The following is a 144179-nucleotide window of genomic DNA, read 5'->3' on the forward strand; positions in this document are numbered from 1 at the left end:
AATGGGGACAAACCTAACACAGGTCCTTTTCTTTTCACCTTGCTATCCCTCACCAGTTTACTACATTTTGATGCAACATTTAAATATATTGTTTGTATATAAGTAAGCTAAGGTGAATAAGATAATATAAAAAGGAAAAGAAAAGATAGAAATAATGACTGAAGGAACATTCTGATCAGTAGTCAAGGATGGCGCTTACTGTTGACTCAGGCACTTAACAAGCCTTGAGAAGTGTAAATACAAAAAACCTGAAACAATGCATGCTTGCAGTCAGCCCAAGGTCAATGTTAACTGAACTCTATGTGAGAAGCTTCAATGTTTCTTATATGGCAGAATTAAAATCATGTAAATTCAAGGATGCATTGGGATAATAATGGAAATCAGAAAAGAAAATTCATGGATACAGAAACAAGAAGGAAATATATGGAAGTAAACTTGACCTTTGTAAAATCCAAGATAACTATGAGTGAACCAAGGGAAAATAAGAAGAAATTTTTCTTCTTAAAACTACAGCAAGAATAGAAGGTAATAAAATGTAACATAGTAAAGACATAGAAATAGAAAATGTCTACACTAATTTCATGACATTATATACATAATTAACCAATATAACTTCTCAGTGACACTTTAGGTAAAGAAAAGCACTACTGATTTGCATGAATCATGTTCATTACAATGCTGGCATGCCTCTTATAACTTTTAAAATATTTATTAATGGATAAATAATCAGATTTCAGCATCAATTGAAGGATTGATGTACGTGCAGGGTTTCCTGCCTGAGCAGGGGGTTGGACTCAATGACTTCCAAGGTCCCTTCCAACTTTATTATTATTATTATTATTATTATTATTATTATTATTATTATTATTATTATTATTATCGATCATCGCACAGTCAGCCAGATGTTCAGACTGGATTTGGCATTTTGTCTACCTATCGAGTCCTTACCCAGGACCTGGGATAGGCAGATGTGGATGTTTGATGGTATTACAGATATCGTCGCAGGATGGAAGCAGTTCCTAGTAAGGCCGCCTTTTGCAATTGACTAATAGCGAATTTGTCAATGCCAATGGTGTTCAAGTGGTGCTCCAGTTGTTTTGGGATTGCACCCAAGGAGCCTATTACTATTGGTACTACCCTTGCTTGCTTTTGCCACAGTCTTTCTATTTCTATTTGTAGGTCTTTGTATTTTGTTATCTTCTCCAGTTCTTTCTCGTCTATTCTGCTGTCTCCAGGCACTGCCACGTCCACTATCCAGACTTTTTTGTCTTTGTTGTTAAGTCTGGGGTGTTATGTTGCAGGTGCTTGTCTGTAATATTATTATTATTATTATTATTATTATTATTATTATTATTATTATTATTTAAAACTGCTCACTGTTTATTAAATATATGGTAGACATCATAACAAAGCACTGGAACAGGCAATTTATTAGTAGCAAATACATTTTGGAGTGTTGCCACATAGTACTGAAAGACTAAATTGCAAAATACTTGTAATTTCTCTGCATGGGGATCCCTGCATATGGGATTAGGAAAGTTTAAGACCATTCCCTTAATTTCCCCCCCTTTTTAAAAACTACATAGACATGCATGTATATGTATGCACACATAACTGTATTTTAATCATACCTGTCACTAGTGTACTTTAGACAACAAACTGTGCATTCACATAGAAAACACAGGAAACATTTTGGTAAAAAAAAGAGGAGGATTCAGCTCCTCCCATTTTGCATTTAGTAGCTCTGATTAAGATACTGTTGTTGCTACTGTTGTTCTGTTGCATTCAAAATATCACATTGCTTGAAATCAGAACAAAACAAATGTTATATATCTTTTTTGTTTAATTCATAAATTCATACATTTTAAGGAATGTGCTTACTTTGTAAGAACACCAATTTGTCTTTTTCCTGCTCCCTTGCTACTTATGCATGTAAATGCTTGACTGCAAATTCATTATAAATTCATCATGGATCTTCTCATACTTGTGTCATTGACTGCTGTATGTGTAATCTTGTCACATTTATTTCCTTATCAATTTATATGCCTACAAGAAAAACTTTTTTCCCCAAGGTTAAGTTTTTGGGATAATTGAAATATTTGTCTGTCTGTCCATCCATGTATCTATCTACTATAATGGGTGCCTTGCAAGCTGTGTTCTCTTTGGAAAGAAAAGCTGTAAATAGCAAAGATTGAAGGCACTCCCAGATCATGATGGGAAGCCAAAGACTGGAATTGAAAGTCCAAGACCCAGCATTTCTAATAGGAGAGAGAGATGTTCCTGGTCAAATGCTAAAAATATTCCTAATTTTTTAACTGAGAAAATGTAGTTGAGAAACTGTCTTTAGGAAATTCACTTTATAGTGAATTGATGTTACACTGAGGTGTGCCAAGAAGTATAATATGCCTAAAATGATCATTTGCCATTGACCCAGCAGCCACATGAGTGATTAATTTCTAAAGAGAAAGGGAAGTGATATCAAGGGTCATTTCTGGAAGCAAAAGTTTCCTAATCAGGAAGTGCTACACTTTAATCCTGTATGCTTACATAATGATAAGGAAGAGACACTCTTCAAATCCCAAGGAAGCTGAAGGTATGAATACTTGATGCTTCCATGTTATCTTCCACTCTTATCATCCCTCTCAATTTATTTTCAGTCCATTGTCTCAACTACACTACTCCCTTTACAAAATTGAAATGAGGTGGGGAATGGACCTAGGACACACATCCTTAAGAAAGTTTTATGTCCTTCTTATCTTTTCTTTAAAAGGTAACCTTCACCTTTCTGTGTTTCAGTTGTCAGATATCAGTCCCCACATACCTAATTTGCGATCAGATTTGTGAGACCTGCCAACATAATGATGGCAATAAATGGAGTCCACAAACAGAAACATCAAAGCATCATTTTTTTTCCAAATTTTCAGAAATACTTTTTATGAAATATGTGTGTTAATTAAAAATGCCAGTAGTAAAACTAGCAGTATTTTAAAGAAAGGCTTACACTGTGGAATTTTATCTTTAAAAGTGGCATCAAGAAAAAAATACAATTAAAGGACAAAATGGAATGTTTTACATTAAAAAAGAGATGCTGCGAAAATTATATTGAAAATCATGTAAAATAAGGGAGTTGCTTACAAAAACTACACATTAAACAAAGTTTATTAAATTATTTGATTTTAATGGATTTTACTCAACTGTAAAAAAGTGGAAGGGAGAGAGATATTTCAAGAATATGTTCATATGATTACTATTAGAATATGTAATAATTCGCCCATTCTGTCACGTCAACAATTACACTTCAAGGACAGTTCAAATCACTGTTCTTGGAGGGAACACTGTGGTTTGATTGAATTTAGATGTCAACTTTTTTCTTTATTTCTTACATAACATCTAAATTAAACTAGACAAAGAGAAACACCTCACCCTCTGGTTTTTATATTTTCATTTGCTATATATTTCTAATTTGCTGACTTGTCTCTAAAGGGTCTGAAGAATATTAAAAATGAAGTGATTCTTGGTGAAAATTCTTATAATGGAATTTTTAAAAAGACTTTTTGGACTTCCTTCTAAGAGCAGCTAAACCATCCAACCAGATTTTACTTTCCTTTTTTCTCCTGAATTATACAAAGGCATTGCTTGTTTGATCTTTGTTTAAAATATGTAGACATCTAAATATTTGAAACAAGCTCATATAGGACATGAATTCATTTCATTGATTTTGGGTCATTTTTTTCTATTATGTATCTTGGAAGTGGATAGTACCAATATGTCAACATGAAGAACTTTTTTTCATTATCTGTAACTGTCAGAATTATATTCACGGGTTTTTTTACAACTGTTATGAATATTCATAAGATCATAAGTCTAAAATTGTTGTTATGTGGATCCTCTAAACTACAAATGAAAGAAACTATACAAACAGTGATATACTTCACTTGTTAAACAAATTATTAGAATTACCATTGTTATTAACATTGCTTTCTTGTGAGAAAACAAAGGTAATCATACTGTAGCTTTAGTGTATTGAAAAGTTACACCCACTATATAAGTGGAAAGCTCAAGCCATTAGTGATCATAAGTATACAATTGTATAATCTGGATTAGATGTGGTTTTCTGGAAACTGATACATTTGGAATTTTGAGTGCATTTGATAAGTACTCTCACAAATGGTTGGCAGAGCAGATAGTCTGAAAAAAAAAAAAGGCCTGGTAAGATAAGTTTTTCTTTTTTCTGAAATCAAGGATAAGAGTTACTTCATTCATTGGAAAACTTTAAATAGACACTTTCCAGCTAAATTTGATTACTTTCCACTTAATTAAATTTAATTATAACTAAATACATTTAATACAATTATAGCACTGTGATGAATTTATTAATTTTTCATTATTAAACATGACATTTGGAAAACAAGTTCTGGAGCTCTCAGGGGCTTACCAAGTCTTTCATTTTAATAGGGTATAAAGAAATGGGTTTAGAATTTATACATATTTTATGGCCCATTCTTGATGGGACATTAGAAAGCCTTAGGTAATTTGTTTAACTTTAGAAAAAATCCTGATTTTTCTTGATTCATGTACATTCCAGAAACACTGTCATTTTTATAAACTCCAGATACACCCATTTAATCTTTTATTTTGGGATTCCGTTTTGGAGTTCCATTTTAGGCTATGCAAGCAAAAGATTTTGCACTCAAAGAGTGCCAATAGTTTTTCAAAATAGTTTCAGGCACTTTACCCATCCAACTTGCTTTATCCACTCAGTGTATATAATAATACAGTGTACAATGCATACAAATGCAATGTATCCAATAATAATACACTCAAAACTTATGATTCCAAATATGAGGCAGAAAAATGCCAACATCCAATAGGACCAGAAAACTCTCTTTGCTGGGATTTCAGCGTCTGAGTTTTTACATTGTAGTTAGAACACTAAGATGATGATGATGATGATGATGATGATGATGATGATTTGTTAAATTTGCCAGCTATCTTGCCACCATGCTACTCTAGATGGCTTACAACAATAAAAATGGAGAACTGAAAAGAAGTATGAACATAACAATAGTAACAGAACAATAAACAATGAAAAAGAAAACAATAATACAGTAATATGAAAATAAAAGATGGTGGGTAGAGACGTAGGGGGCAAGAGGAGAAGTGTGGTTTGCTATGAATCTACCTCAGTACTCCCCCACTGGGTCGCCAACTAGCAGAGCCAAGTCTTTTTTATATAGAAAAAATCTCACTTATAAATTTTATTTAAGTTCAGTCACTTTAAAAGATTTTTACCTGAATGGTTTTATACATGCAGATTTCTACTCCCTCAGGAGGAGACAGAGGAATATAGCTTCAAACTTATATACTTCTAAGATTTATGATTGTGAAGGCCTTTTTTTTTACACACCTTTTCTGAAAGTAGAGAAAAGGGGGGCGGATAAAAGGGATATCTATTTTAGCCAGATCAATAACTATAAATCTGTACAAATGATCCCAGGTTTTATTTCATCCATTTTTATTGCAGGGCCTCTGCCATCTGCCATACATATTTTGGCCATTACACTAATTTACTTTGCAAAGACTAACCACCAAGTCAAAAATGTCAAAGGGCAATTGATTAAAGCTACGAGGCTGTCTTTACTTTTTCCTTTTCAGCCAAGATTTCTTCATTTAAGCTCTGAGTTAGAGTGATAATGGAATTTCATTTCTGAAGATAAATAAAAGGGCTACAATTTAAGCGTTCATAAATAAAGACTGTATTTTAAGCTTTTTTGTAATGCTGAGAGAAGAAAAGAAGGTAGAAATTGTTATTAAAGTGATAGCATTTTTATTACTGTAATGTCTATGAGATCAAGTACCTATTTTTCTTAAAAAGTTAAAAGATAATACAGGTTTTACATTTCAATGAGATGCTTGTCTAACAATTTCATCATATATGTTTCTTAATCTTTCTAATGTTAAAAAAGATATGATGTTTCTTTGGCTGGTGAATATATTCTTTGTTATGCTCATGAGGAGATTATCCATCTATGGGTTTTTATATCCCCATCCTTTGAGATTTTCTCAGGTTATGAGAGATCTATATACTCAAACTAGAGGACTATCTATTATCTATCAGTATAAAGGAGCATCTACTGTATATCTGTAAAGTTATTAGTAAAATAAGAGCAGAACTGAGATATAAAACTTGAACATGTCTGAAGAAGACACTCAGTTTTTGAAAGGCATGCCAAAAGTTCCATTACAGAAAGTAGGTGGAACTAGTATAAGGTAGTGAGGGTCAAGACAATATCATCAATATTTAATTAACTGTAATTAGAATTTAATGCATTTATGATTTATATGATTACTCCCATGTATTTAAAAATTTCCTTATTCATGATGTTAAAAGTGATAACTTGGCAACAAAGTGGCTGTTTGGCAGGATATTAAGGGAATAAATGTGATATGGAGTCACAGAATGTGAAGTTTGATTAAGGAAAATATTTGAGCAAATTCATTGCATTATAACCTCCAATAGCATTTGTTAAAGTATAGCTAAAGCTTTTCTTCTGTCATTCTCCTCTCCACTAATTCTCTTTTAGATTTGGCATTACACTTTTTATAGACAGCAAGGATTGATCATGGAAATCAAAAAGTGATTCTTAAATGTAAAGTTGAAAACTTATATCTGCTTCCCAATATATTTTTACTAATATCTATTATGCATGAAACTTTGATTAAAGGTATTGAACAAGTTTCCAAATTGAATAAACTTTCCAAATACAGTGTTAAAATTGAATTAGATCAGAGCTTTTGAAGATTTTTGGATAATTTGGTAAATCAATTTCACAATTCAGAAAATCTAATCGGGTTTCATTTGAAATGTCAGTTCAAATATACAGCCATTATGATTAGTGACCATTGATTTATCCTCTATAAATTTGCCTAACTTCATCAGAATACTATATAAATGTGTCATAAAGACTAGACATGAATTACATTATGAAAAAGTACTGCCACTTAATTGGGTGTCCTTAGATTCTAGTATGAGTAAAAGATAATATTTTAATACAACAAAATAGGTAATATTATCATTGTGCTTTTTTCATAGTGTAGATCACGTTCACAGTATGTTGGGTATCCCTTTAAATTTATCTAAAAATACACATATACAGTTAGATGCTTCTGCCTTCTTAAAAAAATAAAGTAAAATACCCAAATGTGATCATCTTTCTTCATAGGCAATTTGTTCCAATGCCTTGTTTATTGCCTTTTACTTCTTACATTCAAGTACAGGAGCTAGGTATTTAAAATTCAGGTGGTTAAATCTAATTTTTCATAAAACAAAAGTGCAAAATTCATGAACAAAGATGTCAAGGTGAGAACAATAGTTGAAGGCTCTAGTTTGGATAAAGATAAGGATAAGGATAAGGATAACCCAGAGAGATTTAACAAAAGTGTCACCCATTTTGTCATCCTTCTCCTGCCATCTGTTGTATCTCCACGTTCCTGTCCATATGTTTTGATAACCTAATTTAATTGAATGGAGGAATCCTTGCCAATAGAATGAATTACTTTCTAAAATATATTTCGTCATATATAAATGCCTGTGTGCATTTCAAATATTTGCATTTTCTCAAGAAAGTATGTGCCAATATTTCCTCATATCACATTGAACAATGAAAAGATTTCATAGGATGTTAATCAAGCAAGGACCAATATAGATGCCTTTACTTATAGAAATTCAATACTCAATATTTGTAATATTATAAATTTGCTATATTAATATATAGCTAATTTAGGATTTAAAAATATCAATAATAGTTTGATAATAGTTTTAAAGTTGTGTTGGGAGGGAAAGACAACATTCTTTTTTTTTAATTTTTTATTCATAATACAATTAAAACAAAAATGGACAAACATGACATTCCAGAATGAATTTTCCTAACAGTTTGTTTCTCATGGTACAAAAACTTAATACATCATTCTTAACCTTTATATAAGCCTCATCCTTCTATACAATACAATTATATATACAATTATATGTACAGTTATATACCGGTATATCTTTTAATTCTACCATTAACTTGAAGTTCGAGCAGTTCTCCTTTATTCATACCAATGGTAAAATTTGTCCCAGATTTCGAAGTATTCGTGTTCTGTCTTGTCTTTCATAATCATTGTAAGCCTGTCCATCTCAGCACATGATAAAATTTTATGCAGGATCTCTTCTTCCGTTGGAGTTCTCTTCTTCCTCCAATTTTGAGCAAAAACCAGTCTGGAAGCTCTTAAAATGTGTAACATTAGATAAAGTATGCCTTTGTCATGCTTTTGCATAGTTAAACCTAATAGAAAGAGTTCTGGTTTTGGTTCTACCACTCGCTCTAATATTTCTTCCAACCATACTTTAATCCTGTTCCAAAAATCACGAGCTCGCGTGCATTCCCACCACATATTATAGTATGTTCCACTTGTCAAATTACATTTCCAACATTTAGGGGAGACATTGGTACACATTTTAGCCAATCTTGTGGGTGGGAGATATATCAATAAAACATTTTTTAGAGGTTCTCCTTGTAAGAGGTGGCCAAAGTAAGCTTCTTGTTTCTTGCCATAGTTCTTGCCAGATGTGCAAATCAAAATTAAGACCAAAGTCCTTGCTCCAATTCAACATAGTCACTTTTACTTGTTCCTCGTATATTGCCTGATCTAACAAATAGTGGTATAATTTTTTTAATCATTTTATTCTCCGACCCCAATATTATTTTATCCATTTATTATTTTATTCTAATTTAATGCCTAACACTTTTTTTTATTCAAATTTTTTTATTTTTTAAAACATACAATCATTTATAAAAATACAATAAAATTTTAAAATAGAGAAACCCCCCCTTAACCCCCCTCCCACCCCCAACCCCCCTCCCTTCACTTCCCAGAGCAGAATACAGGGTTAAAAAAAAAGAAAATTATAATAATTAAGAAAAAAGAAAAAAAGAGAAAAAAATATCATAATTAACCTTTAACTCCATAACCTATAAAACAATTCTCTATAATATTTGATATTCATTCATAAAATAAATGAAACTTTTTAATTCCATACTTTTTCTGAATATAATCTATCCACCTTCCCCATACAGTAATATATCTTTCTTGTGTATGATCCTTTAAATAAGCAGAATTTTTTGCCATTTCTGCAAAACTAGATACTTTAAATATCCATTCTTCTAAAGTAGGCAAGGAATCTTTCTTCCAATATAAACCTACTAGTAACCTTGCTGCAGTTAATAAATTCAACATCAAAGTAGTTTCTTTTTCATTTAAGTCAACAAAAATACCAAGTAAAAATAGTTGAGGAGTAAACTTTATCTTTTTTCTAAAAATCTTTTGAATGTTCCACCAAATCATAATCCAAAAAGCCTTTACTTTTTTACAGTTCCACCAAATATGAAAGTATGTCGCATCATTATTGCCACATCTCCAACATTTGGGCTGTATGTTGGAATACATACAAGATAATTTTTTAGGATCTAAGTGCCATCTATAAAACATTTTATAAAAATTTTCTCTCAAATTTTGAGCTTGTGTAAATTTAACATTTCTTATCCAAATTGTCTCCCATAAATCCAATGAGATCGGCTCCTGTATATTCTGAGCCCATTTAATCATACAGTCTTTAACCAATTCTGTTTCCGAATCTAACTCTAATAAAACATTGTATATTCTTTTTATATGAGCCGGACCTTGGTTTTTAATCTGAATAACCAATTGTCTATCTTCTAGTGTTATTCCCTCTTTCTTGTCTACAGTCCATCTATCCATTATTTGTAAATATTGAAACCATGACTGTAGAATATTTTGCTGCCTTAATACATCTAGGGATTTCAAATGCCAATTCGAACCAGAGCAAATTAACAATTCTTTATACGAGATTTTATCAAAATTTGTCCCCTTAGAAGTTCCCTCAGTTGCATGTCTGGGAATCCCCCAGATAGGTATTTTATAATTTAATCTATAATAATACTTCTTCCAAACACGAAGTAAGGCATTCCTCAAAATATGTGATTTAAAAGTCCGATCAACTTTCTTATTAAAAATTAAATATGCATGCCAACCATATATTAAATCCCAACCTTCCAAAAAAAGAATATCCATATTTGTTAAATTAAGCCAATCACTTAACCAAGTTAGGGCGGCTGCATCATAATATAATTTCAAATTAGGTGCCTTAAGTCCCCCTCTTTCTCGAGCATCCTGTAATATCTTCAATTTAACCCTTGGTTTCTTCCCGGCCCATATAAAATTATTGATACCCTTTTGCTATTCCTCCAAATTTGCCTCTTTTTTAAGAATAGGTATCATCTGAAACAAAAAAAGAAACTTTGTTAGAACATTCATTTTTACAGCTGAAATTCTCCCCAACAATGACAATTGCAATTTTTTCCAATCTCTTAAATCCTTTTGGACTTTTGCCCATAGTGGTTCGTAATTGTTCTTATACAATTTTCCATTTGAAGCAGTTAGATATACTCCCAAGTATTTAACCTTTTTTACCATCTGAAAACCTGTGGCTTTAATCAAACTTTCCCTTTCTTTAACTGACATATTCTTAGATAATATCTTAGCCTTATAATTATTAACTTTAAAACCAGAAACATTCCCATACTGTGTTATAAGTTCTAATAAACCATCAATCGCCTGATTCGGCTGTTCCAAAATTAAAACCAAATCATCCGCAAATGCCCGCAATTTATACTCATTCTTCCTTATCTTTACACCCTTAATTAACTTCGATTCCCGAATCTGAATCAATAAAATTTCCAATGTTAAAACAAATAACAATGGGGATAATGGACATCCTTGTCTTGTCCCTTTTTGAATATTAAAATTCTCAGTCAATCCCCCATTTACAACAATTTGTGCAGATTGCTGCTGATATATAGCTTTAAGTGCATGTAAAAAATTATCCCCAAAATTCATTTTCTCTACCAAAGAAAATAAAAATTGCCAGTCCAATTGATCAAAAGCTTTTTCAGCGTCCAAAAAGATAAAAGCCACAGGAATCTGATTATTCTTATCCAAGTACTCAATTAAGTTAATAATTTGTCTAACATTATGTTTTGTATATCTCCCTGTTATAAATCCTGCTTGATCACTATGAATCAAGTCTTTCATAACCTGCATTAATCTATTTGCCAAAATTTTTGTAAAGATCTTATAATCAACATTCAATAATGAAATTGGCCTATAATTCTTAGGCTCTGTAAGATCCTGATCTTCCTTCGGAATCAGTGATATAAAGGCTCTTTTCCAAGAAGGAGGAACTTGCATACCCAACAAAATACTATTAAAGAGTTCCTTTAATGGCTCTATCATTTCTTCAGATAAGATCTTATAATACCTAGAAGTCAGTCCATCTGTTCCAGGAGACTTTCCAACCTTTAACTGCTTAATAGCTAAACCAATTTCCTCCACAGTAATTAAACTATTCATCCCATTTTGTTGTTCCTCTGAAAGTCTAGGAAAATGTACTGATTGTAAATATTTATCTATATCCAAACCCCTTATATTATTACTTGAATATAATTTTGTGTAAAAGTCCAAAAAGCTTTTTCTAATCAAATCTTGCTGAAAAATTTCAATACCTTTATATTTTACTTTCTCTATAATTCTAGCTTTCTGTTTCTTTCGTAACTGATAAGCCAACCACCTCCCAGGCTTATTCGCATTGCAAAAAGTATTATATCTCATATACGACAGATTGGTAGCCACCTGATCTGCCATCAACATGTTAAATTGTTCCTTAAGCATCTTTATAGATACCTTTAAATTATTATCAGTAGGGTTAAGAACCAACTCTTGTTCTTTTGATTTGATCTCTTCTTCTATTTCTCTACGTCTTTGTGACCCTTTTTCCCTAAAACCTTTATTCAATTGAATCAGAATTCCCCTCATATATGTTTTACTAGCGTTCTACACCATAGACATCGATGTTCCCTTATTCATATTTATAATAAAAAAGTCCTTTAAATGTTCTTTACACTTTTGTACAAACTCCTCCCAATTAAATAAGTTCTCATTCAGTCTCCAGGATCTTCTATTCCCGTCTTCCGAATATAACTCCATCCACACAGGACTATGATCTGACAATGTTCTGGGAAAAATTTTCACCTTCCTCACTCTAGGGAGGAAGTCACTAGTAATAAAAAAAAATCAATCCATGAAAATGACTGGTGTCTATCAGAATAAAAAGTAAAGTCTCTATCACTTGTGTTCCTTTCTCGCCAAATATCAATAAGCTCCAGTTCTTCCTTCAAATCAAAGAAAATCATAGGTAGTTTGGTTTGAATAAAAGTTTTAGAGGAACTTCTTTTGTCTATAGTTGGGTCTAAAACCCCATTCCAGTCGCCCATCAAAAGTTCCGATTTATAATCCAACTGAGATATCTTGCCATGCAGCAACTTGTAAAATTGTTTCTGTTGTTGATTGGGAGCATATAGTCCAACAATAAGAACCTTTCGGCCTTGTAATAATAATTCCACAAAAAGATATCTTCCTTCAGAATCAGCCTCAATTAGTTTAGCTGAAAAAGTTTTCTTCACATAAATTACCACTCCCCCTTTTTTCCCAGGGGCTGGAGCAGTAAAATGTGTGCCCAGACGGGAATTCATCAAGAATTTAGAATCCTTTAAAGTTATATGAGTCTCCTGCAAACATATCAAATCATTATTATGTTGTTTCAAATAATGGAAAATCTTTCTTCGTTTCTGGGGCACGTTTAAGCCATTAACATTCCAGGTCAGGAACCTGACCATCTCCACCGGCCTGGAGCCTCTGGAGCATGGCCTGCAGATCTGCTGTCGAAGATCTTTTTGGTCTTGCCCCTCCCACAGGCTCTGTAACAACCAAACTTTCACCACTCTTCTGCAACTGCTCTTTTTCGTTTATGGGCAGCTCGTGTCATCCTTTGCTCTTTTATGTCAGAATTCTGTGCAGCTTGTTCCATAACCATCATTGATGAGGCTCCTGCCATAAGAGACTCTTCTGTTATCCTTATTTGTGGAGGTGGTGACAATCTTGCTTTTAAGATAGACTGATAAAAATCTCTTGCTTTGGAAACAGTAGTTAATCTGTGACGTATCCTTCATAATTTACTATTATTCCTCTTGGAATCTCCCATCTGAACTGAATTTGACGATGTTTCAGCTTATCAGACAAGAAAGTAAAATCTTTTCTGGCTCTTAAAATTTTTGGAGGTATCTCTTTTAAAATTATCACGTCTTGATCAGCAATTTGAAACTTTTGTTTGTAAAAAGCCTGTATAATTTCATTACGGATAGATCTTCTAGAAAAATAAATAACCACATCTCTTGGTAGATTTCTCTGTCTAGCAACCCGTGAATTAACTCTAAAAAATTTTTCTATCTCATTCTCAATTATTTCAGGCTGCCAGCCAATATTAGGAGCAATATCTTTCACAATAAGCATCTTTAAGTCTTCCTGCGGGTTCTCCCTCAGGCCCCTGATATGCAATGCATGTTCCATCTCCCTATATTGTGAAATGATTTGTTCATCCTGTGTAATTTCTATCTTGTTCTCTACCTCCTGCATTCTAAATTCCATCCTTGATGCATTTTCAGTAATCTTTTCCATCTGGTCATCAATCCTCTCTATGTGCAGGGCTAAGCCCTGAAAGGCCAGAAGGATATGGTCTCTTACTTGTTTGTTCTTTTTCTCCAATAATTCTTCTGTATTAGCCCTCTCTGCAATTATAAGATCTTTTACCTCCTCCTTAATATCCAAGGCATGCTGTTTTAAAGCATCTTGTAAATCATTAAGAGAAATTGCAGGAGGAGGAGGAGAAGGTGGAGGTGATTTTGGTTTCTGAGATGCAGGGTGAGGCATTGGAGAAGAAATAGGAACCTTAGGGGCGGGAGGCAGACGTTTTGAAGTCATTTTCTTAAGTTCCAAGAAGAAAGATTCTTATTGAAAAAAAAGAGAAAAAGAAAAAAAAAGGGCACAGTTCTTTTAAGTATTCTTAGAAAAAAAAATAGAGAAGAAAAAGGAGGAAAGAATAAAAGCCAAATTCTTACTTCTGTATTTAAAGAGTTAATCTGTATCCAGGTTTTACTTTGTAATGCAAATCAGGCAAGAAAGACGATCGCCATTTTACTTTTCACTTTCCCTTTCTTCTAAAGGGAAAGTGAACAAAAGAAGAGGAAGAGGAAACTTGCTGAAGTTAAAGGCACCATCAAACTTGAGCACAGTCTCTCCTGGTCTGCTCCGTCTGCTTTCAAATACTCACAAGCAGCTGGAAAAAAAAAGCAGATGTGGAAGCGGCAACTTGCTTCATCCCAAAAGCTTCGGAATGAAGTCTCCCTGGAACGCGGAGTTGCTCAGGCTCCGAGGGAGCTCTACCCTCCGATCCCCAAAATAACAGGGATCCAGGGGAGCTCTTACCTCTACCTGAGAGCTCTCTTACCTCTACCTGAGAGCTCTCCTCCTCCCTTTTTCCCAGGGAGGAGATTCAAGCCGCGGGACAGCTGATTGTCAAAGTCCTGCGGCTTTTACACACACCAGGAACGGGCGGCTTTGTAAAACGCCGCCATTTGTCATCTCTGGAACCACCGGAACAATGCCTAACTCTTTTTTATCTTTCCAATATCTCACCTGCAGTTGCAGGTATTCCCACCATTCTAATTCTATCCCTTCATCCTGGAGGGTTTTCTTGGATTTCAATTCCCCTCTTTCATCTAAGATATTTTTATATGTTATGGTCTTGAGGAAAGACAACATTCTTGCAAAGGAGCACATGGTAAATTCCCATTCTTATCCAGATATTAATAAAAATAAAAATGGACACGGAATCTGTATCCATCTGTTGGATAACATTCTGATTGTTTTATATAATTAAATGAAATTAAGTTAAATTAATTGTAGTTGGTAAACAGACACATACATTTTGTGGCAGTCATAATTTCTCATCTTGTCTTTTTTTAAACTGTTGTTTTTAATGCCTCTCTGGGTGAGTTTCTCTTATTATTATATGATTTAAGCAATTATTGTTAGCCCTATTTAATTTTGCTATGGACATACATGCCTCAACAGACAAATAAATATTTGTCATTTGTGTCCATCATGTGTCAGCATTGTTGCAGCAATGTCATAAAAAGAGTCAAGTGTTGTATATACTCTTTGAACATATCATTTTTATAGTAGTGTGAGAACTCCAATCTGATAATCCTAAAATACAGCCACAAGTAAGGTTTATAGACAATATAGAAAAATGGATATTAATGACTACTCAGAGAATTCCCTGTGAATTGTATTTACTTGGTCTCTCTCTCTCTCTCTCTCTCCCTCCCTCCCTCCCTCCCTCTCTCTCTCTCTCTGTTGTGTGTGTAGGCTGTTTAACTATTGCATTGATTTTAATGAATCCCCTTAAATCAAGCAAACTTTTTCAGCTTGAAAAAAAAGAGCTTGTTTAATGGACAGCAGAGAAGTACAGTTCATGGCATCAAATAAATTTAATGTTGGAGAGATGAAAAACTGCTAATGTTTTCATTTCTGAAGCATTAGAGGGACACGCATAAACCACAGGCACTATTGAAATAAGCTTGCTGTGATCTAAAAGCAGCAATCCCTGAACAAGCAAAAGAACAGAACTAAACTAAGCAAAACTTGCATCTAGAATAAGATGTATGTCACAAGCAAAACAAAAAAGCAATGGCACTTAGTCTCACTCCCCAATGCTAAGGCCAGACCATTTGGTTTCTTAATATAGACATTGATCTGAAGAAACCAAATGGTGTGGCTTCAACATTTGAAAGTGAGACCAGGAAGACAGGGGTCAAGTACTCAATCAATATTGGACCCTACTGGGTTACTTTCAGCCACTCTGTTACAGTCATACCTCTGTTACAGGGAAGGTAAAAATGAGAGATATCTCTGCATGTTGAGGAAGGAAGGAAGGAAGGAAGGAAGGAAGGAAGGAAGGAAGGAAGGAAGGAAGGAAGGAAGGAAGGAAGGAAGGAAGGAAGATTGTGGCAATAGTCCTCAAATGTAACATTTGTATTTTTACTGTTGCATTGTTATACTACTATCATTTTATTTTATGTCTATTGGAGAGTAGATTGTATATAAAGGTATTGTTATATTAAAATCCACTTTAGGCTGTCTTGAATTTGAGTGCACATTATAATTAATCAAACTATCATAATTAATTTTATCAAGAAGTCAAGAACTAACAGCAATTCCTGTGAAAAGTATATCTTAAAAAAAATGACCTGCTTCCAAATAAACACAGTGTACAAAATCTTCTTTATCCTTTTTAATAGAGTGATATTTGCTTTCTATCTCCATACAGTTCTTTTCTCCTGGAAAATAAAAGAAAGAGAGCTACTCATGTATTACAATTTTGTAGCATGTGATTCACACTGCCTTTGATTTTCCTTTGTGTTAGGAGATTCTAGGTACTGCTGCACTGTCCTCCTAAGTTGCTCCTGTCCCTATCCCATGCTGCTGATGTTAGGATATGAACCAGTTAAGAAAATTCGGTCCAGATTGGGAAGATTTAATAGTGGCTTGTCAGAGTTAAGCCCTTACTGTGGGCTGCCATGAGCCTCCATTGGATAGTAGTTTCCCTACTGCTGAACCTCCAACTTTTTTGTGTAATCCATTTATTTTAAAAATAAAAAAGCATGTGCCCATTTACACACATACACATACATACATACACAAACACAGACACAGAGCAAAGAGTTTTAAAATAAAAATATCTTCATTGCATGTGTCCAGGTTGTTCTTTTAATCTTTGCTGTCTCAGAGACATTTCATAGCAACATGGTGATTATAATATCTGCCTATCATCAGGTTAGGTTATTAAACCTAGCAAATTAAAAAAAGAATACATATATACATAAATACTGTTTATCTTTTCCAAACTACCCAGTTTTCCACTAGATTAAAAAAAATCCACGTCATCATTCTTTTATTTTTGCATAACGTAGTCAAAATAATAAAGACATGTTAAGGACTTCATATACTTAGGGCCTGGATTTTAAAAAAAATCCAGTTCAGTGGTTTACTTTAAAAATTAGAAGAAAATTGATAGCTCAGGGAAAGAGAAATAGTATTTAAAACAAATCTCCTGTATTTTTTGCTAGTAATGCTCAGCAACATATGCAAATGTTGTAATTACTATAATACCACTTCTATAACAACAAGCTTGGCAAGCCAACCCTGGGCAAATACAAGAAAAGAACTTTTATTTCCCACAATGGAAAAATGGCTGCAAAAGTTGATGGAGTTAGCAGAGATGGGTAAATATATAAATATTTGTGGTTCTACTTGGAAATTATTCTGGACTTTGTGCCTGAGGTGGAAAAAAATGAAACTTTGATGTTAGGCTTTACCAATTAGATAGTTGTTATAGAAATGGCTGGTCTATAATATTATATAAAAGTAAAAAGTCGAGATTTGATGTTATTATCTCGTTTTACACACCAAAGAGAGCTGGAAGACAACGCCTTTTCTCCACCCTCTCTTTTCTACACTTTTCCTTTCCTTTTTTCCTCCCCTATTTTTCCTATTATTTTCTTTTGTATTTTATATTATAAACTAATAAAAAAGAAAAGAACTTGTATATGTAGCTAATTTGCTAGTTTAACTTAGTATATATTAATAATGAGGAATAAGCCTATACCATTTCTATTCAGTCCAAGTTTAATAATTCTAGTCTGACAGAAATAGACCACTTGCAACCCTCAAGATAAAGTCAAATTTCCTACCCGAGATATCATCCATAACAAGCTGACCCTTCCTTACAGACTAATACTTGGAAAAAAATAGGAAGTTGGAAGTGAATGTTTATGTTCCTCTACTTTTAACTCACTTATCAATTTACCATGTGTGGCACCAATAGATTAATCCTAAAGGAAGGCAATCCACAATCTGGCAGAGGTGGGCAATTCATAATTTGCAATTATGGGTTTCTCATCCTCATATTGACTTGTAATAGGACAGCATTTTCATGTTGTATTCACAAAGTGGCATATTTTTAAAGTTCTGAGTTATGATTAAATTAAATATACTGACCTCTCTCCAGTCATCTGATGGATAAAATCCAGACTCCTCTGGATATAAGAAAATCAAGCTAATTAGGAACGTTGTGACTTCCCCGTATTAGCTAATTTAGTCCCTGATCCGCATAATACTTTACTTGCCCAATTTCACATTCTCCCACTGAGGTCAATTAATATTAAGCATCCACTTTAATGCTGCATGTAGTATCGTACCTGTCTGATGATATTTGGACAATATTTCATATCTGGGTCAAGTTTTATACACACCAGTAGTGAGCCAATTAAACCTTAAATCTTTTAGAAAGGAAAATGTACTCACTGAAATATAATGCATGGCTTAGATCAGCAGTTTTTAAACCTTATACTTTCAGGGACATTTGCCACTTCAAGGTCACCTATATATAATATTGGGCATGGAAACCTTGCCTATTGAAGACAATCTCACACCATAACCTATGTATTTATGCAAATTCAGTGCATCATGTATAGGCCACACCAATCTTTTTTTTTTTTTTTTTGTCCTAAAACTGCTGAAGCTTCCTCAAGCTGCTGTTGCTTATAGTTTCTTAATGACATTGTTCAGTCTTTCAGTGGGAAACACATGAAATCATTTGTAACATTTAAAGTGGACTTCATAAAGATCACATATACATACACAAATATATTCAAAGAAACCCAGAATACTTTTGTCTATTAAAAAAGGAGTCATGTGCTTGATGTGGCCTTGCCTATATTGCATTTTAATCCCACTGACTGTGCCTTCACCCTCCTCTCCCCAAAATGTCAAATAAAGCATACCATTATGGAAAGATTCTCTACTCTTGTTCTTTGATATATTATCCTAGACTTAAAACTACAATATAGAACTTGATGATTTGGGAGAAATGTGTACACATAATTATTTATCTAGTTTAGGATACTGAAGTGGAACTCTTGCAGACAACTTGTCTGCCATTATGGAGCCTCTATTTGAATACAAAGCATAGCCAAATCTTCATACATGAACTGAATAGTATTTAGTAGTCTAAGACAACCAACTGGCAAAAACACATACTTGCCCAGTTCCTTATTACCCACTGCTGAATACCCATTGCTTTCTGTGTACTATCAAAGGCATTTCTGTAGAACACAGTTCATTAATAACAGTTTAAAAAATGAATAGAAAATAGTTGCCATAGGGTGTGCCATGCATTTCCACATGGAATGCAAGCTGAACAAAAGTGCCAGCTGTGCTCTTTTACAGAAGACAATTTCAAAATAACAAGATTGATGAATAGTAAGGATTGTAGCCAGCAGTAAATGACATTTTCTAGCGAAAAGAGGCTCAGTCAGCAGCCTACATTTTGCTCTTTAGATTTTATTGTCTGAAAAAAGTAATTCCAGAAAAAGAGAAAAGTCAATATATTAGCCAACATTTTCCGTGATAATCAATTGTGGTTCAGTCTAGAACCAAGATAATTTACACTATTAGATGGTGTTACCTCAAAACTGGAAGTCTGAAGTGGTATTCTGATGAATCCATTTCAAAGGAATTTCAATCAATATTATACACTGTGAAAAATTCAAAAGAATGAGACAAGTAGATTAGAGATATTTATATAAATATATGCCATATATAATTATCAAAGCTAAAATTACAGTAATCAGATTTAAATAACTGTTATTTCAGAGAACAATAGTGTACATTATCATATAAATAGCATTAATTATCAGTAGAAATATTAAATCAGATTATTAAAAATATAGTACATTCATGAAGACTATCAAAAGCTGGTAGATAGAGCCAATTTGTTTTAGTGGTTAAGGCATCAGACTAGGTGACCATGAGTTCTACTCAGGCCTTGGGAAAAAGCCAGCAGAGTGACCTTGGGCCAATCATTTTCTCTCAGGTCATGGAAAGAGGCAATGGCAAACTACTTCTGACAAACCTTGCCAAAAATGGACTTGTGCAGGCAGTCTCTGAGAATCTGAGCAGAAGAAAAAAAACAAACCTCAACATCAAAATGTGTTGTATTTTCCATGACACATTAGTTCATATTCATATTACAATTTATATGGCCACCCATTTTAGCCAAATATCCTGGGTAGCTAATAAAACACGTGGATAAAATAACACAATATAAAAGTAAATAAAGCATCACATTTAAAAAAAACAACCCATATCTCTTGCAGCGCCTTCTTACAACACAGAACAGATACACCAGTCTCTCAATTTACTGAGACACACACACACCCTGTAACTATAATAACTTAAAACTCATTTCTGATAAATGCAGATACAAGTTACGGCTCCATGAAATAATGTTATGAATCTTCTTATAGTTGAATTTTTGCAACTTTTTAATATTTTAAAAAGTAACCTTTGACATCTGATATTTAAACTCTTTTCTATTTTTTCTATCTTGCAATTAATTCCATGCTATATTGCCATGCTAACAATAAAGCTATGTGTATAGATGACTGTAGGAGAAGTGGCAGAACCAGGGGCAAGTTAAAAGAGGAATCAGCGTAGAAACCCTACATAACCATAGGTGAACTAAATCAAACCTCCTTTGAATTCCATTGGCCCTTATCTAACTCCAAGCAGGTGCTAACGGTAGTTGAAAAAATTCCTATGCATAAGCATGATTAGCAATAAATCACTTTAATTGGATCTTTATGTGTGGACCTGATCTTTCATGCCTGACATTAACAGAACAATATACAGAAGTGACAGTTAATGCTCATTCTGATTACGAAATGCATTATATAGTGTCTTACAAATGCATAGACAATATCCAAACATTCAGATGATTAATAATGAATATAGAGATGCAAAATGTAACAAACCATCATTTGAATTGGCAGATAGAATTTCTAAGTAAAATCTTGGATTAGGAAAAAGAAATGAGAAATAGAATATCTCAGGTTACTTTTCATATATGAATAAAAATATACCGGTATTCCAAATGGATAATGATTGACAAAGTTACATAGTGCCCATAGAATTTTTCACAAGGGCAGCTTTTTTAGAAAAACAAGAAAGATTATATTTTTAACAGTAACAAATACATTGCTAATTAATTTAATTTTAAAAAATCAAGTTTGAAGCCGCCTGACTCTTAGAAGACTCTGGGTCGCTTACAACATTTAAAATATACAATTAAAGAGACATCACTGGCAAGACAAAATTGCACCAATACCATTTTAAAAAATCATGTGCTCCATAAAGACCCTAACATTCTAATCTAGAATATATTTTTATTTATATATAAACAAAGACTTGCAACATAAATCAAGGATAATAAAAATGTTTCTTCCAATACATTAACAACAAGAAAAAAGTCAAGGAAACTGTATGTCCACTAAAGAGAGAAGATGGCAAGGAAATAACAGGCAACAGGGAGAAAGCAGAACTCATACTTTACATCAGTCTTCACACAAAAAGAAACTATAGCCCAACATACCCCCCCCCCCCAAAAAAAAAAAACACTGCAAAAGACAAACTAGAAAAAAAATTGAAAAAAAACAAGAAAATAGTAAGAGAACACCTATCTGACCTTGACGAGTATAAATCACCGGGACCCAACAGATTATGTCCCAGAGTTCTGAAGGAGCTAGCAGATGTTATCTCAGAACCATTACACCCCATCTTTCATAAATCTTGAAGCACCGGGAAAGTACCTGAGGATTGGAAAAGGGCTGATGTGGTTCCCATCTTCAAGAAAGGGAAAAAAATGGACCCAGGAAACTACAGACCAATCAGTTTAACATCAATACCTAGATCCTAGAAATAATCAAAAAAGAGATCTGCGAATAACTAGAAGCATTCTTAGACAAAGTGACTAAACTAATAAACCAGGGAAATGCTGTGGTCATAGTATACTTAGACTTCAGTAAGGCATTTGATAAAGTAGACCATAACCTACTCCTTGGTAAGCTAGAAAAAGATGGAATAGACAACATCACCACCAGATGGATCTGTAGCTGGCTGGCAAACCGTACTCAACAAATAGTCCCCAATGGCACCACAGCCACATAGAGAGAAATGAGCAGCGGAGTACCACAAGGTTCCATCTTAGGCCCAGTACTCTTCAATATCTTCATAAATGACTTAGATGAGGGAATTGTAGGGGAACTCATCAAATTTTCAAATAACATCAAATTGGCAGGAGTAGCCAATGGCCCAGAAGACAAACTCAGGATCCAAAAAGATCTTGACAAACTTGAACAATGGGCTCTATCCACAAAATGAGTTTCTATGTAGAGAAAAGCAAAGTTTTACGTTTAGTCAGGAAAAATCAAAGGTACAAGTACAGATTGGGCAACACCTGGCTCAAAAACAATAACTGTGAGAGGGACCTTGGACTTCTAGTGGACGATCACTTGACTATGAGCCAGCAGTGTGCAGCAGCAACCAAAAAAGCTAATACAATCCTGGCATAGAATCAAGATCACATGAACTATTAGTACCACTTTATAAAACCCTAGTAAGACCATACTGGAATACTGCAACCAATTTTGGTCACCATATCATAAAAAAGAGGTTGAGAGTTTGAAAAAAAATTCAGAGAAGAGCAACCAAGATGATCAAATGCCTGGAGAGTAAAATATACGAAGAACGGCTATGGGACTTGGGTTTGGCTAGTCTAAAGAAAAGAAGAAATAGGGGAGACATGATAGCAGTATTCCAGTATCTGAGGGGCTGCCACAGGGCAGAGGGGGCCAAGTTGTTCACCAAAGCACCAGAGGGAACAATAGAAAACAATGGTTGGAAACTGATCAAAGAGAGAAACAACCTGGAATTAAGGAGAAACTTCCTGACAGTGAAGACAATTAAGCAGTGGAACAGCTTGCCTCCAGAAATCATGGGTACTCCATCACTGGAGATTTTTAGGAAGAGATTAGACAGTCACTTGTCTGGGAAGATATAGGTTCTCCTGCTTGAGCAGGGGGCTGGACTAGAAGATCTCCAAGGTCCCTTCCAGTTCTATTCTATTCTATTCTATTCTATTCTATTCTATTCTATTCTATTCTATTCTATTCTAGTAATTAACTTGATTCATTTGCAATTGATAATTAAAATTACTTAAGAATAATTTTTGTCTTTCTTTTTTGTCTTTATTTCTTTATTCATTTAGTATGTATTTGTAACATGCATGGACATATGATTTCTGTGTTAATATTGCATCTGTTAGAGGAAAAAGAAAAGCAAGGGAGAAAATATCAATAGACCATGAAGCAAACACCACATATTACTGTTGTCAAATCTCAAACAGAATTTGTGATTATTTGTGATTATTTTGACAATCTTAGTTTGTTGTGGATGTTGTGCATGTGTTGTTTTTTCTAATATGCAAGAAGCATGTAAATGTAAATGAATCTTAAACGAAGAGTGTAAAACTAAATTAACATTAACAGAATCTTGCAAATCTGAAGGTACAAATTTCCCATCTCCACTTTTAACCTTCTGATTAATTAGTGTAGGTCCTTCCTAAGTTTCTTACCCTGACTGCTAAGCCCTTCTGGACTACTCCTTCCTTTGTCTGATTGTCTCCTAGGCAGCATTTCTTTTCCATGTCTCCTAACGTCTTCTACACACTCCATTACAGAGAGTAATGTAGTTCAGTAGTTCCCTCAGGTAAGTATTTGGGATTCTGCAAACAAAATTTCAATTGCCAATGAATTCTGAATGTTGCTGGCAGTTTTGAGCAAATCAGAACTTCTCACAACAGGGTTACAAAGCAGCTTGGCCTGCAATTCTGAGCACATACTCCATAGAGCAGGCTTCTTTTTGTGCCATGAGATTTATTTCTGAATAAACACACATAGGGAATTGGTTATAAATCCAAAGTCTGAGCTCTTTGAATACATTCAATACTATATAGAAGATGCATATTTCTCAACTATTCCCAAATATTCATGTTGAATTATTCCCCAAGAAAAAAGTACTCATTCATCCAAGAATATCTCCTGTTCTTAGATTTATGCATACTATTCATTCATCCAAGGATATATCCAGTTTTTAGATTTATGTTTTTGAACATGATGAAATATGAAAAAAGAAATGGTCTTTTGATCTTTATGATGAAATTAAAAGTTCTATGAATATGATTACAAGTAATGTACATGAATACGATCCATTGAAAATGATCTAAAATTAATTTAAATAAGTGAATGTATTGAAAGGAATTGTGCCCAAAGAACTTTACATTATGTTAGCTTATTTTATTATTAATATGAGATTAAAACTACTGTTTATTTTGATTAAATTCCAAAGAATGCCTGCCAAATTCTTGTAAGAAGAAAGACAGACATTGCTATGTCCAGGTTTTCTGGGGAGAAAATGTATTTCAGTTTAAGCTAAGCTTTCCCAAAGTAGAAGAAGCAGATATTTCACCTACAAAATACTGAATGTGACAATGGCCTATTGTCCAAGAAAATCAAAACAGCTTTTCATTACCTAACCCTGCTTCATATAATTATAATTTTACAACTTCTAATTATGTAATCATAGTAATTGCCTTTTAATCACATCCTAAGTGTATATTGAACAAGTATAGTTTCATCTGGCATGGATAATCACATGGAAGGAAATATAGGTGTGGATTGAATTATATAAGAAAGGACTAAAATGTATATCAGAAAAAGAATCCTTAAAGTTGTTAGGAAGGTATAAAAGTTGGAATCCATAAGTTGTGAGAGTTCCATGTTAAGCTTCACTGATAATGGAGAAATCACAGATGAATTTTGAGAAAAAGTTGTACAACATTCTGGAATGAATGTGATCCAGCAATACTTGGAGATTCAATGAATAGAAACAAGACAAAAAAAATTAAAAAGTGTTTGGACCATTTAAAACCCCAAGAATGAATGAGAATCAGAGTATGAGAATATTTGCTTAGAAAAAGATCTATTTCAAATACTGTATATGCTTTAAGCATGTGTGTATGTGTATACAGATATGGCAAAAAAGAAATATAAATTTAAAAGTATGTTTTATGTTGAAAAAAAATGAGAGATTAGTGATGGATAAAAGAATGATGAAAAGTTGTGAATGTGGCATGGACAATTCTTGATGGTATCAGAAACAAATCAACATGAAACAAAATAAAAGAAGTAGAATGAATACAAGTAGGAAATAATTATTTAAAAGATCATTGCAAATAATGCAATCAAATTAAACGAAGCAAAGACAATAGAGAGCATTTTCTTCTAGAATAATATTTCAAAGAGTGGAAAGGGCTAAACAAGGAGCCTTCAGAAGAAGGAATAGGGCTAAAAAAAGAAGAAATATGGAAATATTGGGATGTAGAGGAAGCTAGTCAAATTCACTGAGCATCCAAATGAAAACTGGTGGCTGAATACATTAAGAGCAGAGTAGTATGTGATTAATAAAAAGCATGTCTGAAAAAGCATGTTTGAAATGGAATAGTTAATAGTTCAGTATAATCAAGGCATAAAACAGAAATGTGCTATCTTTAAATATAATTATGAATAAATGTATAATGAATGCTTATGAGTATTTTGGCTGAAATCTGAATATGCCTCCACTTTTTATATGGCGATGATTTTCTGATAAAGGAAACTGAGACATCTCTCACTGCAGGTGAGGGAGCAATAAAGGACAGAGATGGGAATGAGCTGAATGATTAGAAGCAATCAAAAATAAATGGAAAGAATACACTGAGGAAAATAGAGAAGGAATAATGTATATATCGGAAACATCGTGAGCCACATTACTACTACATGAATTTGATTAAACTGAGCATGGTAAAATTTATGTTTAAGCAGTAATACTCTCACTATGTGAAAGTTAGTAAAATAATCTTGATAAAGATAAACTAGATCTGTTAGTAAAGTGATCAGACAAAAGCATGTTTAAACTGAAAACAAGCAGAAAGTACATGTATGCAGGCTATATATATATACATAATTAACATTTATACTAATATTAATTATGTTAACATTAATTAATTCCATAATTAATGTTAACATAATTAACATTAGTATAAAGAAGGCAGGGTGCACAGCAAAATCAGACTTACAGTTTTGGTTACTATAGCCATTCCCAATAAAAGGAATGTCAGGGTCCTAGTAAAAATGGTGTTAATCTCAGTGCTGAGTCTGACACATAGCCCAGAAAAAAAAACCCTGCTAAAATGGCATTCTAAAGATCTTGGCTAACTCAGTACCAAGACAGAAATTCCAGAATTATATAAAAAAATAATGAATGGCTGGAAACATCAGTGTTCATCCCAGTCCCCAAGATGGGGGTGATCCATGTAGCTGTTAATACAACTGTACAACCCCCTGATATCACATCCTAGCAGATGTTTGTTGAAAAACCTATCACAATGATAGAAAAAGTGCTGCCTGCAATGCAAGCTGATTTCACAGGAAGAAAGACAACATTGCAAATGCTGTCTGCTGGATTGCGGAGCAAACATGTGAATTTGTGTATATTTATGCTTCATTGACTATTGATTAAGTTAATAAAATGCCTATACAATAATCAGGAAGAATAACTTTGGAGATACAGACTGGTTTATGGCTGAGACAGATATGAAGCAGCATGCAGCATCACTCTTACTCAATTTCTATAGAGAGGAAGACAGGAGAAAATTTAACTTATACACAGATTCAAAAATACCCTATAGCATGTACAGTATGATGAGAAAAGAATGGATACATTTTAAGACATATCAATTGTGGCAAAGTGTTAGTAGGTAGCTTGCAAGAATTTACTTTCTTTAAAAAATGAAAATGATTGTGATTAAATGTGTGCTCTCACCCACTTCATTATCTGGAAGTGAGAGTTGGAAAATGCAGTGTCTGCCTTTTGGAACACAGTAGCTAAGATTAGATTAGTCCAGCCCTGCTTGCCTTATAGAACACTTTCAAGACCTGGAAGATTTCCCATGCATGGGGGCCAGAAGGTTACTTGAGCCTGTGAAGGTATTATTGTTGGGCTCATTCTCAGCAGTCATTTTCTGCTTTTCTGATTTTATTGCATGCTTTTTATTATTTTTGCTATTTGTTATTGATGTTTTAAACTGTGTTATCTACCCAGAAACACTTTGTAAGATGGAAAGCCATATATATCAAATCATAAATAAATATGTTGGCTGAAATAAAGTTGAATGAAATGTAAGAAGCTTATGTGGTAAAATGAGAGATATGGTCAAGAATATTTCTATACTGAATAAAAAATGAATAGCCAGTACAAAAAAATTATATTGAGGAGGTTTGTTCATATAGAAAGGAGGAACATCAGGTGGAAGTTTAAATAAATTTAAAAAGCTAATGTATGAAGGACTGTATGGATATAATGAATGTACAGATACTGGCTTCCGGTTTGCAATCGCGGTGCTGGCAGACGTGCAGGGCAATCGCTGTCTCTGCCATCTGGTTTTCTCCCACAGGGGGACCCTGAAAAGGATTGGAAGTCACCCCGGAGGGGCAATGAGCGTGAAGAGGACCCCCGAATGATTGCGGAAGGGCAGCAGCCCTCCCGTTTGATCCAGGGCAGCTCTTTGAACTGATGGGGAAAATATCAACCATCAACATGGCCCATCACTGATGCCACTAGCAGCCAAGGCCAAAATTATTAACAAGCACTTCGAAAGCACCGCGGAGGAATTGAGCGAGATCTTACCTTCTTTGTACCCCAAGTATTTTCCTGTAAAAAGCTTCTTGAAATTTCTTCCCCTTGTGAAGAGAGAGGGAAGGGAATGTCTTCCTCCCATCTCTAAAATGATAGCGTCTAACTACTAAAGCCTTGAAAAGAACAACTAAATAATTGGATTTGCATCTTCTTGATATTTGGGGACCCAAAAAGTTCCTACTCTCATGGGAACTTGCTACTTTATCTACTCGTAAAAAAGATGAAAAAGAACTTAAATTGGATAAAAACCTAGCTTGGGATTTGAAAAAGACTTTAAATGCTATCAAGGACATCTTGTGGTGAAACTTGGTACAGCAAGTGAATATTCTTGACAAAGAGACCTGTTCATAGCCCAGATCTGTCCTTGATATTATCTAAAAGAGATTAAATGCTGAGAGAACAGCTGGGCAGTGAAATTGGTTTTTAGGAACTATGGAGGTGAACACTTACTGACTTTTGTTTAATAAATAGCCTCTACTAAAGGACCATCTGTCAGAAATGGAGGAGGACTAACAAATTTCAGCTAATTATAAACTTATACTTGAAAAAATTCTTGAAGCTACTGAGATAATTAAATCTAGACTGAAAGACAAAGGTGCCAGCTTAAATCTACAAAGCAAAACCCTGATTGCAACTAAAGAATTTACAATCCAAAAACAACAGAAGTGGAAGAAATTAACACCAAGACAGAGGACTTTAAAGATCAACAAGTACAACATACTGAAAATTTAGACAATCAAACCCTGATTGCAACTAAAGAACCTACAACTCAAAAAACAACAGAAGCAGAAGAAAGTAATATCAAGACGGAGGATATTAAAGATCAACAAGTACAGCTTACTGAAAACTTAGACAATCAAACAACAACTATTAAATTGGACATGACTTTCTACTTAAATCAGATGAAACCTGAGGAAGAAGAAGACCAGATCGAATTGAAGACAACTATACTAGAGCAAATATGGGGATCTGAGCCACCAGGGCAACAAATCAATGATTATAAAGGGGCCAGTTTCTCTAGAAAATTGAAATTAGATGCTCTTCTTTAATTCAGGTAACATGCACAAGAATGAAGGAAGATCTATCTGATGATCTAAAATCATTGGTATGGAAGCTTGGTTGGCATAAAAAAGAAAGCCAGTTAGATTTAAAAAATGGGGTCTTTTGATTTATTAGAGAGGATCCTAAACTTTCAACTAATGGGCTAAAGGGAGATTTTGAGATGAAGGGAAATTTTATTATTAGATTTAAATATTTTGGAAAATAATAAAAAACAAGGGATTAATTGGCTTAATATTGAGGATTTAGACTTATAAGGGAAATGAAAATTAACTGTTAGGAAATAGCTTTGAATTATTGTTTAGCCCAGATAATGCAGATGATAGATTTGAGATAATAAAGGGTACTCCATTATTGTGGTCATATATTAGGATGAGAAATAGAAAATGTTTATGAAATAAAATAAGAATATATTTAAGTAAGTAATGTGTGTATTTTAGATAGTATAACTTTTATGTAGTGAAATAAAGGAAATATGGACTACCCGGAAATTAAATACTATGGATATTAAAGGTTAAATTGGAATATTGCAATTAAATATTAAAATTAGGTAAAACTTAAAAACAGGATATGGATATAAATAAGCAAAAACATATTGATAAATGTTTAAACTGAGTTTGATACAATTAGAAATTTACTAGTTTAAATATGATACAGCAAATGTTAAGGGAAATGGAGAAAGAATTTTTGATGATATAACCTGAGATATGTACTAAAGATTTTGTTATTGAACTATTGACTAACCCAATCACCATGTTGCTTTCCAAATACTCAAATATAAAACTGGAAAACTAATAAAAAATTTGTTATGAATGTACAGATACTTTTCATTCAAGGTAAGAAAAGTATGAAGAAGGATAATGAATGTATAACTATAAGAAGGGTAATGAATGTATAATTATACAATGTATAAGTATTGGTATAACTAGTTTTAACTACTTTTTCTGTTTTCTTTCCTTCCTTCCTTCCTTCCTTCCTTCCTTCCTTCCTTCCTTCCTTCCTTCCTTCCTTTCTTATTTCAGACTTACTATTTTGTTGACTTAGTAGTTCTCACTCCTTTATGTGATCTATATAATACTGCTTATTTCAAAAGAAAATAACTCGTATGTATGCTCTTTAATGTATTATAATGCTGGCAACTTTCTTAGCCAGTAATTAATTAACATGGATTGAAATAAATGTCAAATGAAAGTACATGTCAGTACTTTTGTGCAAACTCAAAAGTATTTGATTATGATATATTTCTGCTCTGACTGAAAACATCTATATAAAACTGATTTGTATCACAGTAGAATTTAATTACAGCTGACTCTCAGAATCAGATACCTAAATTATATAATCTAGAGATCCTTCTTCTCAAAAGAATTATTACTTTAATTTGAGACAGATTCTTCCCTGATCACTCACTCACTTTTTTCTGTGTGGGAAAAAGTAATCTGGAATAGATTATTTTAATCTGGGATAGATGATTTCTTTTACTTTGTCATTCTCACTTATTCTGAAAGCAGTGAAATAATAAACCAGGCAATGGAATAGGAATGTGGAAATATGGTGGGTTTTTTTTTTTTTAAAGAATGTGGAGAATCAAAGGAACCGAGGAGTTTGAGTAGCTGAGCATTTTATGAGTAAAATAATATGGTTGGAGACTAGTAAATGATTGGCACTTGTTTATAGTTTTATTTACATTATACTGATGTAATCATGTTCAATTTGTCCTTGTACTGGGCTAAACTATTTTCTAAGTTTGGGAAAAAATGGTTTTGATTTTATGTTCCTATTTTTCAATCTGAGAGAGTGCAGCCTCTCACTTCATGTACACCCACTATCCTTACAAAAAGTGAGGATGATTTTCTATTACTTTATCCCTGAGGTAGAGGCAACCATTTTTTAATGGTAATTGATTGGGCAGGGTGCATTTTCTCTCTATTAGTACTTCAATTTTCTGTAACTTTCTTTTCTAAGATTGGAGAAAATTTTACTACACTGAGGAAACTCGAGGAACGATACAATTGTTCTCAGTATTTGGCAGAAAGTTAAATCTGTTTTATTTGCCAAGTAATTATATGTACATTATAGTAACTTAACACATTGCAGTATAAGGTAATAAATGTGACAATAATGCTACTATAATTCACATATTAAATGTATGTGAATGCTATTTTATTTACAGTGCTGGATTAGCAAAAAAAAAATTATGTCCTACACAAATTGTAAAGCCCTGTATTACTTATCTTGTAAGCAAACTAGCATGGAGGCCTGATAATAGAACTCCATATTATTTAACAGTGACTTCAGATCTAAATTACAAGCCTTATCTCCTAAAACATAAATGTAAATTTGTTTTTGTGCATGCATATCATCCTAGTATATGGTTTGTATGTTTCAGACAGTTTCCTCTGTCATGAATACATACTCATGTATACAAGCGCTAAAGCCACAATATTAAATACTTAAAGGGAAATGCATCAGCCCTATGAGATTTTCCAGAGTTATTTCAATGTGTTTGTTTTCTTCCATACAGTCTACAAATGATTCATTATACTTCTGTGGCAAGCAAAAGTAACCCAGCACTGGGACTTCTTGTTTATGGCTCATATAAGCCTATAACAGGTTGTTGGTTCCATTACTGAATGCTGAATGTCCTTGTGTGTACATGTTATTAATAATGGCCCTGGGCCATTCTGGTTACTATGGCCAAAAGAAAAAGTTAGTAAAAGTAAAATCCATCATTTTATTTTAAATTTTTATTTCTCTTCACTTATCTCCAGTCCTACTGAAAATAAATGTGGTGAAATAAAGACATTTACCAGAGGCAAGACAGAGGAACATGTCATATAATGTGACATTTCTTATGCAATTTGTGCATTGTGAGAAAAGTAAGCTTTTTTAAAAATGTTTTTAGTGATTCATTCAAAAACCTAAAATATGTTGAAGGTACCTTTTTCCCTTTTCTAATTCTTCCTGCAGAATTTTTAAAAATAACATGCAGTCTCCCCCCAAAAAAAAAGATGTGAAGAGAAAGACTCTCATGGAGAATGGTGTATCACACCTGGCAGTCAGAGAATTCTGAAAGGTTGATGGGAGGAAAGTAAGAATGAGCGAAAAAAACTAATGAGGTGAACATTTGCTGAAATAATGTTTTTAAAAGATTTTTTGTGGGTTTTTTTTCTGCTTTATTGTTGAACAGAAACTCTTTCCTACTATGCTAATGAGATGAAAAGTGACTTGCCTGCTTCTTTTTCTGTACATTGTAATAATATGATATACTGACTAGTAGTTCACTGTTTTCATATTCAGTATTTTAAATAAGATCTCTCCCTATAGTATAAATAGGTAATCTTTCATTTTTCACAAGATCTTTATGAAATGTAAGGTCTTTGTTTTGTTAATAACCTCATCTCAGCAAGGGTCATGCTGGCATAATTTGCCATTGATTACTATTAGAGGGATTTCTGCTAAATCATATACAAATTGAAACATTCACTCACATCAGTATCTGCATGATATGAGAAAAGATCATTTGATCATCTGCACTGTGCAATGGTGTCATTATCTGGCATAATGAATGATGATGATGATGATTACTATTACTATTCTGAATCAGTTCAGGGTGGGTTGGTAGATAAATGTTTCTTGACTTCCCAGCTAAGGATAAAAAAGAATCTCTATCAAAGTTACTTAGATCGGGGGTCTCCAACACCCAATTCACAGATCAGTATTTGTCCACAGCCCAGTGGGAACCAGGCCATGTAAGGGGCAGGCAAGCATGCAAAGCTCCATTTGTGCATGCACAGGATTAAGTTGTGCACAAAAAACCATAACCTCCCCCCATTGCCGCTACCACTGCCAGTCCACATAGCTGGAAAAGTTGGGGAGCACTGACTTAGATAACATCTGTACCTAAGAGAGGACTAGCCCAGAACTCTAATAATTATGCCACACTGACTCACTCTCTCTCTCTCTCTCTCTGTCTCTCTCTCTCTCTATGGTGTGATGTGTGTTTGTTTGTGTGTTGGTCGTATTTGTATTTGAAACTCAGTTAAGATTATAGCAGTATTGATTTATTTATTCATTTATTGATTTATTTTTGTGTGCCACCCATTTCAGGAATGACTCTATATACTCTATGCCTAGTAAATACATAAAATCAACATTACTGAATTCTTCAATGAATGCTATAAATAGTAAGCGCCTTTACAGAAATATGCAGGAGTTGTTATTTGGGCAAAGGGGGCTGAAACATTTTAAAATTCCATGACAGTGAGATAACATTTGGAAGAAACTCAGGCAGATGTTTCCCTAATTCAATGAATTATAAGACAAAGGTAGAGCACAATCAAATTCTTTTATTGTAGCAATCTTTTTAAAAAATATGTTTTATTGATTTTTAACATACACCTTAATATTTGGTAAACATCGTGTTGTCTGGGTTAATGTTTAAAAAACAATCAATAACAATTAATTTCTATAATTCTTTAGTCCATATGATAGCTTTACATGATTTCTTCTTTTTCCAATAATATTCTCTTTTGCCAACCTTAAATTAAAACAATTCTTATTTAAATAAATGACAATTAAATATAAACATTTTTCTCATGTTTCTGCAAGTAATAACCACATCAATATAAAGCTTCTTTTCATTGATCATCTTGATTGCCTCATCATAAGTCCTGTTTACATTCTTATTTAAATTTGTTTTCCCCACCATATTCAAAACCTTTCTTACTGGTTAAGATTTTCTCAAAATTAGCTACACTTAAATATTTAAGTCTTTTTTTCTCATACAAGCCATCACATTTTTACATTTCTCATACCTTTAAAAAAAGAGCAAAAAAAGAAAGACAAAAAAGACAAAACAGAGAAAACATTTCTTTTATATAAACCATCCCAACATTTTTATATTTCTCATGTCACAAAACCAAACACAAAAGAAAAAAGAAAGAAGGCATACTATATTACTTTAGGGGCTCATCCCTCTTAATTAATCTTCATCTATATTCAAAATCTTTCTATTTCTTTAACCATATTCAAACAAATGTTTAATTTTTAAATACTCCTTTTGGTAATTTCCATCATCTAATTTCTTAATTCTCACTTTAGCCTCTCTTTTTTTTTGCCCAACATCTTTTCTGTTCAGTATGCTTTGGTGAGTCAAAGAGTCTTCCCATAATCTTATAAATATTGTTGCAGGTACAAAAGGCCAAACAGGTAAGATATTTTTATAGGAAGGTTTCGCCCTTTCGTGTTCATTGAAAATCTTTTCCTTTTTGTCTTTCCTGATTTTATTATTTTTTGTCTCTCAAGATCTTTTAATTCTCCTGGCAAAATCCTTTTTACCAATTTTATCTTGTCCTCAAACTTATTTTGTAATCTTAAAGTGTAGTTTGTCTTTTCCATATCCAGAGTTTCTTTTAATTTTTTTTTCCATCTGGGTTAAGTCATATTTCCTTGTATTGTTAAATTCCATCTTGAAATCTCTCTCCTCTGTCTCTTAGTCAGTTATCTGTTTTTTCTGCTCACTCTCTATTTTTATTTTTTGAGAATTTTTATGTAATGCAGTTAAATTGGAGATGTGTTCATTTATGTTTTCAAGGTTATGTTTAATTTCCTTGTGATTTGAGATTATTGTTGTTTGAATTAGTTGCAACGTAGCATAGATCTCGTTCTGGAAAGTATTTGTTTTTTCTTGGTATATTCTTTCTGCAGATCTCTGGTGTTCCATGATAGCTAAAAATCAATGTTTTCCTTTCTCTGCAGACAGCTTTAGAATCACAGTTGAGTTAGTATTTGTAATCCAGAAAGGTCAATTCTTTTTTTTTAGAGTTTATAATTTTCACTTTGTAGAAAGCCCAAGATGTTTTCTTTTCTTTTTTTTTGTCACAGCTGTTCTTTGTTATTAAGACATTGAAGGTCACCAAAATCAAATGTATCTTTTCCTGGGCCTGCTTGAAATAGTACTTTTGGACTTCGGTTGCTTGTAGTTTGGGCTAGACTCGGAAGTTAAGCTAGCCTCTTCTCCTGCTGGTTCCTGGAGAGCTTTTCCCAAACTGATTGGATTGACTGCCATCTCTCCACAATCAATTTTGTCTATGGGGCAACTTCAGGCCCATTTAGGCTCCCCTGGCAGACAGAGATCAGCCATAGGGAGCAGAGCCCCGCAATCTCTCAGCTTCTGCACTACTGCACAAAACCAGAAATCTCTCTTATTGTAGCAATAAAGGTAGTTTTAGCCTTCCTGGAGACTTGATTTCTTGGTCTGATCTACTTAATGGGGCTCAGTCTGCAAAGTACATTTTTTGGCATATGAAACAAATATAAATATACCTATCAATTTATCTTGGTATACTATACATTACAAGAAAAGGCAATATGTTGTTTCAGGTTGTTATTCTACTCCAATTCAAAAAAAATAGTCTTTGAAAGAAGTTTCTTCATGTTGTCTCTTGGAATGGGACTCCTACTTATCTGTAACTAAGTCTTTATGGCACTGAAACCATAGTTATAAATGTTGGTTCCTGAGAATAACAATAACAACAACAACAACAACAACAAATAGAATCAGGTGCCAAGCATATGTTGTTCCTGGTGCAGAGGAGAATATGATTTTAATTTCCTTTAAAATCAAGAACTCTATCTTTAATTACTTTTTCTCAGCATTCCTGTTACTTCCACTTCCTCAACTATAATAAGTTTTCTACTTATTAGTAGAAATCAAGAATAGAATCAAGAATATCTAATTCTTTGTAACCTTTTTTTACCCTTTGAAAGAAAAAGATGTTACGAAAACAAGTCAAATATTGAAACTATCAACATTTTATATAGTTTGTGAATGTATTTTAGGCCTAAATAAATAAAACTATTAAGTACCATATAAGCACATAACTGCATACTTTTCCAAAATAAAATATGGCATTGAAATAACCACTAATAATCTTTTATTTGCTGAGATAGAATAAATATATTTTTCCTTAAGGCTAAAAATAGAATTTATGATTATGTTTTGTCTAACTGACTTTCAGCATTTTAGAAAGTGTATTAAAAAGTGTACCTACCACTTTTATTAGGTAAAAAAAACTTAGAATGCAAAAGATGACAATTTAAATACAAATCCAAGCTAAATCATCAAATCTCTCATACATAAAAGGCTAAAGTTCTACACTAAGACTGGGAATAGTCAAGTACAAAGTCCTACTTATTTTGCAATGGTTATTGTAAATTATTGATACTGTGTGCATTGGAAGATAAGAAAAAACATGCTATTATAACTACCATAAATAAACTGTGATACTTACTCAATAAACAAATCACTAAAGTAACAAATAAGATATCAGTCTATGATAAAGCCTTAGGGGAAAATACAGTGTACAGTATTAAAAATTAATCAAATGCAAATAGGACTTTGTCCTACATCTTCCTTCTCTGATTTTTTCCTTGTCTGTTCTGACTATATACTATAAATTGCACATCTTTCTTCCCTCTGCTCAGTTCCTCATACTGGGTGAAATCTCTTGCTATTTCTCCAATTTAAATAATCTTAGTTTATGTCATCTTCTCTTGTTTAGACATCATATTACTTGTTGAGAAGGGGCTGTCTGAATTCTGTTTTCCTCTCCTAATTAGAAGGTGACTTATTGGCATCATTTCAAAAGCAAAGCTACATACCCTGGAACTTGTTGACAGCCAAAAATGCAAAGCTATCTTCATTAGCACATGGCTTAAGAAAAACAATTTGAAAAAAGGAATTTTCAGTTAGAAATGTTGGTGACTCTGAAAACAAATGCTTGGTGCTTTGAGCTGATTGATCAGATTTTCTGATTATGTCATTAGTCATGGACAAGGGATACTATTCCTGCAGTTACTATTCCTGCATTTTCACAGTTTTGATGGTTTTTTTATTTTTATTTTTTAATTCCTTTCATCTGCACATATGTAACTGAAAAAAGATTACCGCTGCAAAGTAGGTTAGAGTAAAAGCCAGACACAACCATTTATTTTTATTGATTGGTTATTGTTTTTAATTTGCACCAAGACTGTTTTAATGTTGTCTTATATTGCATAAATCACCAAGAGAGTTTTTTTAAAAAAACAAATGTGGGATATTAGTGCAATAAATAAATAAATAAATCACATCCTAACTTATGGTATAGTAAAACATGAGATTCTTCTTAAACATATTTATTTTGTTTGTCAACAAGAATAAACACAAAACAGAAAAATTAACACTGACAATGAAAAAACACTTCTTGTGTACAAAAAAAGGAGGGGGGGGGGAAATGTCAAATACTGTATATCTAACATTGAACATAATAAATCTAATAAAAAAATCCCTGATAGGTTGTCCACCCATACATAATGGATCTACAAATAGTTATAAGCTTTCCCATCCTTATTTAACAAAAATGCTATATTAAATAAATGAATATTCCAGATCTATCTAATAATTAAATTAATCCAACATCTAGTCATTATATATATGTTAAAAAGAAGGCAACATGTTAGCCCAAACGTTACACTAATCTTCAAATCCCTCTATTAACCATCTGTTATTGTAAAATATGAGCTTCTTGATAAAATACTAGTTTGTTTTGTTTTATTACTTCTATTTAATTTTAGTTTACACTCCAAAACCATAAAGTTATTAAAACTAAGAAATTTACACAATTATATCCTGAAGTACTCAAATTCCTAAAATTATTAGACAATTGGGCTTCTAGTAGTGATAGTAATTACAGTAAATGTTTTTTTTCACAAATATCCAGAGTCCAATAGCTAAAGTGTAGTAGATGCTGTCCTTTTCCAAACTGACATTACAATGAGTTAGGAGAATTATTAAGTCAACTCACCATGCCCCTTATAAGGAGCAATGTGAAAGCACATGACAGACTGTTTCTCTTACTTCCAATAAACAGTGTCTGAGGATCTGTGGTACAGCAATTTTAAGAAACCCATCTTCTACTGCAATGATGGCAAAGCACTACAACAGTGAAGGTAGATAATCTGCTATGTGACAGAGAATAATTACGAGATACTTAGCATGGCAAAATAGCCTCCCAAACAGAATGGTCATCCTGGATATCAATATTGATGGTCCTTTATTCAGTTCAGACTAAGATAACTAGTGTCCTTTAGTGTACATAAGTTGGAATGTTGTACATTTGTTGAAAATATCATTTTTCAAGAAGACCAAATATTTTACGGATGATCAGGAAAACTAAAATAGTGCCAATAAAGTAAACTAATTTACCTATTTGTTAAAATAGCAATTTCAATTAGTATTTCGAACACCAAAGCTATCTGTTGGTCACCTTAGAAATTAAGCCAGATTCTGATTTCAATAAGCAGCAAGGCACTTGGAACAGAACTCTGCGAAATTTAGATTGAACAACTCTGACTGATATTACTCTTCAAAATAACAAATCTCTGTGCTGTAAAGCAAATGTCTGGTGATCATGGTTCTGAAAATTCTGCAGCAATAATGAAGTGATTTTTTTAGCACAATTGGCAAAATGTAAAATTGAATTTGCCAGCTGTGACCTTCCTTTGTTTTCCAGAAAAATCAGTGCTTGAAGATACAGTATAAAATCAAATGTTTAAAGAATATATTCTGGGGCACAGGAAACCTTTGGCTTGACTCCAGCACATTATAGCCCACCGATGTGACAGCCTTCCCTTATCTCAAACTCCAGATGACTAGACAAATTTATGTCTCAGTTATTTGGAATTATTTCATATAATTAATTTTTTAAAATATGTACCACCACCTCTTTAACAAGATATTATTTTTCTCATATCACTAAGAATTTAACCATTTGGAATCTTCAAATGGTAGTTTTATGACATAGCTAAACATGATCACCTGGTTTATAAGCAAATATAACTGAACACAAACAATATTTTTGTACTTGAACTATATTTGGGTGTGTGAAACCCTTATACAGAGTATTTATCTAAAACAGCGGTTCTCAGCCTATGGGTCGCGACCCCATTTGGGGTCAAACGACCATTTTACAGGGGTTGCCAAACAACGTGATCCGCCATTCCCCCCCAGGGGGCGGTGCCGCGCATGCGCGCCGTGCATGGGGGCGGCGCCGTGTGTGTACGCCATGCATGGGAGTGCCGCTGCGCATGGGGCGCCACCGCGCATGGGGGCGGCACCGCGGATGCACGCCACGCAAGGGGGCGGCACCGCGCATGGGGCCAGCACCGCGCATGGGTGCCACGCATGGGGGCGACGCCGCGCATGCGCGGCGCGTCCTTGTGACGGGGGTCGCCGTCACACAAAGGTTGAGAGCCGCTGATCTAAAACAATGCAGCAGTGCAGTCTCAGTAAATCCCTATAAAGGATAACATTACCTGTGAGAACTTAGTTCTGCCAGTAGATCATTTACTGGTTAGTTGCAGTTCTTGTTTGACTGTTCCTGCATGACCCGCACTGGCTGTCAGTCTACTTCCAAATGTAATTGAAGGTATTAATTTCTACTTTAACATTGTGTATAAGTCAGGTTCTAGGATTCAAAGATACTACTATTCCAGATAATTTCTGGACAGTCAACATGGACAGTCAGAGAACACCTGCTAAGAGCCTCCTACCTACCAAAGATGTTCTCTGTTGGAGTTCTCCTATAGAAACAGCCTGCCTATGAAGGAAGGAGGGCACCCACTTCCATGGTCAAGTGAGTGAGTGAGTGAGTGAGTGAGTGAGTGAGTGAGTTATTATGGTCATTGACAACTCCAAGTGATGACATAGATGTTCTGGCCATCTGGAATCTGCTAAAAACTTGGCTTTTCTGAAAGGTATTTGGTGAATAATTGTGACATCATCACTAGCCTTAGTTTTGTTAGTATTATATTGTTATTGTTCTGCATTTTATTAATAGTATCTATATACTGTATAAATTTCACTTAGAGTGATGCAGCAGATAAATGTAATAAAAATATCAAATCATGACCTCCAAGGTCCCTTCCAACTTTATTATTATTATTATAATAAGTCATATAGAATTGCATCATTGAAAAATACCCACAAAATTATAGGAATTCCAATATTTAGGCTACCTAGAGGTGTATTGTCAATACTGATTGGCAGCATCGGTCTGGATTTTAGGCAAATGTTTTTCTAGCCCTACCTGAGAAAGCACAGATTGAATCTGGGAACTTCTGCATGCAATGTATTTGCTCTATTTTTCAACTTAAGGCAAAATATAATTTTTATACAATTGATATGAGACTACATATAAAACCAGCCCCCCCCCTTAAATGCTGAAATACATTCTTATTGTTTAATGTTCTCAATATTAGCCTCAATAAACCCTCATACCATTTGATAGGAAAATTGGGAGTTAGTTTACCCTCCCCAAAGAAAGTAAAGATAGGTCACTAATAAAGGAAGATATCTAGAAAGTTTTGTATCACAAGGTTGGCAATTGTATATAAATATTGTTCACATCTTAACCAGGTGAAAAATGCTAGACTTCCATTCCTTTTATTGCATTCTGTGTTGAAAATAGGAGTATGGAAAGAAATTTAAAGTCTCCTGGGGCCATCAGGACTGCTGATATCTTCCTTTAGCTTAGCTCCCTAGTTCTTATCAAAGTGCTTGTAATCTTTGTTACCTCTCTGACCTTCCAGTGTTACTGCCAAATGCTCCCATAAATGTGAAAGGACAACAGTGATGATCTCAACAGGCTTACATAACAGTAACAGAAGTTGTCCTACTTCCCTGAAGAAAAACAAAATCCAGATTGCAAATTGATCAAATGACAGAAGAATTATACAATCTACACTTATACGAAATATACACATAGACACACGTTTGTGCAGTGTATACACACACATAGATACTCACCCACCTAAGCATATTCTGTAAAGCAATGCACTTTTCAAAATAGCCCACATTATCAGTTTTTATCTGATGAACTTCATGTGAACTTCACTAGCAATGTTATACTGGAGGATAAGAAAAAAGTCATACCCAGTCAATCAGAAGATTACACTGAGGAATAATGTTTTTGAAAACAAGGATCCCTGTGCAAATGTATGCATTTCTTTTAATAAAAGTCACCTCAGGTCTGGCTTAATCACTGAATGATTATCAACATAACAGTCTTTTGAATAAGTAGAAAGGGTGTGAAGATATTAACAAAATCAACCAAATAATGAATGATATGTTCAAATGCAAGATGAATTACATTCCAATTACATTTTTTTCACACATGACTAACAACTGGAGAAATATTTTGAAACGACTTTAAAAATATCTTTTTTATAAATTATAAATCCCAAGTAGAAGTGCAGGAAGTGAGACTTCCTGTAAAACTTTGCATAGGACCTATGCAGGAATACTCTAGACAGTGCTGTTTAATAAGATGACCAACTATCCTCCTTTAGGGAGGACAGTCCTCCTTTTGTGAGTTCTGTCCTCCCTCGAAAAGTGTCCTCCTACATGTCCTTCTTTTCGATATTTGAAGACTAATCTGCAGGGCTTTTTTTTCCCTCATAGAATGCTCAGAACAGCGTTCTGGCACCTTTTTTGATAGTTTTTTTTCAACTTTTGCATGAGCTGTGCTACTCCCCCTATTGGCTTTCAAAAGCCAATAGGAATTACTGCTGAGAGCGCCAAAACACCTGGCCAGCAAACTTTGCACATGTAAGTTGTCTGCAGCAAAGGTGAATTGGCAGGAACTTTGCACCCCTCCCTGCTACCCAACTATACCATATCCTAGTTAGTCCCAAAGATACCTGGAGGAGACTGGAGCGGCGACGCCACGGTAACTTTCTCTTGATCTTTGGCCCTGCTAGGGCAATAATGTCTGTGGGCACAAGAGGCAGGGGAAGCGGGGCTGCTGTGGGTGGAGATGTGAGGGGTGGCAGTGGCCAACTGCCCCCCGTGCTGTGGGAGCCACGGGGCCTGCTCTACACGGGGCTGCTCAAGGTGGGTGGTTGTGCTGGCGGGGCAGCTGCAGGCAGGGTGTGTTGATGGCGGGCTGCCCCCTGGGGCCGGAGCTGGCACAGCTGGTGCTTTGGGAGCTGCGGAGCCCACTCTACACAGTGGGGCAGCAGTGCTGGCGGGGTGGCTGCAGGCAGGAGCGTGGGATATAAGCATAATTACAATATAAAATGTTATTGTTACAAATGTTTTTATTATGCATTTATCATATTATAGTGTATTCTGTATTATTGTTGCAATGAATAAAATGTTTCTTTTATTTACAATATATTTTCTTCAATTTATTTGTGTCCTCCTTTTCATTGTAAAAAAGTTGGTCACCTTATGTTTAACCATAAAAGAAAATTGCTTATAATAATTGTACTTAATTAATTTACTTTTAATTTCATGTATATATTTAACAAAATCAATTTTCATTTTTTATTTGCATTTATGTGCTACTTTATCCTGATTTGTCCATTTTTTTCAATGCATCCCAACATAAATTTCAGATTCCAGGTGAGTCTTTCAGCAGGATTTTATAGAGCAGCTGTAAATTAAAAAATAAACGTGATCTATTTAAAAGCTTAGGGAAATTTCTCTCCCTAACTATGCTTATTCTTCCTTGCATAGAATACGTTTACTATTTGTTCTCTCATTATTTCTGAAATAGACATTGTTTAAAGAATAAATATTGAATATCTTTCATGTTATCACCCCACCATAAAAAGACCCAAAACTTTTAAACAGTAGTAATGTTGAATCCGTAGCCTCTGTCCTCATTTGCTTTCCCCAAACACTCCTTTTTTCTCCCAACTTTCTATGATTAAAAAGTGTTTTATTTTTTTAAAAAATGGAGTAGATAAAGCAGGAATGATGCAAAGCAAAAGTTTCAGCCTCTAGCAATATGTTTACTTTGAAGAATTCATTTCACCCATAAATAGCTCCATACAAGCTTTCTTAAAAAAAATAAAACATAGACTGCTGCAATTTAGAAATTATGCCCACCTAGAAAAAGAAAATTATATTGGTGATTTCGAGGAACACAATGGAGAATGAAGGATAGCAATAGCATTTAGATTTATATATTGCCTCGTACACTTTACAGCACTCTTTGGGAAGTTTACAATGCCACCATATTACCTCCAACAATCTGGGGACTTATTTTACCGACCTCGGAAGGATGCAAGCTTTGTCAACCTTGAACCCATCAGGATCAAACTCTAGGCTGTGGGCAGTTAGTCTGCAATACTGCATTCTAACCACTGCGCCACCAGGGGTTCTGATGGTTCAGCAAGGAGTGGAGCTAACAACCATAGTGGAAAAAGAAGCAGAAGAATGAATTGGTTCCTTGAATTCCTCTCTAGATGAAGGAGAGGACTTGGGAACACCCACAGGTCTCTGTACAGATGCATTCTATGACCAGACTCTAAATATACTGGTATCTGACAGACATAATGCTCTGGGAGCAGATGAGTCAGCTTTGCTAAAACTGGGGTTCAAAGCTTTCAAAGGGAAAAATTGGGTTTGCCCAATTTTTTTCTTAATCACTTTTTCTGGAAATTGCCTTTTGGATTTTAAGAACCTTCAGAAGTACAGGTTTTTATTACACTAGCTTATTTTCCTTCAACCCACAGTACAAGAAGTTTTATGTAAGCTTAAAAGTTTAAAAAAAACCTTTTTGTTTAGAAATAAGCAGCAATGGAATGTTGATTTCAGAAAACTTTTAGTAGACTAGATGGCTAGATTAGCTGGAAATGAAATTTTGAAATAATTATAATTCCTTTAGCTTGTTTAAAATTCTATTAAAATATATATGAAGATTTTGAGTTTAAGTGTAAGAAATTTCTTCCTGAGAAAATGTTCTGGAGAGAAAAAACATGATAAGAGGAAACCTTGAGGATGGTTACTAGAGGCAACCAGAAAGAATCAAAGGTTATAATTAAAGAAGATCCACTCAAAGTAGAGAAAAGTATTATAACTTTTGAAGAATTCAAGGATATTTGGCAACAATATACCAGAACTTTCTCTTTAGACTGTGTGATATTATAAAGATGGGCTTAAAAAAGAGATAGAAGAGGACATCACTGAAAATCAAGCTGTTTTAGATATGGATTTATAATTCAGAGGATATAAGAACAATGCTGACAATGATATAACAAAGGACATATAAATGAACCTGGCTCGCATTTTAATAGTTTAAAAAAGGGACACACAAATAATAAGCCAGATATATGTGACAGATATATTGATTTTAACTCAGAATAGTGACATGGACAATTTTCTTACTTTGTATTTACAAAAGACACATGTTACACTTAGGAAAAAAATCCTGAGAAAAAATAGAAAAGAAAGGAAAGAAATAAGCTTTTAGGGTATTATTTAAAATAATATTTAAAATGAAGCTTTAAATATTTGTTTACACATAAGACATGGAAAGAAGAGAGTTTGTGTTGCCTTTTTAAAGAAAGCTATAAGCTATGGTATTAAATTTGAAAAGAGATGAAGATATGATAAATTTATTTGAAGTACATCATTTGAAGTTTTTAATATGTTATTGTTTCTGGTAGACCCTAATGTAAATTTTCTTCATTAAGTTTGAATGATGAGGTTTTAAAAATTTGTTTATATCTAAGCCATGGGAAGATTTTTTTTCATATTTTTTAGAGAAAATGACAAGATATTGTGTAGTAAAGGAAAAAATAGGAAGTTGATTTATATGTTTAAAATTCAAGTATACAGGTTGCTACTTTTGGTAGTGATCATATACCCAGGCAATTGGTTATTTTGGATCTAAGAAAATAAGCACAACATAAATAAAAAGACTTTAAGCTTTATTATTAACTCAAGCAAGCAGATTTAAAAGCATATAAAAAGCATGCATTCTAAGCAAGATGACACCAAAATTCTCATAAAAAATATGAAGAGTTCCTTCGTAATGACAGCATGGATAGCCCAAAAGCAGTCAATTCCCATAGCTAGATTCTGTGCAGAAGCTCCCTCCTTAAAGCCAATACTAAGATTTTATTAAAACCTGGCAATATGACTTCATGGCCTTGCTTCTATTGTCATGAGACTGCAAGACAAGACTGAACAAAGTACTGAAAGCAGCACTATAAATGACAAGCCAAGAGAATGCTTTGGAAAAGGACAGTTTATTGCAGCGGCCCCAATGTTTTGGGAGCCAGGGACTAGGTCTATGGAAGGCAGTTTTTCCACAGACTGGGGGCGTGTGTTTTTGCATGCTGCCTGGATCTCGTGTGTGTGCAGATGCAGCTTTGCTTTCTTGAGGAGAAACTAAATCGTATGACAATATTTGAATGAACTAAAGATTATGACTGTTAGATGTAAAAGGAAATATAAAATCAGTTTATTTGATAAAGACTTTTTTCAAAGTTCTGGAAACTCTTTATGGACTGTTTTATATCAGAATTGAAAATTTGACGTTTGATGGATTTGCTTATAAATAAAGGACATGATTTAGAATGAAGAGATATCTGTTTTACCATATACGGAGTGCAGAGTTATTACATTTGTTTATAGTTGAAATTAAAGTTAAAAGTCACTTCTTTATATATTTTTTCTCTTTCTCTTTATCGTATCCTTCATAGAATCTTGATTTATCTTAATAAAGTGATGAATGAACAAACAAATCAGACAACAAACCATAAATTAGAAGAATATGACCACACTGATGAAACAACAAATGAAAAGAATTACAATCTAATACAAACAGGAACAAATCTACCAGATTCTGATACAACAATAAAAATGGAATAGACTATAGAATTTTTAGGAGAACTATCAGAGTTTGGGAGACAGAAAGTATACATCTTACTTACTTCACGTTTTGTATTCCCAACAACATTTGCAAAAATACAGGAACTTGGCACATTAACCGGCAAAAGAAGAATACCAGAGACAGAGATTTGACTCACCTTACCAGATGGACTATTACATGAACACTTGTTTGAATATGGTTAAAAGAATAGAAAACCTTGAACATAAAGGGGCCCTATAACAAGAGGGATAAGAGATTTAAGTAATATAGTATGTTCTACAATATATGAAATGTAAAAATAGTGGATTGATGTAACTTTGATGATATAAACTGATTTAAAGGGATGTTATACCTAGATACTATAAGATAGATAATAAGTACAGGATTTCTATAATGCATGATAGGGAAAATTTGGACATTTAGATGACTAACATATGAAGAAATTATGACTGATAAGAATTGGATTGAATATAAGGGAAATTAAGCTTAAACAAAAATTACAAAAATAGGATGCATGTTGAATTAATGAGATGATGGTTATAAGAATAATATAAGCTAAAAATGCTATACATAAAGATTATTTATTTGTGTAAATATTAAAAATGTGTTTATATTTAACCATTTATATATTGAAAATATAAAGAATTACATTTTATTTAAGGCTGAAGAAGAAGAATATAAACGGGAGAAGGAAAGATCAAAGAAATATATTATTAATTAATATACCAATATGGAATTTTCAAACTTAATCATTACTGATTGTTAATTGATTATTATTATTTTTTTCTTTTATTAAAACATAAACTAAGACAACTGTCAGAATCCAATTATACTTCATCTCCAGTTATCAAATATAGAAAACCCCAATTCCGCCTTCTCTGGATTCTGCCATAAGAGGGAGAGAAGGGGGAGAACAAAGGGGCTTTATGGCCCTCATTTCCTTCAGTATACTTCTAAGGAACTGAATGTGTGTATTGCAAAAGAACTAACCATAAGAATGGGGCCGTTTTCCTTTCATGTAGTTTCTTTGAAGTCTCCATCCAGCCAGGCAATAATGAAAAGGGGGGTGGAAGTGTAATGCCTGAGACTGTCGCTGAAAGAGGGGGTTGATTGGGTGGGGCTACTGGGGAAACCCTTAAAACCTTGAATTGGAGAACTTGGACCCCAAGTCCTGTCTAGCACGCCTGCAACCACTTCTTCTTAATAAAGGATTCCTGTTGGAAGAATTATTCCAAGAGTTCTGTCTTCTTAAGATGCAAAGTGGGGTGGGTCCTTACATTAGACAGGACTTGCAAAATTAATCCACCTGGAAGGGAGACCCTTGCTGGGGGATTTTGCAAAAAATTACCATGTCAGACAATGGAGCAAGAGAGGGGGGAAACTCCCTGGAAAGAGAGCCACTGACCCAGTTGGAACCTTGCCAGATGTTGGGATCCGAGAGGTCAGATTCCTCAGGAGAAGACATGGTGGAAACACGGGACCACAAGCCTTGCTGGTCAATGGGCATTGGAAAGAAAAGTGAGTGGAGAAAGGAATCAAGAAAGGTGACCCTGAGACGGGGACGAGCTGGGCACCGTACTCAGACTGGATCCTAGAGAAAGCTATTGACCTGATGAAGAGAACTCTCAGCTCCCTAGGAGAGGAGAATCCTGAGCCCTACGGCCACCCCAGCTCCTGGAGCCGCAAAGGGAGAGACACCGAGGGGGACGTGGAACCTGCAACCCCGGGGACATCTGCTGATCCAGTAGTCCCCACCCCCTACCGGACCACAGATGGCAATCTGGATGGAAGACACTACCACCACCAACGGAGGCACCAATCCATTCCAAGACGTCCGCCGTTGGAGGTGAAATTCAAAGGGGAGCCAACACGCTTGGGGTTTTTCCTAACCCAAGTCCTCAGCTACATGTAGGAATACAGGCAGGACATCCCCAGCGACAAAGCCCACATCCGGATCGTGCAATCTGCCCTGGATGGACCGGCTGCAGATTGGGTGGTGAACTTGCATGACTCCAATGCCCCAGAACTCAGTAACTTCAACTGTTTCATGTCCTCTTTGAGAAGACGATTTGAACACTCCCTGGCTGATCGCAAAGCCCGTGAAAGGATAAAGATGATGAAGCAAGGCAAACGCCCGGTGGCTGAATATACACAAGAATTCCGGGCCATTGCCAGCAAACTGAATTGGCCAGAAGACATCCTCCTTAGCCATTTCAAAGATGGACTAAATTATGATCTATATGACGCTTGCCTGCCCCGAGGGGACCCACACCAACTTGAGGAATGGTACATCTTGGCAGAGGAAGCAGAGATCGACATATTGAAGAGACACCACCGAGGAAAACAATGGAGCCGCCCCCCGCTGGAGCTGACACACGAACCGGTGAAATCATCGGCTACAGCCAAGAAGCAAATGGGGTGTTTCAAGTGCGGAAGAGAAGGGCATCGAGCTGTAGAATGCCGCTCCAAAGCCCCCCAGCACAACCCAGACAGATCCCCAACCAACAAATCCAGAAAGTCTTCAGCTAAGCCAAAAGAAACTGCCATGAGAATGATGGAAATTGCGGAACCCCCCACTTCTACTCACCAAGGGGAAAAAACTCCAGCCCACACCACAGGGCCGGTGGATACCTCAGATGACAGCTCGGAGGGTGAACCCCTGGTAAGTGGACACATCGCACCCATCCTCAAGACAGTGACTATATTAATCCCCCCCATGCCTGAAGCTGTGAAGGTGAAAGCCTTAATAGACTCTGGCTGCACCCGCTGCCTCATTAGCCTAACACTAGTGGGTAATCTGGGCATCCCATCGAGGAGACTGGAACAACCAATCTCATTTGGCCAGTTAGATGGATCCATAGCAGGGGGGGTGCCAGCTACTCTAGCCACTCTACCAATACACCTCTCCCTGGGCAAACATGAAGAGGACATAACGTTTGTGGTGACCCCAGGCATGGAATGCCCAATGATTCTAGGGATGGAATGGTTGAAAAAATGGAACCCCTGGGTAAATTGGAGGACGACAGAAATCAAATTCCCGAAGGGGGACCCTATGGACTTAAAACCCCAAGGGAGGCTACCAGAATCAAGAATAGAAAAAGCATCCATAGGAGAGGAAAAAAGATTAACAGAAATACCAGAGGAATATAGAGACCTTGCTGAAGTTTTCAGTGAGGAGAGGGCAAATGAGCTCCCCCCCCACCGACCCACAGACTGTACCATTGAATTCAAGCCTGGGGCAAAACTCCCGAAGCCCAGATTATACTCCATGAGCCCAAAGGAGAAGGAGGAAATGGAAAGATTTATAAAAAAAAAACCTAGAGAGAGGTTTCATTGAGCCAGCCAAGCCTAAAGTGGCTGCCCCGGTCCTTTTTAGAGAGAAGAAGGATGGCTCTTTACGTTTATGCGTGGATTATAGGGCCCTGAATACAATCAGTGAAAGCAACCTATACCCTCTGCCCCTCATGAAAGACATGCTGTCACACCTATCGAAAGGGAAATTTTTTTCTAAACTAGACCTAAGGGAAGCTTACTATCGCGTGAGAATTAAGGAAGGGGACGAATGGAAGACTGCATTTAACTGCCCCATGGGGTGCTATCAATTCAAAGTCTTGCCATTTGGATTACAAGGGGGCCCTGCAGTCTTTATGCAATTAATCAATGACATTCTAAGGGAGCACCTGTTTAAGGAGGTCCTTGTTTACTTGGACGACATTCTTATCTTTACTGAAACAAAAGAGGAACATGTCAACCTTGTCAGAGCGGTTTTAAAGAAGCTGCGAGTCGCCCACCTATATGCCAAACTCTCAAAATGCGAATTCCACCAGGAAAGGATAGACTACCTAGGTTATCGCATATCCCCACAGGGCATTGAAATGGACCCAGAGAAGGTCAAAGCAGTATTAGATTGGGCACCACCCCGCACAAGAAAGCAACTACAAAGTTTCCTGGGCTTTGCAAACTTTTACCGCCAATTCATCCCCTCATTTGCCCAGATAGCCTTGCCCCTCACTAACTTACTGAAAACGAAGGGAGCATCCTCAGTAAAACCTAGCCAGCCACTAACATGGACAATGGAGTGCCAAGCAGCATTTGAGAGACTAAAGAGACTTTTTTCTGCCGAACCAGTACTAAGGCACCCAGACATGGACAAGCCCTTCATAATACAGGCAGATGCAAGTGATGTGGCAGTGGGGGCTGTGCTATTACAAGAAAATGATGATGCAGTATTGCAACCCTGTGCATATACATCCAAGAAACTCACGGAAACAGAACAGCGCTGGCCCGTATGGGAGAAGGAGGCTTATGGGATACGTTGGGCATTACTCACATGGCGACAGTTCCTGGAAGGCAACAAAATCCCCTTCCAGGTGTGGACTGATCACAAAAATTTGGAAGCCCTGAAAACTTCCAGGAAACTCAATCCCAAACAAGCCCGCTGGTCCCAGCATTTTCACCAATTCCAATTTAAGCTCAAACATTTACCAGGAAGAAAGAACTTCCTGGCAGATGCTCTATCTCGCATGCCCCAATATAACAGCGCACGAACTACAGACTCTAGACCAATAATGGCAGAGTCACAACTGGCAGCACCAGTAACCACAAGAACCCAAGCCAAATTAAAACCACAACTGGACAGCCAAACTGGAATTGAATTCAGAAAAAGTTTGGAAACAGATGAATGGTTCCAGAAAAACAAAAATGTGTGCACAATGAGAGACAGGTTGCCTTGGGTAGGGGAAAAGTTATATATACCAACAACCCAAAGAATCACTTTCATGCAGCTTTGCCATGACACAAAATCAGCAGGGCATTTTGGATTTGTAAAAACTTTACACTTAATTAAACGGCAATTTTGGTGGCCATCAATAAAAAAGGACATAGAAAGTTATGTTGCCAGCTGCCCAACCTGTGCATCGGCAAAGAGGTTGCAAGGGAAATCGCCAGGGCTATTACAACCAGTGGCAAGTCCCTCAGCCCCCTGGAGGGAAATAGCCATGGATTTTATAGTGGAATTGTCAGAAAGCAATGGGAATACTGTTATCTGGACAGTCACGGACTTGTTTTCCAAACAGGTGCACTTTATCCCTTGCCAAAAGATTCCCACTGCAAAGGCCTTAGCAAAACTTTTCATCCAGCACATTTACAGATTGCACGGGGCACCCCAACGCATCATCTCTGATAGGGGAGTGCAATTTACGTCTGCATTTTGGAAGGAATTTTTATCCCTCTTAGGGACCACTCAGGGACTGACATCTAGCCATCACCCTCAGACAGATGGACAAACGGAACGGTGCCATTCAGTACTTGAGCAATATTTGAGATGTTTTTTAAATTTCCAACAGAGTGATTGGACGGACTTACTTCCTTTTGCAGAAGTTGCCTACAATAATGCAGTCCACTCCAGCACAGGCTACACTCCTTTTCAAATAGCCAACGGTCAAAGTTTCAGCCCCATGCCAGAATTAACCCCAAACGAACCAATGATCCCATCACTGAAAGAATGGATGGAAAAAATACAAAACACCTGGCCAATAGTTAGAAAAGCACTAGATGAAGCTAGGCAGGCATACAAAGCACAAGCCAATAAAAAAGGGTTGAGCCTACACCATTCATTATAGGAGAAATGGTGTACTTATCTACAAAATACCTAAAGTCCCTACAGCCCTGTAAAAAACTTGGACCAAAATATATAGGACCTTTTCCAATTAAAAGAATCATAAATCAAGTAACAGTAGAATTAGAATTACCCAAAAATCTCAGGCAAATACACCCAATTTTTCATTGCAGCTTGCTGAAAAGAGAGCATCAGTCACCTCTACGGCCAAAAATCCCCCCACCACCACCTCCAATCATGGTGGAGGGCGAACAACACTTTGAAATAAAGGAAATCCTTGACTCTAGGAGATATCATGGAGCAACTCAGTACCTAGTTGCCTGGAAACAGCTCCCTCCCTCACAAAACGAGTGGGTCCATAAACGTCATGTCAGAGCCCCAAAGCTATTGAAGAAGTTTCACACAGAGTATCCTAACAAGCCTGACTAACTTTTATACCTGTTTTGGTTTCTTCCAGGTGGATCTCTCTTATTTTTAAGGGGGGCCGGATGTCAGAATCCAATTATACTTCATCTCCAGTTATCAAATATAGAAAACCCCAATTCTGCCTTCTCTGGATTCTGCCATAAGAAGGAGAGAAGGGGGAGAACAAAGGGGCTTTATGGCCCTCACTTCCTTCAGTATACTTCTAAGGAACTGAATGTGTGTATTGCAAAAGAACTAACCATAAGAATGGGGCCGTTTTCCTTTCATGTAGTTTCTTTGAAGTCTCCATCCAGCCAGGCAATAATGAAAAGGGGGGTGGAAGTGTAATGCCTGAGACTGTCGCTGAAAGAGGGGGTTGATTGGGTGGGGCTACTGGGGAAACCCTTAAAACCTTGAATTGGAGAGCTTGGACCCCAAGTCCTGTCTAGCACGCCTGCAACCACTTCTTCTTAATAAAGGATTCCTGTTGGAAGAATTATTCCAAGAGTTCTGTCTTCTTAAGATGCAAAGTGGGGTGGGTCCTTACAACAACATGCTGTATACTAGGCACTGGAGATTGTTATAGTTAAAACCAATAAAATATGTATTAAAAAAATAGTTAAGCATGGTTTCGACTGGGAAACTATGGACATCCTAGACCAAGTTAAATCCAAACATGATAGGGCAGTGATGGCAAACCTTTTAGAGACTGAGTGCCTAAACTGCAACCCAAAACCCACTTATGCATTGTCGAGTGCCGGTTGGGTGTGGCCCATTGGGTGGGTGTGGCCAATGGGTGGACATGGCTGCAGTGGTAACAGCAGACTGGATGGGACTAAAAAGTTCAATCAATCAATTCCAACTTTGCAAGATCTTTTTTTTTCCCGCGAGAAGTTGAAATTGATTGATTGAACTTTTTTTTTTTGCACATGGCGGTGGAGGCCTAAAGCGAAAAGGGTTTATAAAACCCAGCTGAAGGCCTAGGACTGGGGCGACAGTGCACGTGCCCACAGAAAGAGCTCTGAGTGCCGCCCCTGGCACCCATGCCATAGGTTCACCACCACCGTGTTAGGGAATTCCTTGAAACTTGGCATTCAGACAAATCATCCATCAATAGATACATAGAGATAAACCACATTTATACACAATTCAAAAGTGACAATAAAAAAAACTAAGAAGGAACAAAAAGACCAAAACATTTCTCCTCCACCAATCTATACCTCAATAACCAGAGATTCACATCAGAAAAACAACCAAGGAGAAAACAATACCTTAATCAAGAAACTATCAAGGAAAAAATTACACTCCCATCGACACTGGCAGGGCAAACTACTGCATACAAACAGGGAGCAAGTTCACTAGCACTGATGTTTCTACCTAACTGGGTAATGAAATGTCTGCAATCAAACTAGAGTACCAAGCTCAGAAAGCACCAAGCCACAGTTCTACTCTGACCTATATGTATTATCTTCTATTGAACATTTTCATGTTTTAATTATATATTAAATGTTTATGTATTTATTATGAAAACATGATAGGTTGCTAAAGCAAAATAATTTCATTATATGGACCATATGATACTGCAATACTGATGTTTCACCACTACCTAATTATGCTTCAGTTTTAATATTTTTTAAGAAATATTTGATGTAAATATTGAAATAAGGAAAATGTAATTAAAAAAAGGGCAATGACAAAATTTATTTACTTTTTTTCTAAAAACACATGATCTGGCATATTCAACTAAATTACAGACAAAATTCTAAGCAAAAGAAAATTAGGAATCAGTATGAGCTACAAGTGGTAATTGACCATTTGTCACATCATTTAGAATGTGCTTATTAGTTTATCTTATATATAACGTTTGTTTCAAATTTTTAATCTATTTTGCATCATCGGAAAGTTATCAGCTGGGCCAGATGTATATGAAGATATAGGGGCAAGGACAACATCAGCCAACTCATTTTCTATCATTATGAGTTTTATGAGCTCTTGAAAAAACTTTCTCAAAAGAATAACCAAACTGATTAAAGTGTCCACAATCAAACAAGTAACAATATTGTTTGCTGTTAGAAATATTTAAATTGCATTTTAGATGAAATATTACTTCTCTCTTGTCACTGAATGGTTGGGTTATTTGACATGCTATCTTTCAAAAGAGAAATCACACCATAGCAAATTACATTATAAATCAATCACATAATATTTGAAAGAACATATGAAGGACACCAGGTCAAATGTGTTAGCCCTGCTTGACACATTGCACTCACATCACTGGATACACTACCTATAGTGCTTCTCTGACATCTGTAAGACAAGATATCCTAACTGAGAGTTCTCCACATATATGTTCACTCTCTTTCATTTTGACTCACTCTATAGGATGTTCCTATCACCGCAACTTACTTTTATTTTCTTTCTCCTGGAAAGAGGAGGCAGCGACTATTGTTTTCACATTCTTTATTTCACAAAGCACCCTGGAAAAGTTGAAAAGATGGAAGATTTCAAATGCAATTTACTGTGCAATATAGTAAAGAAAAAACAAAAACAGATTATAAACTTTTGTTGATTTTACCCTAAGTACCAACATTTTTATAGCCTGAAATGCCCTTTATTTAAAGGCATTTTGTAATATTTAATATTGAAGAAAAAGTCAAATGAATTGTTGTCATGATAATGTTAGCAATAACTTGGAATTTGAAATAATACTATCTAGTATACAAGAGGTATTGATTAACTAGGAAATACTGAGTGGGAAAATAGCAGTGATAACAGCCAGGCCCATTTAATAGAATGGGAGGCCTGATTCATGAAGAAGATTTTCTGCAACTAAAAAAACAAGCCTTTAAACCATTTACACTGCAGTTTAATCAAGCACTAAATGGAAATAAAAGTTGAGATTTCAGAATTTCAGTGTACAGCATATAGACAGAACTATACTGAATATTAATTGCAGGACAAAGAGGATACAGTTAATGACATATTTGTGCTCAGTGAACTGCCTTATATTAAGCCAGAATACCATGCCACAAAACTCAGTGTGGATTAAAATTATTTTGCAATGGCTATCCAGAATCTTAGGCAGAAACTTTCTGAACCTTACCTGGAGATACCAAAGACTAAACTTGAGAATTTCTATAGTCAATCTAATTTGATTATATTCCTTAAACATACCACAGTTCTTCAGACTATAATACTGTTTGCTTATTTTTGCAACGCCACTTGTGGAAAAACATGGCTAAATACAAAATAGTGATTATCTTCAAAGTCCCTTTCAGCCCTTCAGTTCTATGATTTTTTTCCTCCTCAAGCCAGAAAAATATTCAACTACTTAATACAGACATAAATAAAAATTAAAGAGTTATAATAGAACTATTTTGCTTCTTATTCCAGGGATTCCACTTCTAACCTTGGCATAACAATCATTTTTTAATGTGGCTCATTTCCCCAGATTCAGCATATTTGGATCAGATATAGAATGCCCCTTGCAAAACAAAGAACTTTTTCCCTCCCCTTTGGCATGTTGTTCAGCTAATGGTTGCTGAAATCTTACACACTGTTCTGCTAATAGTTTCACAGCTTCTAAACATAGCTGTCATGTTTCTAAGCTGATTACCATTAATGGCATCCTTTATTATGAAACAGTTACAGCAGAACTCCTGAACTGGACATGGAATATTCATGTGTCATTCTGTATATAAAGTTTCCACTGATGGTTTAATTAAAGTCAGGGTTTTCAGAAAATTGTTTAATACAAGACAGGTAGATAGTATCTTCTGAGTTTGGTACCTATCAGTGATTATATCTCTCTGAAATCACCACCATTGTATGACACTTGAGGATTTATTCATATAACACCAATGGAAAAACTAAACACCCACTCAATCACTGATAATATGTATCATTTATATTTTAAAAGGAACTTTATAAAATGTTACATGCTATGAACAAAATCACAGATTCAATATAACTACAATGTATCTTTTTCTTCTTCTCAACCTTATAAAATATCAGCACATGAATATATAAAAAGGCAAAAACTGGTGCAATTTAAAATCCCTTAATTTTTTCCCACCTGGAATTGGTTGCAATTCTTAAGGTAACATTTTGGCTATTTGCAAAAGTAACACAACTTCTACAAAAGCCATGTTTGTGGAAATGTCTTTCAACAGCAAACAATTCAGGGAGTTATTAGACTGTGCTGAATTAATAATGCATTATAATGAGATCCTTTACCCTTTTCTAATTGTGTAACAGAGAAAAACTGTTGATACATAGAACTAGTTTAAAAAAAAATTGCCAGAATGCATTCGCATTAGAAATCCCATGTGTACTTTCTCCTTCTTTTTCTACATTTCATGAGGTAGTAATCTGGTAAATAACAATTTCTTCACAAATGATAATCTACTACATAATTATCAATCAAGGCCTGGGTCTACTGAGATTAAAAAGCCATGACTGTCTTTGTAAATGACCATTGAGGTTTGATATTCTCTCTTCTAATCAATTTGTTAGAAGGTGGTTAAGTCATTCTTACCATGGATACTGAATACAGACCAGCTGGTTAGAAAGGAGGTCTGTGTCATCATCCTGTCATATGTTTATTTCTTCTTTATCTCTAGAGGCTACTTCATTGGCAGGCAAATATTTTCCACCATCTGGACGAAGCTAGGTGACACTAATTCAGACTAATTCTATGCCAAATAAAGAATTGGGCTTGGAAATACTGAACTAAAGGTTTAAGCTATAATATGTATATGCATGCGTATGAGTGTGTGTGTTCTCTTTCATACACACATTAACACAATTAATCAATAAAAGCCTAACTACAAATTTAAACATCTTCTCCTTTCAAAGTTCCAACTTCAAATGTCCTTATGATATGTAATCTGCTGATTTTAATATCTTTGCATTATGAACAAATAGTCTAGCAGCCAGTAGTTTTACTGGAGCTACATACTTTTATTCAAGCTGCAGGTAATATTCAAGATGAGGAGGCTCATTTCAAAAAGTGAGGTCATGTTACAGCATAAATTTAATTAAAATGTCATTAAATTAAATGTAATTAGTTTTATCCAGTTAATATGATTTCACTCATCACAACAAATTGCAATTCAGTAGCAACTCTTGAGGAACCTCTGAGGGTTGGTCTCTACTTTTTGGAGAGATGGATTTGATCCAGGGGATTCAGCAACTTCGTCTCTCTTCTATGATCCAACTCTTGTCCCATGTTTATGGATACACTAGAGCAGGGGTGTCAAACTGCCTGTGGGCCTGTTGCATCATATGGAGGCTGTACCTACTTCAGATCTGGCAATGCAAAATAAGAAAAAATTGTGATATGTTGCGACACGTCACGTGATACGGCGAGTTTGACCCTGTGCACTAGAAGATGGAAACTTGGCTTTATAGATATTGCTATGGTATTTAACAACTCAATGGTTGGGTGTTAGTATACACACTGGCATAATGGAACTACTTTGGGAACTTTGCACTTACTAAAGGATAGAGTCATAGTGAGTCCACTCTCTATTTGAAGATATTTGAAGCCTTCATATTTAAAGATCTGAAAATGTACTTCAAAGAAGAAAAGGAAAATGTTAGAAGGAAGAGGGTGGACCTTCACGTTGCCCATCAAAATGTCAGACTTTGTGAGGACATTGAGCAGGTACATAGGCTATAACCTTTCCTACAGATGAAAGAGTTACTAATTTCTATTTAAATTATAGTAATTATTTCCAAATTTGAATAAATGATTAAAAATTCACAAATATGGACACTTATAATTTCTTTGACCTTTTTAATAGTATGTTTTCTCTTTGGATTAATGCATGGCTCCCATACATAGCGATGACATTTTGTAATACCACTAATTTTGTGTAACAGGATAAGAGCCCATTTTTATTAAAATCTGTGTGTGCTGCATCTTTCATTTATTGAGGATGTGAAAGAAATGTTGGCATTCCTTAAGATAAACATAATCTTAGCAAGTTTTAATACTGGTATGTGTCAGTATGTGTTTATGTGTAAACACACACATATAAATACCTGTATGTCTGTATGTGACTTGCTTTTTGTTTATATATTTGTTTGTGTTTGTTTGAAAAGAGGTCTTAGTAAACATATGACAATGTTATCAGTGAAAAAGCTAAAGAATTTATGTTGTCTCTTGCCTTTTTTTTTCTGAAGAAAATTATGTAAGCCTTCAGCATTTTTATCAGGTTTTATGGCTCATTTCTATTGTAATATACTAAGTAAATCCCAGAGTTTAGTGAAATTTGCTCCCACGAGTGAACACTGAATTATAACTTTTGTTAGTTTGAACAACAGTTGTTTGTTATTATAAACAATGCATTGACCAGAAGTAAATCAACATTGACTAGATAGAAAAATTATCACACATGATCTACAATCCTTCAGAGTACACTAGACTTCCATGCATCAACATTTTGCATTATTTCCTATTTCCTATTTCCTTTATATATGCCTTGTTCTCTTACCAGAAACAGCAGAAAACTATGTATATGATATGATGGAATATCTATGTACAGATATTTTTGATGTTCCAGATGTTCTTTGAGATACTATAAATGCCTTGTGATTACTATTTTCATTTCTAGCAACCAAAAGAGTAAGTCATTACTTTCAAAATGAGTTTGGTATTGTACAGAAGTGTATTGGAACCTTCTGCTAAACATACAGATAGTTATACCATGGATAAATAAATAATTTTACATATTCTTAGAGTAGCATTCTAAATTTTGGCTGCAGATTGGACAGTGTCTGAGTCTGAGACACTTTACTGGCAATTATTGTACTAGAATCTACCATTGATTAGAAACAAGGACAATTTGTCAATGATTAATCCAAAGATTTTTTTAATGGCCATATTGGTCATTTGAATAGCATGGAAAGGAAGTATAACCTCAAAAGTATGTGACTAAGAAAAACTTTGATTTTTTAAAAAATTACTATTTTTAAATAGAGCTATTAGCACTTACCATATTTATAACATCTCTCAAATAGTGGCAATTTTTGCAAATAAGTTGTAGACATCACATCCAAGGATTGCCTGGACTGGTCCCTGAATTTTCTGAACAAAGTTTTTCAGGTTTTCTTGCTGTAGTGCTGTCCCCAAAAGGGTTGCTGGAGTCTGGGTTCCCCTGGCCCTCTTTTTCAGCTAACAGGTACTTTCCCTGCTACAGTCCATCATTATGGCTGCCAGTCCACACTAGTCTCTCACTCAGGGTTCTCCACTTTCCTGGTTCAGCTGGACTCCACTGTTTTGTTGTTCCAGCCAGTCCCTTGTGCAGTCCCAGTAGGCAGGTCATGTGGTGGAGTGGTGGCCAGTCTCTTCTCAGCAGGTGGGTCACACTGTGGGGGTGGTCAGACAAGCAGTCAGCGCTTCTTCCTCTTTCTGTCTTCTCCTGCTGCTTGCTTGTGTCTCCTTCCCCTGCCTCTGCTCCTTTGTTAATTCCCCTGCCTGCCTCTCTTTGTCTTGATTTCCCTCTTTTCCCTTCCTCCTCCTACTTTATCTATCTTTTCTCTCAGGCTTATTTCTCTTTCTTTCTCTCAGGCTTCTTTTTCTACCTTTTCCTCAGGCCTTTTTCTCTACCTTTCCCTCAGGGCTCTTTCTCTACCTTTCCCCTCAGGACTATTTTTCTACCTCCCCACCACCACCACTACATTGCCATTGTCTCTTTCCTAGGGCTGAGAGAACCGAGCCAAGGTCACCCATCTTGGTTCATGCCTAAGGCAGGATTAGAATTTACAGTCTCCTGGTTGGTAACCTGGAGACTACAACAAACTGGCCTTTGGAGAGTAATTTTAAGCTAATTTTAAGCAGTATGAATAATACAAATACAATCATAATATATACTCAGTTTACTAGCCAACCACCCCTTAGAATCCTGATATCATAACTGTTTGGTAAAGACTGCCTTCTTCACATCTATTGCAAAAACAAATGCATGCATGTCATAGAGTAAAAATATGACTCTGTCTCTCTGTGTGTGTTTGTGCTGGTGTGTGTGGCAAAAAGTGAGTGGGCAAAAAAGGGAGAAAGGGAGGGTGCTTAAAAATTATATCCTATGAAAGATCACAAGTCAAAGAAAGCTTTACCACTAACTTAAATGCAAATAAATAATCCAATTCTGGCAGCTGCAGTTTATGTTAAAATATCTTCTATGTTCTATTCTTGGATGAAACAGATTGAACCTATTAAATCTGGTAGGTTATAGGCAGCCTGGCATGTAACCAACCAGTTTCCTTGCCTAACTCAGGGATGATATCAGCAAAGGTGCTGAAAGCTGGTACTTTGCCAGAATGCAATACATCTGCAGTGTTCGCAGCAGAAAACAGCTCAGTTTAGATAAGTAGTCATCAAAAAGATTACATCAGCTTTTGCTTCACCAGATAGCAATCATCCCACAGTACTTTCACTGCTCTAATTTCCACAATAATTATAGTAATCTCTTTGTTCTAAAGGCAGTCCTGGAAAACAATGAAAACATGCATTCTTGACAAATGTACAAACGCTCAAATGTAGCTGTGTTTATTATTAGTAGCAGGGATCCATGTAATCACAAATTCTATACTATTAAGTGAAAGAAAAGTGGAAATTGATGAGTGGCATTTAGACTGAATGTTTCAAAGACATATAAACCTGGAGAAATGCAATAACAAAATAGACTTAAGAAATAACAAATCACTACATCTACTCTGAAAGGAATTTATCATGTGCATAGAACGTTCTTCCTATCACTAAAGTCAATTTCATCTTCCCATGCCTGTCATTTCATTTTTAAACTGATTGCACTATAAAGTGTCCTCTAGTCCTTCTGTTGCTCCAGTTTTTCCACTGCCATGTTTTTCTTCCACAGCCCCTTTCTTTCTTTAGGCTTCTCTCAAGTTACCGTCTGTACATAACTCTTAAGCCATAAGTTTCTCATCTTGGAAATATGTACTCTAACCACATCCCACTTTTTCAGAGACCAAATGAAAAGCCCACAGTTAAGCTGTCATTGATTCTAGTGATAGAGCACTAACTACATTTATAAGACTAGTAATATCAATTAAATTGTCATAAAACCCTCAACATCTTGTCAGTATTGTCATGTTAACATTTCAGATTTCAGTCTTATCTCAGAGCAAATATTGTCAATGAAAACATTTTTGTTTTGCCCTTTCTCTAGAAAGCATCCATGAAGGCCTGTTCTTTATAAATAGAGGCAACCCATTCTGAAAATCACTGGCAATGATTTATATGATCTGATAAAATAGAATCTTGTCTACAAAATATTATGCTTAGATATATTTTCTGCCATAATTCTGTTTCTGTTTACCATCCTACAACATAGAATCTTGTTTTTTTTTTAAAAAAGTATCCCATGGTATTTTTATAAATGTCAGGTTATACATACTAATCTGATATATTTTTATAATTCCCCAGTTCTCATAAGTGTGATATTCCCACAATAGAATATGAAATCTGTGAATAGTATGTGCATTTTTTTTGCTAATCAATAACCATGAAATGGTATAGGTCTCCTGCTTGAGCAGGGGTTGGACTAGAAGACCTCTAAGAGTCCTTCCAGCTCTCTTATTCTGTTATTTTCATTAGTGGCAGCCATTTCAGTTAGACAAATGCTGAAGACAGTCCATGGACGTTGTTCCAAAGGACATATCAAAGATCCCTTCTCTAATTCTAACTATGAAACGTTTGTTGGATAAAAAGGTCTCATGTGTTTTCATTCCAGATCATAGTAATAAGTCAGTAGTAAATATATCTGGTTGCTTTCAGTGGTTTTAAAAGTAAAACTTGCATCACCATGCAAATCCTGAAGGCATATTTTCAGAAGAATACCTATGGACATAAATAATGGTTTAGGATTGTGGCTTAATGGCTCAAATTATGGCAATATTGAAGTTTTGACTAGCACTTGTTATGGAGGAGGTCTTGCTGGGACTTTTTCTGGATTTGATGACCCAGCAGGAGCTCCTCCCTAGAAGAGAACAAAAAATGAAGCAACATTGTCATTCCATACATTGTAGGAATATCTGAAAAGTTCCAGAGGATTTTCAACCAATAAAAACATACATGCACACTTTAAACCCAAGAATACACTAAAGTAGAAGCTTGCCCATCCCAAGAACAGAACACACACACACAAATTGAGCAATATGATATGCAGTACAATGAAGTGAAATATATGTAGATATGTACTTTTAAGAAACAAAACAACCCTTCATAAATGCATAACATAACATAGGAGAAAAAACCCATCAGGACAAGTTTCAGTAGTCCATCAGCATTTGAAAGACAAAGGCCACTCTTTTGAAGACAGCAAAGTCCACATTCTGAACAGAGAGGTCCACTGGTTTGAAAGAGGGATAAAAGAAACCATCTATGTTAAAATTGAGCAGACCTCTCTCAACAGAGGGAGAGGGATATGACACCACCTATTTCTTGTGTACAATACAGTCCTTTCAGCAATTCCAAGGTTCCACACCCGTTTTCACTCTGATTCAGACGGCTGAGGGTACAGATGAATTCCCAAGTGTGTCAACAACTCTCAGAGACTTTAACAATCAACCTTCAGAGTGCTACCAAGGATGATACCAAGGTATATAAATCTTCTGTTCCTATTTAGTCAGAACAGAAGAACTTCTTGGATGAAAGAAAAACATCTTCAAGGAAAAAACAAAGAAATTCCAGTTGCCTTTTGGAAAGCACCTTTGGGACAACCATGACCTAGATAACTGAGAATCTCCACAGACATTATTTTATAATAATTGCATACTATGTCAAGCCATTAATCCATCTGTCCCAGGACTGTCAATAGTTCTTCCAAAAAGTTTTTTCATAAAAACTTTTCATTCTATTTTAAATACTTAGGATTCAGCCTGTAACCTACTTGTTAAACATGTGTTCAACAACTAAACTATATTATCCTTCTCTATGTGGTAACAGATAAAAATGTTTATGAGTTTAGCTATTTACTTTTGAGTCCCTAAAAGGAAGTGATAAAAATTATCATAGCAATTATGTTAGCAATTATTGTTATGTTTACCTATAAAAAGTTAACCAAAGACAAATTACCATTTTTTCCCTTTTTTCAGCAAAAAATCCATAAGAGGTTTCTAGTCAGCAATAATTACGGTCCTTTCTCTAATCAAATGAGTTAATTTTGCCATTTCCGCTTATTTGCTCACCCGCATTAGTCCTCCATTGTGAGTATATCAGAGCATTTCTATTTTTGTGCATATAATATAATATTATTGCACCAGTTATTACGTATATTCTTTCATAACTCTTTTCTAATTGTCTAGCCATTCATCCAAGTTCTAGCTTCAATTGAATATTAAGTTTAAATTTATTTGCTACACTACGTGTATTTAAAACTATAATTTTCTGGCTTTTTTATAATTCCATCATGTATGATAAAATGACCCTTCATGTTCTACACATTTCCTACATGTATGAAGGTATGAAGTACCTTCATACATACTAGATGTTTTTTTCTGGAGTCATATACCAATGAGATATCATTTCATAAAGATTTGCTGCTAAATTATAACCTAATGTAAATTTTCATCTTTTCAGGTACATGTTTTCTCATTGTTCCATCAATAAATTATATTTAAAGTTTTTAGCTCATTTGATCATATACTCTTTCACTTCCTCTGCTTTAAAAGCTTGCACATTTTAGCAATTACATGTTCATCATTTGTACTAGTTCCATTTCAAATTCTACCACGTGCTGTTCAAATCCAAATATCTTCATTCTCTCCAGTCATTGATTTCTTGATTTCATGTTGTATTCTTTTGTTCTAACAAGTCTCCGTATGTTAACCATCACTCTTAATCTGCTGTTTCTTATCTATAAAATGCTTTTTGTGCTAAAGCCATAAAGGAATTTTAAGCACTATCTGGGTCTGTATCTATTCCATATTCTTAATTTAGTAATTTTGATAGTAATGTTAATAGAAAGTTAGCGACAAGTGGCAACTTTACTCACTTGCCAAATGTAGTATATTTTTAAATATACTTTAAAAAGTATGTTTTATACTTTAATTTTTAAAACCCACATTAACCTTAACTTACTGTACCATAGAAAACCATGGTAATGCTTCCAGTCTAAAATTTTAATATTTCTCAGCAGAACCCGTTCTTTCATCTAACCAAGCAGCAAGCTGCAAAATGCAGTTTCAAATCAGGCAGTTATTATCCAAAGCACCTGAATGCAGGAGAAGAAGCAATGGATGGAAACTAATCAAAGAGAGAAGCAACCTAGAACTAAGGATAAATTTCCTGACAGTCAGAACAATGAATCAGTGGAATCCAGAAGCTGTGAATGCTCCAACACTGGAAGTTTTTAAGAAGAGATTGGACAACCATTTGTCTTAAATGGTATAGGTGTCCTGCCTAAGCAGGGGGTTGGATTAAAAGACGTCCACGGTCCCTTCCAACTCTATTATTATTATTATTATTATTATTATTATTATTATTATTATTATTATTGTTGTTGTTGTTGTTGTTGTTGTTGTTGTTGTTGTTGTTGTTATATTAATCTTTTATGTGCTTTGGACATGGAATATTTTTTTTTAAAAAAATGAAACGTGTATTGAGAAGAGGAAGAAAATGCTAGGAAATGCATCACATTTGAAACATTTGCAACAGAGTAAAATAACAGCTTTAATAACTTGTTTTTTCAAATAAATTTTCCATCCATAGACTTCTTTTCCATGGGTACTGACCAGGGTTGCTAGATGTACCTAGTAGTATAAATGCTCCAGAACATACCAGTTTTAGGGAAACTGTTTTGGGATTTTTCATCTTTTCTCATCCTCTGTCTTGTAGAATTCACATAAGGGATAAAATGGAGACGTAATAAGATGATAGATAGATAGATAGATAGATAGATAGATAGATAGATAGATAGATAGATAGATAGATAGATAGATCTTAGAGATAGGGTTAGGGTTAGATCAATTTTCTTTTCAGTTTCTAGACTACAATCTCTCACAAGAGAGAAGCTTATTTTACAAAAACACAGTTCTTGATTGCACTCAGCCCTTATGCAGAGGATGATTTCCTGAAAAGACCTTCTTGGTTTTTTTTCATATGTAATTCACATCACCAGGGTGTTAGTTAATCAAAAGTTATAAAACAATTTGCAAAACAAGCCCAAGCATTACTCTGTAGGCTCATAACAAAGCCTTTATTTCACTGAGTGACATAATTGATAAGGAAGACTATTTTCCACATGAAGAGCTTTTCAAAGCAACCACTGCAATGATGAAAATAAATCCTATTTATTTAATTATGGAAAAGTTGTGCATTGTGTACATAGATTGGTATGCAATGAGATTAAATACTGCAAATTAATATGCTATTTAGGAATAATACATTGATGGGTTGGTTTCACCCAGCTAGATATATGACACAGAAGCTGAAAACTATATTCAGTCCGAGAAGCTTTTCATAATAGAAATAATCAAGCAAAGTTTTCCTATTAGCCAACCGTCCGCTCAAAAGCAAGCTGAGATAGCAAGAGAGCAGCAGCTGCTGCTGCTATTAGGAGATGGTGATGTATTTGCAGCTACAGTAATTCTACATAGTTGGTAGTAATAGTAATAAAGTTGGAAGGGACCTTGGAGATCATCAAGTCCAACCCCCTGCTCAGGCAGGAAACCCTACACCATTTCGGACAAATGGCTGTCCGGTCTCTTCTTAAAAATTTCCAGTGTTGGAGCATTCACCGCTTCTGGAGGTAGGTTGTTCCACTGGTTAATTGTTCTGTCAGGAAGTTTCTCCTTAGTTCTAGGTTGCTTCTCTCCTTGATTAGTTTCCATCCGTTGCTTCTTGACCTGCTTCAAGTGCTTTGGAGAATAGCTTGACTCCCTCTTCTTTGTGCAGCCCCTGAGATATTAGAACACTGCTATCATGTCCCCCCTCGTCCTTCTCTTCATTAAACTAGTCATACCCAATTCCAGTAACTGTTCCTTATATGTTTTAGCCTCCCCTAATCATCTTTGTTGCTGTTCTCTGTACTTTTTCTAGGGTCTCAACATGTGCTACCTCAATTTCAGCAGTAAAATTTCTGATTTTATTGCAAACAGCAGTGGACAACAAATTGATCAACAAATATTGTGGAGCTCCAATTCCCATCAGTCATAGCTAATGATGTTCAGTGGTGAAAGTTTCTGAGAATTCTACAATATTTTCAGGGCAATGGATGTTCACTCTTGCTCCATTGGAATATGAAATAACAAAATACCAGGTGGATAATTATGATATCTTAGAAATGCACTTTATAAATTAGAAGAAGCATCATTGTTCTTATTGTCAGATTATAACCCTACTTTGTATTTATGAACCCACACTATTCTCAAAGGTTTTCTGCTCTGGTTCTTTTTTAGAAAAAAATCTCTAGGACAAAACATTTATATTCATCAGCATTTTTCCTTTCAATCCCCATTTAATTTAGTAAAAGGCAAATTGCTTCTGAAATAAATTTCATAGGGAAAAAGATTTTTAAAAGAATTTCTCAAGGGTTAGTAGAACTGGATTCAGAAGCAGAATTAGTTAAAGAATGTATGGTTAAATGGGCACAAAATTTTGATGAACCGGTTCCATTAGATACTTGGGAAATTATCTGGATGAGAATGTTAAATTTACACAAGCCCAAAATTTAAGGGAAAATTTTTATAAAATGTTTTATAGATGGCACCTTGAGTCACAAAAATTATCTCGTATGTATCCAGACTTGCAGCCTAAATGTTGGAGATGTGGATGTTTGGATGCTACTTATTATCATATCTGGTGGTCATGTAAAAATATAAAAGCTTTTTGGATTAAGATATGGTGGAATATCCAAAGAATTTTTAGAAGAAGGGTAAAATTTACCCCACAATTGTTTTTGTTAGGTATTGTTTCTGATTGTGATAGTAAAGAGACTATATTGATGTTAAATTTAATTACAGCAGCCAGGTTGTTAGTAGGGCAATGTTGGAAGAAGGAATCTTTGCCTACTTTGCAAGAGTGGTTTCTTAAAGTTTCTTATTTGGCGGAAATGGCAAAGATTTCGGCTTTCTTGAAAGATCAACCGCAAGAGAAGTATTTCCTGGTATGGAAAAAATGGATAGATTTTATACAATATAAGTTGGATATAAAAAAATATTATTTAGTTTTTGAATAATTTATATTTAAAATTTAAGATATTTTATAGACTTTTTTAATTTTCTTTTTATTTCTTTTTATATTCTTTTTATTTGATTTTTTCTTTTTCTGTTTCTTTTTTCCTTCCTTCTTGTATTCTCTTTTTATATATTGTTGTTAACTATTTTATAATTTGTTTAATTAATGTATTCAGATTTGCTTATGGTTTATATCTGTTTTAAGATTTTTTTAAAATTTTTTTAATTAAGCCTGTATTCAGCTCTGGGAAGGTTGGGGGAGGGTATGGGAGAGTTGGGAGGGTTTGGGGAAGGGAATTGTTTTGTAAAACTTAAAAATTTTCAATAAAAAAAAAAAGAATTTCTCAAGTGTTAAGTGACCTATTCTGGTACTTAGTTATTGGGATCATAGTCGATATACAGTATCTTTTCTTAAATGAGCTTCTCTCCAGCCAACTGCAACTCTCTTGGGTCCTTATTGTTTAGTTAATTATTGATGGTAGAAATTGTAAAAGAACATCTTCCATGGAATTTGTTCAGACTGGGAAGTGTAGGAAGGTAGGGTGGTTTCAGAGTGATATGCAACAGAAAATAAATAAACAAAAAGAACAGTGGCCCTCACCACCACCTCCAACAGTAAAGTTAACCTCAAAAAAATCACTAAAAGAAATTCAGAAAAAAATGTCAAGTGCTCTGAGGACAAGATAGTAAACAGAAGCTTTGCAAAAAAATATCTTTATTTTTAGAAGTTGCAAAAACATTATTTCCATCTTCTTTTTTATGTCTTATTTCTTTCCACTTGATCATCTGTATTTCCCTGTTTCTCTGTTTGTGCATATCTATGTGTATTTGTCTAATGGTTCTAACATATTAGAGAAGACAGGATTTCCCTTCCTTTATCACTTTTTTTCATAAGCATGCACTGATATCAATGCATATAAATTAGATATTTTTAGTAATTCTTTTCATAAATTTTAGTAGATTTTTAGGTAATCTTTTCTCGGTTCATATAATTCCATGAGTAGATCTTAGTGAATTATCTTGTTATTTTCTCATACCTGAAACCTTTCCAAAAATGCTATTTGTTTGTATTCCATAAGAGGGCATAATTTCAGCTTTAACAAACATAAAGCAGTGCTTCATAAAATTAGCTTCTCTCGCCCATTATAATTTCTTTATTTAAATATTGTTACATTCATCTCCTTTTCTTTTTTCTTTTTAACATTGAAACACATTATGAAACTTCATAAACTTCATTTCTATTTCCTTTTAAGAATGTACATGATATACAGGGAGCATTTTTGATAAAGCAAAATAATCTAGAAGGTATTATAAAGCTTCACTTTCTTGTGAAAAATACAAAAATGGTCCTGCTTTCTCTGAGCTGCTGCATGACAATGAGTGTATTTTTCTCCAGCAAAGAGATAACCATTTTTTTCCTTTGCTATTGCAATTATTTGGAGTTCATCATCTTGCAAAGCCTTATCCTACTGTTCAGAATAAATGAGTGGCTCTAGTACAATGTATGCTCTAACAAAACATAAAGCTCTCCTGGCTTTCAGAAGTTGTCAAATAAAAGGAAGGAAAATGAAAATGTGAATAAATATAAGCTTATTCTATTATAAGCCCAACTGTCCTATAAATGCCATTAATAGTTACAGAATTTTAAAAGGCAGTAATGCTAAAACTGGGTTCCAGCACCATGCATACCTGTTATGTGTCATTTATCCATCTTTAAGTCACATGCCAATATTTCTAAGAAACAATAAAGTTATTACTTGACAACTTTAATCACTCAAATCAGACATTGCACTATTCCACATATCCCTCAATGCCATTTCACACTTTATCAAAAAAAATGTATAATTAAACATGAAGATAAAGATAAAGGCCACATTTATCTTTAATCCCTGTGGCTGGATGGCATAGTCTATTCTGACAAGATTCCAACAAAAAATGTATAATGTTATTTTTATGACCATGTAAAGTGCTTTATTGGTAGACATTTTGCTATTTCCTCCTAAGGTCAGGATGCTATATTTATAGAAAATAGAAAGAAGAATATGAAATAAGGTTTATATGAGATGTTCTTCAAGGCCAGGACTATCATTAGGCAAAGAAAGACAGTTGCCTGAGGCAGAAATTGTTGGGAGATGGCAAAAAGGCATTGGAAGATAGAGCTGGGTGCCATTTGGCATCCCAATACTCCCAAAGCTGACTTGCTGCATTAAGATGCAGGAAAATATGTTGTCTCATTGTCAGCATCAAAGGAAGATTCAGATGGGTTGGCTTTTACATGCCGAACAGTACAGAATATTAACTTGTCATTTGCCTCTGGCAGCAAACTGTCTTGAGCTGTATCTATTCCTGACAAATCTGGATCAAAGCAACTCATTCACAGGGAGAGAAAAATAAAATGCATTCTAAGTTGTGGAAAGCAAAGTATGGGAGAATTCAGAGAGAGAGAGAGAGAGAGAGAGAGAGAGCACTCGGAGCCCTCTCTGTGGGCACACGTGCTGTTACCCCAGCCTTGCCTCCCCCTGTGACCCCCTCCTCTCCAGCAGCCCCCCTGGAGGAGAGTTGCCCCCGAGCATGGCCCACACGGAGCAGTGCAGCCAAGGACATGGCAGCCAGGCAGCATAGACAAGACTCTGCCCTCATGCCCCATCATGCACAGTTGATGCTGCAGGGCGTGGGCAGAGGGTGTGGCCACCATAGTGCTGCTGGGCTGCCTGGGCGATCTGCGGCGGGCCCTGGAGGCAGTGAGTGGCCCTGCTGGCAGGCGGGGTGGGGGCAGGGCAGGGGGTGGAGCAGGGGCGGGGCCAATCTTTGGGCACTCGGTCTCTAAAAGGTTTGCTATCACTGGTATATATAACTCATTACTGAATAAAAAACTCATCCACTTGAAAAAACAATAACTTTTGTTACAAAGGAAAATAATGACAACCAATAGAGAATATTGTTGAAAAGACCATCAGGATCCTGATCTTTAGGATTAGTCATCATTTTCAAAGTGTTAACTAGATTTAATATGATACCAGCCCTTGAAATTAATAGTCATAATACCATGTTAGCTGCTCTCATAATAGAAAACAAAACCTAATTATTTTAAATAGGATATTGTATAAAGTTGGTATTTAGAAAGCTGAAGCATTTTCATTTTTTTTCTTTCTATGGATAAAATAAAATATATGCCTCTGTATGCACCACCACTGATCACTTCATTTATGATATTGGCAAGATCTCTGGCTCATGATAAATGGATCTTTTCCCTTGTTGACTCAGTTGCTTTCATTTCTGCTAATGAATAGTTTCTAGGAAGAATGATGCATAGGAAGTATGGAGTGGAGATAGATTTCTCAGTTGATGTGAGAGAGAACATGTGCGACCTTAAGGGTTATCTCTTCTGAAGCAGTTAGCAGAAGATGTATTGATATTATTCTGTAGGTTTTCTTTCATCAATTATTCATATTGGCAGAATTAATTTGGTTTGTGAAATATACAAGAGTTCACATGGGTAAAAGAATGAATAAAATAGGAAAAAGCAGGTTGCAACCACAGGCCTTGTGAAATTTTTAAGTTTCATTTTTGAATTTCTTTGAATAAGCTTTGAATTTTGGCATGATGGATAAATTTGGACTAGACGAAAATGCCATCAAGCAGATTAGAAACAAAACTGTATCACAAAACAATCCACCACCCACAAAAGTAATGTAAGAACATTATTCAGATGAATACAAACACACTGCAGCAGGTGAGAACAGAGAAAAAGGAAACAGACTACATATACAACTTCTTTTTAAAAACTGGATACCCACACAACTTTATCAGAAAGTGCCTAACCCTCAACCAACTACAGTACAAGCAACAAAAGCTATGTAAAGCATACATAAAAGTATCTCAGCAACAATCAACAGACTATTACAACTACATGGCATCACTGTAACAAACAAAGTAACTGAAATCCTCCAAAGTGTCTTAAGTAAACCATAAAAATCCAGGAGCCCAAAAATATAAAAACAGAATTATTTGCAGCATACAGTATATAAGGACTGTAACAGGCATTATGCAGAACAGACAGGAGAAGACTAGCAGAGCCTATCTATGAACAGCAACTATCAGATGATGCAATGAAAAATCCTTAATTTTACAACAATGCAATTGCAGTTTCAGCCGGGAAACAGTGAGTGTCCTAAAACAAGCACAATCCCAAAGGGAAGTTTGACCTTCAGACCAATCAGTCATCTATGGAAATAAACCATATTTACATACCATTCTAGAGCGAGCTAAGAAAGCTAAGAAGGAAACAAAAAATAGCCCAGAACACCACCTTTCCAGCAGCCAACTGTCAAAGAGGGATTAACACAAACAATCAACAAAAAGCAACTAACCAGAATAAAATCACATTCCCACCAACACTTGCAGGGCAAACTACTGTATATAAACAGGGAGTAAACACCACATTCACTACCATTTATGTGTTATCTTGTTGACTAATGAAGCATCTACAAGCAAACAACCAAGCACAAAATATACCAAGGACTCCAAATGAAGGGTTTCAAATGAAGGGTTTTGATTTGAATGTTCTATTTATTTGTTGTTGTGCAATTTGTTCTACTTTCTTCAGTACATGTAGTCCTTGACTTATGACCACAATTGAGCCCAAAATTTCTGTTGCTAAGTGAGACATTTGTCTAAGTAAATTTTGGCCCATTTTACGATCTTTCTTTTCATGGTTGTTAAGTGAATCATTGCAGTTGTTAAGTTAGTAACACAATGTTTAAGTGAATCTGGCTTCCATATTGACTTTGCTTGTCAGAAGGTTGCAAAGAGTGATCACATGACCCCGGGACACTGAGACCGTCATAAGTAAGTTGCCAAGAATCCAGAATTTGATCATGTAACCATGGGGAATGCTGTAATGGTTGTAGTGTGAAAAACAATCATAAGTCACTTTTTTCAGTTCCATTGTAATATTGGTATCTAAATAAACTGTTGTAAGTTGAGAACAACCTGTACCTATTGCCCCTATATGTAAAGTTTATCACATGGGCATGCTATTCCACAAATTGTAATATGAAGTCAGAATTCATACAGATAGAATGGAAAATACTTGGCTTTTTAACAGTGCTTTATTTATTATGATTTATTACTTGCCTTTAATTTTATAAAACTCATTTAGCATGCATAATTCTACTCTTACTGGAAAACATGTACCTATTACAGAATTTTCTCCTTTCCCCAGGATTCTAAAACAACTTTTAACCTCCAAAGTCAGCCCTACACTCCTCCTATGTGCCTCTACCTTGTGAAATTGGGCAAATGGCATCATGAATATTATGATTGAAAGATACTCTAGATAAGGACTTCATTCATTCATCATCCATCTATCCACTCACTCATTCATTCATTCACTCACTCACTCACTCATTCATTCATTCATTCATTCATATGGCTGACCATTTATCCAGTGAAACTGTAATAGAGAACAACATAAAATAAATCAAATCCACAGCGGGCAAAGGGAAAGTGAGAATCTTCCTTTAGTAAACCTTTTAAATAACTTACATTTTGAAATGAAGCAGAGAAAACTCAGGAAATAGGAACACAGGAAAAATGCTTGAAATGTGACCACACTTCTGTTTGTTGTATTCAGAGCTTGTTTGTCTTTCTTTCAGGAAATTAATATACCATACAGCTGGAAGAAAAGCTCTAGGCAATTTTATTTTTCATTAAGATAACCCAATAATTTAAACAATCATTCAAAACCAAGAGATATCTCTCTGTAGATTCTAGTTCTTTAGCCTTTTGTTATTATTGTGTTGCTTAATTCTCTGAAATGACTGGTGCATTTTTCACCTTACAAACAATCACAAACTCTTGCCTGGGGTAATGGTTGTGGAGGAAAACTATTCTAATATCTAACTAGAACTGGAAAAGAAAACAATTGAATATACCCTTTGTAATTAATATTTGGTATCATTGTACAGTGCAGGTTTTGTATACAGATGGCCTTTGGAAACCTCAAATCTCTGGGTAGATTTTTTTGTGAATAAACAATGTAATTTCTGGTGTTCACAAAAATCTCTACTTGAGCATTTTAAAGTATAAGCTTTTACATGTCAGCTCCCAGATATATATGCATGCAATTACAATGTTTGCTTTTAAAACTTCACAATAACCATAACTGAATGATGCACAACTTGGTATAGTTCTCATCCTCCTTTACTTATCTCCTTTACTAGTAGTCCTATATAGAAAGGTAGAAAGTTATTTTGTAATGAGTAAAACCATTAATTCATTAAATCTAGTATTGCTAAAATTGATTAACGGAGTTTATAAGCTCCTTTTTTAAGGATTTCAAGCAGGAAGCTTTTTCATTCTACAGATATTGAAACTGAGATCTATTGCATGTGAATCATCAAATCTATCACTGCTCAATAGCTCGTGATCTATGTTAGAACATTTTAGTTAGGGTGAATAGCTTATAGCTTCTGAGCTTAATCCAATTTCCACATCATTTTGAGTAGGCAGAGTCATGAAAGATGTTAAAAAAAACAATATCTTTCCCCAACTCTAAGGTTATCTTATTTACATTATGGTCCTCAAGTACTCAAAAAGATGAAGTATGCTCTTAGCCATTAAAAGATTGTCCTATTAAAATGTTTCCTTAATTATATTTGTGTACAAATAATCCAAGAATGCTCAATCAAGTTATAAGTTAAAAAATAGACTAGATATATTATTGGAAAATTGCTATGCAATAAAACAAAACTAATATTCAGCTACATATATGAATTATTATTTATAGATTCTAGAGATTGTACATTTTATATACGCTTAGAAGAACTTGGATCTTCTTCTGTAATAAATATTATGGAGTTTGACGCATAATGATTTTTATATTATCCGTATATGGATACATGTATTAAAGTAGCCCTAAAGAAATTATCTTTTCTTTACCTTTTTAAAAATATTTTAAAAATAAGAAATCGGGATATAAAATATATCTTATTTATCTCAAAGATTCTTCTAATCAGGTTGATAGAATATGCCATATTTGAATAGATGGGTTTATTCCAGGAGTCTTCAAATTTGGCCCTTTTATGACTTGTGGACTTCAACTCCCAGAATTCCTCAGCCAGGCATGTTGGCTGAAGAATTCTGGGAGTTGAAGTCCACAAGTCATAAAAGGGCCATGTTTGAAGATCCCAGGTTTATTCCTTAGGAAAGGAGCAAAAACCAATTGAAACTATTCATATTGAGGGGAACAAAATGATCCTTGCTGAAGCTCACACCAATGAACTTTTCTGTAAAACAATTACCTGTCTATTTTGGCATAAGATTATTATTCTTTCCAAATCCTTATTTTAGCCATTTCAGATTCATTAAAATGCATTTGACACAAGGCATTAGTAAGATTATGACACTCTACTTCATTGCACTATAATGTCCTTTTCTTTGGTATTTATGAAGTTCTGAAATGTGATTTCAAATTGATGTATGCCTAATCAATTCACTAATTAAAAGTCAGGTAATTAATTAACCAAAGGCTCCTTAATTAGTTGACAGCATGAACTTAACAAATGAATAACATTTCATAAACCATCAGTGCACACAGACTGCTTATTCTCAGATTATGATATCTACTTTGACTTGCAACGTTTACTGAGACCATTCACACTTGAATTTCTAAGGTGAAAACTGATATGACCAAACACATACCGTATATGCCGGCGTACAAGGCAACCCGGCGTATAAGACGACCCCCGTCTTTGTCGCCGAGCCGCATTCCTAGAACGTCGTCTTATACGCCGGAAACTACCAGTATTTTCGGCGTATAAGACGACTCAGCATATAAGACGACCCCCGTCTTTGGCGCCGATTTTAGCGCTTGCGGAAGTCGCCTTATACGCCGGCATATACGGGTAGTTTTTCTTCCATTGTTCATAAATTAAAAGTTTTCTCTTATAAGGATTCCATTTCTGCCATGTGTAAAGCTGTTAAGAGTTCTGAGCAGTTTCTGTGCCAAAAGAGAAATGCATTAATTAAACATTAATTTCTGAGAGAAAAACATTAATTAAGCATTAAATAATTTATTCTTGGCCTTTGCTGATTTTGTTGAAATTTTGGATTGTGTGTAACTAGACAGAATACAATTAATGCATGTGTGTAATATTACTGATTTATCAGAGGCATATATTGTTCCTAGACCTAATTCAAGGCATTGGTACTAATCTTTTACTGATTGGGTTAGTGTCCAAATGTTTTTTTATTATGATTGGCATGGCTACAGTACTACCAGGTTAGCTTGCTTTTCTTTACTAAATCTTCATTTATCAATATAAGCTATTAGCTCTGATTGTCTCCATGCATATTTCTGATGGGTGTCAGAATAATTAGAATAGTAAATTCTTTAAAGAAGGAACCAATAAATGTTTGAAGGTCCAATAGCATGATCTTGTAAAATTACTAGGTAATTCATAAACAAGATATTTATACTCTGAAGAAATTCATTGAATATCAAAGTTTTGGAAAACATTGGTCAATATTTAATCACTTCATAATCAGTTTTATCTTAGAAGCATACAGGTAATCTTTGATTTACAATCACAATCAGGACCAAAATTTCCACTGCTATGCAAAGTAGTTGTTAACTGACTCATGCTTGATATAATGACCTTTTTGTCATGAATGTTGAACAAATTCAAGCAGTTACATGAATAGTGTTATTGAGTAAGTGAATCTGGCTTCCTCCATTAATTTTGCTTGTTCAGAGCTACCTGGGAAGGTCACAAAAGGTGATCACATGACCTCAGAATGCTCAGCATGCCAATTTTCAAGTGTCTGAATTTTGATCACATGACAATAGGGATGCTGCAATGTTCATAAGTATGAGGATTGATTGTAAGTCACTTTTTTTCAATGCCATTGTAACTTTGAATGGTCAATAAACAAATGGTTGTAAGTTGAGGACTACCTGTACAAAAAGTCTTGGAAACACTGTAATTTCATGTCTCCTCTTTAAGCAGTTTCCTGTCCTACAGGATGGTTTATGAATTCAGCTTTCTTTCATTAGTCCCAATTTATATGCTAAGATTTACGTTCTGAAACACTACCCAGGTAGCTATCAAATCAGTTAAACTAACAAGCATAGAAGATAAAGACATCTTGATAGGAGTCAGTGAGCATAGCATAGCTTATCTGATAATTTCAGTGCTGACTACAAAATAAGTAGCATAGAAAAATAATTTTACATGACTGTTCTGAAAAAGGTTTGCCTGGATTTTGGAATCCCCATAATATTACCCAGAATAGAATCTCCATAATATTACCCAGAATAGAGTATTTCTGTGCTACGTTGAAGGCAAAATTCCATGATAGAAATAAATTCAAAACTTTGCTAGTTTGCATCAGCCAGAGATAATAAAGTGTGAAACTAAACTTTTTGATTTTTTTTCCTCATTCCATTCATCATAATGAGAGAAAAACTGCTATCCCGGTGCCAAAAGCTGCATAACTGGACTCCAACTCAGTATCAGAGGAATGAAGATGGTGGTGGTGGTGCTGATTCCAGTAAAAGAAATATATCTGGATGCTTCCGGAGAATGACAATGATAGAGCTTTTAACTGCCTATATCAGAGGCACATCTGATGGCACATTCTTCTAGTAGGCTACCTTGTTTGCTATTTGGATTGCTTCCCAGAGAAGAGAAAATTGCTCTTTTAATTGTTCTTGCTATACAGGATACATTTTAATCTCCTTAGAACAAGTGTTACATTTATGTTTTCTTTATTGTGAAAAACGTCTGTATTTCAAAGTCAGTCTTTTAATTAGTCTTTATTCTTTCAAGAGCATCTGTCTCTTAATGACTCTGTTTTAAAAGTGAAATTTTAACTGAATTGTATCCTGTGATTCAAAATTCTTAATTCACTTCAATGAATGTTAAGGTTCCTTTGGGGGGAGTCACTTGAACCCAAACAAGTAAAATAGTGTAAAGAAGCATGTAAGAAATTAAAGAATGGTTATCCATTCTTAAGTAACAGAAGCAGGAACATAAAAGGAATGGTAGGTACTGAGTACAACATAAAAAATCAGTGTTTAAAAATCTTTTCATATGGCACAACGGCCTAAAAGGAATTCGTCCTCAAAGACCCACATTTTTACTTTGTTCTGGCAAGAAGCTTTGAACCATTAAAAGAAACCCTGCAGCTGTAACTGTTCCAATTATAGCAATAAATTATAATACAAGAATTCAGTTCTCTTCATAGCTGTTTAAACCATACTATTTGTGTCATTTGGCATGTCACACAAATATTCCATTTTTTCTCACAGAGGTCTATCTTTTAAGTGGAAAAGAAAAAAATGAATATAGCTATGTATATTATCTTTGAAATTACTAGAATGATGAATTTGCATATAAGTTCCTCTCCCCTTTTAAGTGTATGTGTACGTTTGTGTGTGACCTCTTTTCCAAAGATGTCCTTTTGGTTGAGCTAAGATTATAGTTATAGATTATTTGCTATGCATAAACACATATTTACTTTCGAACGTAGTTATTTGAATAATAATATTACAAATGAGAAGAACAAAGTTTTGCATGAATATTCTGTGCCAAATTATTTTCCTTGCACAGTGTGATAAACCATTCTGAAACTTTCTTCAAGGTTTTAGAATTTGGGACAAAGACTCTGAAAATCTGTTATGGACCATCAATCTTTTTTCACAGGCCATCCATTTTTATCTTTTCATAAGCTTTCATGGGTTACAATGAAAACAAAGAAAGAAGTATTTGTAGAACATAGTTAGTAGAACAACCTATAGCTGAAACAATGTTTAGATATATTATGAATGAAAATAATAAATAAATAACGAAATATACAATAGACTTTAGCACAGTGGTTCTCAACCTGTGGGTCGGGACCCCATTTGGGGTCGAACGACCATTTCACGGGGGTCGCCAAACAATGCAGTCTGCCATTTTTTTCCCCCTTTTCCTTAGCTGTGCTACTCCCTTTTATTCTATTGGCTTTTAAAAGCCAATAGAATAGATTGTCTTGAATAGAGTCTAATTCTATTGGCTTTCAAAAGCGAATAGGAATTGTCCAGGCTGTCTCTGCCCTGCTGAGCCCGCCAAAAGTCCCATTCTGCAAACGGTGCTGCACCAGCTGAGTAGTCCTCGACTTATGACCGGTTGAGTAGTCCTCGACTTATGACCGGTTGGGGGTCGCGGCATTAAAAAGGTTGAGAACCACTGCTTTAGCAGAACTGATTTTTTTTTTTACTTTTCTCCTTCATGTCTTACCTCCACCTCCATCCCTAAAAATAAATGTATCAACTCAAAACAACAGAGTTGGGAAAAGATTGGCTTTCTGGTTTACAAAAAATGTCTCTTAAAATTAAACATTTCATTCCCCTTCAAGATTATTATCATCGTCATTGTGGTTGTCATCATCATTTCCAGCATTGGTGTAATTATCTACATTATGCATCCATTAAAGTGCATAGCTTCACTTGTTATTTTTAGTTTTGTTTGTCCTGTTTTCAGAGATTTGATTTGATTTTTCAACATTAATTATTGTTGTTGATTATGTTTACAACTTTTTTAATTCTCAAAATGACAATAAACGATTAGTATTAGCAGGATATTCAGAAGGAAATCAATTAAGAGGCCTTATTCCTTCAAAATAATATTGCAGTTAATAAACAATAAGTATATAAAACCACATATGTTCATATGTCCATAAGAAGAGAACAGTAGCCTTGTTGGTCTTACAGAGTAAAGTTTATAGTTTAATCAATATTTCATCTATTTATTGGTTACATTATATTTGTTCCCATAGTAGAAAAGCTTATGAACTTCTTTTGATTTTCGGTAGATATTCCTTGAGCTTCCCTAATACCAAAAAACTAAGTAAATTTTCACACATAGTCATATTTTTTTCACATTCTGAGCAATTAAAATCTAAATAACCATTAACAGGTACATTATCTCAATTTCTGGTTTAATAGATTTCCCTAAATAATTCAAAAGAATTAAAGTGTTAAAGCTAGAGACATACTCTTTTACTTTATCTTTTTTGAATTGCTTTATCTTTTTTGAATTGCAACCAGAACTCTTTGTTTGGGAGCAAATTCATCAGAAGCATTAAGACTGCAAACCCATAAACATAACCCATACAAATTATTTTGAACAGATATATTTATAACATTAGGATAGTAGGATAACCCTTTATGTATTTCTATTATCATAACAAGTAGTAAATTTGACCTGTTATTATAGTTTTTATTTCTCCCCCAGAGAGTTAAGTGCAGCATGGTACGTAACTAAAGCATACACAACATATTTTATTTAAACACATTCTGCAATAGTTATGTTAATGTGTACCCATGGAATTGAATTTATCATGTTTACCTTTAACTGAAAATAGTCCTAAAGCTATAAAGCAAGACAGAAGTAGAGGTGATACTCAACCTATTTCTGACACCAAGATAAATTACTATTTTTTTCTTCCCTCTTCCTGTATAAAGGGGACACAATAGTGGTTAAAGATGCTGAGTTCATCAGCTGAAGTGCTGACCGCCCGGGTTCAAGACCCGAGCTCCATGCAGCGGGGGGAGGTCCCCTCACTTGCCCCAGCTCCTGCCCACTTAGCTGTTCAAAAGCATGCAAATGCAAGTAGATCAATACATAACACTTCAGTGGGAAGGCAACAGCGTTCTCTGCACCTTTGGCATATAACCATATAACCATGCTGCCCACATGACCAAAGAAATTTTCCTTGGACAATGCTGGCTTCCTTGGTCAAGAAACAGAGAAATTTAGAGTCAGACATGACTGACAGGGAAACCTTTACATTTAACTTCCTGTATCGCTTCATAAGTATTTCCTTTTCTTTTCTTTTTTATTGGTTGATATGCTATTGAGAGTGTACTGTATGTCAGTGGCTAGATCAATGAACCAGAATTTATGAAAGCAGCCAGAGTAAGGGGAGCCATTCTTCTTCTTGAGAACTTGGTCTATCACTGCTGATATCTTGCTAGCTCTGTTGGTCTTACAAAAGAAGGTCTATATCAGTGTTTCTCAACCTTGACAATTTTAAGGCATGTGGACTTCAACTCCCAGAATTCCACAGCCAGCATTGCTGGCTGTGGAATTCTGGGAGTTGAAGTCCACATGCCTTAAAATTGTCAAGGTTGAGAAACACTGGTCTATACTGTGTAATCTACAAAACCATTTTGCCTCATCATTGCAACTAAACAGTCACATTCACCAAGCCAATTACATTGTAGATAATCTGCTCTAACATTATTCTATATCCTGGTTCAAATTGCTATCTGGTTATAAATGAGATAAGTAGAATTCCATATGGACAAGCACATCAAGTTGTTTCTATTAAAAAATAATAATCACGAGAGCAAAATTTAGAATTTTACAAGATTAGTAGTATACAGATACTATTAGTCAACATAGTCCCAGTTTGCTTTTGTCCTTAAACTTTGCCAAATATAAATTACTTACATACCATGACAATCACCCTTAAAATGAAGCCACTTTTGAATTCAGATCAAGGCATACAAAAAAAGGGGGGTTCCAGTTTATGGCTTTCCTGATGAAAAAACTACTTTATGAAGAAGCATGAGGTAACAGAAACTCACTACTGTTGAATTGATGCCCTGCTGGTTATCTGCAGCTGTGCCAGTAAGGAAGTTGGTGTTGATGATAAATTACCTGCAATATTAAGATAATGTTTGGTGAAAGAGTCTTATCAATAAAGCAGCAATAGTAGTAGTACACCAAAGTAGAGAAGCAAAGCTATTTTGTAAGATAGAAAGCAATTACTACGAGAAATATGAATAGCATTCTTGTATATCATAGAAATTTAATCTCACTTTTGCAAGTCATCAAGTCAGTGTATGGTTTTCATTTAATTAAAAAATATGAGAAGGGAATGTATGCCATGATGTACATAGGCAGATGTGATTGTACTTTTTCTGTTCTGGGTGGAGAGATGCTATAGGTAAATTTAATCATGGTGCTTTCCATGAGATGCTATAGGTAAATTTAATCATGGTGCTTTCTACTGCTCATTCCTTCTTCCATCCCTCTGATGTTCTGTTTTATTTGGCAGCAACAAAAATATTTCCTACTAAACTGTGTCATTCAGCAGTCCATTCAGCACATTTACTAAAATGAATTGTAGAGGATTCTATAGTGTTGAATTAGAACTGGAAGGATTTAAAACATTTCTCAATCATGGAAGCTCCTTGGGTGAGTTTGAGACAGTCATTACTTTTTAGCCTAGAAGAATTTGGACAATAGTATGCTTGTTGAGGAATCAAACAGAATAGAATAGAATAGAACAGAACAGAACAGAACAGAACAGAACAGAACAGAACAGAACAGAACAGAATAGAATAGAATAGAATAGAATAGAATAGAATAGATGGGTGGGTGGGTGGGTGGGTGGATGGATAGATGGATGGATGGATGGATGGATGGATGGGTAATAAATGCCAACTAGTTATGGATGAAGCAGCTACCGTTTATTTTAAATACTGGGCTCATTATTCTTAAAGGATAAAATTGTCTTACACAGCTGTTATAGGAACAGAACACATAGTCGAGGAGGAAGAGAACACACATTTTATCAAAGGAACAATTGTTGCATTTTAGCCTACAGAAATGAGTAACAGAACTTATTAGAAATTATATATTCAAGATGGACAGTATTTAATATTTATTTGCTATGTATATGTAGGGGTGTGGGTCTATACATATGTTGTTCATAGTATGTTTAAGTGTGTGTCATATATGTGTTTCACTTTGAGAGCTGGCAACTAAATTTCATCTTTGATATGTGCCGTTGTGCCCACAGTAAAAAAATGACAATAAAGGTTATCTTATCTTATCTTATCTTATCTTATCTTATCTTATCTTAAAAGTAAAATATTTTATACGATTTTGAGGTATAAAGAGGGAATTCTAGGACTGCAATTTTATGTTAGAATGAAAACTGGATTATTCTTAATCTATGCAAGTGGAACTGTTTTATTATTGAGAAAACTGCATTATTCTTGGGGAGCAGCAGTGCTGGAAGTAGTCACTATCTCTTGTTAACAAATGGTGGAACATTAATAGGATTAGGCACATGCCTGTACTTGGCTTTATATCTAGAGTTTTGCCTACATAGTTGCTTTTTCCCTCATAAACTCTAGCTCAGGAAATTGAATAGCTGGACCCCTGCTGCTTGTTGTCAGTTTCATCCCAATTGGATTGGGATGAGTAATATCCCTATGTTTTCAGATTGATAGGATTAAAGGGGCTTTGCTTAAGGGCAGCAATAACTCCTTCATGTATGACAAGTTTATGTAAAGTGACTAACTGGACTTGTCGCATTTACAAGGTCAGAAAAAATATCCCCAAAGTAGGCTTTCTTTTTGTTTGCAACAATACCTCTTAGCTTGTTGCTTTCAACGGAATTTTATTTTAGTTCTGATGATAGGGCAGAATACTATGTCATACTTTAAGGTCTCAAAGTAGTTTAGGAAGTATGAAGGAGTGTTTCACCAGTCATCAGAACTAAATCAAATTCAATAGTTAAGTTTATCTTCTACTATACATAACCTGGGGCTCTAATAGCACCTCATTTTTGCTCAGGCACAAAGGTGTCCCTGATTGTTTGACCCAATGTGTTGTACTTAATCTGAATAAGCAGTTTGTGGAAATCAAATCATTATCTTAGCATGTTGTGGTATCCAGAAGAAGAAATATTATAACAAAACAAAAACAGCCGTTTACTGAATGCCTCCCCAACATCTTTGCCATAGCAACACTTTAAAATAGGCAATTTGTTGCCCCCAGCAGTTGTGCCAATTCTGTGGAACAGCATTTCCCAAATGTCATATGGCCCCAGATCTATCAACAAGAAAATACTAACTCTGCAAAGTTTAGCCAGATAACTTCAAACATTTTGCTGCAATATATCTGGAGTATTCATTCATCTCTTTTAAGGCCGAGATAGCAAGGATGAAAGACACCCCAGCACCTTCTAATTTTCTATCAAGGATCCTATAAAGGGGTTCTGGTTAGCCAGTGCTTTATTCCAATGTAAACATAAAATCTTTCACAAACTGTGTAAATTGGTGTTATTTTTCAATTTGCTTGACACTGTAGAATGCCTGTTTAGTTGCCTTTTGTGTGGTGCACTTTGCTGCTTCTGGTTGCTAAGGTTTGGGATGTCTAATAGTACTGTCTATACCAAGTTACAATAAGGTCAAAATGACAGCTTGTGCACCATTGCATCCTCATATAAATGAAACAATCATGCAACATATGTCAGTTGCAGCATTATTTCTGGTGTTAAAGCCTAAGTTCATTATCTTGACATATGAATGCCATTTGCCTTCCTTGCCCTCTGTAGATATCTATGATACAAAAAGAAAAAATAGACAGTTTTTTTTTTTAATAAACATGGTCCTTCCCAGGTAACCTCTCATCATTAACTTTAGTGGGACTGCTCAAATCAGACAAGACACACTGGCAAAATTTGGCCTCTTCTGTATAATAGTCAATTATATCAAATTTCTGGTCTGCAGGCAATATTCTATGTTAATAGTCCAAAAAGGCAGCAAAAATAGGTGGCACACTGAAATACTCCTAAATGTAACATATGTTAGGAATGCTTTAAATTTTGTTTTCTTCAGATTATGTAGCAGCAGATGTACAAGTCCAGGAAAACATACAAGCTTTAAGGTATTTCTGACAGATGGTATAAGTACACTCATATACAGCCCAAATATCATTTTGGGTTTTAAATCCAGATTTCTACATAGCTCTAACAAATAACTTTATACCTACCATATTTTTTCCATGTGGACCAAGTCTTCCAATTAGCAGCAATGAATACTCACCTTCAATGCTGTGAAATCAGAGCTCATATATTCCCAAGAAAAATACATCACTACCATTCCTGTGACTTAGAAGTTGAATGTGCAAACATCTAAATTACATTTATATATTTCTAAAACTTTTCTTTTTTCTTAATTTAACAAACTAGAGATTGAACAGCCATTTGTCTCAAATGATATAGGGTCTCCTGCTTGAGCAGGAAGTTAGATTAGAAGACCTCCAACTTAGTCATTCTTAAACTAATAAACTGAAGTAGACAAAATCAATCTCAAGGCTAAAATTAAATTAATTCTGGTTCACCTTTCAGTATATTTATAAAATAATCCAGCAAATATGATGATGATGTTATCCATTCAGCCAAGTCCAACTCTTGGCTATTCTATGGACCAGGTCTGTCCATATCTTTCGATCTTGCACTATTTCTTCCAGATTTTTCTGTGCTCTGCCTGGTGTCAGCTTTGATAGTGTCCAGCCACTGTGTTCTTTGACAGCCTGGTTTCCTTTTACCTCTAACTCTTCCAAACATAATTGCTTTCTCTAGTGAATTACCCTACATGACATGGCCACAGTAAAACAGAGTTTCGTGATTTTGCCTTCTCATGGCATGTCTGGTGTTATGCACTCCAGTACTTGCTTGTTAGTCACCATTGCTATCCAAGGAATACACAGGAATCTTCTCCAGCACCACAGCTCAAATGAGTCGATTTTTTCCCTGTCTTGCTTTTTTAAAGTCCAACTTTCACAACTATAGGTAGCTATGAGAACACAATAGACTGAACTAACCTATATTTGGTTGCAAGCTGATGTCCTTACTTTTCCTTATTTGGCTCATATTCCTCATTGCTGTGTGACCCAATGCAATCCAATGTTTTATTTCTGTGCTGCATTTACCATTTTGAGCTATCTGCAATCCTAGGAAAGTGAATTTTCCCACACATTCTATCTTTTCACCATCCATTTCTATTTTCATGTTTCCCTTCCTTGCCATGATCATGAGCTTGATCTTTTTAATGTTCAGAAAAAAACCAAAATTGTCATTTTCTTCTTTGATTTTTTTTATCAGATTTTCCAGGCCTTCTTTGGCTTCTGAGAGGAGAGTTGTATCATCAGCATGTCGAAGATTGTTGATGCTTTTTATAAATAGTTAGATGCATTTTAAAATAAAGCAATACATGAACTTGTCTACAATTGTTTAAACTCAGCTACATAAGCTTATCAGAAAAGATCATAAGTGATTATAATGCAAAGCAATTTCCTGAAATTCCATTTGTTATTCTGCACCATCCTGGTTTATTGTTCTGATTTTGTTTTTAAAGCAGGTTTATCCAGGGCGAATTTGTAAGGAAGTTGGCAAGGGTATTGGGCAGGAAACAGCTATCATGGAAATGCTACAACTTACACATGTGACCCAGACCTTGTAATCCAAATATATAACTATGATATTTATGTGATAATGTATCATACATATGTCATTTATTTATTTATTTATTTATTTAACTTTTATTCATTTATATTTATTTACTTATTTTAGATAATTTATATAGCCATCTACTCACTCACAGTGATTCTAGGTGGCTTACAGATAAAAATACAATGGATAAAATAAAAATAATAAATAATAATAAAATAATAACTCCCAATCGCCTTCGGAAACAACACACAGTTAAATCAACTATTTAATTGGTTCCATCCCACTCTGGGATCCCCAGGCCCTCTGGCAAAACCCCATCTTCAGGACCTTACAAAAGAGTGTCAAAGTGGGGCCAGTGTAATTTCTGGAGGGATAATGTTCTAGAGAGAGGGAGCCACTGTGAAGAAGGCCCTTCTTCACAGATGTACCTCCTTAGGAGACAGGACCCACAACATTCTTTGCCTCCCTGCTCTAGTGGGTCAGGTTGATGTGACTGGCAAGAGACCATGAAGGGCTTTAAAGGTGACAAGCAGTACCTTGAATTGCACCTGGAAGTAAATTGGCAAACCAATGCAGCTCCCGCAGGAGAGGTGACACGTGTATACACCGAGGTCTGCACAAAACCATGTGGGCACTGTATTTTGAAGCAACTGGAGCTTCTGGATGCTTTTTAAGGGCATATCCATGCAGAATGCATTGCAATACCAAGACTAAGACATGAGTGACCATGAGTAGGGATTGTTGGTCCATGAAAGGGCGTAACTGGTGCACAACCTGCAATTGTGCAAAGGCCCTCCTGGCCACAATTGCCACCTGCTCTTCAAGCAGGAGTCGCAAGACCAGGAGAAACCCCAGATTACACACTGGGTCAGTTTGGGGCAGTGCCACCGCATCTAAGACCAAAGATGGCAATTCTTCATGGACCAAAGAACCCCATACCCAAAGCCACTCAGTCTTGCTAGTGTTCACTTTCAACCCATTGCTCCCCACCCAGGCCCAAACAGTCTCAAGGCACTGAGACATTGTTGATATCCTTTGATATCAAAGGATATCAAAATGATTTGATTTGATATTATATGTAAAGGTATAGGTCTATACATATGTTGTATATAGTATATTTAAATGTGTGTTGTGTATGTGTACACTTTGAGAACAAGCAACTTAATTTCATTTTTAATGTGTGTCATTATGTCCACTGTAAAAATGACAATAAAGGTTATCTATCTATACCACCATGATTTGTTATGGATCTGCTAAAAATAGTAATAGCTTCTGAGGAGAAAAATAAATAAACTGATCAGTATCCTGAATCAAGTATCTTCCAGGTAATTCCTACCACAACTGTTTAATATTTGGGAGGCTGAAGGCTGAATAAAATAATGTTTCTCTCAGCATACCTAGATGTTCTTTAGAAGAACAGACTAGCAAGTGAGCAGATGAGGCTGGATATATAACATAAACTAATATGACTCCCTTCTAAATCCAATTAGATTGAAGGACAAAATCATGTGTGTCAATCATAATACAATCCAGGACAACTCTAGAAAAGTACAAGCTGCTAAAGAAGTATAAAAGTTTCTACACTGCAAAAAATGATACCAATGCAGTAAGCACTATGTCTACTGTATGGCATGTAAAAGAAGCAAAAAAGATTCATTTAACTGGTGAATTGCAATTCCTTCAGTCCTAAAGCAGTAAAGTTTTGTTTTCTTTTTCAAAGACACAGAAAAAGTAGAACAGATGTACAACCACACAAATGATTTCATTTCTATTCTAGACATGTCTCTTATGAAGTTAACAACCACCCCTCCCTAAAAAAAACCTGCTTTTCACTTTAGAAATTTACAAGATACTCAGTGAGAAGTATAGAACAAACTGAGAAGAAGGAAGGAAGGCAGGAAGGGAGGAAGGGAGGGAGGGAGGGAGGAAGGAAGGAAGGAAGGAAGGAAGGAAGGAAGGAAGGAAGGAAGGAAGGAAGGAAGGACGGACCATCTTTTTGTCTTGTAAAAATCAATAATACACAGATAACATGCAGGAGTTTTCAAAAATCACAATTGTAATAGCTTTTATGGTAGTTTTTATTTGATAAAAGTGAACCACTTTTATATTTTACTTTGCTATTTGAGTCCCTGAAAACATTTTGCAAATATAATTCTGGGATTTCACAGTTAAGCTAACATGTTAGTATACAATAGACATATCAAAACATTGGTTTGTATCTACTATAGTTACATATAAAGGAAAAGAGACAATAAAATCTTCAAACTTCAAACTGAAAGTAGTTTGTTTGTTTGTTTGTTTGTTTCCCACATTCTGGCAAGTAAAAGCAAACAATTTAGTAATTCAATGTGAAAGGATTCTACTTAACTACGCTGTTTTAATTTTCCAAAACTAAACTGCTAGAATAAGAACCAGAGCAAGTACTCTGCAAAATATTATTGTGTCGGGATGGCACACATAACAATCTGCATAGTACTGATGTCTTTTTGATAGCTGAATTTGAATTCTTGTTAACTGCTTTTAGCATTACTATTTGCGGGAATCTGTAGCCATCAGATGCTGTTGAATTAGACTCTGCTGCATTCTTCACCATCTGGGGCTGTTGTAATTTAGGTATACTTACAGCATATACAGACTATAGCACAAAAGTACTTTTATCCACTCCATGAACTGACAGGGAACTATGCCAGCTTTCTGATCACAGTTCTGTTTCAACAATAAAACAAGGGAACAGTTCTTTTCATCCATCCGTACTGATGAGCTGTTTAAGGCCACCAATTGATGCTGTGAGTCACCTGTTACCGAAAAAGAAGTACCAATTGCTCTTCTTACTACAGAATTGTGTTCAGAAATTTATAAAGATTCTGTAGAAAGCTTTTTTAGTTTTTGCCATGTTGAAAGGCCACAGGTTTTATTCCTGTGCTCTAAGTCCTGACTCTGATATGTTCTGCTGAGAACTCTGAAAAACCTTTTCTTTGGCCAGCTTTATTTTTTGAACCAAATAACTTTTGCCAAGTTCTTAATGCTTGCAATACTTAATATCATTATATTAACAAACTTCAGGTACTATATAAAATCATGAACATATGCTGATTGGTATGTTGTATGATTAATCTAACTGTGATTCAGCCTACTGAAGTGATGGAGACTTATGAGCTAAAAGAGCCCCAGCAACATGAAACATTCCCTGACTACCTATTTTTAGACTAAAAATGCCAATCATGTGTAACAATAATATATAGTAGAAATACTCTTGTATAAGTTAACAATATGTATCGCTCAGTATAATCATAAGCTTGAGTTTATGATGATCATAAGCTGTGATCGCAATAGCTTTTAAAACAACATGCACTGTGTTTATTTTCTTCTTCAGATACAATAGCCTTGATTTTGTTTCCAGTTACAAGTTCTGTTTTTCTATTCAACTTCATCAAATATAAATTTATAACAAGCCTAACTGCTCTGCCCTAGCTCGCAAGCAGGCCACCAAAGTGTGAAATATTTCTCTTCTATCAGCATAAACTTTCTTGTCCTCAAATTCCAAACTGTGAATTGGAATGAAGCCAGAACTGATTTTTTTACAAAAAGTGCTACTGCTGCCATTTTGCAGATGAAAGACAGAAAGGAAAGAGAGAGAGAAAGCCACCTAGAAATTGTGCACAGCTCTTTTTATGGCACAGCAAGATTATTAGTTAAATTAATTATTGCTTTTATCTGTTGAAAGGAAGCTGGATTGATATCAATGCAATACTGGGAAGAATTTGAAGTTTCATTAAATGAAGAAATACTAATGATTATTCCAGTTTTCAGAACTTAATTCACAGAGCTAGAGACTTAAAGCCCTCAACTGCCCATTGTACCAGTTCCTCCAATGTATATTTTAGTTAATGCTGTAACCCACTAGTACAGATAAGCTAAATTAAGCAAAATCTCAATCCATATGTTCTCTTTATTAAAGAAATTAGTTCAGGACATTGAATAGAGAAACCCCCAAAACAGCATGCACTTTTCTTTGATTGTTTATGTATGGAGTCAGTTTGTTTTGAGACTGCCTAACTACATAGCAACTCTGGGCAGCTTACAATTTAAAAAAAATAAAACAAAAACAACGTATATAAAAGAAAAAAATACACCTGACTAGAATAGACAGAACTAAAAGCCAAAGATGCCCAATCCCCATCTCCAACCATATTCTATGATAATTCCTGTCAATTTCATTTTTCATTGGCCAAATCCTATACCTACTTCATTCACAAAGTTTCAATCCCCTCCCAAAAATAATGTTCATTATATTTTGACATAGTTTATATATATTTATCTAATATCAATACTACAAATTGAATATAACAAATAGTGTACTGATTATTGCAATGCCTGTTACGTCATAGCTGTAATTCTGACAGGTATAGAGAACTTGTTCAACTGCGAGCAATTACATTATTGTTATAGGATTTTTTTAAAAAAGACGTGTGTATACAATACAGTTCAATAGAAGCATATCAAGGGAGCCATGTCCTCAGCAGAAGCACTAGGAGGCCCTAGTATGTTTAAACCTGTAGTACATCACTTAATTGGACAGCAACTCCTTTTCCCACTAGTGAAAAAAACTATAACCCCAATTAAATAATTTATTGTAGCAGTAAAAAGAAGTAAGTTTTCTTACTGCCTTCTCTTGTCTTCCTTTACCTTTTCCTTTAAGATTTCAAGGCAAGGCAAATAAGAAAGGTAAAACAAACAAGCAGAAAATGTCTTAAAATACAGTATCAATTTAAATAAAATCTGAATATTTTTATGTACCTATGGCCAACAATAAAAACTAAAACAGGTAAAAATAAAAATATAAAGTTAGTAGTAAAGAACATTAGAACAATTTTCAGATGTAAGAAGTGGCAGATGGTACATATAAATGACATAATTGGACAACTAATAATATGAACAGTGATCAGAAGAAGTGAAAATAAAAGTTCTGCTTTCTATTAGAAAATTTCTCCAGGACAGAATAAATAAAAGTAATCCAGGATTCTTATAGAAAGAATACCGAAGGAATGCATGGCTCAAATATTTCAATGATCCATTTCCGCAAAGATTTCTATGTTGATGAAGGGAAATATTTTTATAACATCCCAAACAGGTTGGCCAAAGGCAATGCATTCATCCTGGCCAAAGTGAAAACCCAGAGAAACTTCAAAACTGGGATGGAAGAGAGATAGGAGGCTAGCAATATCCATATGAAAATACCCCATGTGCTGCAAGACTAGAAACTAGGCATAGGCTGTTAAAAATCAATATCCTAAATACACTATATAATCATTCTTCATAATCAAAACTGAGTTGAGCAAAGGCTTTCCAAGTCATAAATAAATCTTTTCCAATGAACTTTTAACTAGATAAACTTAAAATGCCTGACATTGAATGGGGACAAATATTTGATTTAAAAATGTAAAAGATGTTACAAAACTCTATAAACCATCAGTATTAAGCCATCTCTAAGTAAGGTGCAGCATTTTTAATGCATCTTGGAACTACAAAAATAGCTTTGATAGATGAATGGCTTAAGAATGTCTATGGAGATTCTCAGTCATCCAGATCATGGTTGTCCCAAAGGTGCTTTTTCAGGAGGCAACTTTCTTTGAAGACATTTCATTTCTCATCCAAGAAGCTTCCCACCTTTGGGATGCTTATTAATATCAAAATTTCTAACTATACAGACCTGAATGGGGTGCAGTAGTGCAATGATTTAATGACACAGGAACTGCAGGCCAGAAGTGGTCTGCAATCTGGTGGTTTGAGCCCAGCTCCGTGAGACAAACTGAGCTCCAGATACTTGTTCCCTAGCTCTTGCCCACCCATCAGTTTGAGAGCATGCAATATTGTAAGTATATAAATAGGAACCACTTTGGTGGGGGGGGGGATAGCTGCATTCATGTGTGCAGAGAGTGGAAGCCAGTGCTGGACCTGGCCAGATGCAAGGCATCATGACACAAGGCAAGGTGAGGCGAGACCAATGAAGTAGCCTGAAACAACCAACAACCCAAGGGCCACTAGCTAATTAGCACAAAGCTAGTTCACCACCCACAGTGCACCAAGGATAGGCATGCAAGGGCTGAATAGAATGAACTAGCAATCTAGGCTGTCAGAACTTCTTTGAGTCTAACATGAATAGATTTCCCTGACATTGTATGCTAAATAAATAAATGTACAGACTTGGACACCATAGAGAAAATGGAATGCAATGACTTTAGCAATCAAGACCTTGCAAGCTGAAGGAGTGAGTGGAAAAATATCATGATAGTTAAGAAACTGTGCTGTGCAACACTTGCCCATTATAGGGAATGTTTACTCCAGGATAGTAAAGCTGGTAGAATACTCTAAGGTCTTTATAAGTGAACACATGTTCAATAGCATTCCCATTAATTTGCCAATTATGAATACTAAGGCAAGATTCTGTTCATATTTGCAGATTGGACCAAAACCTTTGTCTTTAAGGGAGATATTAACCAAATGCCAGAACCATAAAGAATGATTGAACTTAACAACTGCAGTTATGATCTCTTTCACAGAGATCTTCTTATTGCTATTGACAGCAGAGGAACTGACCCACGGAATTGGAATTGTTCAGTAATCTATGAAGCATAGCCTAGTTTATTTAGAAGGAACAAGTGTGTTTCACTAGGTGATTTATTTTGTGGCTGATGGGATTTTATGGAGAACAGTGATGGAGACATTTGTCTCTGCAATGAGGGAGAAATGTTCATCTTGAGAATCCATCTTGACTTTAACATCTTTATTGACCTGAAATTGCTTAACTCTGTTTCCCAGACAGTGTTGCTTATCCACCGCTGACACATGGCTTCAATAAAAGCAGGAAGTGTTTTCAAGCAACAGTCTCAAAGTTACTTTTTAAAGTCCAAGTCTGTATTAATAAAAGTTGTTCAGTTACCAAAATGAGTCTTTCAACTGTAAGACCCATAAATTCATTTGAGACAATTAGGGGGAAAATTGGGTCTCTACATTGTCTTATTTTCTGTGGAAATTATGGGTGAATTAGAAAGTACGGAAAAGGTACTAACATATTGTACTAAAATGTGCTTCTTTAAAACCTTAATATTATTCTTTGGCTATATGAATATATAGACACATAAACACATACTGAATCCAATTGTCCAAGGAAAACTACAATGTTGGTTTTAGAAACATAGAAATATAGAAAAAGACCTAGTGGTCTATCAGGTTTTTGCTTTGAGTTTTACTTGTTTGTTTTCGTTTTTTTCTTAATTTAGTTTCATTTATTATTTTGAATTATTAATTTTTTAAATTTTATTTATTTTATTTATTATTTATTTTTGTCAGGTGATAGACATGTGTTTATCCCAAGCTTGTTTAAATTCAGTTACTGATGATTGACCCACTACCTTCACGGGAAGTTGATTCCAAATATCCGCTAATCTTTCTGTGAAGTAATACTACTATCTAACATTAATTTTGAACTTCTCTCCTGTCAGTTTGAGGTTATCCCTCTGTATTCTTGACTTTTCCTTAAGTTTTCATAAAGTCTGACACTAGTTATAGAAGTTATGACCCTTTAAAATGTCTCCTGTCCCCCTATGTTTAGAAAGTATTTTGATCTTTAATTGTCATGATTTATTCAGTTCTTATCATAAAAATATAACAAGAACCTTGTTGAAACAAATTAAAATCTAACTAATCATCTTTAATCAGTGGCCAACCTTTAGGATACCTTCAAGAAGCAAATAAGGAAGGGGTGAAGGCAATTGTAAAATTCTGCTGCTACTGTTCAATTATTTATTTTCCCAAAATAGAAAAGGTCTGTATAGTCATTGTGACCAATGGCCATTTATAAATTTACTAAACAACATATTCCCTTTTTGGTCATCATTTCAGAAGTGTTTCTTTACCTCAACAGAGAAACAGAATCACCATTGGTGGGTGCAAAAACAGTGTGAGCAGAAGTGACTTCTGGTTTCCTTCTAGCTTTTCCATTGAATTTCCTTCTGGGAAGGTGGCAGGGAGCATCAGAAATCTTCCCGCCTGCTTGTCTGCCTGCCTGTCTCACTTTACCTTACCTCACCTTGCCTTGCCTTTCTAACAGGTAGGTACTGTAAGTGGCTGATGCTGGATGGAGGAAGGATTGAGAGATTGCAAGACTGACTGGGAAACTGTCATGGATATTGAAAATAAAGATCATGTGAACAGCAGCCCAGCAGCAATCAGCTGCCAGTAAGACTGAAACAGTCACAGATTTCCCAAATTCCCTTCCCTTTCTAGTAGGCAGGTGAATGAGCTTTGCTTCAAAGGTATTCAGAATAAACAGACTTGAATAAAAACAAGATGTACATGTTTATATAATGCAAAATCCACATTTACATGTTTGTAGTGTGATATCTTATGCTGACAACTTCAATATGACACATTCAGTCAATCAGAATAGAACTGGAAGGGACCTTGGAGGTCTTCTAGTCTAATTTTCAAGGAGGAGACTACACCATTTCAGAGAAGTGATTGTCCAGTCTTTTCTTAAAAACCTCTAGTGATGAATCACCCATAACTTCTGGAGGCAAACTGTTCCACTGGATAATTGTCCTCACTATTAGGAAGTTTCTCCTTAATTCCAGGTTTTTTCTCTCTTTGGTCAGTTTTCAACCATTGTTTCTTGTCCTGCCCTCTGGTACTTTGGAGAATAATTTGACCCCGTCCTGTTTGTGGCAGCCTTTCAAATACTGGAATACTGCTATCATGTCCCCCTAGTCCTTCTTTTCTCTAGACTAGCCAAACCCAAACCCAAATCCAAACCCAAATCACAAATACAAATGTTTTGTCACTTGTTTCTTCTTGCTCCCAGTCAACATAATTTTCTTTTCACTTTGAATTAATAAAATGCCTCAGAAAACTCGAAATAATATCTGTTACTTCCTTAGTGAATTTAAAACTGCTTGCTGCCTTGCTGAACCACCATTTCTTGTCACATTCATCTTCTGTGATTCTTTGAACATTGCTACCTGTGACTAGTTTTTAAAACAAAATATCCAGATCTTTACTTTCCTTTATTTTCCTCCACATTATAGATATATTTATATCTATCTAATAAACATATCATTACAATACTTACTGTTATATTGTAGTATAATTCAAATGCTATAATTGTAGTCTTATTTAAAACACAAATGGTCCAGAGGGTATTAAAACGAAAACGCTACTCAGAAATTTTACTTATTATTTTAATCATAATGTGAGAAAACATGAAAAAGGTATTTCTGTGTAACTTCTTATGAATGCATGTAGTCTCAGAAATCAGCATAAAAAGTTCCAGTAAATGATATGATTTCACGCTATACTGATTTCAGTTCAGTGTCTTTTGGGCTCCTGTTTCTTTTAATGGTACAACAGATAAAATTTCTAGTACAAGGCATTATTACCTTCTTTGCTGAATGCTTATTGAAAAAGTTTTATTACTTCTTTTCATTTTTGCTGTAGAATTTTTAAAGAATCTGTAGCCTTCATTTTTTCCTTACAGTCAATCATTGGTTTCAACAAAGGTCCAATATTAATTATTATGCTAAACAAATTAAATAGGTTTATTTAGATATTTGAAATAAAACTATTTTAATAAATAAATTGGGCACAAGACAATTAAAATTAACTAAAAATAGCTTAAAGAAAATTGATTTTAATGAATCCAATACCAACTTTCAAAGCCAGGTCACATGGTCATCAGTCACAGCCAGGTTGATTTGGTTCAACTAATTAAGTAAAAAAAAATTGCCTTTCAATCAGTCTTTGCATTCAATGGTCTTTTGCATATTCTATACAAACCAGAGACAGCTTTATTTGCCACTGAATATTGACAAGATTTGAAAAGAATTTCAATAATATTTAAAGTTGGTTTAATATCAACAATTCATATAGAATAGGGTTTAGTTACTAGTAAAGTACTTGCAAGTATTGTAAATTATTTATACAGATCTTCAAAAAGGAGATTCATTTCAACAAAATTTCAAGAGAAATCTGTCTTCAAGGAAAAGGCTTCAATCTCCAGTTTGTCTTTGACCTTGTTGATCATTCACTCTACGATACCCATGATTCTAAGTAGTTTGTGGTGTCCTGTGGCACTCTCTTTCACTGTCAAGAACATTTGAATGAAAGCAAAATCTTGTACCAGACAGGGCCCACCACAGTATTTTGCTGTGTTATGGCACAGTGACACACATTCAAAGAGGAATTGAGATGTGTATCTGCATAGGCCTAATAATATTGTATGTACGAGTTACCATATTAACAAAGTTTTTAAAAATTGAAAAAAAACATGTTTTCAGTACAAGTTACATTATTCTTTCTTCTATGGACAATCAGAAATGGCAAGTGTCTTTCTATCGGGAAAACATGTAAGACATATGAGTTTAGACAAGGTATATTTTTATTTTATTAAGGAGGAACAAAGCTGACAGTAGAGATATCCTAAATCCAGCTATACACAACTGAATCCTATATGATAATTTTACCCATAAACATGTCTCATTTACTATATTGGAATGCTGTTTTTGTGTCTACAGCAAACTTTTTTGTTATTCTATGCTTGGTATTGAGTTCCCTTACAATATTTCTCACTGTTACATGCTCAGACTGCTCCAGAAAATATTTTTGTAGTTTTAGGTTGCAATAAATGTATCAGTTTTATTCCACATGCAATCTTAGCTATATATAACAATTCAGAAACAAAGTTGATAATAATAAATATTAAAAGGACAAAGAAAGGATCACACTAATTCTATATAAGCTGCATTATAAATGTACAACTATTTATTTTTTGAGGATTTTTTGCCAGCCTCAAATAACTACAAAAGAAGCAGATGAAGAGTGCTTTGAAGTTCCTTTATTTATCTGTGACCGTTAATTATTCCCTTAAAGGAGAAGGCAAAATGTGTAGGTCAATGAGCACTTTCATTAAGTTGGTTACTGATATCTTTGATGAACAACTATTCTAAAAAAATAATAATAATTGGTTGACTTAGAAAAAGAAGCACCTTGTCCTTGACCATTCACTGTTATCACAAATCTTCCCCTGAGGATTGTTCAGCTTATTTTGATTCCCATACAGTCTATGCAACTAATTGTTTGTTGACTTCCTTGCCACTACATTGTTTATGCATCTTATCTGCTTTTACAAGGCTTCTGGCATGCTGTCTTTTGGGGGGACTCTCTGAGTGACTTATATGCTTCTAACATCGATTCAGCCATGCTAGGAATCTTTACTGATTCTGGCTTTCTGATAAATGCTGTAAAATTACTCAAGAGTAAATACTGTTACAAAAAGAAAGCAAACATAAATTGTTCAGATAAAATACATTTCACCAAAATTAAATTGTCTAAAATAGTCCATGAATAAATTGTCAGTGCAAATATAATTCACATCTATATCCTACAATTACCTATAATTTCAAAAGGAAAAAATATGTTCAAATAGGTTTTTTGTTTGTGTGTGTGTGTGGTTATAGGTACTTTAATTCTAAGATATGGATGTATCTTTATCAACTTTCTAGAGATAAACATTTCTCCTTAAAATAAAAGCTTATAGAACTGATTAATCAATTATCATCATTTAGGATAAATGTATGTTAATAACCAGCTGGAATTCTGTCCAAGAAGAGATTGGACAGCCATTTGTTCAGAATGGTATAGGGACGCCTACCTAAGTAAGGAGTTGGACTAGAAGACCTCCAAGATCCCTTCCAACTGTTATTCTGTTAATCATTCAGAAAATGAAATTTGCTTAAAATTGCAAACTGAAAAAAGCTCTTTTCAAGAATCTATTTTTTAAATTGTTAGCATAGTTCAAACAGAATTACAAAAATATAGTGGGGCATTCAACAATCTAACCAAATTTGAAATGCTTATAACACAAAATTCAGAACCCCTGCTAGGGTTTATTTATAAATTATTATTTGAAATATGACTCAGAAGCTAAACAAATCAAAAATTTTATGATTAAATGGATGCAGAATTTAAATGAGACAATTGATGTACAATAATGGAAATATCCAATGGAAAATAAACATGAAATTTACTGTCAATATTCCCTCAGAGAAAATTAGTACAAGGTGTTTTATCATTAGTATATTACTCCAATGCTGAATATCAAAGTACAAAATCCATATTTTTAAAAAATGATCAAGTTGGATTATTTTTTCACAGTTGGAGGCAATGTCATGAAGCTCAATAATCCTGGAAGATGATTCACTCTAGAACAGGGGTGTCAAACTGCTGGCCCAAACTGTCATGCAGAAGCCGTGCCCATCCCATTGTTGGCAATGGCAATACTGTCCCAATTCATTGTGCGACATCACGTGACGTCGTGAATTTGACATGTCTGCTCTAAAATGAAACAAAATTTAAATGTTGACTTGTTTCCTGCCAGCTGTTCTATTAAGCATTACTAAGACTTGCATTCCAACAAAATAGTATACAGAGTTGGCTCTGTACATGATAACAGCTGCAAAGAGATTTTGTACTTCTTACTGGAAATTACACACAATTTCTCCTTTAGAAGAAAGGCAGACCAAATACGGGAATATGTGACAATGTTAAAAAAAAATAACTTTATATTTAAAACAAAAACAAGTCTGACTCTGAATTTAATTTAACAAGGAAATTGCATTCCCTTAGTATATCTGACATTTGGGTGCTTTTTAACATAAGATATTAAAAACTTATCTTTTTTTTGTTGTTGTTGTTCCTGTGAATTTTCTTTTTCTTGTAGTGACTGTCTGGAGTAGTCCATGTCATTTTCTTGGCAAAAAAAATGTGTTTTGGAAATAGTTTGCAATTGTTTCCTCTCTAGGGCTGAGAAACCCAAGGTCCTAAGATCACCCAGCTAGCTTGTGCTCAAGGTGGGTCTTGAACTCATATCTTTTGCTTTAACCACTACACCAAACTATAAAATATTTGATTTTGCCTAATTGCTTATAGTAAGGACAGATTGAGACAGGAATTCTTATTAAATGTTTATTCTGATCGATGTTTCTTAGCAAAGCTTCCTTTGCTAATTGTTTAATGTTGAACTGATTTTAAAAATAGTTTCAAATTGTTAAATTGCTATGAAATTATGTTTGTATGCATTGCAAATCTCATCTTACATGCAAATTATTATTAAATTTTATACGGCTTATCTATTTCTTTTTTCTTCCTTCCTGTATTTTCTTGGTTGCACTTCTAGATATGATAAAGTTAAGTAAACTAAATAGTTTTCTATGTGTTCATACTTGTGTGTGTGTGTGTGTGTGTGTGTGTGTGTGTGTATCTGTGTATGAGAGAGACAGAGAGAAACTGTTCTACTGCATCTCTTCTATTCATTTCCAGGAGTTGGCAAGCAGGAAAACTGTCCAATGAATTGTACTGCTGAACTGTTTTATTTTATTCAACTAATTCACACATGTATAAATGTTAAAAAATGAAGACGAGTATATTTTTAAAACTTTTTAATTTCTCAAAAGCTCTCAATGCAATCAATGATTATATCTTCAGGGGATCTCTCAATTGTTCAGGAAAATGTATTTAATTACTATATGTTATATTGTTATATTGATCAAATCTTAAAAGTAAGCTTGTCTACCAAAGCAGCTATTCAATGAGAATCATATTACATATTGGTCCTATGTGGCAGGAGGATAAAGTAGAAATCTTTAAAAAGCACATCAAGATTCATCAGTTAACCAGCAACAATCCAGGAAAAAAATACACAATTTGCTCTGGAACTGTAGTCAGAAGCATAGGTAGAGTAATTTTCTGACTTTTCTATACAGTAACTTTTATCAGGTAATATGACCCCAGCAACAAAAAAGATGGAAGCACTTATTGTAGGTGTTATAGCACCTTTAGAAGAAGAAGGAGAATACTCTTGGCAGCAATGCAAGTTAATGAACTGACACTGTGGCAAATATTGTCATTTTAAGATTCCTTCAAAAACTAAGATCTCAGAATGAATTCAAGGGATTCATAACAGTAAAGTTCAATGAAGTCTTGGGTTAACCTCTGTTATTGAGAAGCATTTGGATCCCATGCAGTGTTTGTAGTTCTAAATGGAAGGGAAAAAATCTTACCAGAAAAAAAAATGTTTGTGAAGGATTGAGAGTTTGCACTACCTAAACACTAGAACTTTATATATATATATATATATATCTGCACTTTCTAGAATTGAATAATTCAGTTTATGTAATTTGATTCATGAAGAGCAGCAGTTCACTTCTATGTATGAAACAAAGCAAAACAATATATCAAGAAACAAGGTAAGCCTAAATTAAGTTCTTAGCATCTAGTTTTCTATAGGCAGGGATTAATAAACTGTTATTTTTTTCTTTTCATGAGTAAGACAAAATCAGCTCTCTAAACCAACTGTAACTGAGAAGAGGCAAATAGTCCTTCCTGTTATATATTTGTCAGCTGTCAAAAGAAAACATTTTCCTGTATCAATGAATCCATTGGTGAAAAGTGTGTAGTTATTCTACACCCCAATTCTGCTATGATGACTTTTTCAAATGAGAAGAGGCCCATTATACTCAGAGGATTGCTCATGGTTTCCAGTTCAGTGATGCCTTTAAAGACACACAGTCCATCACAATAAAACAGAAGTAAGTTGAAACAAGTCACTCAGAAATGCCCAACAACAATACAGAGGTAAAGGCTTTTAAACCACAAGCTGATCTATAACTTGCTGCAGTTTTCAGTAGAGAAAACAGTAATAAAAAAGGCATCCTGCTAAGTAATGAAGTGGATCTATGATATTTTTGAAGAGGATAGAATATATTTTCATGATGCCACCTGCACAGTGAGTAATGATGTTTAGTATGAATTGTTGTATTTATTTTAGACACATGGCTCATTTGGTAGTTGGATGTCACTGATTCTACATGCAAAGCATGCAGATATTTATAATCTTCTCTCTGTACTTCTGGCTTGGCACTTTAAAAAAGAGAAAAGTCTGCATACCATTGTATGTACCAATGTATGAGGAAGGAAAGAAGGAAGGAAGAAAGGAAGGGAGGGAGGGAGGGAGGAAGGAAAGAAGGAGGACACCTAAAATATCCTGGTATTCATCTACAATATTTCCTCTTGGCCTCTCATCTAACTAATTTATCAGGTCTAAACCTATTTTGCTTCTAAGTCATGACAGGTTCATGCTTCCCTTTGGCAATTTGTACAATAAAGACCTTAAATAATTTGGGGCACATGGACATATTCCCATTTTGAATATTGATGTTGCAGTTGTTTCACAAAATGGCCACCATTAAAGATGTGACAAGTGACACAACAGCTGCCAGAAATTAATTTGCAGCAACCTCACAAGGTGCCTTCCAGTACTCTGTTTTTGTTTTCCTTTACTGGACAGGTAAACACAATTCTAAAGTTCTGCATTGCAGCATTCACTGCTGTATTTTTATTGCTTGAAATATATATATGTAATTAAAATTCTTGGAAATAAAGGTGAATCTGGAGACTGGTATTTCATTTTTCAACAAGTCTGTTTCTCATGTTTAACAACATATTTAAATGTTTAATTAAAAGAAATTAAAGAAAATTGAAATCAGAATCATGTCTTCACAGAATCATTCAGAATCACAACATTAGTGAGTTTGAAGCAGGCATTCAGCTATCAAACATAGTATTCGTTATCCTGTAACTACAAGTGATTGTATTTTTCTAAAAAAAAAAAAAACTTTGCATCTGTCTCTGTTGAGTTTTATTCTTTTCCTTCAGCCTATTCTAACCTGTTTTCTTCTTTTTATTATTTATACAAACTAAAATCTAAAAGAAAAATAGATTTTTTAAAAAAAATGTAGAAAAGAAGAAGACAAGAGGGGGAAAAGAAAGAAAAGAAAAAAGAAAGAATAATTAAAGAAGTTACTTCTGATCTTGACACTAAATACAAAGAAACTTGATATCTATCCTCCACATTTAAAGTTACATTGTAGTTTTTACTTTTTCCAAATATTGTAATAATTATCTATCCAAAAATCATTAACATTTCTGTCCAGTGGCAGCAAAAAGTTCATAACAGTTTCCAGAATAATTATAGAAATATTTCTTATTTTAACCGTGACCAAACAAGTGAACTTTAGGTCCTTTTCTTCTGGTCAATATTCTAAGATTCTTGATCCTTAATTTAACTAAGGTGCTCTGATAGGAATTGATTTCTGTCCAAAAGCTTCAAACTATCATCTCAAAACTTTTTCCAATATTTTAAGCTCTTCTTTGTAAGTCCAAGTTCCAACGTCATTTTCTCATCTCTTGGCTTAATATTTGAATTTCCACAATAATTTTCATCTATGACTTATAGTCCACAACTTATGTTTTATTTTCTTTTGAAATTTTTCAAATGTGATGTCTTTAGCTGTCATTTCTCTAACTTCATTGATACCTAACACCTAATTTGTCAAAGTTGTATAGAAATATTTCAAATGAATGTTGGAAATGCAATTGTAAAGAAGGAACTTTTATCATCCTTGGTGGAGTTGTGACAAAACAAAGAAATTTGAGGGCCAGATTCATATTTTAACATAGTAGTTACTAAAATGAAATCAAAAGTTTTCCTTTTAGGACTGCTGAACAAAGAACTTGAAAAATGGAACTTTGTTGCTATATATGAGACCTGGGCATTTTACAACCCCCTACCATGAGGTGTCCTCATAAGCATGGGCAATCTCTCATCTTTTCCTTATCCATATTTTTACTTTTAGAGATTCTCACCATTTCCTCACCTGGAAGTCTCTAATCTGTCTTTGATGATAGAAGTGTCTTCACATGCTTTTCTGATATCTGTATATTGACAATGTAGTGAAAGGTAATGAGACAAAAGATGAGAGACATGGGAGCAGGCCATTCTCATGGACTGTGTCACATGTATATTAATTTATGTGGCATGTTACAACCCCACACTCTTACTTCTAGGGTCATGGATTGTCAACTGATGCTGCTAAAAGCCAGGTCAGTGTATAGTAAGGCCACACTGATCATATGTTGATGGTGCTTGAAAAGGCTGACTTGGCATGCATTACCAAAACCCCACTAGGGCCCTCCCTGTGAGGGGCTATGCTTTCTGAGATTTGCCCAGTGGGATTTGGATGTGGCACCAGCCAAGACTTCATGGTAGAGGTTGGCAGTGATATACATTTTAAAAATTAGTTTATCTTTTTAGTTGCAAGGGTTCTCTTCATGCCTCAGTGCAAAGAACATCACACACACAAAAAAAATAAATGAACATGTTCTAGGTTAACAATGTGTATAAAACACTCTACTTTGGGGCAATTCTAATATAATTTGTCAGAATTTGCTTAGCAAAAATGAGACCTTTTAGGGCAACCTGCAGACACTGAATGGAAAGAATGTAGTTAACTTTGAAGAATCACAGCATGTGTGCGTTTAACTAGAAACAATACAATTCTGTACTGCTGGTGTCTATCTGACAAACTCATATTTCTCATCATCCAAGGAGGTACATTTTGCTGTTTGTATTGATATTCTGCCTCACTTTACCACTTGGCATGTTTGCGCTATATAACATGCCAGGTTTTCTAGAGTATACAATTCTGCCACATGCAGGATATTTTAGTTTCATCACATCATCACGAAATGTCTTGTACTTTACATTCTCATGCTAATTACAAAGTACTTTATATTCTCATGCTAATTACAAATAATGGCCATGCCAGCATTTGCCAGAGGAAATAACACCAATTTGCTTATACTTCTGAACTGTCTATGTAAGAGCTTGTTTGGGAAAGGAAGAGAAATTCTTGAAGTTTCTCTTCAAGAGTTTCTTTTAATCCAGTGCCATTTGACTTACAGGTAATCCTCGACTTACAACCACAATTGAGCCCAAAATGCTATTGTTAAGTGAGATGAGATGAGATGAGATGAGATGAGATGAGATGAGATGAGATGAGATGAGATAAGATAAGATAAGATAAGATAAGATAAGATAAGATAAGATAAGATAACTGTTATTGTCATTTTTTTACTGTGGGCACAACGGCACACATCAAAAATGAAATTTAGTTGCCCACTCTCAAAGTGAAACACATACATGACACACACCTAAAACATACTATGTACAACATATGTATAGAGCCACACCTCTACATATACATAGCAAATAAATATTACCGTATATGCCGCCGTATTAGGCGACCCGGCGTATAAGACGACCCCCGTCTTTATAGCCGGGCTGCATTCCTAGAACGTCGTCTTATACGCCGGAAACTACCAGTATTTCCGGCGTATAAGCGGCGTATAAGACGACCCCCGTCTTTGGCGCCGATTTCAGCGCTCGTGGAAGTTGTCTTATACGCGGCATTTACGGTAAATACTGTCCATCTTGAATATATAACAGAAGGAGGAAGCTTGAGAGTTTGTTAAATGAATTTGCTCCACTTTAGGACAAATTCTTGCCACAGTTGTTAAGTGAATCACTGCAGTTGTTAAGTTAGTAACAAGGTTGTTAAGTGAATCTGGATTCCCCATTGGCTTCGCTTGTCTGAAGATTGCAAAAGGTGATCACATGAGCCTGGGACAATGCAATTGTTATAAATATGAGTCAGTTGCTGAAATCGCTTCAACACTTTTTGAAGCCAGACAATTGATAATCTGCACCACATCTCATAGCAACAGCAATAACAATAGCACTTAACTTATATACCACTCCATCAGTTTCTTATGATAATTACAAATAATGGCCATTCCGGCACTTGCCAGTTGAAATAACACCAATTTGTTTATACTTTAGTATATTTTGCTTATATTATAAGTCACGTTTTTCAGTGCTATTGTAACTTTGAAAGGTCACTAAATGAACTGTTGTAAATCAAGGACCACCTGTACTATTCTTTCATTATTTTCATTACATTTTTACTTGTTTCTGATTCTTTGAAAAAGGCAGCATACAGATCAGTGTGAATAAAATACATAAAAATGCAGAATTACGTTTCACTTAGCTTTAAACACCTTAGCTTGTGTTCTGTACTGATTTTAGAATTAAGAATGTTTAAAGAAGCCAGTTCCATTACTAGAACAATTGCTTGTTAGGAGAACCTGATGGAAGCTTCTGAAAGTCTCTTGGTCCCCACAGATCCCATGTAACCTGTGCTGTGGAGAAGCATTATGTAGTGGTACTCTGAACAGTTCTTAAAAGCTGGAATCTATGACAACACCCACTCCTTGTTTAGTGACTCAATTCTGTTTCACTGGCCAGATCGTTAAGTGAAGAGCTTTTTAAGTGAACACATGACTGAGAGAGAGTGGTGCTGCAAAAATCACTGGCTATAACATCTTATTCAAATAAAATTGTCTCATAAAGGTATGCTAGTGTTACTCTCACGTTGTCAGGTGCACAAAATTTAGATGTAAATTGGCACATAGATCAGAAAATGGTTTTATAATTAAAATGTTTTTTTTTAAAAAAAAATTTCATTTATTATGTCTTATTTGCAAATGGTCTCTAACTGAGGTAGTCACTAAACAAGGAATGGGTGTAAGTAGATATTTCTGTGATTTGTTACTTAAAAATAAACACAGCATGCTTTGAAACACTATTTACTAGCTTCCAAGTTTACTCTATAACCCAGGGAAGTTGATGGAAGTTGGTGATATGAATATAACCTTTATAAAATTCACAAAATGGTTTATTCTCTTTTCCCATTGGATGCCCAGGAGGAAGGAAGATTAGCCCTTCAAAGCCATTCCGCTGAAAGCCATTCCCAAGAGCTAAAAGAGATTCAGGAAATCTCTGGATGTATCAGCTCTCAGAACTTAGAATTAGATCTTATGAATCTTATGAATATCTGCAATATTCTACTCTGATTTGTTTGTTTTTCATTCATAAGGCACAAAATAACAGAGCTGGCAAGGTAGGAATCTCAGTTGTGTCATGGTTTACAAGAAAACTCTAAAATGCTTCTGTACAAGGCAAGGAACAAGAAGAATGTATCTTTCCTCAATTGAATATTTTTCTTGACTTCAAAGCTTTACAACTGCATACACCAGGGGTGTCAAACTGCCAGCCTGCGGGCCAAATGCGTCACGCAGAAGCCGCACTCACCCCATTGCTGGCAATGGCAAAACTGTCCCGATATGTTGCGCAATGTCACCTGATGTGCTGAGTTTGATATGTCTGGCATACACCAAGGCTGATACCCAAGAAGGTGAGGTATCAAAAGAGCCGAGGTGGCGTAGCAGTTAGAGTGCAGTACTGCAGGCCACTTTACCTGACTATGTTCAGCAGGTCAGCGGTTCAAATCTCACTGGCTCAAGGTTGACTCAGCCTTCCATCCTTCCGGGGTAGGTAAAATGAGGACCCAGATTGTTGGGGACAATGTAAATATATATATACATTACTTATTGGTGTACACCGCTTAGAGAGTGCTTGCACTTAAAGCGGTATATAAGTCTCATAAAAATAAATAAATAATAATGAAAAAGGAAAATAATGTACTAATATTGGCTGCATGTTTAGGTTTATGTTTTCTTGCTATATATAAGCAAAATAAAATACTTTGACATTAGTTCTTCTCAATACAAATAAAGAGATTACACTTAATTTTTCTATGTTTGGACTTGCATCGCAATGTATTACACTAATTAAGCATTAATATTTATGCCACGAAACATGATTAATTATATAATAAACTTATGTTTAGCACTTTGAAATTTCAAAGCACATTTTCAGCTTTGAAATTAGTATGTTTGCTGTCCTATAATCCTATTTCTTGCTTTTTAAATTTTTTCTTTGAAGGTATGCTATTCCAAGTATATTTTTAGAGATGTACCAAAAATTCACCCCAAGCTCTTTTAATGTAAACAAGGCATTTGTGGAAAAGGGGGAAACAAAAACAAGTTCCCCTTCTAACAATTTATATTATTCACATTGCTTGTCGCCTTTTTGCATTCTCCATTATTTTGCTATCCCTCTACAATTCTTTTGTCCCAGAGTGTATTATTTTTCTTTAACATTCATAGTTATGTAATTAAGACAAAGCCTTCTCAATTACAGCATCAGATTGTGAACTGTTCACATTTCGCAATAAGATGATCTCCACGAAACCATTTTGCTTTCAAAGATGATTGCAGAAACAGATGCCTTGCATCCTAATGGCACAGTTTATTTTATTATTAGATTTTTATTCCACCTTAATCACTTTATCAGTAATTCAAGATGGTGAACAAATCTTCTTCCTTCTTTCCCCCCCCACAAAACTCTGTGAGGTGTGTTGGGCTGAGAGTGAGTGACTGTCCCAAAGTCACCCAGCCAGGAGTGGAACTTTCTTCGTTTCTAGGCCAGCACTTTAACCATTATACCAAACTGGCTTTCATCATCATCCCTCCCAACCCTCCCAGTAATACCTGATTATTCATGTCTCAAACACCACTTCAACTCTAGTTATCATGCCAGAATGGGCATAGAATATGCCCTTAAGCATACATTTATTTTAGAGGAACACATACCTGGTCTAATGCTTCCTGTGCTATCATCCTTGCTTTATTATCTCAACTCCATGTAAAGAGAGTTTTAGTCTTTTTGCTGATGCAACTATTATATGACCTCCTGAACTTTCATTTTTATATTACTTTGAAAATTTCATAAAAATAACGTTTAGTTATTTCTAACTAAGGAAGGATGAACTTCTAACTAAGTAGAAAGAATGTTAATAAAATCCAGCTATATGCTTTTCATATAACATGCTTCCTCCTGGCTTAAATCGTTTTATATATCTAACTATGCAAACTTGCTTATGAAATCTGATAACATAAAACTACTTTTCCTAATGAATTAAGATATTGTATTTATTCTATTGTGGGTTTTTATCCTTTTTAATTTTTTTTTGTTAAGAAAAATGTCACAATAAAACAAAAAAATGCCAAAGATTACTTGGGAAAATATTGTAAAAAGGTGAAGCTTTTAAATTTGATGACAATAGTGAAATAATACAAACATTTCAAAACTTGCAAGAAGATAAAATATATTTCTACAAGAGAATAATAAACAGTAGATGAACATGAGCAAGATTTGAGTCAACTGCTACTTAAAAGAAAACAAATAAGAAAGTTTCAGTAATTATTAGTATGCTATCAAGAAATAAATTAATGTGTTCTGGCTTGATCTGCTGATTTTTGAAGTGTACAATCTGTCAAAAATATTGATTAGGGATGAGACAAAACAGCTGCCAAGTCATCAAGCCCACTGACAGACACTTCGTCATGCTTATCCACATGAGACAAACATACTGCCAGGAGAAGCTATAAAGATATAAGAGAGAAGCTGAAGAATTATGTTTTATCTATCATTTTGTTCATGGAAGAAGAAAGGGAGACAATCGCTGTACATGAATGGCTAATAAAATATTGGACTTAAAGAAAAAAGCCCAAGGAGAAAATCTAACTAGCTGATGATAAGTAATATTAAAAAAAAAAATCTGCCAAGGTTTCAACTTACAATTTTATATATGTTAGGCAAATATCACAGTCATTGTGCTATTTCAACACTGCTGGAAAAAGGATGTATAGAAGATCTTAGAGTACATGGTAATCATGGAATCAATTGAAGGGACATGTTTTATTCTACAAAGTAGTCAGAAAACTGAAATACATTACCACAAACAGGAGTATTCGAGATATTGTTACATGTAAACAATTACATTTTGGGACTGTAAATACATTACTAAACCACTTCCAAAACAAATAAACAAATAATTAGGAAGAACGCAGATTCACTGTTCATGGCTATTTATGTATGAAAACATATAGAGTTCAACTATCATTACAGAAAGGAGAATATGTGCACTATCCAGTCACTTATCTTTGTGAGAAGGGCAGCTATATAAATTTGATAAATAAATATGAACTAATAGAGAGAACTGAAACCTGGTTGTATAATTTGTATGATTGTATAATTTGTATGATTATGCATAGCAAATAAAGGATATAGTTTGTTCAAAAGAAACAGAAGCAATAAGATGACAGGAGTTTCACTATGTGTTAAGAGTATCCACAGCTACTCAGAAATGCAAGAGAATATACTTGCGACACTGTTGAAAATATCTGGATTAAAACAAGTAGAAGGAATTTAAAAAGCCTCAGTGCTAGAGTGTTCTAACCATCTAATCAAGAAAAAAAGACATGGGTCATATGATGGTATCAGAATAGCATGAGATACTTCAAATCAGGTTTTTATAAATTTTTTGGAAAGCTCCTCAGACAGAAAGAAGTGAGGGAGCGAAAGAGGGAGAGACCTTTATGAAATGCAAACCTACTTTACAGCACACTCTGGGTATTTTATAATGTCCGCATATTGTCCCTAACAATTTGGGTCCTCATTTTATTGACCTCAGAAGGATGGAAGGCTGAGTCAACCTTGAGTCCTGTCAGGTTCGAACTCCAGGTGATGGGCAGAGTTTGCCTGTAATACTATGTTTTAACTGCTGACCACCAGGGATCCTCCACATCTCAGGAATTCCATAATTGAATTATGTATTGTGTAAAATAGTTCCTTTGGTCTGCCTGATTATTCTACGATTCAATTTCATTGGTGACCATTGTTTCTAATATTTTGGGATTATAGTATCAGTTTGTATTCTCTTGTGCTTGCAATCTAATGAATGTTTCCTAAACTACTGAAGTCAGTTATTTTCTTCCTTTTTCTTTATTTTTGGTATAGAAGCAAATGGCTTTGCTCAGGAAAGTACTTTCTGTACATTGCATCCTGTAACCTTAACAGGATTTTACAAAAGGATTGCTGTTCTAACTCTTTCTCTCAATCCTTTCACTATTTTTTCCTCTCGGTGCATTTCTGACATCTACTCATTTTACTATCAGTTTGAAACATTAAGCATCATTTTTCTTATCTTCTTTACAAACCTCTTATTGTGTTATATTTGGTGTTTTATAATTGACAATTCTGCCAACTTTCCTGTCAGTCACATTAAAGCCTAGATATTGTCCTATTTCTTACCCTCTCATATATTGCAAGAGTCCCAATTTGTTCCAAACTGAGAAACACAGATTATCAGAGATTTGCATAACTTTAAGAATATAAGTGGCCTGAATTTCAAGCAAGAATTGTCTATTATTATTTACAGAAGTATGATATATAATAAATCAAGTGGGAAGTTCTAATAGCAAAATATGCTTGTTTTATTTATTCAGTGGTTTAAACATGACTTCTTTAACTTTTCTAAAACTAAAGTTTATACTGTTTAAGTATATATTTATTAATATTTTTCCTAAGATACTTTTTCTACAATTTTTTTTATTAGGGTGCTTTTTCTGTACACATTTTATTCAGAATATTGCGCTGTAAAATTCAGAAAAGTGATAAAACTTAAGAATTATTCTGTTTCAGTTTGCATATTTATTCAGGAAGTGTAAATTAGATTGGTTTGCATTAAAAGGTGTAAATTAAATTACTTTATATTAAAATGTGGATCAAATGTATTTTCCTCCACTTTTTCTGTGAACATGCTCATGTGTAATTTGATAAGTTTGAAAGAGACAGCGATACCCCATCTGTTAAGCTTCTGAGGCATCTATTCACTCCAGTGCACCTAACTAAAAGTAAGCTAATAATATGAGACCATGAAAATGAATTTCTAGCTCAGTGCAGGAATACAGACTAGAAAATCACCATTACATATAGTCCTTGACTAATAACCATTCACTTAATAATGGTTCAAACTTACAAAGGCACTTAAAAAAGTGACATGATGTGACTTTTGTACATATGATCATTGCAGCATTCCTATTGTCAAATGAACAAAATTTATGTGCTTGGCAATCAGTATGTATTTATGGCAGCATCTTGGGGTCACATGATTGCCATTTGAGACCTTCCCAGGAGGCTTCCCATAAGCAAAGTCAATGGGGGAAGTTGGAATCACTTAACAATTGCACGATTTGCTTAACAACCACAGCAAAAAAAGGTTATACAATTGGACACATCTCACTTAGCAACCTCATCACTTAGTGATAGACCATTTAGTGGTTCCAATTGTGGACGTAAATCAAGGACTACCTGAATTACCATTTGTACTACTCTTTTGCTTCCCAGTTTCTTATACTGACCAGTTGTGCAGTAGAGTTAGGAAGCAGTGATTGATTTACTTTATCTAAAAAATGGTTTGTTTGTATTTAAACTTTTGGCTGATCCTAATAATCTTATCCACTGCATTCAAGAAAGAATATCATCTTCTTTATTAACATTCATTCTATCAACCTTCACTTACAGTAAGTTGTCAAGAACATTTGTACTCATGATCAATTATTGGTCATGTGCTATTAAATTGGTGCTGACTTTTAGCAACCATAATTGTCCTCTTTCTTTCAACCTTTACCAACAATATAGACTTTTCCATAGAATTATGTCTTACTGTAATGTGTCCAAAATATGATTATTTGAACCTGTTCGTGTTTTGAATGAGAACTTAGGGTTAATTTGTTCTGTGATCCATCTGTTTCTTTAGTATTAGTATTCTCCAGAGTTTTTTCCCATATTAATGTTCCAAAATATCAGTACTTTTTTTATCCCACTTCCCGAAAATCCAATTTTTACTTTCATAGAGTGTCACAGAGAAAATGATATTTGCAAGTATAGACACATCACGGCATCTAACGAGTTTTTCCAAGGACTTTATTGCTTTTCTATCAATTCTGTGGAATATTGGTTTCTTTTCTATTGATGGTCAATCCTAAAAGAGAGTAACTGATAAAAAAATAAATATCTTTTAAATTGTCCTCCCTTTCTGCATGCGTCTATCTATGGCACATTAATTTCATACTATATGCTTGGTAGATCAAAAATCACTGGGCTAGCTGAGATGTAGCCACATACAGGTAGGTCTCAAATAGTGCAATTAAATGAACCCCACTAAATGACTACATTATTTGAATTAGAACTACTGTATTCAAAGTGATATTTCTCTGGAAAATAGGTAATTGGTTTCAGCTACTGAAATAAGTAGAAATTATAGTTTTAAACAATAATTATACATGTTTCTTTATTACATATGATATCATAAAAAATTCCATATCCCAAGGGTACCTGCTATAATTCTTCAAAATGAGCCTCTTGCTTTTTGAGCTTTTCTCAAATGGACTGTTCATTTTCTCCATTTTGCACAAACAATTAGCATCTAAACCCCTAATGGTATCTGCAAGTAATGCAGCCTCAACCACATGCACACTAACCTCACATCTTCTGAGTTTTAGTGTGCTTTAAATGCAATCTCCTATCAGCTTATAAATTGCATTAATCATACTCACAATCCACTTGTACAATAAAGCTCACAGGCAGTTTTGCTACATATTTCTAATCCTGGACAGGCATTTTATGCACCCATTATTTTATCTCAGTTTTTGATAGTAAAGTCAAGTCTCATTCAACTCATGCTGAAAACTTGTAATGAGGTTTTCTGGACATGTCCTTATATTTTTATAAATAATATAGAGACAATTTGCCATTGCCTTAGTATCATCGATATGAAGGGAGACATTTAGGTTGTCAAGAGCAATGCTAAGTAAATAAATCCAAATTAAAGCATTTCAGATTGGCCTCCATATGACTCTAACTAAAGCATCCTCATCTAGCTTCCACATGAACACATCAAATGTAGATGACTCCATCAAGTTATTGATTTCACTATTAAACTGCTCTTATTGTTAAAAAGTTGTTGTTTTCCCTAACATTCAAGTGCAATCTGCCTTCCTGTAATTTTATTATTCTGTGTCCTAAACTCTGCAGTGAGAAAGGATAGGATATGACTTTGTTTTATGACATAATTTTATAGATTTGAACACTACTATCATATATCCCCATCTGTTCTCAAGGCTGAGCATACCCCCACTCCTTCATGGAGCTTTGTTTCTAGTACTCTGACCATATTTATTGCTGTACTGTGAAATTCTACCAATTTCTTTGAATCTTTCCTAAAGTGCATGTCCAAAATATGACATAGTATTTGAAGTGTTGTGAGCAAATCAGAATAGAATGGAACAATTTGAAAATTGGAAATGACTTTCAAAATATTACTTTTCTTGATGAAACTAAAATGCATTTTCTTGGTCTTATGATCAACAGTTTTATCTCAGTTAGAGTAAAGCTGTCCGGCTTGGCTTACCTCAAAGTTGTACATTGAGTATAAGCAGGGTCATTATGAAGATGGGGCAAGGGAGAGGGATAGAGAGAATCAAATTATACAGCAGATTTTTGTAACTAAAGTATAAGATGAGAATCCATGCAGGCTACCTTAATTTATGTTCAAAGTAAATGGTTTGAAGTACTAATTAAAGGAATGCTAGCTAGCTTGATAAAAAAACAAACTTTGCTCAGGGAAATCTCATATGGATATCACAAATGTACATCCTGCCTCAGCAACATTTTAGAGCTTTTTTGAAAATATCAATAGCCATGAGGATTGTGATAGGCGTGTCAACATTGTATACTTTGATTTTCAGAAAGCTTTTAATGAAGTTGCTTAAATAAATTTAGTATCCATGAGATAAAACTACCTTGTTCTTATATGGATTGTTAATCCTTTAAAAACCAAAGAAATAAATAGGAAATTTACCATGAATGGAACTTAGAAGTGGAGTTCCTCTGTTTTCAAGCCAGTGCTTTTTCATCTGTTTTAAAAATGAACCTGAGATAAGGATAAGCAGTGCACTGCCTAAGTTTTCAGATGATATTAAACTAATTAGGGTGCTAAAAAAACAAAAGTGATTGTAAAGTTTCAGAAATATACATTTTAATTTGAATGAATGAGCAATCAAATGGCAAATGAAACTCAAGATAATGCATGTTGGGACTAAGAAAACAAAATGAAACCTTAACTTCACAGATACACAGACTGGATCTAAGTTGTCTTTAAGGAACTAAGAAAAGACAAAGGTGTTTTTTTCCCATAGCAGATAATTGCCATATAATATGGTGTTGCCACTAATTTGATTATAAAATGGGACACAAAATGTCATGGATGATAAGATGGATGATATCGCAATGTTATATCCCTCTAAGTGGTGATATGCCTTTAAATATAAATAGCAGTGAAACTATTGTGACAGAAGGATATTTGTCCCATCTCCTAATTGTCAGACCACAGAGGAAACTGGTTGGCTATTGTGAGAAAAAACAATCCTGGGCCAAAAGCCTGATCCAGCATGGCTTTTTTAAAATTCTTATAAACAGACCATTTCCTACTTCCTTTTGAATTAATTTCTTCCAGGATGATTTTGACTGCCCAGTCTAGCTATATACGAATATCTGCAGGAAGTGAGGACAACTTTTACGGGCACAGATGGATGGAACAAGAAAAAATAATGTGACTGCCAAGGTCATAATTTTTCTCTGTAGTGGTCTTACAGCATAGTTTAGATACAAAGACTATTGTGGAGAAAGGGGTGGAGTTTAAACTCCTTAAAATTGCCTGCAAACTGGCACATAATTTTGAAAAGGAAGAAATATTAAATAAGTCAAAGCAGGAAATCTCTCTCAATACCTGAAGTGGTAAAGGAAGAGGAGGCAGAGGCAGAGGTGAAGGAAGAAATAGGAGAGTGTATGTGTTCTTTTAAGTTTGGCAGGAGATGCTGCTTGAGTAATAGTCACCAGACATGAAGCACAAGTGGCATCAGCTAGAAGAGTCAGGAAGCAAATAATCTATGGTTATGAGAAAGAAACCATAGAAAGGAGCTAAGGTATCTTAAAGGTATCTGAAAAAAGAAACATCAGAAAGATAACCCAGACCTAAACTGTAGTCAGTGGAAAGCAAACTGCAAATGATTCGGGGGCTAGGAAAAAGTGTGTTAATGGAAAAAGTTAGTATTCTTAAGTCTGTAAATGAGGGAGGAGAGAAAACCTCAGTCCATCATAAATGGACATGTCCATGTAGGCGACTACATTTTTTAAGGTTGTTTTGCAGTAATGGTGCATAACCGTTTGGCCTGGGCATGGTGTGCCCAAAGACATTCCTTACAAGTGTGAGGAAATAGATTTAACTTAAACTGTATTCAAATTGAATATTTAACATGCATATATATTTAATAATTCTCTCCTTCTGAAATACTAAATATTACATTGTTAGGAAATTTTGGAAATGACAGCTTGGTAGCTACCCAAAGTCTGTGGTCTTCAGTCACAATTTGTGCATAGATTATCTCATGTGTTATAATGAGTTTGAAAATACTTATCTCAAACAAGCTTAGAGATACAAGGAATAGAATGAGATAGAAAAAAAACATACAGCGTGAAAGTTACTTTAACCAACGGGATACACAGATTGTATTTTATTGCTCCAGTTTATCATACTGTCAATTTCTGGAGACCTCACTTAAAAAAAGTTATTAATAAAATTGAGTGAATCCAGAGATGGGCAACAAAAATGGTGCAAGGTCCAAAATATATCAGAGAGATTGGAGAGTCTAAATACGTGTATCCTGGAGAACAAAAGGGGAAAAAAGACCCTTTAAATATATTAAGGGTGTGAATAAGATTATAGAAGGCAGTATTTTCAACGTTAAGCAAAAATCAAGAACACGGGAATAACTTCCAGCTGACAGGAGGAAAGTTCAAAAGTAACGCTAGAAATTATTATTTCACTGAAAGAGTAGTAGAAACTTGGAATCAGCAGAGGTAGTGGTCAATCATCAATAACTGAGTGTAAATATTCTTGGGATACATAAATGTCCATTATCTGACAATTTTTTTAAAAAAAATAGACTTCCAGTTTTTGTGCCATAGCGCACAGCTATAGGATTGCGGACCTCTTCACCCCGCAGCTGATTTTGCCCTGCCAGGGTCTGAAGTCACCCCAGAGAGGTGACAAAAAAAGAGGGATGCCCCGATGATCACAGAATGATGGCAGTCATTCCGTTTTATCCAGGGAATTATGACAGGAGAAAGGCTAGCTGCACATGAGCGTCTAGCCCAAGCCACTTGCAGCCAAAGTCCAAGAGCATGAACCAGAACAAAAGTGAACAGCGTGCTTGGAACTGGTGATAGTATTGATCTTCTCTCCTCTACTCTGTAACTAAGTCCTTGGAAAATATCCCCAAAGTAAGAAAATCTCCTAAAGTGAAGGGAGGGGACTACACCCCCACTCCATCATAGATGGAAGTGGTGAATTAATCTTTAAGGGGGAAAGAAATATATTGAAATCAAAGTTAAAATACTACAGTCTGGGCTTCCGGTTTGCCAGGCAGCCTCCATGAATGGCCTGGAGACTTGCTCTCTCTCCCCCATTCAGTTTTGCATTGCTGGGGGGCCCTGAAAAGGATTGAAAGTCACCCCAAAGAGGCGACCAGCAAGGAGGGGCTTTTGCTGGATCGCAGGAGAGCAGCAATTCTTCTGTTAGAGCAGGCGATCCCTCCAATCCTGTGGACGAAAGGACCGGCCATAGAAATATGACTCGTCCCTAGGCTGCTAACAGCCGAAGTCACACTTACCATCTAGCAACTTCAAAGCAGCATGGAAAGGACTGGGTGAGAACTACCTCTCTTACATCCTAATTACTTAATTACCTGCATAAGCTGCTAAAGTACTTTCCCCCCTGTGGAGAGGGAAGGGGGATTTTAGCTCTCCCTCCAGAAACAGCAGCAATTGAATACACGGGGAGCTTATTTTATTAATGTATTTATTTATTTTGAAAACATTGAAAAAATAAATGGATCCCAATTGGAACTTTATTTCCTAAAGCTTGTGGATTAAAATATTTTTGATTATCTACTTTTTACTTTTAATTTTTATTTGAAAGTCTGGGTTTTTCCTCTTAAAATAGAAGAATCCCCCCCAAAAAAGGATTACAATAACTTTGAAATTTAAAGGAATTCCTTAAACAGTGGGGTGACATATTTTGGCTAAACCTGAAATTGCAATTTATTATTCTTAAAGAAAAGAGACTTGGCTGACAGTTTAGAAAACAAGGTAAGATTTATCTGGTAATCTTGAACACCAGCTATGAGAGTTTTAGCTCTGTTTCTTATTTACTGGGGGAGGGACTGTGAAAGTTTTCAATTCAACTCATCATTATGGAAGTTCAGGATCAGACCTTTCCTATAGAAGAAATGCAAAAACAAATTTTTGCTATGTTGAAAATAACTTACCAAAGTCTTCTTAAAGCTGGCGATGAAATAAGAGCTTTCGGAAAAAAACCAGAAAGCATCTTAGATATGCAAACTCAAACTTTGACTATAACTAAAAACCTACCTATACAGAATGCAATAGGAAAAATCAAATAATTAAATACTATGACAGAAGACCTAACTGTCCAACAAATACAAACAACAGAAAATTCAGGAAAAAAACTGACAACTTGGATGGAAGAAAAAATCTGCTATATAAATCAGAAGGAATTTGAAGATCAAGAAGAAAAACAGATGGAAGAAAATATAAACAATTCAGAATAACTACATCAAGAGGAGAAAATAAAGAGACAATCTGGTAGTCCTGCCAGACCCTCAACCTTCCAAAAATGGCGACTGGACATAATATATACAATAATACAAAAAATCTTTGAGGATCCTGAAGCAAGGAAATGGAAGATGATTTGGCAAAGAAAAAAGCCAGAATAAGATTGAAGAAGAATGGAGTGTGGGCATATTTAGGAGGTTTAAAATAGAATATACTTAAGTAGACAAGACTCGTATTTTGAATACGAGATATTGTTATGATGTGAAAATAAAGAAAAATGTTGGCTAATTAAAACCTAGATGCATAAATATCAACAGTTAAATTGAAATATTGAGTTGTTTATAAAGGTTAGATAAAGATGATTAAGACATATATATGTTAAGAGTAATGTAATGTAATTAACATGTTTTGATGTAGTGATAAGAATAAAAATTATAAGCTTAAATATGAGAAAGTGCATATAAGGAAGAATGCTGAAATGGGAGAAATTTTGGTTATTGAATTTATAATATTTGGAAATTATAATGAAAATAAGAATGTTATATTGTATTACTAATTTGTTTTTTTTTTATTAAAAGTTTTACAAATTTAATACAATATAACCCAAACCCCTTCCACTCCTTCCCCCCTCCCCCACTTCCCAGAGCTGATTACAGGGTAACAAATAAATAATCATAATCTAACTAACATTACCCACCTGTACTATCAATCAAACCATAACATACTTTAACTCCTTTTCAAAACAAATATTAACAAATTAAAAACATAAATAATAATATAATTAAACCATAACACTAAAAATAATATAAATTCAATCATATTAAACTATTAATAATAACCTAAAATCTATTCATAAGCAAGATAATACTTTTCAGTCTCGTATTTCTTTTGAATATAATCAATCCATCTTCTCCAAACTGAAATGTATTTTTCTTGTGAATGGTCCTTCAAATAAGCGGAAATTTTCGCCATTTCTGCTAAGTTAGACACCTTAAGTATCCATAGTAGGCAAAGAGTTTTTCTTCCAATATTGCCCCACCAATAATCTTGCAGCTGTTATAAGATTCAGCATCAAATTAATTTCTTTGACATCAAAATCAACCATAATACCCAACAAAAATAGTTGCGGAATAAACTTTATCTTTTTCTTAAAAATCTTTTGAATATTCCACCAAATCTTAATCCAAAAAACTTTTATATCTCTACAAGTCCACCAAATATGAAAATAGGTTGCATCTAAGCTTCCACATCTCCAACATTTGGGCTGTAAATTAGGATACATGCGGGACAACTTTTGGGGATCCAAATGCCATCTATAAAACATTTTATAAAAAATTTCTCTTAAATTTTGCGCTTGGGTAAATTTTACATTTCTAACCCAAATTGTCTCCCATGTATCCAATAAAATCAGTTCTTGAATATTTTGAACCCATTTAACCATACATTCTTTAACTAACTCCGTTTCAGAATCTAGTTCTATTAAAACATTATAAATTCTCTTTATTTGGGCTCGAGTTTGATCTTTAATCTGTTTTACCAAATTCACATCCTCTAAGGTAGTACCAACCTTTTGATCTATACTCCACCTCACTAACAATTGATTGTATTGAAACCAAGAGTATACAATATTTTCTTGCTTCAACTCAGTTAAAGGCTTTAGTTGCCAATCCTTCCCTACCACACTAAATAATTCCTTATAAGAAATCCTATCCAAATTCACACCCCTAGATATTCCCTCTATCATGTGTCTAAGAATTCCCCAAATTGGAATTTTATAATTTAACCTATAATAATACTTCTTCCAGACACGCAACAAAGCACTTCTCAAGATATGGGATTTAAAAACCTGATCCACTTTTTTATCATAAATTAAATAAGCATGCCATCCATATACTAAATCCCATCCCTCAAGGGAAAGTATATTTTTATTAATTAAATTGAGCCAATCACTAATCAGCGTTAAAGCCACCGCATCATAGTACAATTTTAAATTAGGCACCTTAAGTCCTCCTCTTTCCCATGCATCTTGTATAATCTTATTACTAATTTGTTGATATGGAAGTGAGATAGATAAGATATATATGCGGAATACTAGATGTTGGGGGGAATTGTGACAAAGGGAATTGAGGTCATTTTAAAATTTGGAAATGATAAATATTAAACGTTTAATTTAAATATCATCGCAAAATTAAAGCTGGGGAAATTCATAAGGTTATTGATGGTCAAAAGATGGAATGTTAAAATAAATAAGACATATAAAATTATTGATAAATGTAAGAAAACTATTAAGTAGCTGATGGATAGAATAAGAAGTATACTAATTTAAACAAGAGACAGTATGTATTAAGGGAAAAAAGAGAGAAAATATTGGCTGTAATAGTTGGAGATTTGTATTAATAATACCTGTATGTAATGGAATTATTGTAACTTAGACATCATGTTGCTTTTCAACATGTAACATCGGAAAATTAATAAAAAGTTAAAAAATAAAATAAAATACTACAGTCTGGATAAATCTAAAAATTAAAAAATAACTGCTAAGATTATACCTTAAAGGGTTTTGATTAAATTATAAAAATAATAATAAATAATAATAATTTTTGTCTGAAAAAGCTGGAAAATAAACAACTACTGACACCTAGTGGAAATCTAAAGCATAGAACACTACACTGACTCCGAAATTGGCAAGATGCCCAGAAACAAAGAATAATCTGTTCCTTTAAACTTTAATAACCCTCAGAAGACAGCTGGTGGGAATAAAGAAAGAATACATACTGGGCCAGCCATAAAATTAAAAAGTGTCTGAAGGAAAAGAAATACTGTGACTGTTGTCTAAACTAGGGATTTTCAACCAGTGGTACGGGTACCACCAGTGGTACAGATACTACCTGTGATACATTGGCATCTGGCAGGTGGTATGCGACCATCCTAGAAAGTGGTAGCGTGGGAGGAGAATGAGCTGAACTGCTGGCAGCACCAATACAAACCTGAGTGAAAGATGGCTGGAGCTGCAGGGCTGTCAAAGCTCAGCGGAAGCGCCAGGATCAGTGCCAGTCTCCAGCTGGAGCTCGTACTGATCTTGGTGCTACTGCTGAACCCTGAAGAAGCACCAATCAGCTGAAAAGCAGCACTGATCCTGGCGCTTCTGCTGAGCCCAGGAGAAGCATCGATCAGCTGGAATATTGCAGCATCTCCAGGGTCTTGTGATTTACATTCAGATGCTAGGCAACTGATTCATATTTATGACAGTCACAGTGTCCTAGGGTCATGTGAAGTGACCAAACCCTGCTGCAACCACCCAGCAGACGGGGGGAATAAAAAACAAACACCCCCACCCCACCCCCGCTGCCAACCCTCAAGAGAAATGCTCACAACAATGAAAACCTCGGACAGGAGGAAAAGCGCCACCCGATGGGTAGGCAGGTGTCTTGCTTGGCTGTGGCTTGGAGGGCACTTTTTCAGTGCCATTGTAACTTCAAACAGTCACTAAACGAACTGTTGTAAGTCGAGGACTACCTGTACTTTATCACTTTTTTCCTTTTTTTTTTTTGTTCATCAAGTTTTTGACACCTTGCTAGGTGACTGGTGGTACTCGGATGTTGCCATATCCTAAAAGTGGTACAATGGGTGAAAAGGTTGAAAAGCCCTGGTCTAAACTCAATAATTGTTTACAGAAAAAGAAAAACTTTGACTCTAGGCTAATCTTTTAGGGGAGAATTTACAGGAAGGACTCAAGGTGAGTAAATATACTGAACGGCAATTTTGACTGGTTAACAACTGACCCCTGACCATCTTCATCAATGATTTGGATGAGGGAATAAATGGGAAATCATCAAATTTGCAGATGACACCAAGCTGGCAGGTTATAGTTATCTTCAGGCTGGTGCTTTCGGCTTCGTGCTTCTAGGAGCAATATGTGATTGTAGCTGTTTCCTCCTTTTAACTGCCAGTGGGGGTATAATTGGATGAGAGCTTGGCTGTGTTCTGATTGGATGGAGGTGTGTTCTGATTGGTTAGGAGCTTGGCTGTGCTCTGATTGGCTGGGAGGTTGGCTGTGCTCTGATTGGATGGGGGTTGGCTGTGCTCTGATTGGATGGGGGAGTGTTCTGTTTGGGTGGGGGCTTTGTTGTGCTCAGGTTAGTCTGAGTTGCGGGGGGGTTAAACTGGTGAACTGCATTGCTATTTTTTGGCTTCGCATTCGTGGTCGTGCCTCATCTTTAGGGTGGGTGTCAGTTTGCTTCATGTATGGATTGGAGGGGTTTAAAGTGGCTAATGATGCAGCTGTGGCCTGGCTTCTGGTTTGTGGTCGTGCCTCATCATCGGTGTGGCTTTGCGTTTGCTTTTTGTGTGGATGTGTAATGGTGACATCCTGTGTGGTTTTTGTGAGTGTGGGTCTGATGTCATTTTTTGTGTTAGGGAGTCATTTGTCAATAAGGGTGGGTTTCCAAATGGCTGGTAGATGGGAGATATCATCTCGTTTGTTCATGCTGTGTGGGTGTTTTTCTATCTCGATGGCTTCTCTGATTATTCTGTTATTAAAATGTTCAGTTTTGGCGATAGTTCTGGTCTTTTTAAAGTTAATTTCATGTCCTGTGATTTTAAGGTGTTGGACCAGGGAAGAAGTTGGTTCCTCTTTTTTGACTGAGTTCTTATGTTCTTCAATGCGTGCACTTATTCTTCTGTTGGTTTGTCCGATGTATGTGGTGGGACAAGTGGTGCATGGGATTTCGTATACTCCTTGATTTTCTAATTCAATTTTATCTTTGGGGTTTCTTAGGATGGTGGATATTTTTCAGTTTGGGCAGAATGCTGTCTTAATGTTGTGTTTGTGGAGGATCTTACTGATTCTGTCTGTGGTGCCTTTTATGTAAGGAAGAAGGGCTTTGCCGTTTTCTTGTTCTCTGTCTTGGTTTTTAGTGGGGGTTTCTTTTTGGATCCAAAAAGAATATATATATATATATATATATATATATATATATATATATATATATATATATATATATATATATGTAGTAGTACCTTTATATACAGTAATAGCTATCTCCATTTGAAATCTTAGATGCTGCTATCATTTGTGTATTTAAAATTTTGAATTAGATTAATGGATGATATGACTTAACTAGTTTTTGTTCAGATAGATTGTGACTTTGTATTTCCTTGAACAAGTTTTTCCATGGTACAAGTTCTATTCACTATTTAAAGGCTGAAATAAAGCCACAGAATCCAAGAGCCATAAACAAATATATGTCTGGCAGTAATGATCTTTTTTCCTATAGATGGGATGTCTCCACCATCTGGTGTCATACACACAGGACACATAAAGTTCTGTACATGAAAGTGATTTTCAGATTCCATTGTCTTTCTTCTATGTTCCCCATCCCACCATATGTTGCTCATAAGGACAAATAAAATTGTATTTTTGCTTATACACACACAGAGAGACACAGTTACACATACACACACACATACATATATAGCACACAAACTACAACAGATACAATGGCTGTAAGATTCACTTGTGTGGAATATGAATTGTCCTCAGATTGTATCAGCTGAAAGTCTAGATAATGTAATGTTTAAGGATGAATTACAGATCTCAGTTCATATTCACTAACAAGCTCATTGAGTGACTGCATTAATCATGATTTCTCAGTTCAATATACTTAAAGGAGTTATTATTTTGGGTAAAATAGGAGTAGAATATGCTATTTATGCTACCTTACATTCTTCCAAATTATTTTAAAAATGAAAAAAACCCTCTCCAGGCCCTTTGGAGTTCTGGCCATTCACCAAGAGTGGCAGTGAATGGCATGGGTGGCAGGGAGGCAGGAGAAGCTGGAGATGTCACACACCCAGCTGCCACCACCATGGACCATTCAGCAGTGGTGGTGTTCAGGTCATTTGGCAGCATTGGGTGTGTGTAAAAATGGAATGCCCCCAGTCTCTGCCACATCCCCACTGCCCACCCCACCCACCACAGCTGCCACTGAACAACCTGAACGTTTTCACTGCCACCTTAACAGCCCAAATTCTGAATGGTTCGGAGCCGCAATAGCAGTGGGGAATGTGAAAATGGGGAGTTCCTAGCAATTGCCGCCAGTCTGTACTCTGCCCACCTACTTGTTCACTTGCCCACCTGGCTCTCCCTGCAGTGGGAAGCCCCTGGACACCACTGCTGCTCTAAACTCTGTCCATCTACTCGCCCACCTACCCACCCAGCTGGGTCTCATTCCAGCTGCTATGGTGAGTTGCCTCCATAGAAAATTGGCCACTTTCCACCTGCAAGGCTAGCTAAAATGGGTTCAAATATCTCACCTTTATGCTGGAAATGTAAAATAGCAATTGGATCATATTACCATATGTGGTGGGAATGCCCAAAGGCCCATGAGTATTGGAATAGGATACAAAGTTGGCTGAAAGATATATTAATATTGGACTTAGAGTTAAAACCTGAACTCTTCTTGTTGAAAATAACTACAGAGAAATACAATAAGGGAACAATCAATTTGCTGTTAGTAATAGTAGTAAAGTTGGAAGGGACCTTGGAGGTCATCTAGTCCAACCCCCTGCTCGGGCAGGAAACCCTAAACCATTTCGGACAAATGGCTGTCCAGTCTCTTCTTAAAAACTTCCAGTGTTGGAGCATTTAGTGCTTCTGGAGGCAAGCTGTTCCACTGATTAATTGTTCTCACTGTCAGGAAGTTTCTCCTTAGTTCTAGGTTGCTTCTCTCCTTGATTAGTTTCCACCCGTTGCTTCTTGTCCTGCCTTCAGGTGCTTTGGAAAATAGCTTAATTCCCTCTTCTTTATGGCAGCCCCTGAGATATTGGAATACTGCTATCATGTCCCCCCTTGTCCTTCTCTTCGTTAAACTAGACATACCCAATTCTCGCAACCGTTCCTTATATGTTTTAGCCTCCAGTCCCCTAATCATCTTTGTTGCTCTTCTCTGTACTCTTTCTAGAGTCTCAACATCTTTTTTACATCGTGGTGACCAAAACTGGATGCAGTATTCCAAGTGTGGCCTTACCAAGGCATTGAAGAGTGGTATTAATACTTCACGTGATCTTGATTCTATCCCTCTGTTAATGCAGCCTAGCACTGTGTTGGCCTTTTTGGCAGCTGCAGCACACTGCTGGCTCATATTTAAGTGATTGTCTACTAGGACTCCGAGGTCCCTCTCACAGTTACTACTATTGAGCATGGTGCCACCTATGCTGTACTTGTGCATTTGGTTTTTCTTGCCTAAATGTAGAACCTTGCTTTTTTCACCATTGAATTTCATTTTGTTAGTTAGTGCCCAGTGCAGTTAGGCTTGCGTTTGCACAAAAATGGAAGAGCAAAGAAATCCCCACAGAGGAAGTGTTGCTATATATAGCATGTGCAGAAATGGACAGGCTCACAATGGTATTGAAAGACAAATGTGGATCAGTTTATTTTGAAACCTGGGATAAATTTTACCACTGGAGGGATTCGAGAACGATGGTTGGGATTAAAGGTTAGTGTTAAGATAGAAATATATATTATTTTAGAATAAGTACTGTATATAAAACTTAGATGTATAATTATAGATGAAGAATCGATTGTAAAATGTGGAACAACCTGATAAGAAAGTATATACTGGAATGTCAAATTACATCCAATGTTTTTTAATTGTATTATAAATAAAATTTTGAAAAAAAAAAAGAAAATTGGCCATGTTGGGTTGTCCTGCAACAACTTGTTGAGTTGGCAGAGGTGACAATGGTGACAAGCTGGCTGTAGTGAGCTGGCCGCATTGAGTTGTCCCATTCCATCCCTAGCCATGGCTACTGTAATGTATTGATGTAATTATTTGGAATTGTTGAAAAAAATGGTCATAAGACTCTGTCAGTTAAGTACCAGACTTTCTGTCTACATGCTCATTAACTTGTGTTAAAAGTGGGAACTAATACTTGAATCCTATTGGCCGCCGCCTAGTTGCTGAGTATATAAATAGGGGTGGAGCAGCAGTTATCCAAGCTTCTGTTTAAACCTTAAATAAAGAGTTGTTGCTACACCTGCTGCTTCGACAATGCCTCACCGATCACCAAACTTAACAGCTACTATCTGCTTCTTCACCAGGAGCCATGAATCCAGAAATAAATTGTGTACCAGCTCTGTCTGGTGAAATGCAATCCTGACAAAAGTCAAAGATAATAATGGCAGTCACTACCAGATACCTATAGATCCAGTCACTACAAACCCAGCTCACTGCCATTTTAAAAAAGATAAATAGAAAAAAAAGATATAAATCAAGGTAGTACATAGCTAAAGTATATCTAGTTGAGGTACTTAATCTAAAATTTAAGAAAGATCCCAATTTGTATGACTAATCAGTTACATTAAATGTTTAGATCCAAATCATTTTTAAATGAAATATTTTCTCCTCTACAATAGTATGCGAAAAACACAAATGAATGAAACATTTTTATTCTTTAGAACAATGAGATGAATTTTAATAAGGATGAAGAATGCAAGATTTCAAATAGATCATTGTAACAGTTTTACATCATGGTCCTTTAAATTTATTTTTTAAAAACTGTCTATAACTTTGTGACATAATCTAATAAATCTTGCAATAATAGTAATGTCAGAGATATCCATTTCAACTTTCAAATAGAGGTTTATGAAAAGAAAAATATCATTTATATGAAATAACAAAACCTCGATAAAATAAATCTGATCATTAGGAGCATAATGGAGAATAAAGGATGTATTCACTGGTTTTTTCCATATAACAAATCATATGCTAGGCAAGATTAGAAATTAACCCAGTTCAGAAAAAGTCATAACAAAATCTGCAAGGATGAGTGACTGATCAAAATAGGGAAAAAACCACTTAATTGTATACTTAGAAAAATAAGGATCTCTTCCCCTCATAATAACTTTCCTTATTTACAATGATTAGAACAATCAGTGGTCATTTGACAAGGATTATTGGTATTGAATGTACGAGGGCAATTCAGAAATAAACCCCCATTTTGTTATCAATAACAGATACTCACAGAAACAGAACTTTTATTACACACATTAGAAAACTACAATATTACATTACATTACTTTTTGACATAATCGTCATTCTAAGAAGTTAGAAGGGCTATAGAGGGTGATCAAAAACATCCCAATGGAACTGCTTCAAAAGTTCTTGGGTGCATCTAGCGGTGGACAAGCATTATTGTGAACCAACACCACACTGGAAGTTAGCATGCCCCATACTTGTTATGGATGGTTCATTTGAGTTTTCATAACACTTCTCAGTAGACTTCTGAATTGATGGTCGAACCATGCTCCATGAACTTCACTAACAGTACTCCTTTGGATTCTTCACATTTGGCAAGATTTTCTATGGCACCACTTCTGGTGTGGTGTTAGTTCACGATAATGCTCACCTGCACACCACTAGTCGCACCCAAGAACTTTTTTTTTAATTTTTTATCAAAATTTTATTTATAATACAATTAAAAAACATTGGATGTAATGTGACATTCCAATATATACATTCTTTTCAGGTTGTTCCACATTTTACAATTCTTCATCTATAATTATACATCTAAGTTTTATATACAGTACTTATTCTAAAATAATATATATTTCTATCTTAACGCTAACCTTTAATCCCAACCGTCCTCCTCAAATCACTCCAGCGGTAAAATTTATCCCAGGTAACTTTTAAAGCCGTTCCATTGGGATGTTTTTGATCACTCTCTCTATAGCCAATATTTGGTGCCGAGCAACTACTACTAAGGAATTTCAAACCTTGTAAGATGTTATGTCAAACTACATTTGGAAAATTGTTTCAAACACAATAAATTATTATTTCTAATTGCTCTATAATGCCCACTGATCTTCTCAATTGTTTTATATAAGAAAATTTTTCACCACTATATTTTTTGTAAGAAATTAGAAACAGATTTTAAACAGAAAACAGTTTTAGACCTTTGGCCCATCTCTATATATAAATGATGTGAATATTTTAAGTAGCAATTCACCAAACCATGCAATCCATTTAACTGAAGACATAAAATATCTTACAATGTGTGTGAAACCTCCCATTGTAGCCCTGCTTGCTGGATTTTGTTAAAATGTTACTTTTATGAATATTGGGAGTAATATCAAGAGTTAAAGTTAGGTTTTATTCATTACAAAAAGTAAAGTTAACACAACAATTTCAAATCTAGGTGTGCAGTATGGGAGAAATTTTGTGAATGGGTGACATTTCATTTGAACAGGACTTAAATTTAAATATCTCCCTGCTTTCTTTCAAAAAGAGAAGGAAGGAAGGAAAGAGAAGGAAAAAGAAAAGGGGAGTGGATTCTGCAAAGTTTTTTTAAAAAAATCAAAAGGTGGATATGATTAATCAGAACTGAATCCCAAACAAACAAAATGAAAGTCAATTCTCAACTGTTTGTTCGGTGTCAAAGATCTAAGTTACACTCCTTACATACATTCTGACCAGTGGTGGGATTCAAATATGTGAACAACCGGTTCTCTATGTAGATGCTGCTTCCAGAAGTCGATTCTGGCCTGGGCAACAAAAAATTAGCTACCGGTTCTGCCGAAGTGGTGTGAACTGGCTGAATCCCACCACTGATTTTGAATCCCACCATCAAATCAATGTGGCTCAAGGGAAGAAAGCAAGTATAGTCAATTATAAGTTTTGGAGAAGTTATATATGAACAGTCTTAAATCAGACATTTCATCACATACAGGGAATTGTTTAAGTGGTAAGAGCCATTAATATTACTGAAAAGAAACATGTCTTTCTAGCTAACATTGTCTAAATCCCAAGCTTGTTCTATTAGATTCTCCCTGTTTTATATTACCTAAAATTGTATAATACTTTACTTTTGATTGTCATATATTAGAAATGATCTCAGTTATATAGTTTGTCAGCTTCTGGTGAGATCTTTTTGGAATAATGGACACAATAACAACTGTTTATCCTAAATGACACTTAGTTTTAGTTTATTAAGACTGCCATTTTATAAAGGTACTTCAGTAAAAAGTAGAAATCTAATTAATTCTTTTTAACTATGGATTTATTTTGCTATGAATCATTAAATATTATCAGCTCACTCTGGCATTTTGTGTTCTGAAAAGCCAAAGTTCTAGAAAGTTGGCATATTGTACAGTTTCACACAAGAATCATCCACATCCATAATAAACCATGATGATGCAAAATGATATTATTGACATTGCAAATTGTATGAAATTATAATAATAGCTTTGTTACTGAGCATACATCTATTTGATTAATATGGCTTTGCCCTCTGTCCTAGAAATAAACACATTACTGAGATTTTAATATAGATTTGTAGGAGATTCCTCACATAACACTAGAAAATATGTGCAATAGACTTTTTTTTAAAAAAGGGAGATGAAATAATTTGATATGTTACTATGATTCATTTGTGGTATGTTACTCAGCATAGTTATTCTTTGATTTGAGGGTTTTAACTGAAGTGAAACATCAACGTGTTGAAGGAATTCCAAACTGTGCTTTAAAGAACATATAAATAGAATATTTTAGAGATGTAGAAATTATGTTGGCTCATATTCATTTTTGAAAAATCTCAGTGTAAGTACTGTCACTATAAGGTTGTAAATGTGGAACAAATGTCTTCATGTCTCAAGACTGGCAAAATAATGACCAACATTCTGTTGACTTAAAAAGATAGAAGCAAAAATACTGGGATTTAAATCCTAGAAATGGCATACATATAGAGTTTGATATTTTGTGCTTCTTCAAGCAGATGAATGATTTCTTGCTTATCTGTAATAAATAAATTTGTGTAGCTGTGTTGAGTCTGTGAAACTAGTGCTGTTAGCTTGTTACTGAATCAAGGGCAGCATTTCTGGATCATCAGGATTTACTGCTGACCTTCTGTTAAGGTCTGTCTACTCCTATGGGAAGAGAACTTGCACACCAATCCTAGGATTCAAACAATGTCTACAACACCTTTTTCAATCATACTAGCACAGATCAAATTGCCAATAATATCTGAGTCAAACTGCAATCCAGATGAACCAGTTAACCCATCAAGGGGGACAAAATCTATGACTTAGTTACCTGTCCTAGCACAATATTACTAGCTTCAGCCTTCCATTACTGAACGCCTGCCTAAGAAATATGATGGGAAAGGAGGCATGTGTATTACCATGTTTACTCAGTGTAAATTCTAAGATGTAAGATGATTTAAGATCAGTAAGGGAATTTCCTCATAGATGAATCTAGCATAGGATTTATAATTCTCTTATTAGTGACAAAGGGAGCTGAAAAATGAGCACCTCTTCTTTTGACAAAGAACAATCCAGACTGGGACAAAATACAGCAATTTTTTGAGACCTGACAGCTAGCTTCGATAATACAAGTATTCACCAAAAACAACAACAACAACAAAATAACCCATTTATGACAGGATAAATGTTTGGTATAAAAGAAAACTGCTGCTAGGTCAGGTTCTGGTCTGGAATGAAAGAAGTTTATTTCTTTTTTTCAGAAAAACTATCAGAAGATATAAAGGAAAATCTCATTCATCAGGGGATTCCAGTATAAAAATAGGATGGAAACTTTAAAGAAAATTTTGGACTCCATTTCATTCCTTTTTCATTTTTTATCACGCAAATTGCAGATGGTAAGCAATAGGTCAGCTTTTACTACTATAATAATCTCAGATATAGAAAAAACTTAATGTAAGCAAGTTAATTTGAACATGATTCTGCATATGTTCATGATTTCCTTTCTTATTCCTCTCTTTTTATAATGTGCATTCAGTTCATGAGAGATTATTAGCCATTTGGTGTAATAACATAAAAAAATCAAGGAAAAGAGGGTGGCATTTACATTTTCAATTTCTCTTTGTTGATTTATTAGGAAAAAATGTATAGTCCAGGTTGCAGACTCTATTTGTTCCCAGTATTGGATTTTGTAAATTGTATTATAAAATACATTGCATTAGAGCCATCTCATCAAATGGTGGGTATTTTGTTTTTGCTTTTTTTTTCAGGACTGTACCCAAAATGAGATATGGAATATGGAATGGAGTCTGGAATTCACAACTTAGAATAATCTTGAGACTCTTTATCATACATTAATTGATTAGGCAATTGTGAGCTTGGACAACTTGCTGAATAAACTGATCATTTATTACATGATTAGAAGGGATGTTACAACAGGGAATAAAATGTACTAGCTTAGAAGAAAGGTGAATGTCAGTAATAGGCTCTAAGGAGCCAAGGCACCTTCTGTAAGAGAATACACCAATTCTGATGGCTTCTTGGTCAGAAACTTAGAATGACAACAAGTGACAAGAGGAAATTTAAGTCATGACATCTGGTCTAATAAAAGGTCATTAAAAGACAAGAAATGGGCTGTCTTAAATGTTTTAAAATGTACAATTAACTAATTGATATGTTAAACCTGCACAATTTCATCCTTACAAGACCTCTTCTTAAGCCAGTTTTTGCAATTGGTTGTCCTTATTCTCAAGAAAAGGATGCCCTGAAAAACATCTGTCTAAGACTGCATATATGGTCCTGCTGTTACTGAATGTTAATAGAGAAGACGTTATCCTTATAGTCCCAAGAATTCCACAGTAGAGACTAAGAGTTTTGGAGATGTAGTTTTCCTAAAAAAGAATGGAAGTAGAAGGAGCCCTGTTGGGTAAAAAATATTCTAGTTTACATAATAAGATACTCATTGTTAGGTATAAATATAAGAGATATGAAAGTTACAAAGAAAAACAATTGTGCTTCCTAACAGTTGCTATTGGAGTCTGTGAGAAGTTTCTATCCAGTCCACATTTGTGTGGCATTTTGGACTTCAATAGTATTTTCTGAGAACATGGTGTCAATTTTGAAAGGTTTCTAGGGTGGCCAAAATTTCTTCACATTTGCTTTTACAGGTAGGAGTTGAATAGAAAAGTATGCACAGGAGAAGAAGTTAATGTCTGATTCTGGAGTGGATTATAAAAGCAAAATCAAAAACACCAGGCTACACAACAGAGGATCAGGTGGGATTTGGTTTGTGGACAAGGGGCTGACAAGTAAATGTCTGACTGACAAGAAGATTGTTTTTTTGAATGTGAGACTACCATGTAAAAAGAACCTTTGTTGGTGGAACAAGTAAGAAGTATGACCAGTACAGCAAAAGTAGGAAAAAAATGTGCTAAAAGTTAGCAAAGACCAGAAGATCTCCCTGATGGTATGGAAATCTTCCACAAAACAGTATGGGTTCTACTTTAACTGGGTCTATCTGACAATTCAGTTCAAGAACATAAACCAGTTCAAATAGTCAAAATCAGTCAGATCAAAGATGCGTTTTTTCATCTTAGTGCATAAACTAAAGTCATGAAGGTGATGAAAAATTCTTTGAACTCATTCTGTGTAGAAATCAGGAATCTCAAATTAAATAAATAAATCATTCAAATACACCATCCAAAAATTGTCCCAAAACAATGAAATACATTCTTCTCAAGTTTCATGAAGAATAAAAGTGCTTTGACCAATCAATTCCCACCAGACTCCCCTGAAATTCAGTTTGGCAAAAATATACCTTCTGCAGCCATCCCCAAAGTTCAGAAATAAGATGAAGTTGGTTACAAAAGTCAGGAGCCAATGGACTATATGAAGGAGGCTTTCAAAATTCTATTCAAATCTCATTAAAATATATTAGAATTGTATCCCATTGGTGTAAAATATACAGTTAAATGAACTCTAAAGTGAAAAGCCAGGATATTCTTAAAATGAAATAAAAATAATTTAATGTAATGCCTAATTGGTTCTCACCAGGTCCATTTTTAATCTGAGTTGGAAGCACAAGCTACACAAAGTTTCCCCTACCCATCTTGAATAGCATTATCCCCCCTGCTGATATAATGTATACATCAAATTTTGGTTTATAGAGTGCAATATAGCTAGTTATGTGAAACAGCATAGATATACAAGTGAAAATTTCCTTTTTTGTATGATTTATGGCACATCAAACACAATAAGAGGTATTTAATTTTGCAAAAAGATAATTATGCTAATACAATTACTTGAATAAAAATTCGCACTTTGCAGAAGACATTGTTCTACTTCATAATTTACACTAATGTAAGCCTCTAAAGAATCTTTAATGAGCCACTTCCTCCTTGCACTGGTACAAACTAAGAAAAAAAATACTGTTCATGTATTAATCCAGCTAGTAATCATATAAAGATTCTGTATTTTAGAGAATGTAAACTCAAACTGCAATCTCTTTTTAATTAATAAATTTGGAATAAAGTTTTGCCCAATATATCCTTCTAAATGAAGCAGTAGGTGTGAACTTAAATGGACTCCAGAAGATGGTAGAGGACAGGAAGACCTCGAGGAACGTTGTCCATGGGGTCGCGATGGGTTGGACACGACTTCGCAATTAACAACAACAACAACAATCCTTCTAAAAGCAATATTTTTATGACAAAATATTGTGAGGGGATAAATGATCAAAACTAATTAATATTGGAATCATGGATTTGGAAGGGATAATTTAAGTTAGGCTAGATGAAATGAGATGTGAAGAGATGAGATGTAAGGTAACATGAGGTGGGATGGGATGGGATGGGATGGGATGGGATGGGATGGGATAGGATAGGATAGGATAGGATAGGATAGGATAGCTTGGGAGGGGAGGGGAGGAAAGGGGAGGAATGGAGAGGAGAGATATAAGATACCATGATAAGATATGATAAGATATTATAACCTTTATTGTTTGCCTTCCTATTAACTTAAACAAGAAAGAATTAGCTATGACCTTATATATGAAGTATTTTCCTCCCACTCAGTTCTTTTTTTCTCAAAGCTAAACATATCCAGCTTCTTCAATTTCTCTTCATAGGTCTAAATTTTTAGTCCACTCATCATCTTCATTATTCTGTACCTGTTTCAATGTCTCTGAATATTTCCTAGAATAACAAAGAGGTCTTGAACTTTTTTATCCATTACCATTGGTAATTGAATTGTGCCATTTTCCCCCTCTTAACCAGGCTTCTCAAAGCATGAGAACCCCAATCTTTCAATCTGTAATTTCTAGTACTTTGGACATTTTTGTTTCCCAGAACTGAATGCAAGGTTTAAGGTTGATCTAATTATTATTTGAAAATTATCATTAAAACTTGAAAATGCATGCTTATTCAATTTAAATAGATATTCCTTGACTAACTATCAAGTTTCAGTCTGACTCCTCTATTTTGCTCTTGAGAGATAGTAATGAAATATGTTTCCTCTTCTTAGAAAAGACTGACTTAAAGAAAGAGCATTTCTGCTTTTTCTTATTAACCAGATAGCAGCTCACAATCTTAACTGAGCATTTAATATAGTATATTTTCTTATATTTTGAATGTAACTAACAAAGGCATTTTGCTTGCCTGTTTTTGTCTTTCTTCAACCTCAGTTCTTTCTGAAATTCAGCCTTTTCTATAACATTTATAATTCCAGCCTGCCTGCATATATTCTACTTTATTCTCTTTCCATCCATATGTGATGCAATATTTTATTTATATTAGGCATCTTTGGATTTGGTCAATATAATCTTCCACAACTTTGAAATTTTCCAGAAGTATGAGCTTCAACTTTTAAAATAATCTCCTCCTCCTCCTCCTCCTCCTCCTCCTCCTCCTCCTCCTCCTCCTCCTCCTCTATGGTCAAAAAATGTTGAGAATTCTGGAAATTCAATCAACAGATCTGAAGGAAGTCCAGACTGGGAAGGATTGATCAGAATGTGAAGTTTTCTTTAATTTTCTTTTTTTTTTATTGAAAATTTTTTAAAAGTTTTACAAATAAACAACAACCCTCACCCAATCCCTCCCAAACCCACCCCTCCCTCCCCCCTCCCCGAATTTCCCAGAACTGAATATAGGCTTATTTAAAATTTGTTAAAAAAAAAACTTAAACAACATTTACAACTTATAAAATAATTAATAATAATATATATATGATATAAGCATTAAAAAAAGAGAAAATACTTAAAAAAGAGAGAAAAAAGAAAAAGGAAAGAGAGAGAGAAAAAAGAAGGAAGAAAGAATAAAATAAAAGTTCATAAGACGGAAACAAAAGAAAAAAAGGAAAAAAAGCAATCAATACAAATTATGAAAAAGCTAACTAATATTTTTCCATATTCAAATTGTGTTGAATAAAATTTATCCATTTTTCCCATACAACAAAAAATTTCTCTTGAGATTGCTCCTTTAAGAAAGCCGTAATCTTTGCCATTTCTGCCAAATACGAAACATTATAAAACCACTCTTGTAAAGTAGGCAAAGAATCCTTCTTCCAATATTGTCCAACTAACAGCCTAGCGGCTGTGATCAAATTTAGCATCAGTATAACTTCCTTAGCATCACAGTCAGTAATAATACCTAATAAAAATAATTGCGGAGTAAATTTTACCCTCCTTCTAAAAATTCTTTGAATATTCCACCATATCTTAATCCAAAAGGCTTTTATATTTTTGCACGACCACCAAATATGAAAATAAGTAGCATCCAAACAACCACATCTCCAACATTTAGGCTGTAGATCAGGGTACATAATGGACATTTTCTTTGGATCAAGGTGCCATCTATAAAACATTTTATAAAAATTCTCTCTTAAGTTCTGTGCTTGTGTGAATTTAACATTCCTCACCCAAATAAGTTCCCAAGTATCCAGTAAAATTGGTTCACCAATATTTTGTGCCCATTTAATCATACAATCTTTAATTAATTCAGATTCTGAATCCATTTCCACTAAAACCCCATAAACCCTCTTAATATGGGTTGGTCTTTGATCCCTTACTTGTTTGATGAGATTTTCATCTTCTCTAAGCCATCCCATATTACAATCCGTCTTCCATCTATCCACTATTTGTCTATATTGAAACCATGAAGTTTTCTTTAATTTTCTTAAGGCATCTTTGGGTGCCATGGTAGATTAACATACTTGAATAAATACCCTTAACTAGGTAAGGGAATATTCTGGTATTTCTAGAAGAGAAAGATAAAAATATATTGTATTTACTTTCTATATATCAAATAATGTTCATATTCTTGTATGTTCATTCTGGGATCAATAGCAACAGTTAGCTATTTAACATGGAGGGTTTTAGATGACATCATTAAAAAGAAAGTGTTGTATTGCTATGTAAGGAAATGCATCCATGATAATCTTGTGTCTAATAATCTTGTGTCTAAAGACTGCATATAGTAATCATACAGTACATTGGAGTATATTGGAAAGGGCTCTAGCATGCATGGAACAATCCTCTCTATATAAAACACAAAGACTGGACAAAAATTTCACTTTGCATAATGGAACATTGTGTATCTATAAAGATAAGCTTATAGAACTCTTTCTAACAATATGTATGGTTGATATGAAGGATAGACCCTTAAATTTATTTATTGATTTTGTAATTATTTAAAATATATTTTCTACTAATATAAAATAACTGTGGGCAGCTAGCAACAAACAACAAAATAAAAAAATAAAACACTTTCAAGCTACCAAGTGCCATAATAATGCCATGACAGCACAACTGTTGGTCGTATCTCCATACCTGACCAGCACCTGAAAGAAAAAACATTTCTTAACAGTATTCCAGAAAGTAAGAAGTGTAGGAGCCCTCCACATTTCAGAGGGGAGGAATTTCCACAAAGTAGATAAAACTTCAGGAAAGATTTTCTTGGTCACATCATATGGCAACATTTAAGAAAGAGGGACTGGAATAAGCCAATCTTGTCCAATCTGGTGGATAAGGTATATTTTTTCAGGGAAACCTGGCCCTCTGCCATATCAGGTTTTAAAGATGATAGATAGCGCCTTGAATTACATTCTTTGTCTTGAGAGTAGGCATGTTGTTGTTGTTAATAATAATAATCATTCCACAGTCAGCAAGATGTTCAGACTGGGTTTGGCATTTATGTCTACGTATCAAGTCCTTACCAAGGACCTGGGATAGGCAGATCTGGATGTTTGATAGTATTACAGATATCGTTGCAGGATGGAAGCTGTTCCTAGTAAGGCCGCCTTTTGCAATTGACTGATGGCGAATTTATCAATGCCAATGGTGTTCAAGTGGTGCTCCTGTTGTTTTGGGATTGCACCAGTGGTGGGATACAAATATGTGAACAACCGGTTCTCTGTGTGGATGCCGCTTCTGGAAGTCCATTTTTGGCCTGCGCAACAACAACAAAAAAATAGTTCTGCCAAACTGGTGTGAACTGGCTGAATCCCACCAATGGATTATACCCAAGGTGCCTATTACTATTAGTACTAGCCTTGTTTGCCTTTGCCAGAGTCATTCTATTTCTATCTGTAGAAATTTGTATTTGTATTTTGTTATCCTGTCCAGTTCTTTCTCTTCTATTCTGCTGTCTCCAGTCATTGCCACATCCACTATCCAAACTTCTGTTGTTGTTGGTGGTGGTGGTGGTGTTGTTAGATTTAGGATAGAAGTGGGGTTTTGGAAAGGGAAAAGAGTTTGGTCTTAGAAGGTATTCCAAAAACCAATGCAGTCTTTGGGCTTATAAAATTTATTACAAAATGCTGATCATACCGGCTATATTATTTTGACTTTACCATTGTGAGTAATTGTAGAGTTCAAAGCACTCTTCCTTTTTTTGAAAGTTCCTTTTTTGGAAAGACTGAAAGTATCAATGAATAGTGATCTAATTTTAAAAACTGTAGCCAGTTTAATACTCTTATGCTTCATGCAAATATTTGCTTAATTATAGGATTAGTCAGAAGCCACTGAAATCTAAAACTGAAAAACTTCAAATTAAAATTGAAGACTCTTTGATTCACGCTTAATTTCTTATGGCTACATAAATGCGGCCATGCAGTATTCTTGGTAAAAATCTAGATGTGGATTTTTGGGTTTTTTGTTTCTAAATAATATGCACAATCCATTCTAATCTCTATGTAGCACACATTACCATACATATGTGTATAATAATAATAATAAATAAAAATATTAAGATCAATACATATGATAGCCATCATTCTTCAATCAACTAGCAATGCAGTCTGAAAGCTGAAAAAAATATAGCTTTTCTTTCTGTTCAGAAACTGAAGTGGTATAGACCATGAAACTTGTGGAGACAGTGTTCCAAAGATTGGGATTACCATGAAGAGTGCCTGCTGCCTTGTATATACTTTTCAAGAGATTACTTTTAGCAAATCCTCTCTAAATAATGGGATTAGATAGGGAAATTCTATTCTGGCAAGGTTTTGCCTGATATATACTAGCACTATAAAAGGTGGAAACCATGGCATAGTTCTGCGATTCTTTCCTCTGCCCTCCAATTTTCTAGACTAGCCTACAGCCCCATGCTTTCCTGAATGTTTCCGCCCTCAGCTTCAACCCTCCTTAGCTTTTCAACATCTGATAGGAACAGACAGGTGCTGAGCTCCTGTTTAACATGCATAATTTATAGACTGACAAATGATTTCATAGCTATATAACAACTCTAGAAAGCAAATGAAATTAAGTATAACTCTTAAATTCCTGAAATATAGAGCCCATGACACAATAATATGGCAAATAAAAATGTATTTTAATGAGATTATGCAGTAATGAAAGAACAAAACAATCCCAAAAGGTAGATGGTGTCATTTGAATCTGCTGGTGGTTTCCTTTACAGCAAATAAACCATGTGTTCAAACCTAGCCAAAAATTCATATTTCAAACTTTTTTGTGTTGAGGGGAGTTAGGCAATTTTCTCCTTTATCATATAGAAATATGTCATACTTTTTTGGTACCTTGATGTCAAAAGCAGAACATTTTAAAAAAAAACAAACAAAAAAACAGCCTCTCAGCTAGTTAAAAAAAAATGACAATGCTGTTATTCACAATCTTCTAATCATCTATTCATCTATTTTTTTCTTAAATTCAAAGCCTATTGAAAGTGTGAACAAAAATAAGTGCTGGGAGGTTAACACCTTTCTTATAACTGCTCATCAATATAATGTCGTTTTCTTGCTGTTAATTTTTGCTTTGTTGTGTGTGTTCGAACAGTTCTTCCCTCTCTAAGGATTCCATATTTTAGCTGGAATGCTTACAAGTCTAAATATAGTTGAACTAATACTAAACAAAAAGACCTTTTGTTATCATAAACTTACTGAATATAAAAAGTGTAGGTGAAGGAAATGTAGTGTTTTAGATTGTAATCATTTGGGCTCTGTGGGACAATAATATTGTCCTTAAATAACCACATAGTAGGCAGAACAGGCAAGCTGAAGCTGTATTATGACCTTGGAAGGGAGGAGACAGGCAACAAGAACCAGCTTTCTTTTCTGTCTAGTGAAAGAAGTCAGTATATAGGTACAATAAAGAACATTATTTATATCAGAAGGTATTAGTGTCAATAGAAAGAGTGGATATGGAGCCTCTCGAAGAGAAGACTCAGGAAATGTCAGGTCAGCCAATAATAAGGTCATCCCATGTTATTATCAAATTCTAGATTCTTGCAGTAAAGGCTATGTCATAATTTAGTATTTTTTTAAGTCCCATATATCAGTTCAGAGAGTATATAACTTGTCACCTTGTGGGAATAAGGCTCTTCTGCATTCCTTTTGCAAACAGCTCAGTGATCATTCTAATGGTAGATACCAATAAAACATACTTTGTTATATCTCTATCCAGTTACTTTGATTTCTAATTTAACCGGGCATACTTTCCACAACAGGGCAAAAGTTAACATTTGTGCTGTACAAAACGAAAGGAACAGATAAAGAACAGAATGTAGCTATTACAATAAGAATGTAATAACATAAATATTAATAATAGGTGAGCTACATTTATATAAAGAAGATAATCCTTAACTAGTTTTCCAAGAATATCTGTACTATCTCAAATAGTGTGAAGTAACAAACATATTTTCCAAAGCACCTGAAGGCAGGACAAGAAGCAACGGATGGAAACTAATCAAGGAGAGAAGCAACTTAGAACTAAGGAGAAATTTCCTGACAGTTAGAACAATTAACCAGTGGAACAACCTGCCTCCAGAAGCGGTGAATGCTCCAACACTGGAAGTTTTTAAGAAGAAACTGGACAGCCATTTGTCCGAAATGGTATAGGGTTTCCTGCCTGAGCAGGGGGTTGGACTCGATGACCTCCAAGGTCCTTTCCAACTTATTATTATTATTATTATTATTATTATTATTATTATTATTACCCAGCTGAAGGCCTAGGATTGAGGCGATGGCGTGCGTGCCCACAGAGAGGGCTCTGCGTGCTACCTGTGGCATGTGTGCCATAGGTTTGCCACCACACACCTATGGAGTTTCTGTGATTGAGGATTAACTCCTCTCTGGTCCTAGACAACCACTTAATTCTAAATTATTGGCTCTGAGCAGGGGGTTGGACTAGATGACCTCCAAGGTCCCTTCCAACTTTATTATTATTATTATTACTATTATTATTATTATTATTATCGATCATCGCACAGTCAGCCAGATGTTCAGACTGGATTTGGCATTTTGTCTACCTATCGAGTCCTTACCCAGGACCTGGGATAGGCAGATGTGGATGTTTGATGGTATTACAGATATCGTCGCAGGATGGAAGCAGTTCCTAATAAGGCCGCCTTTTGCAATTGACTAATAGCGAATTTGTCAATGCCAATGGTGTTCAAGTGGTGCTCCAGTTGTTTTGGGATTGCACCCAAGGAGCCTATGACTATTGGTACTACCCTTGACAGGGTACTCCTATTGCTTGCTTTTGCCACAGTCTTTCTATTTCTATTTGTAGGTCTTTGTATTTTGTTATCTTCTCCAGTTCTTTCTCTTCTATTCTGCTATCTCCAGGCACTGCCACGTCCACTATCCAGACTTTTTTGTCTTTCTTATCGACAATTGTTAAGTCTGGGGTGTTATGTTGCAGGTGCTTGTCTGTTTGAATTCTGAAGTCCCAGAGCAGTTTAATTTTATCATTTTCTATGACTTTCTCTATTTTATGATCCCACCAGTTTTTGCTTACAGGCAAATGATATTTTTTGCAGATCTTCCAATGCACCATTGTTGCTACTTTGTCATGCCGCTGCTTGTAATCAGTTTGTGCAATCTTCTTGCAACAGCTTACCAAGTGGTCCACTGTTTCTTCAGCTTCTTTGCATAGGCGGCACTTACTGTCTGTTGCTGTCTTCTCAATTTTGACTTTGTATGCATTTGTCCTTAAGGCTTGGTCTTGTGCAGCCAGAATTAGTCCCTCGGTCTCTTTCTTCAATTTTCCTGCTCTTAGCCATTGCCAGGTTTTATTATTATCTGCTTTCCCAGCTATTTTTTTCATGTATTGGCCATGTAGTGCTTTGTCTTCCCATGCCTCTATTCTGTTCTTCATTTGGTCTTTCTTGTAGGCCAGTTTGGTCTCTCCAGTAGTTAGTAAGCCTTCCTGATATACTAATTTCAGTGCATCTTCATCATTGTTCTTCAGATATTCTTCCAAAGCCATTTTTTCTTCTTCAACCATCTGATGTACTTGTAGCATTCCACGCCCACCTATTTGCCTTGGTAGATAAAGTCTATCAATGTCACTGCGTGGATGAAGGGCATGATTCATTGTCATTATTTTTCTGGTCTGCCTATCCATTGCTTTTAGTTCTGCTTGAGTCCAGTCCACTATTCCAGCTGTGTACCTAATGACTGGGATTGCCCAGGTGTTGATTGCCTTTATGGTATTTCCTCCATTGAGTTTGGATTTTAAGATCTTCTTCACTCTCTTGATGTATTCACCTCTAATCTTTTTCTTGACTTCAGTGTGCTTGATGTTGTCAGCTTGAAGGATACCCAAGTATTTGTAGTACTCTTCCTCATCCAGACTCTTAATGTTATTTTCGTGGGGCATCTTGATTCCTTCAGTTTTCATTATTTTTCCTTGTTTGATAGTAAGTGTGGCACATTTGTCCAAGCCAAACTCCATTACAATATCTTGGCTATATATACGGACAGTGTTGAGCAGCGATTCTATTTCAGATGATGTTTTTCCATACAGCTTCAGATCATCCATGTAAAGGAGGTGGGATAGTCTGGCAGATGTTTTTGATGTTTGATAGCCATGTCCTGAGTTATTCAGTATTGTTGACAGAGGAAACAGTGCAATAACAAATAGTAATGGTGATAATGAATCTCCTTGAAATATTCCTCTCTTGATATTAACCTCTCCCAGCCTCTCACCATTGATCTGCAACTGTGTCTTCCATTGTGCCATCGATCTTTGCACAAATTTTCTGATGTTTCTACTGACTCCTGTTATTTCTAGGCACTTGATTATCCAATCATGTGGCAGAGAGTCAAATGCCTTTTTGTAGTCAATCCATGCCACATTCAGGTTGGTCTTCCTTCTCTTGCAGTTTTCCAAGATCATTTTGTCTATTAGGAGTTGATCTTTTGTTCCTCTGCTATTGGGGCGGTTTCCTTTCTGCTCAGGTGGAAAGAGATTGTTTTCAACTAGATGCTGTTGTACTGCATCAGCTACCACACCAGTTAGTAATTTGAAAGTTGTTGGTAAGCAGGTAATTGGCCTGTAGTTACCTGGTGTTGCCCCTTTTGCTGGATTTTTCATTATTAGGTAGGTTTTCCCAGTTGTTAGCCACTTTTCAATTTCTCCTCCTTGTAGTATATTGTTGAACTGTTTGGCAATGAGTGGGTGTATAACAGTTAGATGTTTCATTATTATTATTATTATTATTATTATTATTATTATTATTATTATTATTATTATATTTTGGGGAGACTGGAAAGAGATGCATATCTCCACTTGGCCAGGGAACTCATTGGGTACATAGGTACTATCATACTTGATAGAATTGCTCTGAGGAAGATAACTAAAAGGACATGATTCTTAACCTTGGAGTAAAAGAAGACTATAAAAATTAGGACTGCATAAAGCATTGAAGACCCTTTATGGATTACTGCCTTGTCGTGGCGAAGGGGCTTGTGTAACTCAATGAAGCTATAAGCTATGCCGTGCAGGATCACCCAAGACGGACAGGTCATAGCAGAGAGTTCTGACAAAATGTGATCCACTGGAGAAGGAAATGGCAAACCACTCCAGTATCTTTGCCATGAAAACCCCATGGATAATACTAAAAGGCAAAATGATATGACGCTGGAAGATGAGCCCCTCAGGTTGGAAGGTGTCCAATACGCTACTGGGGAAGAGCAGAGGGCTAGTACTAGTAGCGCCAGAAAGAATGAAGCGACTGGGCCAAAGCGGAAAGGACGCTCAGCTGTGGATATATCTGGTGGTGAAAGGAAAGTCCGATGCTGTAAAGATTTTTTCTCCATAGGAACCTGGAATGTAAGATCCATGAATCAAGGCAAGCTAGACGTAGTCAAAAAAGAGATGACAAGACTGAACATCGACATCTTAGGAATCAGCGAACTAAAATGGACAGGAATGGGTGAATTTAACTCAGATGACCATCAGGTATACTACTGTGGGCAAGAATCCCTCAGAAGAAATGGAGTAGCCTTCATAGTCAATAAAAGAATAGGAAAAGCAATACTGGGATACAATCCCCAAAATGACAGAATGATCTCAATTCGAATCCAAGGCAAACCATTCAATATCACAATAGTCCAAATCTATGCCCCAACCACTGATGCTGAAGAGGATGAAATTGACCAGTTCTATGAAGCCCTACAGCACCTTATAGAATTAACACCAAAAAATGATGTCCTTATCATCATGGGGGATTGGAATGCTAAGGTAGGAAGCCAAAAGATAACCGGAATAACAGGCAAGTTTGGCCTTGGAGTACAAAATGAAGCAGGGCACAGGCTGATAGAATTTTGTCAAGAGAATACGATGGTCATAACAAACACTCTTTTCCAACAACCCAAGAGACGGCTCTACACATGGACATCACCAGACGGTCAACATAGAAATCAGATTGACTATGTGCTCTGCAGCCAAAGATGGAGAAGCTCTATACAGTCAGTAAAAACAAGACCAGGAGCTGACTGTGGCTCAGATCATGAGCTTCTCGTTGCAAAATTTAGGCTTAAATTGAAAAAAGTAGGGAAAAGCACTAGGCCACTCAGGTATGAACTAAATCATATTCCTAATGAATATACAGTAGAAGTGACAAATAGATTTAAGGAATTAGATCTGATAGACAGAGTGCCTGAAGAACTATGGATGGAAGTTCGCAACATTGTACAAGTGATAGCAACTAAAACCATTCCAAAGAAAAAGAAATGCAAGAAAGCAAAATGGCTGTCTGAGGAAGCTTTGCAAATAGCTGAGGAAAGAAGGGAAGCTAAAGGCAAAGGAGAAAGAGAAAGATACACCCAATTGAATGCAGAATTCCAGACAATAGCTAGAAGAGATAAGAATGCCTTTTTAAATGAACAGTGCAAAGAAATAGAAGAAAACAACAGAATAGGGAGGACCGGAGATCTCTTCAAGAAAATTGGAGATATGAAGGGAACGTTTCATGCAAAGATGGGCATGATAAAAGACCAAAATGGCAGGGACCTAAAAGAGGCAGAAGAGATTAAGAAGAGATGGAAAAACTACACAGAAGAACTATACAAGAATGAGCTTAACCGTCCCAGATAACCACAATGAGATGGTCACTGACCTCGAACCAGACATCCTAGAATGTGAAGTGAAATGGGCCTTAGAAAATCTGAGCAACAACAAAGCTAGTGGAGGTGACAGTATTCCAGCTGAGCTATTCAAAATCTTAAAAGACGATGCAGTAAAAGTGCTACACTCAATTTGCCAGCAAATTTGGAAAACTCAACAGTGGCCACAGGATTGGAAAAGGTCAGTTTACATTCCAATTCCAAAGAAAGGCAATGCCAAAGAATGTTCAAACTATCGCACCATTGCACTCATTTCACATGCTAGTAAAGTTATGCTTAAAATCCTACAAGCTAGACTCCAGCAGTATGTGGATCGAGAACTACCAGAAGTACAGGCAGGATTTCGAAGAGGCAGAGGAACTAGAGATCAAATTGCCAACATACGCTGGATCATGGAGAAAGCTAGGGAGTTCCAGAAAAACATCTACTTCTGCTTCATTGACTATGCTAAAGCCTTTGATTGTGTGGATCACAACAAATTGTGGCAAGTTCTTAAAGAGATGGGAATACCAGACCATCTTATTTGTCTCTTGAGAAACCTATATGCGGGTCAAGAAGCAACAGTGAGAACTGGACACGGAACCACTGATTGGTTCAAAATTGGAAAAGGAGTCCGGCAAGGCTGTATACTGTCGCCCTGCCTATTTAACTTATATGCAGAGCACATCATGAGAAAGGCAGGGCTAGATGAATCAAAAGTTGGAATTAAGATTGCCGGGAGAAATATCAACAACCTAAGATATGCAGATGATACCACTCTAATGGCAGAAAGTGAAGAGGAACTAAAGAGCCTCTTGATGCGGGTGAAGAAGGAGAGTGCAAAAGTTGGCTTGAAACTCAACATTAAGAAAACCAAAATCATGGCATCCGGCCCTCTCAATTCCTGGCAAATAGATGGGGAAGAAATGGAGGTAGTGACAGATTTTATTTTTCTGGGCTCCAAGATCACCTCAGATGGGGACTGCAGCCAAGAAATTAAAAGACGCTTGCTCCTGGGGAGGAAAGCTATGGCAAATCTAGACAGCATACTAAAAAGCAGAGACATCACCCTGCCAACAAAAGTGCGTATAGTCCAGGCCATGGTTTTCCCAGTTGCAATGTATGGCTGTGAAAGTT

This window comes from Crotalus tigris, unplaced genomic scaffold (assembly GCF_016545835.1).
Source record: "Crotalus tigris isolate CLP2741 ecotype Arizona unplaced genomic scaffold, ASM1654583v1 scf7180000024115.3125172, whole genome shotgun sequence".
Classification (NCBI taxonomy): Eukaryota; Metazoa; Chordata; class Lepidosauria; order Squamata; family Viperidae; genus Crotalus; species Crotalus tigris.